Here is a 124,120-nt window from a genome sequence, read left to right on the forward strand (position 1 = left end):
GGGTCTCAGACCCCGGACACTTACCTTGCCCTCCGCATTGCCACTCTTACCCAAACCCCCTGCACGGCCATTCTTATGCAGTTCCCTGTCTACCCACTCCCTGCCCGCTGGACACTGACATGTGCAGTGGATTCTTTAGGTGCAAGTCTGGTGTACCCTATTGATGCAGCCCACACTGTGAACCCTAGAACTATTGCCACCTTCAGAAATGACATTAGCTCCATGGTTCCTTAACATCAATAAATGCACAAAGGCATGAGGAATGCAGTGGCGCTGAGTGCAACGATGCAAAAGTCAAATAAGCAAGTACATTAAATGAATGGGTTATTTTGTGCATTTGAATGCTCCCAATATAATGGCCCCACAACTGCACTTGTGATTGTAAAAAGCCCCTCATGTCCCATCCTGTCTTTTTGCCTCTTGTCTGTGCAATGGAGGGATAAGCTGCTTTATGGATCTGGTGGGAGCTGATAAAGGGGCTTAATGATCATCTGTTTGAAAGTGACTAGCCTCTGTCCTTGTTTCCCCTACTTAGAGTGCAAATAAATGAACAGTTCAGTGTGAAAATAAAAATTGTGTAAATAGATAGGCTGTGCAAAATAAAAAATGTTTCTTATATAGTTCGTTAGCCAAAAATGTAATGTATAAAGGTTGGAGTGACTGGATGTCTAGTATTGTAGCCAGAACACTACTTCCTGCTTTTCAGCTCTATAACTCTGAGTTAGTCAGCGACTTGAAGGGGGGCCACATGGGACATATCTGTTCAGTGAGTTTGTAATTGATCCTCAGCATTCAGCTCAGATTCAAAAGCAACAGATATGACCCATGTGTGACCCCTCAAGTCACTGATTGGTTACTGCCTGGTAACCAGTCAGTGTAAACCAAGAGAGCTGAAAAGCAGGAAGTAGTGTTCTGGCTATTATGTTAAACAACTAACTATATTAGAAACATTTCTTATTTTGACAGCTTATCTATTAACCCAGTTTTAATTTTTACACTGAACAATTCCTTTAAGGCCCATCACATCTGCCAACCCAGTAGGCAAATTAAATTCTGTGTCTATTTGCTTCTGTAATGACAAACTAGCACATCTGTAATAAAGCAGTGTACTACCGAACTGTAACCCAAGGCTGCTTTTGAATGTACAGCCTAAGATGAAAGATGTGACATGTATCTGGCTGGGAGTGAGGGCACTGGTGGCCATACATGGGCTGATAAAACCTGCCAGCAAACTGAGATGGCAGCTTATGGGCCCATGTATGAGGCAGTCCAATGGGTCAACCGGACCATTATTTGGCCAGCTCTCAAGCGGGTAGGTTTGAAAATTCAATCGGACAAGGACCGCATTGTCTCATCGATACAGTCTTCACCCCGATGGCCTATATCCTCGACATAATGATCCAATCGTTTGGGTCCCCCAGGGTGGGGATATCAGGGAAACATCCACTTATTTGGTGACCTCGTCAAACAAGCAAATCTTACACAGCCACCTTAACTCTTTGGGTAGGTAAGACTACAAGTTGAAATGCAATAAGGTACATCTTTCATGATTGTCTTTATCACTACAGTACACTTTAGCCAGCTTCAAATTCAAGCTCCTCAAACTAAATTACCACACGTTAAAATCTTTTGCATCCACCTTATAATTACTCATGATATATTAGCAATTCAGATCGCCATTGGCTCCTACCTTGTGAACAGTAGGTTCATTAGATGCCCTTGGTGCAAAAATCCCCGTTATAGAAACTGGAAGAAAACCATAGACCATCTTAGTCTTAGAATAACTCCTTGTGCTTTAAATTAGAATGAGTCTTTTTTTTTGGCTACTTTGATAATTGAAATTCCATCACTACACACTTTGTGTATTCCTAGACTTTGCTTTTAAAGTGCAGAGGCATAACATGTACATGGATGCAGCTCAAAAGCTTTATGTTTGAACCTGTGTGCAAAACAAATAAACTCTGATTGCTTTTATGTACACAGCCGTGCTGTAGGTATGCAGCAACTAATCACTGAGGTCTGCAAATACATCTTAGCTTCAGCACTCATTTGCACTTACTACATGTTCCCTAGGGAACAGCAGTCTCTAACAGCCAGCATAAGAGTTCCATAAGTTGGAATAATACAGATCATTCTGCTTGTAATGGAATAAAATAAATACCCATGAAGTTTTATTTTTAGTCATATTGTTTCATAATAAGCAAGGTTACCTTCCAATGAATGAAGTGCATGATTAATTATTAATTTCTAGTAAAATTGGATGTGATTTCTAAAAGAGTGACTGAATTCTGTTACACTTGCACTATTGCACCAAATTTGGGATATGTTGTGAGTGGAAACACATGTAATTGTTTACTAAGATATCACACTGGACTTCAATGAATGTTACTGCTGAGTGATCATGTGATCAGTCTGTATCATGAAAAATATTTTATCTGTATACGGTTTTGCATCTGTGATCATATGTGTATTGTTAGTCATTGTAAAATGAATTTGCATCCAATACTCCAGTGTTAACTGACCAGGTCATTTTAAAAATCTAAAAATGCAGTTGGCAGGACTGGCCTGATTTTCACTTAGAATGATTGCAGACTGTGCAATCCCTGTAGCCCAGCAAATTGCTTTTTGTATGGGTTCCTGGTTACTTTTTTGTTTCAGATTACCAGATTGCAGGAATTGTTTGCTAGGATAAATATATAATTCAGTACAGTACAAAGAAATGCCAGGCCAATAATCGGAATATCTTTTGCATTTGTAAATCTAGTGTCCTCAGGATTTTTTTTCTTGTTTGTACAAATTCCAGGGATTGAAAAGATGATGTTACTGCTGCAGGGAAATGAAGGCTGAAGCAGCAATACCAGAGCAGGGATTGAAAAGCTGATTAAGGAATACAAGTACACAGTGCAGCAGGCTACTGTGGGGATTTGGGTGCAGGGAATAAAACACTGCTGTGGCAATGCGAATGCAAGGATCAAATGATAACATGTGACATAACATTGTGCTTGCTATGGAAAGGGTGTCAGCACATAGCTTAAAATGTTAAAGGGGTTGTTAAATTGTAGTATGATGTAGAGAGTGATATTCTGAGACAATTTGCAATTGGTTTTCATTTTTTACTATTTGTGGTTTTTGAGTTATTTAGCTTTTTATTCAGCTTTTTATTCAGCAGCATTCCAGTTTGCTGTTTCGGGATTCTTGTTGCTAGGGTCCATATTACCCTAGCAACCATGCATTGATTTGAATAAGATACTGGAATATGAATAAGAGAGCGCCTCAATAGAAGGATTAAAATAGTAAAAAATTAAATAAAAAGTAGCAATAACAAAAAGTATGTAGTCTTACAGAGCATTTGTTTTTTGGAAGGGTCAGAAAGAATGGAAAGAGTCAGAAGAAGGGACAAATAATTAAAAAACTAAAAATAAATAATGAATAAAAAAAAAAAACCAATTGACAAGATGCTTAGAATTGACCATTCTATAACATACTAAAAGTTAACTTTAAGGTGAACCACCCCTTTGATGTACCGTATATGATACAATATGATATAAGGATGCCAAAATTGCTTCCATCCAGCTGTTAATTAGCTAAGGTGGATAGGCAGATTTAAGATGCTGATTTGATCATTTGGTTTGACATCTTATCTGCCCATGTATGGGGCCCTGTATTCTCATGCCCGGCTGTTATCTGGACAAAATCCTGTTGGGCGAGGACCACATTGGCTCATAGTTCCCCAGCAGGAAATTTTGGCAGATTTTTTTATTTTTCTGCCCAATACCCAGTGCAGAAGTGTCCTGGTGGCATGCTACACCTAAAATGTTTCCTATCAATCCAGGCCTGTAGGCAGTGGTTTCTAAATTTGGATAGCTCATTTGAGAGGAAAAATGACTGCTCTCCTAGATACTATTGAAAGCCCATCTTAGAGGTCAATTTAACATTTTAGGGTCTAGGGCCCCCTTAGCTCATAACAAGGTTGCAGACATAAGAAAACATTTATAAGAAGATATAAGAACATTTATCAGCCATTGTTTCAATAATACGTAGGACATTTAAAAAAATGTTCACCCTGGGACATTTAAAAAAATGTTTACCCTGGGTGAACATTTTTTTAAATGTCCTACGTATTATTGAAACAATGGCTGATAAATGTTCTTATATCTTCTTATAAATATTTTCTTATGTCTGCAACATGAGCTAAGGGGGCCCTAGACAAATTTTGGACCTCAACATTGGATTGGAACCAAACAAATCTGACAACTACTGCAGTAGGGAGCAGGCAAGAAACAGTTATTGTTGGCAGTGGGAACTGTTTGGGTTTTGGCTCATATGTGAAAATATATTGAACTTATTCACCCACAATTGTAAAGATGATTGTAACAACCATAGTTATTCACATGAGCCATAAGACTAGTCTTCCCAGTGCCAACAATTAGCAGAATTGGTTCCTCACTAATGGGCTGCCACAGTTTTTCATGAGGAAATTGCAGGGATCCAAAAGTCCTGTTTGTACCCTGGGGAGTAAATCCTTGTTTTAGGCTAGCAACTGGATCAGCAGTTTGACCTTATTTAAATTACTGCTTTGACACTCCAGGTATCCTGTGTTTCCAAAAATGGATCGTAGCATATTTTGGACATCTGCCAAAACAATCTCACATGACAAAGAATTCAATAATTTACAGCTATTACTGTAGAGAATACATTCCATCGGTGGAATTCTTCCTTTCTTCTTAAGTCAATGGATAACTATTCCTCATCTTTACAATTGTGGGTGAATAAGTTATAGAATGATACTGACACAAACATATTTACATAAATTTGGGTGTAAAACTTGTTTTTCTAACACCTTTACCATTTTGTGTGACAATCAACCCATTCTAACAGATTATATTGTTTCTGTAATTTGGATCTAATAAGCACCAGAATAGAGCCAGCCACCAAAGATGATCTGTAGTAGATTGTAGTAGTGACTCAGTGTGTGCACTCATAATAAAGCTTTGATTGCTACCACAAAATATTAATATGCATAACTGTGTTCTAATGTAAAAATAAACACTAATGGAGCAGAAAAACATTATGAGGGGATGCAAGTAAAATACCCTAATTTTTTTCTGTAGTGCTAATAAAAGTATAAGCATATTCTTTCCTCCATCCCATTAAGACACACTGATAACCAATGCATTCACTCACATCACATCAGTATGTGACTCTGGCCCCTAAGTAAGTAACACAAACATCCAGTATTTAAATTGTTAACAAGACATACAATGAATGGGAACCACTAGTGTCACACTGTTTTAAAAGTCCCCAGCCAAATTCTGTACCTCATTTTCCCAGTGTATGTAAATGATCTAAAATGTGTGGATGCCATTGTGCTAGAACACCCACAGGTTTCCTGTAAACAGGCATTTTGTCCATCACAGAGAATTCACATAAAGATTTATGCATTTGCATTGTCTGCTTTTGGCATAGTTTCTTTTCAGCTTCCTTGCATTTACCATAAGCTCAATCACATCCCACATTTTTTTTTATCACACTGTGTTTAGCTTGCTTTTCATTTTTTTATTTGCGTAAATCCAAATACTCGAGGGTCTGAGTGAAATGCATTATTAACTGGGGTAAGTAAAGGTATCTACTGGATCATATTTCACCTTCCTTTAGCATCTCCAAAGGAAAAGTGCTCCTACACAGGCGCATCAGTCTTCCTACTTGAAAGACTGCATTCAAAAGAGAGGGAAAAAATAAGGAACTCAGGTCATGCTGCTGAAGAATGCCCTTTGGTTATTAGGAATGCTTCACTCATGCGAGAAATGACTCACCGGGCAATGGCTACACATCCCACCAGCAAAGTTGGTCTGTTAGTACTTATATTGTCTTACCTGTATAGCAACAATCAGGTGTTACATTTGACATTATATAAACTGTAGTTTACCACAATACAATATATTGCCAATATATGACCCATTTTGCATTTTTTTAAAGTCTTTTGAAGGGGCTGCCAAGCAACAACCTGCTATGGCAACATATACCGTCAATCCACCCCCAAATTCAACCCACTTTTTAGTAAGCACTACCCCTTTGGGGGTCTGCTAGTTGAGACTGTTCTGTCTAGTTTGCGGAGTGTGTATAGCCCTGAGGGTCTGATGGGGATTAGTTGGCCAGGAATGCAATCCAGTTTGCAGTATTTTTAATTGGGGCCCCATTTGTTGCCAGGGCCTACTGCCTACGTCCCCTAGAATGGAATTGGACTGATAGGTAGGGCCCTATGGGGGGGGGGGTCCCTGTTGACTAAATGTTAATGAGCCTCATGATTTTTGATTGTAGTGTTGCACATGTGGATGTCCATATCACTTACCTAGCTATTAGACACAATAAATAAATCCCAAGCCATTTATGACTAATGCCAGTTCAGGTTGAGCAGTTGTTCAATTTTAAGAACATTGCATATTTACAGGTCAAATATTTCCTTGGGCGGAAAATATGCTAAGTTGTGTCATATATATATATATATATATATATATATATATATATATATATATATTGTGGTGAGGTCACTACTAGGATACCTGGGAAAGTCCAGGACGGAGCTTATTTATGCCCCAGGTTCCTAACAGAGTGGTTCCGGGACTGCTAGTCCAGCCCGGGTGTTTTGAGTTGTCCTGAGGTAACTCAGGTGGTTAATTAAACAGGCAGCTCAAGCCAGAGTGGAGAGTTCCTGGCTGGGAAAAAGACACAGGAAAGCTGCCTGTGTGAAAGGGACTGAAATCACCAAAAGGTTTGGGATTGTATATCTTCCTGTATGTTCTTTGTTTTGGGGAGACAGGCGGTAGGCCTTCTCCTGGTTAGTTAGGAAAACTGACCTGTATTAGTTAGAAGCCCATTAAGTGGCAAGGATTTTATTTTGAATTGTTTGTTTTGTTTATTATTTTTCTGCAAGAGACAATAAACTGCCAGCAAGAGACTATACTCTCATGAGTTGTGCTTGTGCCGTGGGCTGTGTTACCCCAGGAAAACTGATCCCAGCTACCCAAACTCTTACATATGGTGGAGGGTGCTCTGGCACAAAATAAAGCAACAAAAGGCAGTATAATATTGCAGAGACTGTGAATTAAAGGGGTAGTTATCCCATAAGAACTGTGCAGCATGGAGGAGATTGTGAAACAGTTAATGCTGTCTAATGCCACCCAGCAACAGGCACAGCAGCAAGCGGAAGCCCGCCATAAGGAGCTGGTCCTACAGTTGCAGCAACAGACAATGGTTCAACAACAGGCACAGCAACAGCAGATGATGGCCATGTTTAAAAAGCTGGCAGAAGATGCAGAGGAAGACCGGCAGGTACTGACAGGATTGGTCCAACAGTTGGCACAGAGACCCCAGGAGCCACCTGCAGTAGTACATAGCAATGTACCCAAAATCAATGTAAGCCGCTTCCTCCAAAAGATGACATCAGAGGATGATCCGGAGGCATATCTCACTACATTTGAGCGGACCGCCGAAAGAGAGGGTTGGTTTAAAGAGCAGTGGGCAGGTCTTTTGGCACCCCTGCTAACCGGTGAATTGCAAAAAGCATATTTTGATCTTGACTCTGTTACTGCCAAGGATTATGAGAAACTGAAAAAAGAGATTCTGGCCCGGCTTGGCGTTACCCTGGCGCTTCGTGCCCAACGTGTATACAGCTGGGCTTATCACCCGGAGAAGCCTCCACGCTCCCAGATGTTTGACCTGATCCACCTGGTGAAAAAATGGTTGCAGCCAGAGTCCTTGACTGGACCTGAGATTATTGAGAGGGTGGTACTGGATCGCTACCTGAGGTCCCTTCCTGTTGCCCTGCGCAAATGGGTGACCCATGGAGACCCTAAAACTGCAGATGACCTTGTGGAGTTAGTGGAAAGGTACTTTGCCGCTGAGAACTTTGGCACCCCTCCCGCATCGTTCCGGGCTCCACACCTGAAAGGGAGGTACACCCTGGCAATGGGTAAGACTGTTCATGGGGACACGGGTGGTGGTAAAAGTAAATCACCCTTAAAGGGAGAGAATTTTGGCAAAAACCCGGGAGGCTGGCAATCTAAAACTGGAAAGTCTGAGACTCTTAGGTTTAATTCCGAGACTGTTAAATGTTTCCGTTGCCATGATTTTGGTCATATTGCAGCAAATTGCCCTTTGCTTGATGATCCCATGCAATGTGATTTTTCTTCCAGGAATAGACGCCAGTCCCTGTTTGCTACAGTTGCCTGCACTGCGGTGCCGGTTCAGGAAAAGCAAATGTGTAAAGTGAGTGTGAATGGGAAACAATTGCTTGCATTGCTAGACTCCGGTAGTCTAGTCACTTTGGTAAAGTTAGACTCCGTAGGCCCTGTTAAGTTCCAGTCAAAAAGGGTTGGTGTGGTTTGTATTCATGGTGACACACGGGAGTATCCTGTGGCAACCCTAAAGTTTAAAACGGGCCTTGGTACAGTGACTTACTCTGCAGGGGTAGTACCACACCTTCTGCATGACGCAATAATTGGGAGGGATTTTCCCCAGTTTTGGGATCTCTGGAATCAATCAGTTTCTCCCTGCTCTGATGCAATGGTTGAAGGACCTGTGCCCATAGAAAATTCAGAACTAACAGGTTCAGAGGATTCTCCTCAGGAAACCCCAGCTTTCCCTTTCTCTGTATTAGCAGGAGACTTGGAGGACCCTGAAGATGGTCAAAACCCTAGTGGGGAAACCAGTGAGTCGGGTATTATTGACAGTGTTGTGGATTTCTCTGATTTGAATGTACACAAAGAGAATTTTGGTACAGAACAGTTAAAAGACCCTGACCTTATAAAAGCTAGAGAAAATGTGAAAATAATTGACGGGGAACCTATTGAGCCAGGGCTCAGGTTATCCTATCCTCACATGGCTTTAAAAGGGGATCTACTATACCAAGTATCAAAAAAATCAAATGAGGTGATTGAACAATTAGTGGTACCCAAACCATACAGAAAAATGGTGTTGGATCTTGCCCATGGTCATGTAATGGGGGGACATTTGGGTGTGAAAAAAACTACCGAAAGAGTTTTACAGAGATTCTTTTGGCCTGGTGTCTATCAGCAGGTAAAGGATTACTGTGAGTCCTGTCCTGTTTGCCAAATTTCCACTCCAAGGCCACATTTTCGTAGTCCTTTAATCCCATTACCAATTATTGAAATACCCTTTGAGCGAATAGCCATGGATCTGGTGGGCCCTTTGTTAAAATCTGCCCGGGGTCACCAATATATCTTAGTGATCATGGACTATGCCACTCGCTATCCGGAAGCTATTCCTTTGCGCAACACTTCTGCTAAAACCATTTCCAAAGAATTGCTTCATGTGTTCAGTAGGGTTGGGATCCCTAAAGAAATCCTCACCGATCAGGGTACCCCTTTCATGTCCAGAGTAACTAAGGAACTCTGTAAATTGTTTAAAATTTCACAATTGCGAACCTCTGTCTACCACCCTCAGACAGATGGTCTTGTGGAACGTTTTAACAAGACCCTAAAAAGTATGTTGAAAAAGGTAGTGGACAAAGATGGGAAAGATTGGGATTGCCTTTTACCCTATCTTATGTTTGCTATTAGGGAAGTTCCCCAATCCTCTACAGGTTATTCTCCATTTGAGTTACTCTATGGGAGACATCCTAGGGGGCTCTTAGACATAGCTAAGGAAACCTGGGAAGGGGAAGTGACACCCCACAGGAGTGTAATTGAACACATATCACAAATGCAAGACAGAATTGCTTCAATTATGCCCATTGTAAGAGAAAACTTGGCCCAAGCCCAGGCTGCCCAACAAAGGATATACAACCGTAATGCTAAAATACGTGTCTTTTCACCTGGAGACAGAGTACTAGTTTTGGTCCCCACGGTGGAGAGTAAGTTCCTTGCAAAATGGCAGGGACCCTTTGAAATAATTGAGAGAGTTGGGGAGGTAAATTACAAGGTACACCAACCTGGCAGGAGGAAGCCAGAACAAATTTATCATGTTAATTTACTTAAACCCTGGAAAGACAGGGCATCATTAATTGCAGTACCAGCCTATGCTGTTTCTAAGGACACTCACGAGACCCATCTGGTCCCTGAGGTTACCATTGCAGAAACTTTGTCCACCTCCCAAAAACAGGAGGTAAAAGAATTCTTAATGAGGAATAGGGATACTTTCTCTGACCTCCCAGGAAAGACTCCCGTTGTTGAGCATGAGATTGTAACCGAGCCAGGAGTGCGTGTTAAACTCAAACCCTATAGGATTCCCGAAGCTAGACGAAAAGCTGTGGCTGATGAAGTGGCAAAAATGCTTGACTTAGGGGTAATTGAAGAGTCCAATAGTGACTGGTCTAGCCCGATTGTTCTTGTTCCTAAGCCAGATGGTAGCTGGCGGTTCTGTAATGATTTTCGAAAGCTTAATTCAGTATCCAAGTTTGACACTTACCCAATGCCTAGGGTAGACGAGCTCATAGACAGACTGGGTACTGCTCGTTATCTGACAACATTAGATTTAACAAAAGGGTATTGGCAGATACCATTATCGGAACAGGCCAAGGAAAAAACTGCTTTTGTCACTCCAGGCGGTTCTTTCCAGTACAGAGTAATGCCCTTTGGCCTACAAAATGCCCCTGCCACGTTTCAAAGAGCCATGGATAGAATATTAAGACCTCACCAACAGTATGCGGCTGCATATTTAGATGATGTGGTGATACACAGTACAGATTGGGAGTCTCACCTGCACAGAGTTCAGGCTGTGTTGGATTCCCTCCGTAAAGCAGGCCTTACTGCCAACCCCAAGAAATGTGCCATTGGTTTGGAGGAGGCCAAGTATTTAGGTTACACCATTGGCAGAGGTGTGGTAAAACCCCAGGTAAATAAAACAGCAGCCATTCAACAGTGGCCACGCCCTCTTAATAAGAAGCAGGTTCGAGCTTTTCTGGGTATCACTGGCTACTACAGAAGGTTTATTCCTCATTTTGCCACCTTGGCTGCTCCCTTAACAGACTTAACAAAGGGAAAAAACTCTGTCATGGTCAAGTGGTCCCCTGAGGCAGAAAAATCTTTTCAGGCCCTCAAAGATGCATTATGTGCACAACCAGTCTTGTATTCCCCAGATTTTTCAAAGGACTTTGTGGTCCAGACAGATGCATCAGATGTGGGGTTAGGGGCAGTATTATCCCAGCTTTATAACGGGGAAGAGCATCCAGTGGTGTACTTAAGCAGGAAGCTCAATGACTGTGAGAGGAAGTATGCCACAATTGAAAAGGAGTGTTTGGCCATAAAATGGGCCCTAGATGCCTTAAGGTATTACCTCTTAGGCAGAAAATTTGACCTTATTACTGACCATGCACCTCTAAAATGGATGGCCCAAAAGAAGGAGACCAATAGACGAGTGAATCGTTGGTTCCTCACGCTGCAGGACTACTGTTTCACAGTGAAACATAGGCCCGGGTCAGAAATGGGCAATGTTGATGCCCTGTCCCGGGTTCATTCCTGTTGGGCCTCAGTTGTTCCAACCATTGGGTTGAAACAAGGAGGGGGGGTATGTGGTGAGGTCACTACTAGGATACCTGGGAAAGTCCAGGACGGAGCTTATTTATGCCCCAGGTTCCTAACAGAGTGGTTCCGGGACTGCTAGTCCAGCCCGGGTGTTTTGAGTTGTCCTGAGGTAACTCAGGTGGTTAATTAAACAGGCAGCTCAAGCCAGAGTGGAGAGTTCCTGGCTGGGAAAAAGACACAGGAAAGCTGCCTGTGTGAAAGGGACTGAAATCACCAAAAGGTTTGGGATTGTATATCTTCCTGTATGTTCTTTGTTTTGGGGAGACAGGCGGTAGGCCTTCTCCTGGTTAGTTAGGAAAACTGACCTGTATTAGTTAGAAGCCCATTAAGTGGCAAGGATTTTATTTTGAATTGTTTGTTTTGTTTATTATTTTTCTGCAAGAGACAATAAACTGCCAGCAAGAGACTATACTCTCATGAGTTGTGCTTGTGCCGTGGGCTGTGTTACCCCAGGAAAACTGATCCCAGCTACCCAAACTCTTACAATATATATATATATATATATATATATATATATATATATATATATATATATATATATATATATATATACCGTACATAATAGGAATATGCCAATACAAAAACTGAAAATAAGATCCAATTTTACCATGTATCCACAGGAAATATAGCAAGGGCTTATCCAGAGAGTGAAACTATTTTGACTAAAACCTACTTCAGGTATTGTGAGAAATTGTACCTAGAATTTGGCAGACACTTGTGTCAACACACCTACAGGTCACCAAGGGAAGCATCACTTACATAGACAAATTTCTGCACTAATAAAATGTGTGTAGTCCAGATTGATGATTTCACCAAGGCTTATGCCTCTCTTTAAAGGGCCAGTAAGGTGCCTAAAAAAGTTTGTTGAGAGTGTTGTAAATAAATGACTATAAATAACTTCACAGCTTTCTGTCTCATACATGTGTTGTATTTCTGCATGCCCCTAAGTACTATCTGTCTCCATCATTTGGTGAGTTTTTTTTTCCTGAGAGAAATGTCGCTGTCATTAGGGGTGCACATTCCACTTACTCAGGTTATTACTTGCACAGCTCACACGTGCTTGAAGTTAATGTATTTCCTGACATTCCTTTCAAATCAAACATGGCTCTCCCAGTAGGAAACTTCACAGGTGAAAAAAAACTTCCGCTTCCTTGTACCTACCCTCCTCTTTCCAGGGAACAAAATGGTCAGGGAGAAATACTAAAATACTAGTTAAAGATAAGGATTTATTTAACAGAAATTCTTTGTAGTCAATTAGTGGCCACAAACTCAGGGCAGTACTTAGTGGTGGTGGGGCATAAGTAGAAAAATAGTCCATATAGCACTTTATAATCCTACAGCTCTTCAGACACACGTGCACAGTCACTCTCAGTCTCTCTGTTTACTGTGAGAGTTGTATTTCTAACAGCAGGGAGTTTTATATTGGACAACCCTGATACAAAGTTGCTATATTATATATGGTGCCTCCTGTGTGCAGCCCCTTACCAAAAAAAAAATGGTGAAATTTATGGATTATGGGGATCAATGGCATCTATCAGGGGAGCAGAGTTGTGACTGCAACATGGTTAGTCACCCACCTAGTGTTATATACTCATCAGGCTACCTCTCCATTGGACACCCTAAAATAGCAGATCTACTGTTCTGAATTTAGCCCACTGGCCATTGTTATCAATAACTAAACTTGGAAGAAAATTTACAAAACTTGGAAGGCTGCTATTTTTTTTCTTTTGGTAAGATCCACAAATATCTAATTCTTTGCACCCAGCCTAATTTGCAACTTGTTCCATCACACCAGATATTAGCACATAACATTTTCACAGGAAAAAGTTTAACCAATAATACTTGAAGGGGTGATTCACCTTTCAGTTAACTTTTAATACGTTATAGAATGGCAAATTCTAAGCAACTTGTCAATTGGTCTTCATTATTTATTTTCTATAGGTTTCTATACTTTTTATTTCTCATTTTTCTAGTAAGGTCCTCTCCTCTTCATATTCCAGTCTTATTCAAATCAATGCATGGTTGCTAGGGTAATTTGGACCCTAGTTACCAGATTGCTTAACATGCATATTGAAAAGCTACTGAATAAAAAGATAACACAAAAAAATAAAAAATGACAATCAATTGCAAATTGTCTCATCATACTATAAGTTAGCTCAAAGGTGAACAACCACTTTAATACCAAAAACAGCAAATGTATTTCCCCCAGAAAGAAAAAGCAGTCACATGCCCAGTGCATATATGGGTGTACGGGGGAAGCAAGGTTTTTTTTTACTCTCTCAGTTTTTTCTCACCAGGGCCCGATAAAGAGCAGAGACCAGGGCTCAGAGGCAGCAATTCTTTCTTCCACCCTCCCTTAACCTAAACACTATCCAGACTTTCCTACATTTTACCAAAAGGTACATATGTCAAACAATGATTCAAGCAAGTAACTTTCCCAAGAAAGCAGCACAAGGGATGGAAAAGTTCAGTTAGAAAACACGTCATATAGTAGCGCTCTGTTCCTCTGTTCTGACTGCAGTCTAATCAATTCCCCCTGAACTAAAGACTTAAGTCAGCTGTTACCTCAGATATATCTTTAATATCAGAATAAATAGCCAGACTAAGAAATGAAGTATAGGAAGAGTATATAAGTTCATTTTTTCGGGGTACGCTACAGAAAATAGGCAGCTCCGCTATGTTTGCTGAAAACCAGTGAGGAAGACATTTTGTTTGCTTATTGCTTTGCACTCTTAAAACAAGGACCAACCGCATAACCCCCAAAGCAGATAGAATGTTGCTGTGATTGATATATGTTTATTTTGTGTCTATGGAATAAACTACTCCTTGTTCTTCGGTGGGCGGATGGGCAATCCCTATCCCCTCTCCCTGCTCGCCATTGGTTGGGCGCTGAGGCAGCTGTAGGCGGGACGGGACCCCATTCCAGATGGGACAGTGAGTCCTCTGTCTGCTCACAGCTGCCTGCATCCTACACTCTGTTCCTGTGCAGACGTGGTACAGGGAGGGGGGAGAGGAGGAGAGACCGAGGGGCTGCGCCCAAATCCAGAAGGGAACGAGGTAAGGTGGTCTTCTTTATGGGGGTTTATGTGCTTGTGGGGGGATTAAATATGACAAGGGGGGATTCCACTACTTATGACATCCCAGACTTGCCATAGATTGGACTCTCTGGAGTTTTAGAAATATACAGACATAAAAAACCAATACATTGTCAGATCGTTTCATTTGGTCACACTCATTTGTGTTCCATTAACTGTATGATGCCTGGGTAGCACTGAGTATTGCGGGGTGGGGATTTTAGAGTTGTTGTATGCAATGTATCTTTATATAATACACAAAAGCCATGAATATCTTGTAAATGATATCCTTATAAACGGTGAGTTCTGATGTCATCAGTTATAAATGGCGAGTTCTGATGTCATTCCTTTCACATGACTCACTGAAATTTGTGTATTATAATAAATAAAGTACCCTCAGTTGCAAAATATGAGGATATTCGGCCTCGTGTTTTTATATGGTCATGAAACTCCTCGGTAACTTATAATATCCTTATGTTTTACAAGAGGGGGTACTTTATTCACTATATTTTGTATGTGAGACAATGCTGAATCAGTTTGCATACATGAGCACATGATAAACATTCTTCTTCCTAATGTGTTGGGCTATAAGTGCTGTATTACATTCCTCTGTACCTGTCAGGTGTATATACCTGTCATAAGAAGCGAGTGAGACTGGCACCACTTAGCACATTATCTTTGTCTGCTCTATACATTCCTCTTATTAACATACTGCATTGCTTATTGCATTTGAATTAATTGAATGCTTTGTTTGTACTTGCACTTTGTGTAACTTTTTGGTGAAGTTGCCTACCTTGGATTGATTTTAGTGTAGTGACCATCTGCACAAACAAATCTGAAGCAGTGAAGTCAATATGATTTTTGTCACAAACAATGTTTTTACATTATCTTCGAAGTTTGTAGCATCTTCCTACTTTCTACAGTTAAACTTTATTCTCATCAGGTATCAACTGATCATAACACATACGTTGTTTTAATGATAACCATTTATCCGAAACGTCATGCCTGTGAAGAGTTTTCTGCTACATTTTAACATACAGGTATTTCCTGGAATCCCATTATCCAGAAAACTTCAAAAACAGAGAAAATATTTTCTCATACAGTCATTTTTTAAGAAAACAATGTATCAACAATTTTTGATGCATTATCTGTAATAATAATATGGTACCTTGTACTTGATCATAACAAAGCTGCATAAATCCATGCTGATGGCAAACCAATCCTGTGGGGTTGACTGGGGAGTTTACCTGTATTATTTTCCAAGAGAATTACATATTTTAAAATATACAGGTTTGGAATGAATTATCTGGAATGCTTGGTGCTTGAGATTTTCCATATAAGGTGTATTCTGTATTTGGAATCATTGTACCTTAAGTCTAACAAAAACATTTAAACATTAAAAAACCCAAATGGATTTTATTGCCAATATGGATTTATGCAACTTAGCTAGGAACAAATGTGGGGAAAGAAATAAAAAAACAAGGAGAAAAATAAAATCATTTAAAAATGTCGAATTGTATGCTTAAAATAGCGTCTATGCGATTCAAGCTTCTGGATATTAGGTTTGTGGATAAGAGATCCCATACCTGCAATTGTTATAAACTTGCTCCTCTGTTTAAGAGTTCCATGAAGTTTAGCTATTGGAATGTATTACGATGTGGGGGTAAAATTCTCTGTGTATATAAATTAGTGTAGGCTTGTGTCAAACATTTTTTTCTGAGCTTGTTCTGCAACTTTGCTATATACATATATTACAGAGTAGTAATGGATAGTGTTGGCACTGTCATAATGCCCTCTGTTTAACACAGTATCCATTATGTCCCTAGTTACAGCACAGAACAGAGTGCAAAAGCTGGTAACTCATTTATTTTCACGCATGATTACTTTGGTCACATTCCTCAGCAACTAAGCCAGTGTTAAAGGCACAGTACAAGCTGTGTCATGCACAACCTAACTTATGTATATAATTGCATTTATTTTATGTGTGGGCTGACCATAGTGTATAATTTACCAAGGTAAAATTTGATACATTGACTCAGATGTTAAAATGACTGTATAATGCTTTCATGTTTCACTTTTTTTGTTTGCCGATAATTAAAAAAACAAAAAAAAAACGTATTAATAGATTTTACATTATACCACTAGATGGAGCATGCAATGAATGCTAACAACAGAGAAACTGTTGAAAAATACAAACACCAAAACAAGCCCTCCCCACATTCATTTCACTTTCCTCTGGAGAAACTATAATACCTTTTTATAATAATATCTAATACTTTTTATGACACGGTGTTTTTTCTCCCAGAATGAAATCAAGGATGCATGAAAATGCATGGAAATGTTCTTGCATCAGAGGGTTATATCAGAGGGGAATACCCACCAATTTAAATTGTTTGCTATGGGAAGGCTTTTCCTAACTTCAGTTGTCCCCCCAGGGCAGTGTCACAAGAGGATTCAGAATGTTTTGTTAATAGTGTTTGGTGAGCTTCCAAAATGAGAGAATATTTTGTAATTTGGCACCAAGTCGCTGGGTCAATTGGGATGATCTTATCAGTTGGCCCCTGGATCAACAACTGTATCAGCAGAGGGCTTAGGTAGACTGGAGAAGGCTGCTGATGGGGTACTCACACCTGTGGTTCTGCAACTAATGTTCTGGTTATCTTTTTTGTTTAACTTTTAACTGAAATAATATTTGGAGGAAGCATATTCATCAACAACCATTTTTTGAAAAACAAAATTTTTTAAGCAACCCTGTAAAATAACTTGTTTTTAAGTAGGTTGTAAGATAGATCTCCATTTTCTATATATACATGCATTCTTTGGTTATATCTCTCTTTTCAATGCTGAACTTGTGAAGGCTGCAAAGTGGTATATAGTAATTGAACAATCTCTGTTTTTTATTGGACAAGCAAGATGGAGTGACCTACCTGTTGAGATGGTTGCGTGACATGAGCATTTATAGATGTCTGCTTATGAAATTTCAGCCTATGGAGTATACCTTCTGGGTTTCATTATTTTTACTGGGAACAATAAAAAAAAAATACTAATCTTCAGAGATCTGAGCAGCATATGTTGGAACTATTTGCATTAACTGATTGCTGCTATGGATAAGCATTGTTTTCAGAGATAATAAGCTAGAAACCTTTATGGCTGTACAGAGAAGGGATCTGATACCTACAATTCCTGATTTGCAGTCAATCTCAGCCACCCACTGAAGGATGTCCTCATTCACAGCTGCAAGGTATTCTTGGTGTCATTTTGGATTTAAAGTGAAGGCAGTTCTGTCCTGTATTTTTATGGACCAGCAATAAATAAATATCTGATATGTCCCTGGTTATTAGACTACTGAAAAATACTAATATGATGTTGTGAGGCATCTTCTAGATGTTCAGATAAGGCAGAAATTACAGAGCTCACTGTGTATGAAGCTGTGCCGCATGGCCAAGCATTTAGGCTAATGTCAGAAGAGGAGCAGCCTCAGCTTTTCTGTCTCTGCACTGACAGACATTGTGTTGGCCTGTGTGCAAACACACTTAGTGGATTTCAGCACGGAAACGCATAATTGTGTATTTTTTACAGACAGAGAGAAGAAGCCCAGACTGCCCCTCATGTGAGTGGAGCATAAGGGGCTAAGATTGCCAGAAACACCATGCAAGATTGTGGATTGTTAGCTAAAAGGCTATCTTAAGTCAGAGTAGATGTACAGTAATACTCAATATATTACTGAGTAATACTGAGCAACTATTTCAGTTATAAAGCTCATGTTGCATGCTCAGTTGGCCTAATGTTGAGACGTATCATAGTGCATGAAAAGTGACATTTATTTCTGCGAGAATTGTAAACTGTTTGAAAACAATGTAACTTGAAGAATTGTTTTGTATATAAATACTTGTAATGCTCATGTTGTTTACTCTAAGGGGTCAGATAAAGCTGGAAAATACTAAAAAATCTTTTATAATTCTAACTGTTTCACATCAGTCATACTACAGCCATCTCCTTGTAATTAAAGTGCACTTTCCTAGCAGAAACATAGTTCATCCAGTTTTATGGGTTTCATTAAAAGTGTGTATGCACTGTAAAAGTGTGTGTGTACACTATGAAATTTGTGGTTTGACAAGTTGCTAGATTAATCACTCATTTTATTTTGTCTCTGCTTTTCTCCACATTTACATTGACCTTTTTTTCTTCTTCCTATCATTTTCCTTATGTCTCTAACAGTATCCCCCTTCCATTTCTCTCTCATAGACTCTTTCATTGTGTGTCATCTATGTTGCTCCTCCTTCCATCCCACGCTGGCACCACAGCATAATCTGTACTGGGCAAAATTCCTGACATTTCTAAGATTTTCTGATTTAATCTCCAGCAGTCCTAAGAAAAGGGGGGTGGGATGGAGAGATAGAAACTGTCTGCAAGCTGGAAGATATAACTCACCTGTGGCACATACCTAAAAAACCACAGACTTTGTACTTAAGCCAAAATTCTAATCATCTGGAATTTTACTTATGTACTGAAAATTAAATGAAGAAACATTAATACAGAGCATCTGTACAGGGCCAACTACAGCTTGTCCTACAAAGCATACCAATAAAGCTCATCAGACTGTGAAAAATACGCCACTATGTGCACTGTCATTTCTGTAGTAAATATGGTTTCTGGAAAACAATGCTCACTTTCCTATTGTTTTACAATACTTCCTTATTGCTGACATTGGGATCAAGCATAATTTTTACTGGCAAAGCCAAAAAAATAATTCAGTTGGTAATGCCCAAGTGCTGTAGACAAATATATTCAAAACCCCTCCTTTCATTAGGCCCATGGAAATGGTTTGCTTTGTGCGTGTGCATGTTTAGTTAACTTCAGTGGGAATAAATGCAGTGAATGTTGGTGGAAGTTTTGTGTAGCTTCCAAAATTTCTGAAAGTGCTAGCGACCATGTTGTTTGGCAACTGAGCCATTTTGTACATCACATTTGGTGCTTGGCCACAATAGGTTGTCACTGTTATTTGAACTAATTTTTGTATTGAGAAAGCTTGTGATTTTTTCACTTTTTCATTGATCTTGATCAGCGTGTTTTAGAGGTTTTGCATTTAAGTCCTCCTTAGCTTTTAAAAAAGATAAACGTATAGCATAACATAATTCTGAACAAGCTATTTTACTGGGGGTGGGGAGGTGCAAATTGTTAGGAACATCCTCAGTGAATTAAATCTTTTTTTTAGATTAATTTTTTTTTTATAGTTTTGACTTCTTTTCTGGCTCTTTTCAGCTTTCAAATAGGGGTCACTGATCCCAGCAGCCAAAGACTATTGCTCTCCGAGGCTACGTATTTATTTTTATTTCTATTTTTTATTATTTATCTTTCTATGCAGGCCCTCACCAATTGATATTACCGTTTTTTGTTCACACCACTGCCTGTTTGCTAGGGTAAATTAGATACCTGCTGAAATACCAGACTGGATCGCTGTTTAACAAAAAGGTAAATAACTGAAAAATAATTAACAACTGAATTATTGTCGCATAATAACAATGTCTACATCATATTAATGTTTAATTTAAAGGTAAACTACACCTTTAACAGGAGTATTTATACTTTTCCATCTTGTCTTACAATGTGATGAGGAGCATGCTGTACATTGACAAAGGCACAGTACAACACCTTTCTTATTTTTATAATCTATATTCCAATGTAATAAAACTATACTTTTGGATAGGTCTTCTTAGCCCTAGAACTGTCATTCTTGAGTTTATTAGCCCTAGCACAATATCATTGTGCAGGTTATTAGCCCTAGGCATATATTCTGCCTGATTAGTTCTGTTTGTACAAGAGCTGAACAAATCCAATATGACAAACCTCTGTAAAGATTTTCCTATTCAAAATGCCAAATCAGTCAGTCCACTCTCAATTTTTTTTTTGTACAAAAGCATTTCAAATAGCTTGATTTCATTGCTCTTTGTGGCTTTTTATACTTGTAAAGATTTGAAGATTTGGTATGAAACAATCAAATTATTACGACAACAACAAGACCATGCTAAGTAGCATTAAATCTATGTATTTATTACATTTAGGGGCAGATTTATCAAGGGTCGAATTTCGTATTCATGGGAGTTTTTTAAAACTCCCATGAACTCGAAATTCGACCAATCTAAATTTATTAAAAATATATAATTTTCTAAACTCGGGTGAATAGACGTCTCCCATTGACTAAAACAGCAATTTGGCAGATTTTAATTGGCGAATAGTTGATTTGAGCTCTTTAAAGCACCAGCGTATGATAAATGTCGAAAATCTAATTTTAACAATTCCTTAGTCTAATTTGACAGTTTTGGCCATAAAAAAACTTGAAAATTCTAATTAGAAATTCTAATTTTCAATTCGACCTTTGATAAATATGCCCATTAGTATTTTAAATAACATCAATTTCTTCTTCTGTTAATAAACAATCCCTGTTGAATGTAGTGCTATTACTCACAAGTGTTTATTATTCATGAATTGCAGCACGCCTTACACATGAAACATGTGGCCAAGACTTGTAACCTTAACCTTCTATGGAAATGGACTTGACTTTGCAGTAAATTATTCTAATATATAGTGAATAAAGTATAGTATTTAGAATATAGTGAATAAAGCACTCCCTCTTATAATAAAATATAAGGATATTATAAGTTACCGAGTTCCATGACCGTATACAAACACAAAGCCGAAGGCTTCTAATATCCTCATATTTTGCAATAGTCGATACTTGATTTATTATAATACACTAGTTTCAGTGAGTCATGTGACAGAAATGACATCACCAAACTCCAGTGACATCACTAAGCACTCCAGTGACATCATTATAAGGATACAATTTACAGTATATTCATGGCTCTTGTGTATATTGTGTATATTCAGGTGTTCTCAAATGTTTCATGTAGTCTCCTGTGGCTAAGCTGGCTTTCAACATGAGTTCTACTTTGCTCAGTGAAACAAATGTAAATAATGAATTTCCTGCATGCTCAAACCGTGATTGAAATGTCCACCACAAATTAAAGTTGAGGGCTACAAGGTAGCTGAACTCAGCAAGGCTACCATCTGCAAGGAGTATTGGTTGAGCATAGCACTGTTTCCTACTTCCTTAAAGGAGAAGGAAAGGCTTAGTGCACTTGGGGTGCCAAATGTTAGGCACCGCCAAGTGATTGTATTGACTTTCCTTAAACCCCGGGCCGGTACTCCTATCAGCAGAAAACTGCACCAGCCCGGGGTTATACCAGTGAGCACCACGGAGCGATCTTCTTCCGGCGTCTTCTTTCTTCAAATTTCCCTGGGCAAATGCATGCATAGTTGAATTGAAATAGCTGACTTTTTAGTTAAAGTTCGGCTTTTTGTTCTGCGCATGCGCAGCCGAGCAAAGAGGGAGAGGAAGACGGAAGAGTGCTCGGGTTTGGCCTGGGGTTCAGGTAAGTCAATACAATCACTTGGGGGTGCCTAACATTTGGCACCACCAAGTGTATGAAGCCTTTCCTTCTCCTTTAACAAATAAGATGAAAAACAAGAAACACTTAATGTTGATGTATTTCACAAGTCGTGCATTATAAAGTATATATGCTATTAAATGAGACCAACACAAATAACATTTACTGTATGTTATGCTTTAGAACTATGTGACCCTGCTAGGGGCTAAGGCAGTTGTTGAGGGGGGGGGGGTTTGTTAAGGAGAAATCATAAGTGCTTTGTAATAATGAAAAAAATGGAAACATAGATTCTTTTACATTAAAAGAACAGGCATTATATATTTTAACACACAAGTCTTATTCATAATTATCATGTTGGGCAAAGGTATTTATAGGTAGATACTGCCACTTTAATGTCATGTTGCTGCATACACAGTAGCCCTCTATAAAATATTAACATACATTGGCCTTATAGGGTACTTCAACCGTCTGCCAAGAATATTAATAGCAATATCCATTAATATTCAGACTTATGAAACCCACAGGGATACATGCAATTTGCAGTAGTATTGAAAAAAGCAGCTTTCAAGAGTGTATAATAAAGAAAATATTTCACCTAGTCTCTTTAACTGCTTTCAGAGCCACAAGTTTTCTAATTGCTGTTTGTTTTCTATCATCCCCTTCTAGCAACCTGTAGAAGTATCTGTTTGTTACTCAGGATCAGACTCTACCAGAAGGGTCAATTTTCCAACCCCGCTGCATAGTTTGTGAAGCTTACTTTCATATTCATGAAGATTAACTTGATACCTGTTGGGCGAAAATATTTTCCCCAACCAAAGGTGCAGACAACAGTAGTTTTCTTTTTTAATGCCCCCTGCCAGTGCTAGGACACCTGTATTGGTAGGGAGCTCCCAGTATGAGAGACCATGTTGGGGCACACGTATGCACATAATGAGCAACAACTTGCTTATCATGCGTAAGCGCGTGACATCAGAAGCTCATTATGTGCACACGATCTACACAACATGGCCGCTGGCACTGCAAGCTCCCTCCCGATGCGAGTGTCCTAGCCCTGGCTGGGGGAATTTAAAAAGAACAAAAAAACAACTGCTACCCCAAACAGAGTGCCCATTAAGGGTGAGGTCACATGGGGCATTTTTAAAACCTTACTATGTACAAAATGAAGTCAAAGTAGATTTGGTTCAATACACTCACGTTTAGTTGAAATTGTAAGTTTTTCTTGGCGGTGCTATCTTCCAGTCACGTGACTCAATGTGAAAATCAACAGAAGTAAGGGAAAAAAAGAAGATGCACTCATCCGGTTCAAAACGGTGTACTCAAGGTACTTCCAATGCTTAATTGGTGCGTAAAAATCAAATGTTTCTGGGGCTTCTTTTTTCCCTTATTTATGTACAAAATGAAGACCTACTGAAAATAATGGAATACGCACTATAGCATTTGCCACGCGACTCCAGTATTTGCAGTTTTTGGCAGAAACACCAATACCCCAACAAAAAGCAATAATATTGAACTCTGTGTGATACGCAGGTTTAGAAATACACTTCACTGAAATATGCTGCGTGTTTTCAATACGACCAAAAGCTCGCAAGATGGATAGCACATTTACATATTTGTGGCGTTGTATGCTGGTGATGTAATATTAATATGTTAACGGACTTTTAAAATGGTAAAGCAGTGATCCCCAACTAGTGGCTCGGGAGCAACAAGTTGCTCACCAACCCCTTGGCTGTTGTTCCCAGTTGCCCCAAAGGAAGTGCTTATTTTCGAATTCCAGGCTTGGAGAAAAGTTTTGGTTGCAAAAAAACCATATGTACTGCCAAACAAAGCCTCCTGTATGCTGCCAGTCTACTTAACTTTTTCTTGTTTGTGTTGCTCCCAAACTCTTTTTACATTTAACTGTGGCTGATGCTTAAAAATGGTTGGGGACCACTGTGGTAAAGTGTACCCAACAACTACTTCTCTTCAAGAATTCTGACCATATTGCACCCGTTAATTTATTAGTGCAGGTTGTTTAGAATGTCAGCTCCAGATTACTGCTGTGGTCAAAGTTAGCAAAATATTCTGCAACTGGCTTGCTATTTTGCTTTATATCTAAATCAGAATCCAATTTATAAGGCCATATTTATTACTTTTTAAATATTTGGATTATTTGAATCAAATGGAGTCTATGAGAGATGACCTTGCTGTAATTCTAAGCTTTCTGGATATATGGGTTTCCGGATAACTGATACCATACCTGTATATGGTTAGGTATTGAATGGTGCAAAGTTTCTACGGGTCTAGTCACCTATAGAAACCAGTCAGAAGGCAGCATTTACTGGTCATCTCTTATAAAGCAAACATTTTATTGGTTTATTACATATGGCGGGTATTTGTCTTTCTCTGTACAGCTGTTTCACATTTTTGGATAACTATGCTTTTATTACCATATTTTTTTGTAAAGAAATACATGTAGCAAGCCCTTCTATTTTGAAAAACTCAGTGTTACACAATCTTTGTCGACTGTACTGTAGAGAGCCACCAACTGCAGTGATTTCTAGGCAGTTTACTAGTACTCTAAGGCAGTTCTCTAAAACCAGACATCTGTTTAGATGTTCAGATTGTGCATTACTAAGAGATACTAAGAGATATGTTCACAAGGCCACATTGCGATCGTTACTTGACTTGGAGATACAAAAGGCATTATGTCGACCTGTCCTTATATGGAGTAGTAGTAAGAGGGAATCAGAGCTGCAACGACTATGTCTGGAAAAGCTTATTGTCATGGTAACCTGGGGACACATTTTGGCCTGCTTTTTTTCTTGGGACCTAGACATGAGGTAATGTCATGTGCGAATACAAATCCTTACAAGGTCTCTACAAATATATGATCAAGGGAGATTTCTTCCAACACTCAGCTATTCCTAGGCTGGCGATCTTACAGATTCTATTTGTAGGTGCTGTTCCACATATATATACAAAATTTGTTATGCCAGGAGATGAGGGAGGGGGTGAGGAAAAGAGATATGCCAGGCAGCAATAGGGAGTAGTGGGTGGGGAAGAGTGGACTAGTGGATTCAGAGGAAAGAGGATTTGTAGAGAAGAAATTAAGAGATTTTTTATATAGATGGATATTGTGAGTGATGTATCTAGGTCAGATGGAAGGAAAGAATAAAATGAGTGAGTTTTATTAATAAGGGTTGTGCCATGTACACAAGGCATTTACAGAGTAGGACCTGTGGAAATACTGTACTTCAGATTATGTTTTTACTAGACATTCAGGATTGCTTGAAACCTCATAGATCTGCCCATTTTACTAAATTTGAACACATTTCTGTAGTTTTTATTACAGTTTTACTAACGAATGTCAATTTCCCTTGAAGCAATGAGTCTTACTTCTCCCAAGGGACAAAACTGTTACAAATGTATCTTTCGTATCTATTCTGGGCTCTCTGCCAAGAGCCAATGAAGTTAGAAACAATGTATCTTTTTTGGCTGTTCAGTGCAGAGAAATGGACATACCAGTACAAACGCAGGACTGCTGGTTGAGATGTCAAAAGAGGGACTGTCCCTCTCAAAACAGGACAATTGGTATGTCTTAGATGAAACCATGGGTTTGTCAAGAAAAAAGGGTAATGAATCACATATACATGATTTCATATTTAAATTTTTTTGTCAAATTACATTTTAATTGTGAATATTGTTAAGTCTATTTATGTACAGACTAATGTTGTCCTTATGCAGGCCGATGTAGGCAGCTTATTGGTCTGTGTATGGAGCCAATATGATGGTCTCCCTGAGAATTATCGGGACTTCGATATTAATTAAGATAGCTTCAAGATACTGTATTGGACTTAAGCTGGCCGAGTCAGCAGCTTATTGGATTGTGTGTGGGGCCCTCCGACGGGCTTCCCCCATCGATATCTGTCCGAAAGTCGGCCAGATGTCGATCGGGAAAGGTTAAAAATCCCATTGATCGTGGCCACATCTGTTTGTTGATGCGGTCCCGTGATCCGACCACCCGTATTGGCTGCATTATGATCCAATCGTTGGGCCCAAGGTCCCACGATCGGATCAGCCCGATATCGCCCACCTCAATGTGGGCATATCGGGGAAAGATCAACTCATTTGCGAATCTCTAAGTGTATGGCCACCTTAAGGCTACTGTTCTTTCCTGATGGATCACCTTCAAGTGATTTTGTAAACAATTTTTTAAGCCCCTACTTTGCCTTTATTGGTTTTACCCTTTTGTTAATTTGCCGCCCAGTCCTCTGGTAAATAGGGGTCTTTCATGTAGAGACATGAGGGCTGTTTGTTTATTTTTCCAAAATCAGTAGTATTGATCTCTGGCATAAAAGGTATGAAAATAAGGCGATTAAGAAATGTTTGAAAAGTTGTAGTTACTACTTTTTTTAGTCCTGAACAGAATTCTTTTTTATGGCACCCTTCTCATTTTTGTCTATAAATATTCTTTTGTTGTTACATTGAACCCCTTACTGTATATGCTCTATCTTTTACTGTAACAGTAATATAGCATGCCTTGTATAACTTTACATTTGCTTAAATTAATTTCTGTTACCCCATATACACTTGCTCATTTTTCTGTCTACCTCCACCCCCAGTTTCCTGGATGTGGAATGCTTCCTCTCCTCCCTCTCTTCCCTTTGCCATTTCCTGCCCAAATCACAGAAAAAGGCAGGCTAGTTAGTGGGAGACATTTATTTAGAACCGGTTGTAACTTTTTATCCCTAGTCAACAGGCATGGTGAGCGGCCCTTTGATTCCCCACATTCCAGGGGGGAGATATGGAAAGGTGCTGGGGTCCCCTATCTGAGTTTTACCACAGAATTGCCTGTACTTGCTGGCATCAGGGGAGGGGTGGACAGGTAAGTGATGGGTGAATTCCTTCTATGTGTGATTCGGCGCAAAATTTAAAAGTGAATTTAACGACTGACTTCCCTACAGAGAGAGTGAGTCACTTTTAATTACAATTATACAATTATGTATATTTGAACATTATTTCAACTATATATCATATTTTATAAAATTATTTTATTACAACGTTTCGGCTCCTACTCCTACAAAATAATTTTTTGTTTTGCACCTTACAATTCCTGAGAGTGCGGTTTTGTTGCAGATTGGTTTACATAATTTATAACCAGCACCCAGGCGGTTGTTTATTGTTGTATGAGTGCTCCAGTTCTACTAAATCTTATATATATATATATATATATATATATATATATATATATATATATATATATATATATATATATATATATATATATATATATATATAATATATATATATATGTCCCTGCTTAGTATGCTAGGAAGTTTCCAGCTGTCTTTATTCTGGAGGGTGAGTATGTGGTACTAATTACATCCTAGTCTCAGCTCACACTGTAATTAGCTGCTAATTACAGGATAGAACTTTAAAAAATAGAAGTGTTCTGATTTATGTGCCTTGTCTTACTTTGGTGCTTTCCTCCCTTAATTCTAAACTTTTTTTTTACATATGTTCTTTGCAATGTTCTCGTTATTCCTCATCTCTCTAATTAAAGGCCCCCCTGCCCATTATTCTTTTTCTGATGTAGCCTCTTATTAGCTGTTGTCATTTTGTATCATTACCCATTTCTGCATTCTCTCTCTCTCTGCTTCTCTCCCCCACACAATTTATCTTTCCCCTAGCCATGAATTTCAGCTATAATTGTTAGTCAATGGGAGGGTGAAAACAAATTGTGTAATAGAGTGTTGCCATCCTGAGAAGCTGCCAACCATCTGATCCTTTAAATGCTAAACTTGTTTAAATTTAATAGCAAATGATGCAGAGCTGTAAAAGGAATATAGAAACATTTAAAGGGATGTGTCGTTTTCTTATCCCGAAAAATGAAAAGGATTCACAACTTAAATGTATTTACATAACACTGACTAGGCTATGTGAAGCAGGTGGTTAGTCAGTAATTGCCAGTATTGGAATACAGCAAGTGTGACTACTTCCTAAAAACAAGACTGCAAGTAGCAAATATGAAATGGCCACCAATAATTAAATCTATTGCAGGTTAAAGTTTTTGCAGTTCTGTAAACTAGAAATAGAAAACTGACTGGATGGTTGCTTCCAAACAGCGCACTGTAAATGCAACCTGCTAATTGGTTGCTACAGTATGTGTAACTTTAACTTCAGCAGATTTTCACCTCTTATTACATTAACCACTATGGGCAAGAGAATGCCTCTGCAGTGAATATGAATGAGAATGCCTGTGCAGTGAACTGGCCCTCCTAGTGATTTTGTGTAAACAGTTTGAGGTAAAGGCTGTGCCAGAGAGGCATTTGCTGATAGCTTTGGAGTGTCTTTTTATAGAAACACTAAGGATATCCCCTCAAGACTGTGACATGTGGCAGGAAATCTGCCTGGGGGACCTGCTTCCTGAGCACATTCCTGTGTTTACAAGTCTGAGATGTCCTCTTAAAACACATGCTCTTCTCTTCCACAGTCCTCAGTAGAGTATGGCACACCTGACTCCACAATGGAATATGGCTCATTTGAATCCATGTACAAGTACAACTCTCTGCCTCTGTGCTCTCTGCTTTACTTATAAGCAAATAATACGTACACATTAGTCCCTACACCTTCATCTGTTTATCCACTGAAAAACAACACCAGGATCACTCAGCTGTGGTATAGCTTAAAAATGTGCACTTATTCTGTAAACACAATAATGACACTTCCTCACCACCCTAAAATTATTCATCCATTTGCTATGCTTCACAAACATGGTTCTGTCACTAGACTGTCCTAGAATAACCCTTCCACAAACAAAAATCTGGCTACTTTGTCCTCCTGAAGGCTGATTTCTTTATGACAGGAGCTCTTTGGGGCAGTGACCTTCTTCATTTTGATTGTCTTAATGCCTGACATTTAAATGTGATTTATTTCCATACCATGCGCAAACAGCTGCTTTTCTAGTACCTTCAATATTCGTTTGTATGCCTTGTTTTCCACATTTCCATCAATGACTGGCATTTTACCATCCTCCTGGCTTGGAGCTGTATATTTATTCCTATGCTTTCTGAAAAAATGCACCTCCTACTCTATTCTATTTTGTTTCTTGTTATCTGCTTCCAAAACACAAATCTGTAACTTGTTTTTTATTTGAATAGTTCAGCTTTATTCCATATTTTACTAAAAAAAAGAGAGCTGTTAAATTATTATCCTGGTGCTCATGCTACAAAGACAGTTCTGTCACTACAGCCAGCCTAAAACCACCGCTGTTATTCTTGTACACAGCCATAAAAACATCTCTGTTTCTGATCTCCCATCAAACCCTGGGGCCCTCTTTGGTAATTCTATGTTAATGTAGATCTCTGAATCCTCTTCTATAAAGTACTATCTATTATCTATTATTATAATAATCACTTGTCATGCCCAGCAGAAAATCTGTATATAGGTAAATGTTTCACAATAGAGAATAACTAGCAATGTTAATGTTGCTCTCCAAAATGATATAAAATAATTTATAAATCTTATAGTCAGGGTAAGATTGTCTGACAGGATTTTCAAACGAGCCCAATATATATATATATGGACATTTTTTTTCTTGATATTGGCCAGGCAGACCAATCAGTGGGGCCCATACACAGGTCAATAAACTGGTCTGGATGGGACAAAGTTGACAGCTTTTATCAACCCTTGTTTGATTTTGTATTGGAAAATTGTACACAGAAAGTTAAATGTAGTTGGAAGTGTCTTAAAAATAATTTAACTTATCTGTATAATAACAATGTAAGTAACCTGATCTGTAAACAACATTTAAAAATTAACAGGGCTGTTAGAAGGGAATACTGAGTTATGAGTTTTCATCTTATAAAGTCTGATGGACTTTTGTTTCTCTTTTACATACATTAACAAAAAAACTGATATGATCAGATACTACATCACGGCGCAGAGGGTCCAATTTTGTAGCATGTCAGACAATCTCATGCAGTTCCATGGCAAGATTATGCGGGACATACATGCCCCACCATGGAGATCACATACTTTGGGCAGTATCCACAACACAGTAAGCAACTGTGGGTGAAGATATTCACCTGAATGGGAAACCCCCTCTAGTAGGAAATTGCATTTTAATCACTGTGGGTCTATTTGAGGAAAGTGCTACAATCAAAATCTGTATATGCCACAATTGTGACTCATGCACTAACTTTGGATGAACACTGTGTAGTGTTGTGTATACTAAATGGTGGTAATGTAAAATAACTGTGTTTATTTAAATAGTATAGATAACAGGCACTATCTGTTATTAATTCCAGGATTATTTGGAACCAGAAAACCCTGCTCAGACAGAAATACAGGACACAATGAAGGCATTGAGTCGAGATGTGAGCAGCCCTTGCAGAACAACTCACACTGTTATTCAGGTAAAGATTATTCTCTACTTAAAAGGGATGTAACACACACACACATATATATATATATATATATATATATATATATATATATATATATATATATATATATATATATATATATACAGTATATAGTCAATTCTAAGCAGCTGCACTCGAATTCGGACTTCTTTAGATAAATTCAGGTGCAGGGTCAAAAGTAGTATATCTGTTCAAAGATCCACACTCCACTTCTGTGATGAATTAAATTGCTTTTTTTTGTACATATCAAACATCCATTTTTTTGTGGGGCCTTTTTTAAGGATCCTTAAAAGGACACTGAAAGGAAAAAACTGCTATGATTATAAGGTAATTCACCATTGCGGAATTGTTCAGACTGCATTCCTCCAATTTGGCTGTGCAAGTGTGTGGCCTACTCATATGTGGCCTTGTTGGTAAGATATTCCACCCTTGCCTGTCTGTGTCCAGCTTTAAAGAATTCAGAAAGTCAAAAAGTTCTTCCAAACCAAGAAGGGAAGAGGATATGGTGTAAAAAAAACACCATACTAGAAAGTGCCCTGTGTTGCATTACATTTAGCATAGCAAAGACAAAAATAAACTATGGGATTTGGAGTTTTTAATGCTGTAGAAGGGTGGAAATAAGGCAGTAGCATGGTGTCTTAATGGAATCTATACAGTTTCTTTCGCTCCGTAATATGTTTTTTTTACTCACCAACAGAGCACACCGTTGGATCTCATAGATACAGGAAAAAGTCTAAAGGTGCAGACAGAAAAACCTCATCTTGTCAGCCTGGGAAGTGGAAGGTTGAGCACTGCAATCACCCTGCTACCACTGGAGGAAGGTACTTAATGTGTGTGGGGGGAGGTCCATCTGTATGAAGTGCACTTGCCAACTCACAGACATTGATGTGTTTAAGAAGTAATAAGTTTAAGAAGCAGAGTGTGATACATATCTACTCTGAGAATATAGGTAGCATCATCAAGTGGTTGCTCTTTCTAATAAGATAGTTAACATTCCGTTCTGCAGCCCATCAACTATCCAAGGCTTCTGCAATAGGATTTTGCACATCCCTTATAGGGGTGGTTCACCTTCAAGTTAACTTTTGTATGTTATAGAATGGCCAATTCTAAACAACTTTTCAACTGGTCTTATTAATTGTTTTTTTATCGTTTTTGCATGAATTGCCTTTTTCATCTCCAGCTTTCAAATGACTACAAATATATTGTTACTGCTACTTTTTATTATCTTTATATTCAGGACCTCTCCAATTCAAATCCCTGTCTCTCATGCAAATCAATGCATGGTTGCAAGGATTATTTGGATCCTAGCAACCAGATAACTGAAATTGCAAACTGGAGAGCTGCTGAATGAAAAGCTAAATAACTCAAAAGCCACAAATAAAAATAAAAAATTAAAACCAATTGCAAATTGTCTCTCTATCACTCTCTATATCATACTAAAAGCCTCCATATTTTTAATTAAAGGGGTGGTTCGCCTTTAAGTTAACTTTTAGTATGTTATAGAATGGTTAATTCTAAGCGACTTTGAAATTGGCCTTGTTTTTGCTCTTTAACGCTACAATTTACAATAACAATTGTTATTGCTACTTTTTATTACTCTTATTTCTGTTCAGTCCCTCTCCTATTCATATTCCAGTCTCTTATTCAAATCCATGTGTGGTTGCTAGGATAATTTGGACCGTAGTAACAAAACAGAAGAGTCGCTAAATAAAAATAGAAATAACTCAAAAACCACAAATAATAAAACATGAACACTCATAGGTGAACAACCCCTTTAAGACCAATACAATTTTTATTCTACTTGCCATTCAATATATCCAAATATAATATTGGCGATAGTTTTTTTTGTTATAAAAAACAGTTGTGCTTTAAAATAACCACCCACATGTTTCAAACAACCCTGCCATTGTCTTGACTTCTTAAATATTATATTATGCTTATGGATGTGATATGAATTTGATGATGCTATGATGACACAACTCTTTCTCTAAAATGTAGTTGACTCTATATATCAGCTACACTACAGTATATGTTAACACTGAACATATATTTATGCTTCTGTCAGTTGCTCCATATATCTATTTTGTTTCGACATTACTTTTTCTAAGGGAGGACAACCCTGGGTCATGCCTCTAAGGACATCCCCCTACAGGGACCTGGTATTGCTGCAGAACATTGCTACATTGAAAACATCAGAGGAAACCTCACCCTGTACCCATGTGGAAACCCTTGTGCCATCGATGGACTGCCCATCACCCAACCCACACGCCTGACGCAAGGTAAGGTTAATTCTTCATAGCACTTGGAGAAATATCTAATCTACAAGAACTTTAAGAGAGAATCATATAAATGACTAAGGCCAAAAGAGACATGTTCTCACCGTGTTACGGTCTCCTATCCTGTAACAGTCCTGGACCTTTCATCACCCATTATAGGTCTAAGTTCCACACAAGTTCCAATGTGTGCAGTTTGTTCTAAATTATTTGTTGTGGTATGGGTAGAGCCATGCTAGTACTGGGTGGATAGCTAAAAGCTGCAGGTTGTACTAGTAGAGAATTTAGCTCTACTTCTTTTTCCCTTCCTTTGCCCAACCTTTGATGGCATCAGTTCCATGTTTTGATGAGATTGCTTCTATGATTCAAAGCAGAGTGTCAGTTTGTTGGTCCAGTTGCAGAAATATCTGTGACTGGTCAGGTTGTTTAGATCAGGGATCCCCAACCTTTTGAATCCATAAGCAACATTCAGACGTAAAAGGAGTTGGGGAGCAACACTAGCATGAAAAAATTTCTTTGGATGCCAAATAAGTGCTGTGATTGGCCATTTGGTAGTCCCTATGTGGATTGTCAACCTACATTGAGGCTCTGTGTGGCAGTGCACCTGGTTTTTAAATAACCAAAACTTGCATCCAAGCCCGGAATTCAAAAATAAGCTCTTGATTTGAGGCCACTGGGAGCAACATCCAAGGGGTTGGAGAGCAACATGTTGCTTACGAGCTACTGGTTGAGGAACACTGGTTTAGATGGTCTGAGCATGTACAAATGCATTGTGTGGGTCCATTATCAGGTTGTGGGTCCAGGTCTTGTGTGGCTTTCTCCAAATTGGAGCTGTACAGATCTCTTATTTGGCAGCTATAGCAAGAAGCCTAGTCCTTTCTGGATTTTGTTATTATTACAAATATTTCTTGAATCGATAATGCATATTTGTTCCCGCCTGTTTGCAACCATTCTAGTTGTGGAAATTCATTCAGTGTCAGCCAGTGAGCTGAATAATGTTGGGATCATGCACAAAGTTAGCAACACATATTGCCCCTATTTGCTCTTGAAGCATGAATTTGAAATAAATAAGAATGCACATAAATGCAAATGGAAATAAGCTGTTTACTGTATTTTTATGTTTATGGTCTTTGTGCATTAACCAGTATTGTCTTGTTAATCTCTTTAATCACCAAGAAAGAAGCTATTTTTGCAAACCTTAGTTGAAAAGAGTAATTATTAAATGAGATGACTCTATTCCAGAATAAGACTGACAGGAGAAACAAACTTCAAGACATATGTGGTACACAAAACAATAGTACAGGTACAGGATCTATTATTCAGAATGCTTAAAAGCAAAAATAAAACAAATAATTTTTACAAATACTATTATTATTGCTTAAAATTGACTCTGCTTAAACAATTTATCTGACATATAAATTAGGCTAAGAAATAGTTTACATTATAAGGAAATACATAGGGGCCTATACATAGGAGGAGTTTTTAAAGGGGAAAAAATATATTGTACCCCAAAACTGCTAAAAATCTGAATCCGAAACTACTGTCCTGTCAAGGTCATGTAGAAGTCAGTGGCAGATGTCCCTGAAGTTGTTTTTTGATATAGTGATCTATGCTGGATAATCTAAAAAAGTAAGGGTTTTTGGACAACAACTTGAAATAAATCAAGCGATTCGGTGTCAGTTCATTTGATTTGATACGATTTTGTCGTGACTTTTTCCTGCACCGACTTTTTCAAGCTGATTTCTTGATAAATGAGTTATCAAGAAATCAGTGGATGAGAGTTAGGTCAACTTTGTTTTAATAAAAAATTTAGATAAATTCCAGTTTTAGTAAATACCCCCATAAATCACTGGCAGTGCAGATTGTTATAGTTGCTAAGGTCATACAGGACAGTGCTCCTTCTGTAAAAAAGGTTCTGATTAGTGTAATATTGTAAGGATCACCATCAGCACTGCGTATCTTGGCAGCGCTATATAAATAAATGGTGATGATGATGATCTTTCTTTTGGCCCTCACTGACCAAGCATTGCACAAGCTCAAACGAGCAATATTGGCACTTAGAAAAGGAAAACCATGTTTTTTTTGCTATTACACATGCACACAACCCTGTGCAGCAGTGAGAATAGGGTGGCTCTGCACTGGCCAATAACAGCTGCCAATTCAGTCCTTCTAGTAACCAGATGTGGTTCTTGTCCTCACAGCCTCTATTCCCATCGTTGTAATTCATTTGTTTGGCCGGAGGGATGTTGCCCACTTCGGTGTGGGCATATAGTGAAAAAATGGATCTTTAGACATTTGACAAGTTTAAAAGATACTGTAAGCAAGAAGGCGATGCGGCACTCTTTTCTACATTCCCCAGCACTTAAGCTATTCCTTTTTTTTCTAAAATTAATGTGCCTATTGAAATTGTATATGAATTAGGGCCTCGTGGGGCCCCTATACCTCCTGGGCCCCCCTGCAGCCGCAGGGTCTGCTTCCTCTATAGTTACGCCCCTGGTGCCTAGCTGAAGCTGTAGTTAAGTTTAGGGGATTGGTTAACATTCCTTTGGGGGGGGGGGTTATAGCCACTTAAGACATGCCCCTTCTCTATGTCTGCTTCAGCACAACTTTAACTCTGTTAGTGGTGGAAGTAGAGATGCAGCAGCAGCATTTTACTGCAGCAGCCTTATTTTTTACTGGCTCTAAGGGTCAGGCCACACTGGGCGTTTTGGGGAGATTTGGTCATCTGACGATTAATCGCCTAGTTTTTGCGGCGACCAATCTCCCCAAACGCCTTCCCTCACTCTGTGCCGGCTAAAATGAAAAAACGCTGGTGCTAATCACACATGTCATTTCGTTTTCCAAAGTCGCCCGAAGTTTCCTGGGCGACTTCGGAAAACAAATCGATGCGTGTGATTAGCGCCGGCATTTTTTTTTTTTCATTTTAGCCGGCGCAGAGTGAGGGAAGGTGACCAAATCTCCCCAAAACGCCCAGTGTGGCCTGACCCTTAAACTTAGGTCACAAGTATTTCATTATCTGTGGTTTGATCTTTCTATCATGAATAAACAATGATCTAATAATATTTCAAGAAACAAAAGCATACTTTTTGGACTTGCTTGGTAACACGGTATATGTAGAGTTTTGTGTTGCATATTCACTTATTTTAACTTAAAACTTAAGCTCATTATGCAGAATCTTTGTCTGGGACTCTAAAGTGGTTGCATATGAAAGGAAAGCATTTGTATTACATTTTGACAAGTATTCAGTAGGTTTGTTTACTACTGGAAGAGAAAGCGTTAACATATTCAATGCCTGCAGGGTAGACAGAGTGGGGAGTTTCCTGGGGGGTTGGGAGTGGGTCGCAGACAAGCCTTGGTGGGGGGGCCAGGATGGGTCTAAACAGGATGTGGAAAGACTGACCACAGTATATCCACAGCAAAGCTAGAAGTTATTTTTAACCCTTTAAGTGATATGAGACCTACATTACTTTAGCAGACCTCATTACAGTAGTGAATTTTTATTGAAGACCCTCTTGATTTGTATTTAAGAATATCTGTCTTACCTTGCATATACAGAATCTAGTCCTTTGCTCTCAGCAAACAAGGGGTAATACTGTATGTAACACAGTGAGTTAATGAAATAAAAATTTCCAAAAGAAAGGATAAGGTGGTGTAATTTTTCTGCACAAATTAAAGGGGTTGCTCCAAACACTTTTTTTCAGTTTCCTTGTTTTTAGAGAAATAAAGGGGCAGATTCACTAAGCGGCGAATTTGTGCTAGCATCCGCTTCACTCACATCGCAACACTTCTCCAGGCGTAGATTCGCCAGGACAACACTAATTCACAAAAATCCGAAGTTGCGTCCAGGGCTCCTTCACTAGCGAAATTACGCCTGCGTCCGTTAGTAAATTGGTGAAGTAACGAAATGACATCACGCTGGCGAATTCTCGTTAACGTTAGTCACTTTGCCCTTTAGTAAATCTGCCCCAAAGACTTTTTTTTAACTGCTTTCATTTTTTTGACCATTTTTCCAATATCAAAATTACAGTGTTTTCTTTTCACATCCCTCATGTCCATTGTAAACTGTTCTAATTTGCTACATTAGTTGATACTTAGTATATTCTTATCTTTGGTACTGCTGTGCATAATCCCTGAGTTTCAGGCAGCTGTTATAATTTATACAATATTTGCTAACATTCCACAGACCCTACTGAGAAATGTAAACTAACGTAGCACATTGTAACAGTAGAGAGTCTGCACCTGGATTACTGAGATGCTGGAGATGCACGAGAGATAGCAACTTTAAAGGGCTGGACCGACGGTGGTGGTGGTGGGGGGGGGGGGGGGTTTTGAGCTTTATTTCACAACGGGCGGAAAAGCGCCTGAAAATACCTGGCAGCCCAAATCCAGTGGAATTGCCACATGTAAAACACTACATTCTGCCATTCCATGTAGTCTCACGAAAATGCCTTCATCGTATTTTTGGGCTGCAGCTTTTATTCCTGGAACTAGTTACTGCTTCCATCCAAATATTCATTTTTTAAGTCACAAGAATGTTTTTAGCCTGTGTGCATACAAACAGATTCTTTATGGAGTGCTCTCCTCCCTAGATCTGCATTTTTTTTTGTGCCCCCAGCAGACCAAGGCAGATGTGACTGTATAAAACATAAAAGCCTCCTAAATTTTCAATTGTGAATTTTATCCTGGGGAAAAATTCAGTGTCTGTGACTAGAAATGAGTACATTATGTACTCATCTTAACAAATACGCTGCCAGAGGGTACAGTGTTTTTTACTGTAATATTCTACATAAAATTAATTTAGTAACAATTTCTCTCAGGAGATTTTTTTAAAAAAAATATCACTGATTAGCATAGCTCTGGCCTTATAATTGTATGCTTTCATTATCATCCTGTATCACTGTGCATAGGTTTCTGTTGCACCACACCTATGTGTCTTGAAGAGCTTCTAGCATATTTCCGGTAGCTAGTAAAATAAATGAACTAGTATTATAGTGATACAGATATTTCCCTGATTTGGCCAACAATGCACTGGGCCAATTTGGGATGATCCAGTAATTTTGGCCCCTTGGTCACAGATCAAATTATAATGTTTGCCCAGGGAGACCAATCAGGAAAGAACCCAATAGATATTGGTCGGGCAGACCATTGGTTGTGCCCCAAATACACGTCAAAAAGATGTCAACTTCGTATGGAGGGACAGAGTCATTAGCACTTATTGGCCCATGTATGACCACCTTCATTTTTATATTGGGGAATTATCTAATTGCTAGGGTGTCTATGGGTGTTGCCAGAACCAGTTCTAAGCGAGACAAGACACCACATGGCTGTTCTTAGCTTGTACAGCAAGAACATAAAACGGTGTATCTTTGAATTACATTTATTAAACCTCAATTTTTTTTATGGTCGAGGTTTTTAGGGGGAACTCGAATTTTTCATGAAAAAAATAAAAACTCGAATTTGTAGAGATTTATCATACCCCAAGGCTCCTAAAAATCTGGATCCAAAAATGCTCCATCTCAAACCTGTCGAGGTCACATAGAAGTCAATGGCAGATGTCCCTGAAGTTGTTTCTTGACATTGTGATATGCGTTGGATAATCCAAAATCGGGTTTATCATCCACTAATCCAAAAAAGCCGACTCAATCGTACAATACGAATTGACGCTCGATTTTGTAGCGACGTTTTGTTGCACCGATTTTTACATTTTTCAATTCTTGGAAGGGAGTTTGGTCGACTTGGTTTTCATAATAAAAATTACGGATGCACCGAATCTGCGAAAGATGAGGCCGAATACCGAATTCGAATCCTTATTTGCATATGCAAATTAGGGGCGGGAAGGGGAAAACATTTCTTACTTCCTTGTTTTGTGACTCACGCAATTTCCCTCCCGCCCCTAATTTGCAAATGCAAATTCGGATTTGGTTCGGCCAGGCAGAAGGATTCGGCCGAATCCTTCTGAAAAAGGCCGAATCCTGAACCGAATCTTGGATTCGGTGCATCCTTAATAAAAATCGAGTTTGAGTATTAATAGAGTTTTAGTAAATAACCCCCCTTAAGTTCAGTTAAATTATTTCTCCTAAATGGCATACCTATTACATAGAATTTATGTGCTACACTGCTGGTACAGTGTCTTAGTGAAAAAAGAATCTGGCCAAATGTAGCCAAACTTGTAGAATTCGAAAATACTCCATCTCAAACCTGTCGAGGTCACGTAGAAGTCAGTGGCAGATGTCCCTGAAGTTGTTTCGTGACATTATGATCTGCGTTGGGTAATCCAAAATCTGTTTTTTTATCCGATAATCCAAAAAAGACGACACAATCGTACAATACGAACTGACGCTCAATTTTGTAGCGACGTTTTGTTGCTCCGATTTTTTACGAGAAAAGTTGTTGATAAATGAGTTCAATTCTTGGAAGGGAGTTTGTTAGACTTGGTTTTCATAATAAAAATCGAGTTCGAGTAATTTGAGTTTTAGTAAATAACCCCCTTAAAGTTCAGTTAAATTATTTCTCCTAAATGGCATACCTATATACATAGAACTTATGTGCTTCACGGCTAGAACAGTGTCTTAGTGAAAAAAAAAATCTGGCCGAATATGGCCAAACTTGTAGAATTCATGTGGCACTTTCTTCTCTCTTTATACAGTATCTCTTTATCCTTTGTGTCACCCAAATTTGACATGCCAGACAGGTATAGACTGTGATTTAAAATAGGCCCTGGCATTTCAAGTTCAAAGAGGCCTAAACAGCCCTCCATCAGCCCACTAAATAGCGACTGTCTAGGGCATCTTTCAATAGCCCTCTGGACTTTGCCAGAGCCCACAAATTCCAGATGGATATTGAATTATACCCACAACAGGCTTTGCTTTGAATGTCTGCTATATGAAGTTGCACACAGTCCTCCTACTCCAAGTCCACTAGACATAAAGCATTGTGCTGCCTCAAGGTATTCCCATTATGCATGCACTAACTACAGCCTGAGGCACTGCAGCACCCCAGAAGTAATGGGGATGTAGAGCTTACTGATTTTAAGACTGGGAAGCATTAAAGGAATTGTTCAGTGTAAAAATAAAAACTGGGTAAATAGATAGACTGTGCAAAATAAAAAATGTTTCTAATATAGTTAGCTAGCCAAAAATTGTAATGTATAAAGGCTGGAGTGATTTGATGTATAACATGTCAGTTAGAACACTGCTTTTCAGCTCTCTTGGTTTACACTGACTGGTTACCCTGGTTACCAGGCAGTAACCAATCAGAGACATGAGAGGGGCCACGTGGGTCATATCTGTTGCTTTTGAATCTGAGCTGAATGCTGAGGATCAATTGCAAACTCACTGAACAGAAATGTACCATGTGACCCCCCTTCAAGTCGCTGACTAGCTCAGAGTTATAGAGCTGAAAAGCAGGAAGTTGGATTCTTTCTGCCTGTTTTATTAGACATCTGTTCACTCCAGCCTTTATATATTACATTTTTGTCTAACTAACTATATTAAAAACATTTTTTATTTTGCACAGCCTATCTATTTACACAGTTTTTATTTTCACGCTGAACTGTTCCTTTAAGGCTCTAACCTTAGCTCATTATCCAGTGGACTTCTCAGTTCCCCATTCACCAAAATACCTTATTTAATGGTAAGACCTTTGTTCCCAGTACTAACACTCTTTCACTGTTGTTGGTGCTGCTTCTTTTATTAACAGATTCTGGCCATTCTGAGTTTTATTGTGAGACATTTTTACACTTCTACAGAGATCTAACTAGGACACTTCTGGTGTAGTAACTAGCACACACTTGGCTTCATTAGATTCCTTTTTAGTTTAAATAAAAAATATTTCAATTTTTCTGGTAGTATCAATAAAAAAATGATGTTATACAGCATTGTTACAAACCGGTCCTACATCTGCTTGATCACTCTGTAAGAAATGTTTTGTCCTATTTTGGTGACACATTTCAAGAGAAGTATTTTTCAGAGAGAGGAATGTTTCTATTTGTTGGACAAAATTCTGATACAGCTAAATTGAACACATTGCTGGCTGGCTCCCCAGGCTCTTTCTATTACCATGCCTCAGAATGCAGCAAGATCATGGTGCAGTTTGAAGCAAAAAGTCTGTCACCTATTATTTGTACCATATGTAAATGTTTTGTCCTTCAGTAGATATGTGCACAGTATACTGATACAGTATATTCTTGTGAGACACATATTCTCATTCATATTTTCACACTACATACTACTGGTATGGGACCTGTTATCCAGAATGCTTGGGACCTGGGGCTTTCCAGATAAGAGGTCTTTCCGTAATTTGGAAAATAAAGTCATGTGAGGATAGGTACACAAAGGAATTAGCTGCAAAACTACTGGTATACATCAACTGTTGTGGGTTAGTGGGAATCAAGAACAGCTGGAGGGTCGCAGACTGGGTGTTTGAATGCATATTAACATGTGTGACTTAAGTTGGCCACGTTTGAAAGGAAAATTTGCTTTGAAGGGTAATTTTAAAAGTTGCTCTACTGAGAGTGAAAAATTGGCTGTTTAAAAGAGGAAAAAAAATATGGAGAGTACCAGATGTGAATGGAAAGTTTTGTTTGAACATGCATGTACAGAATGAGTTGCTTTTCCCAATTCATATGAGATCCGTATGGTGAGAAGAAACACATGGGTGTGATATGTAATCAGACAGTAACTACTCCAGAATATGTCACTGCGTTACTTTATTTATTTATTTATAAAGAGATATTGTGCTGCACAGCAGTGACAAGAAGGCAGAAAAAAATGTAATTTGTCCTCAATTTAGATGATTATACCCCACATCTGAACTGAGCTGCAGTGTGCAGCTGTTACCCAAAGTCAATAGCGATACCACATAAGGTCAGGAAGGTGCAAAAAGTATAAGGTTTACTTTCCCATGGTGGACCACAAGCTGACTTAATGTAGTCTAGACCCACTGAATAAGGCTACTGATTTAAGATGTTATATTACAATAATGAGCTCAAGAGATTTTTTTCTTTTGGCATAACATATTGAATCCAGAAATAGAATAAACCAGTATGTATAAGGGATGCACTGAATCCAGGATTCATCCAGGATTCTGCCTTTTTTAGCAGGATTCGGCAGAATGCTCATGCCTGGGTGAACCAAATCCTAATTTGCATATGCTAAATAATGAAGTAAAACACATTTTTTCCACTTTTTCCCTTACCATCTTAGGCAAAGGTCACCAACCTTTTTTTACCGTGAGCCAGATTAAAATGTAAAAAAGTTGGAGGGCAACACACGCATGAGAAAAGTTCCTGGATGTGACACAAATGTGCTGGGAATGGCTGTTTGGTAGCTCCTATATGGACTGGCAGCATACAGGAGGCTCGACTTGGCAATACATCTGTTTTTTATGAAACAAAAACTTGCCTCCAAGACTAGAACTCAAAAATAAGCACCTGCTTTGGGGACACTGGGAGCAACATCCAAGGAGCTGGAGAGCAACATGTTGCTCACGAGCTACGGGTTGGGGATCACAGATCTTAGGTTTCAGTTCGGTGTTCAGCCAAATCTTTTATGAAGGATGCTGGGATTTGGCTGAATCCCAAATAGTGGATTTGGCACATCCCTAGGATGTATCAATATTGCCAATCTAATCATTAGGAAGTAAGCTATTGAGAATTCAATCATAACAAAAGTTGCTGTTATTTCTAATGCAGAGGTTCCCAAACTGTAAGGCTGGCCCTCTTAGAAAAATCTTAAATGACATATGGGTTGGAGGCAGTCGAAGGCACAATTAGATGAAATTTAAAGTACTGCATGAGGACAGGTACCTGCAATAAATACAAATATTAGAAAATGTAGGTGCAGAGCACAAAGTAGGTTTTGCTATGCCTTTCCTCCTTTTCCATGTCTTTACATCATATCAATTTTAGTTTTATGATGTCTGTGTTGTATTAGTTGTTGCTTCAGTAATGGCGGATGCAAGGCAGGTGTGATTTATTTCTTCTGTATATACCTTTGAGTTTGAGTTGAGTAGCAACTCGCAAAAATCTAAAAATCACATCAAGTTCTGGTAAGAGATATCAAATGAGCAAGCTGAATGATATCAAAAGCATACCATACACAATAGAAATGCCACTATAGTGGCACAGGTGAATTAATGCTTACAAACATTGGATTTTAGATATTTGAATCTGATTAGCACCATGTGGGTTAAATGTAACATGTGTTGTTACACTTTTGCGATATTAAAACAATCTCCAAGTGCAAAGTGTTAAAATTAACATAAAATTGTGCGCACTTAGATACTATTCATAAAGGTAACTTGTTCCTGAACAATCTACTTAGTACTTACATGTTGAGATGGTGGTTCTTCCGGAGTTCCTTTAGTGTTGTTGTACCTACACAACTACTGGCTTACACCTACCGATGCCTTTTGCCTGAAGTTACACAATTTGTATACTAAATCAATAGGAAAAACTTCTGCATGTGGTTTACCAAAGTGGCCATAATTTGCATCAGCATCTTGCTTATCCAGTTCCTGTAGTGATACTGGAATTCTGGGGAAACTGTATTAAATGTAAGAAAATGGTGATTTACATACATTTTAACACATTGTACTTGCACCCATAAATGAGATATGGGATGAAGACTTACTTTTTTTGGAGTATTACCTGTAGCTTTGGCGTTCAGTTGCTAAAGTATTTTTATGGCACTGGGACTTGTGGTGCTCAGTGCACAGAGGGATACTGTTGCAGCAGGGTTATGTGAACAAGAAAAATGCATCTGAAATATTCTGGATTTCACTGTCATGTTACTATGTATAACCATCACTTAGCAAAGCTATAATTACCAGAGGGAGACTGGGAGAAAGACAGACAGGACAGTATGAGAGAGGGGAAGGAATGAAGAGAAGTAATGTGGAAAAAGAAACAACAGATTGGAGGCTAAATAATAGTGTAAAATCTCTCAGCAAAGTTTATGGATGTAGTAAACAAGACTGAGGTGGATTAATAAAGGTAATTTATTGCAACTTAACTGGGTGGTACAGTGCAGGAGACATTCTTAAAATGTGAAAAGGGGATAATATAAAATAATCTTTTATTTTAACAGAAAAAGAAGGGCATTTACATAATAATTTCCCCAAAACATATGGCATTAGGAACATACAAAGCAATCCATAACCTTCAGTGTTCCACACCACACTTATATAAAAATATTAATATAAACATTATTATTACAAATAAATACCCATGCAACTGTGATATATAAGGAGGAAGTCACGGAAATATGCAGAGAATGCCCATGTTATTTATGTACTTTCTGTAGAAGAGGAACTTTTCAATGTTTAGGAAAATCTCTTTATAGCTGTGAGGTTTATAGCGAGAGGTTTTAGACACCTTGTAAAATGGTGAATACCTCTGGGAGCTGAAGTCCAACCACAACTAGAGAGCCACATGTATCTTATTGCTTACTTGATTACTATAACCTCTCCCTGCCATCCCTGTAGGTTTACAATGAGAGACAGGGAACAAACAGAAGAGTGGAGGCTGGGTGGAGGAGAGCAAGGTAAACAGAGTAACATAAAGAGTGACAGAGAAGTTGTTTTCAGATGGGACCCCTAAGGGAATGAGGAACAATAGGTTGGACATATGTGTAGGTGCACTTACATTGTGAGAGAGGATGAGGGAGCAGCTGGGTGCCAAGATCTGCCTCTAAATATGGACACTTTAAGAATTCCTTATAAGGGTTGCATATGTTTCAGCACAGTCTTAAACTCTACATTTTATTAGTGCCTTTATTTAAAGGAATGAGTCGCCAACCCAGGATAGGTGCAAAATGAGACAGGAAACAAGGAAAACACAATAAAAAGAGGATGAAAGAAACACAATAAAAAGGAAAGCAAAAACAACTTGCCAGTGGTACAACAAAGTGCAGTGGAAATAATGGCACATAGAAACAGAATAAAGAAAGAAAATTCTAACACACAAAAGCAGTCACTAGGTTGATCACAATAAGAGGGTTTCATAGGATATCACAGTCCCACAGAAGCAGGCAGATTTATGGGAGGAGTAGGGGGGGTTGAATGAGCATAGGAGAAAGGGGGGATTGGTGGCATATTCCCCCTCCCTTGCCTGACTGTTCCAGGGGTGGAAAGCAAAGACGTGTGTGATTGGCTGTGACTGCAGCCGGCTAAGAGAACGTCCCATCCCCCTGAATGGTAGCCAACTGCTGGAAGAGACACAGAGAAAGAAAGGAAGGAGTGAGAGAAAGAAAGGGAGGGGAGAGAATTGGAAAGGGAGGGCAGGGAGAGAAGGGAGGGAATACAGAAAGAAAGAGATAGAGACCATTTGACCTGGCACAGGATATCCACCCTTGAACAAAACGAGAGTTTGCCAGGCAAGCAGGCACAGGGCCAGCTCTCCCCCTTCATTCACCTCCAGCACTGTAACGACATCCTAATTCCAGAACCAGCCCAGAGTTGAGAGAAGGACAGGAGCCGGCACACATACAAGCAAGGATATATATACACCAGCTGAGATGTACATGTATGTATACCAGAATTGATGCTGATGACCAAATTAACAAAGATCCCTTATTAAGACAAGCATGATTTACACTAAAGACTGCAATTGGAATATACACTGAAGAACGGATTCATACAGCACAACTGGTATACTTAGAGAAAGCAGAACTTTACCTACAGTGTGCGGAGGACCTTGAAGAGGCTAGTTAGGATAGAAAAAAGTTGGTACAGTACCTGGTCAATTGGTGTATACACACTGTTATACATCTCACACATATACCATAACTGGATAACATAGACCGACACATGCAAGTATACAGCTCCTGGTACATTCGCACTTGAAGGTGGATATATTCCCGCAAAAACAAGACTGGAACAGCTTAGGTCATCTTGGGTGAGTCACAATTTACAGAGAAAGGGAAAACAAAAGAAAATAATAATTAATTTTTGTGTTATTAACTTTATATTCAAGGATTTCATAATTGCATATTTATAAATGATGTAACCCCTTGGCATTGTGTGCTTTTTCAGAAGTTGGTACCCAGTGATTACTTGGAGTGGAAAAATACAGTACACATGTATATTGTGTATATTGTACATGTGCTTTTTGCAGTAATCCTGCTACTGAAATGCTAAGATAGCATTCTGTTAAAGGGCCTCTGGGCCAGAGTTACAAAGCCAAGTACCCATCATAACTTTAGCTTTCCCTGTACTGGTAACTAACAGGATGCTACAGCTTTGCAGTTTGTTGGTGGTATGTGATTTCTGAAAGGATGATAATGGCAGCCACGAGGATGGCTGGAAAGTCAGAATGCCCCAGAAGTAAATATTATAATGCCATATTACCTTAGAGCAAGGTTGAAATTTGCAGCCATTAGCACAGTTCAGTCACTAGAAGTTAACTAACAAAGTTCTATGTTACTGGGTCCCACATCTGAAGAGGAATCCTTTGCATTAATGTACCTTCCTAAATCACATCAACTGATGATGATTGCTGCTGTGAATCTGGGCAATGTCTATGAGTTGTTTATTTTTGTTTGGCCTAGGCATTAGCTGTGTGTACTCATTCTAGTTACCCATTTAATAAAACTAAATTACGCAGCTATAAAAAGCACTGTGCTGGGGGCCTCATTATTATTAATTTCATGATTGAGGCTGAGGGCCGGTGTAAATTTGAAAAAGGGCCGCAATTGGCCCCCGGGCCGCACTTTGGACATGCCTGTACTAAAGCAAGTGCAATGTGTTGTAGCCCGCTCGCACACCCTGGCCTTCAATGATTCAGCGCCTGGTGCACGGTGTTGGAGGGATCGGCACCCTCCTCAGCAAACTATCCAAGAAAACACTGGCACTCGAAGGCTAGCAAAAGCAGGGTTATACCCTTGCGTTTTTTTTCTGCAAATGTGCAACGTTTCGGGGATGAGACCCCTTTATCAAGCATTGATACGTTTGCAGAATAAAAACGCAAGGGTATAACCCTGCTTTTGCTAGCCTTCGAGTGACCGTGTTTTCTTGTATGATGTACTAAAGCAAGGACATTGGTAGGGTCTTCTGTACTTAATAATAAATAAAATCCTAAGTGTTATAGGATTCCGTGGCAAGTTGAATGTCATTTCAGAAAGGCCTAAAATATGTTGTGAATATAGATGTGTGGACCTCTGTTATTAACTATCAGTTCCAGTAAGGATAGCAGAGGATGATGGGGGTTGTAGTTAACTGTATTTATACATGTCTGGACCCTTTCCTCCAATAAAAACAGGTAACTGAAAATGACATTACATTTTCCAGATGATATTAACACAGTGTGCTCTATGACTGACTCTGACACAGCTCAAGCACATGCCAAGAAACCATACATTTCTCTTAGTGAATTTTCATAGCCCCAGGACAGTGAGGAGTGTTTTGAAATAGTCTCATGGAATTGTTGTCTAAGGCGCTTACCTGTAAAATCACAAAGTATTTTTTACCTGCTTTTTACAAAACCACACCCTATAAAACCTTTTTTAGCGCTCTAATAGGAACTCTCTACACATTAAATCAATAAGTCAGCTGAAAATTAATGGAATATACCATAATATACCATATTAGCCTTTACTCTCTGCATTTCTTTAAAGAGCTGCTGTTCCATGACCTGCTGTTCCATAGCGATGTCATTTTTGTCCCTTCTGGCAGAATAAGTGTTTAAGTGATGTGAGGTGCTGCTTTTTCACAAGTTATTAGAACACACTTCCTATAATTAGCCTGAAGGTTTCAATGACTCTGACAGGCGGATTCTAAATATGAACAATGGGGCAGAGCAGCATTTAATAGCCCGAGCTGTGATTCTCAGGAAGCGCAACTGTGTTATTGGGCTGAGTCACTGACTACTGCTTTACATGAGCAAAGTTCGCATTATAAGATCAGGTTTTAAAAGGAGGGTTGTTACAAAAAATAACACACTGCAAGATTTTTATAATCCTGGTGGATAGAGTAGTTTCCCACTCTGTTATCTTGGTTTACTGCTAAATCTCACTACACGTCTGGTGTAGCACAAGGACCTGTGTACAGATTTTGCTTCAGTTTTTATGTGTATAAGAACAGCAATAAGTAAAAAAGTGCTAATTTATAACACTTAGGATTTTATTTATTATTATATATTTATTTAACACTATCAACCCCCCCCCCCCCTTTAACTCAGAATCACCCCATATTCACACAAAATGATTTATCTTAAAAACCAGGGATGTTTCCAAGTAGCAATCAATGGGTCTCTTTTATAAACACAGGGCAATTTTGCACCTGGGCAGTCAACCAATCATTGATTAGCTTTTTTCACCCAGCCACAGGTTGAACAGTGAAAGCAAATATCTGATTGGTTGCCATGGGGTTCTGCCCAGCAAATTTGCCCAGTTTTTATAATTGACCCCAAACTTGTGCTACCACATACTAATTGCATTTATTAGAAGTGTCCCTGATTTTTCTGAATATCTGTGTTGAAAAGTGTTACATTCCACAAAACGTTGCTTTAATTTTATAACTTGCCGTCAACTGCAAAAACTAACTGCAGATTGGTTGCCATTGGCAGTTACATACTTATTTCTCCCAGTGCATCTGTACAGTTTTAAGGTATACACCACCTAACCTAATCGATTCTGTGATGCTTGGCTTTCCATTTACTCAGAGCTCAGCAACTCACTGCAAAGGCCTAAACAGGCTTGCATTAAAAGCCTTTCTGCTTAGGGTCATTAATGATTTAGACATTAAACCTACTCTCTTGTCCATTATTACATGTAAACCTAAAACTTGTTTTGTTTGTAATACTGAATCATGAAGTTCGAGGGCCCTGCAGCAACCAAAACACAAAGACTAAATGATAAATTATAGAAAAGAAACGCAAAACTGCAATGTATAGATGTTTTTTTGCAGCTTTAACTTCAATATGCAAAAAAGTGGTTTATAAGTGCTACAAAGCTGCATTTCTAAGCGACTCTTTAGCTGCAATCTTTAGTATGGCCAGTGCTTAGTATATAACTGATATGCATGCACTTATTTTATTAGTCCTCCTTCTTTAGATGTATTTTGTCAATGGCGTTATCCACTTAAAGCGGTTGTTCACCTTTAAGTTAAATTTTAGTATGTTAAAGCATGGCCAATTCTAAGCAACTTTTCAATTGGCCTTTATTTTTTATAGTTTTTTGAATATTTCCCTTCTTTTTCTGACTCTTTCCAACTTTCAAATGGGAGGGTCACAGTTTTTATACATATATTTGTATTACTTGACTTTCCATTCTACCCTTTTTTTTTCAGTGCCCTCTGCTATTTGTATTCCAGTCTCTTATTCATATCAATGAACGGTTGTAAGGGTAATTTGGAGCCTAGCAACCAGACTGCTGAAATTGCAAACTGGAGAGTTGCTGAATAAAAAGTAAAATAACAAAAGCAAAATAAAAAATAAATTGCAGATTGTGAACACAGCGCTATGTGCAAAGTGTAATTTTTACAGGCGAATCAGCATGTTTTTTTACCTACAATGCATCTTACCTCCAGAACTCCATGGTCATTAGCATTTGTTTGGTGAACTGCATGCAAGTTGTAGCACATGCTATAACAATTTGTGTGTAAATGCCATTATTTCTGACGCTTGGCGTCAATAACAGCTGTGCTTTCCATTTCACTGGGTGCAAATCTTTGGCATGTGTAGGCACAACCCACACAGGGAACTCTGGAATTACCGGCAGGTTAAGGCTGGTGTTAATTTCTGGGTACCCATGCGCCCATGCCAGCAACTGCATACAATTTATCAGAGCAGGCTGAACAGGCACTCACACCAATATTCTAATATATGTATAGCCACCTTTGAAAATTGCATCAAAGCATGGTAAATTTTGCCTTCATTTCGGGCTTAATAAATCAACTTCATCTATGTAATACATGAGATAGGAGTTAACCACAAAATCACCTCCTAAATACTCCATATACCTGTATAACATAAAAAATTTTGTGAATATGGGAGATAATAGGAGTCACTAACAAATAAACCTATAGGTTCTCTAATATGGACACTATTATTACACTATTATTATTATTATTATTACTATTATTATTATTATTATTATTATTATTATTATTACTATTATTACACTAGAATTGTAACTATTACAAATTTTTGTTTTAACTTTTATTTTTCTTTAAACCATTTGAGTGACGTGGCACATTTGTTTTAGGATGGGCTCATGTCTTGGGCGTTAGAGGATCTCTTTTGTCTTTATTTTGCTTCCTTGAATATTTCTAATAATAAGTGGCCACTTCAAGCATTTGCACCAACATCTCTAATCAAGTATATGACCTATATGTACCCTCCCTATTCAAATTGACCTAAGAGTAAGTGTACCTACAAAGTTTCTCTAGGCAGAAACAAAATTCGCTATGAAATGCATGTGCTGATGAATTAACGCTAGCAAAACTTCAACAGCGTTCGGCTGTTTAGACGCAACTTTACATTTTAGTGAATTAGTGTAGTGGTAGCAAATTTGCGCCTCTGTCGAAGTGCCGCGAAGTGTGGCAAAGCCTTCACAGGCAAAAATTGTCCCTTTAGTGAATTTGCCCCAATGTGTCCATCCTGGTTCTACTGATGAAGGGTATGAAACTATGCCTACTAGTGCTGGAGCTAAAACATACTGTAATAGAGGCACCAAACTTGTGTCCAATGAATTTGGATGGAACGCCGTTTTGAAAACACGCTCTAAAAATGACATGACTGCAACGCTTTTCCACTGTAATGCAACTGAAAGTACAACCACAATAACCCTGGAATTATTGGGATTAACTCGGCATTAATGGTAAATTACATGACGATTTGCATCCAAAATTGCACTTTGCACAATTTATTTGCATTTGTAAATGCCCCTCACTTTGATAAAGTGTTTGGTTTATAGTTTTTTGAATATTTCGAAAATGTCCCTCCCAGAGAATGACATTTTTCCATCAAGTTGATACAATGTTTATGGTGATGATTATAGTATTGCTCCAAAATCTTTCATATGTATTCTGTTTCAAGTTTTTCTGATTGGGCGTGAGATGTGTTTTTTGTGGTTTACATTTAGAATAATTTGTGCCCTGCAGATAGGTCATTGTCATCCTGGAATATTTTACTGCTATCATGGCAGAAATGAGTTTTTAACAACTGAAAGTGACCACTCACAATCAGTTTATACATATGCTTTGCCATCTAAGTAAATATGGGCCTTAAGCTATGCCAAGTAAATGCACCCAACAACAAAATAGAGCCACCAGATCCTTTGTGTCCCTTTATCTATAGAAATTGCTTTTTAGAGGTAGCCTTATCATAGGATCCCTGAGTAATTCTTGGTATGCTCTCTTTGTTGACAAAATTTCCCTTGCTATGTATGATAGCATTTGTTGACAGAGCAAAAAGCAGATATTACAGTGTGAAAGACTAAAAGATTTGAAGATAACCATTTGGGCAATGCATGTGGGGCGTACTTAAGCATATTGCCCACCACCAAAATTCATGACATTTCATTTCATTGCCCTTTTTAAATTAGTCAAAGACTTACTTTGGAACAAGAACATATTTGAACAATCCCAGGCAGTTTAGTGTCAGTGTTACCAAAACTACATACAGTAGGGGATGATAACCAACACTACTGAAATGATGGAGTAATATACAATGGTAACCTTCATGCATTTGAGCCTCTGATATCTAACTGCAAGTGAACCACAACTGTGGATACAGGCGTGAAACTATTCAGCAAGTGACATTGTTGAAGAAGTCAGACTGTTAACACTGCGTATTCAGGCCTAGAGTCATAAAGGTGGTATTTGCTTACTGTGTGCACATTGGTTCTGGTTACAGAAAAAGACTTTATTTTTGAACATCCCCCAGCTATTCCTTCTCCCTATGAGAGCTGAGAACCACCAATAATTGTACATGACTGAAATCCCTCCCACAACAATGGAGAACACAAAAATAAAGACCTTTGGGAATAACTCTTAGATTTTTGGTGAGCTTTTTTATCCACTCCTTCTCCAAACAGGACTTTTTTTTTACAAATTATATTTACTTTGGTACACTTCTGGAATATCTAATTCAGGAGTGCCCATACTTTACTAATGCAGGGTCTACTTTTAATAATGTTGTCCCTTTATGATCTACATCCATAAAAGTATTGTTAGCATTCTGTTCCATGGAAAATATTACTTAAATATTATATTGATTTGAGAGAATTTATATTGCTATATTTAATAAACAACTATTTCTATGTAACCTTAACATAATAAATATTATTAGTCAAGCTGTTTGGTGACAGTGTCTTGAGATCTACTGATCACCAGCTAAAGTGTCTACTGGTAGATCCCGATCTACCTCTTGGGCACCCCTTGGATATTACACATTTGATGGCTCTAGCTCTACAGCAATGGCCAATTAACCTTCTGCCCAGGTGTCCAAAGCAGCCCTTCAGTAAATTCCTCAAATGTATATTTCTCTTCAAAATTTTTAAGTATCTTAAGCTACAGTTAGCGTTGCCATCTGGCCAGTATTTTACATGCCTGGCCGGTAAAAATTTGGCTTGATTCCAATGTTATATATAGGGAAAAAACATAAACATATAGGAAGGCGGTATTACAGAAAAGGTGGCAACCCTAGCTACAGTAAATACATTGACCCTGAGATGCCTAAATTATTTACTGCTGTAATGCAGCATAGGGTACAGCATAAAACTGTAATTTATTGTTCCTAAAATAGCTGTATAATTATATGGATTTTAAATCCTTTGAAAATGAACCTGTATTTTATCAAGACTGGAATAAATATGGGCATGGTTGTCAGCACATTCCCTAAGAATGACATGCTTGATCATTATAAATGTTCATGTTTTTACATGCATTGCTGCTACAGAAATATGCAGCTGAGAGTAATAAATCTGTTCAGTACAGTTTTCCCATATTTATCTCATACTTAGTTACCTCTACTTTATCTTGAGAGGGCGCTATCAACCAAAAATTGACAGAGGCAATTGAGCACACAAATTCTGTACAACGGGGATCTTGCAGCCTTTGGTTTTCCATCAATAGGTAAATGGCATTGCTCACTGACTTTCCAAGGACTTGGTGCTGTCCTTGTCACTACTGTAGCCATATTATTTGGCTTTACTTCCTGGGAAGTCTATAAGTATAATATGGGGGGATCAGGCTAAGGACAAAGATCAGGATGAAGTTTGGGCATTTATGTGTTGTCCTGGTTACTTATTAAGCTATAGCAGAGTGTTTGTAATGATGCTTTTTTCAAATACTGATGTAAATTATATATAAGCTTTGTAAAGCGTTGCAGATTACCAACACAATATGAAAAGCATAATAATGATAATAATATGTTAAGATATCACTAACCTTGTCTTGAGTTAAAGCATGCTATGGTGCCTGACCTAGTGTTGTACTACAAAGGGGGGTGGTTTCAACAACATCATCTTTTGTTTATATAGCGCCACCAACTTACGCAGCATACAATAATTCATAACAGACAGGGGGTCACCCAGTTTTACTAACAAGGTTACAGAATAAAAATATTATCGTTGTGGCTGTTGTAGAAAATTATTGGAAGAGTTGTACAGGTATAGGATCTATTATCCAGAATGCTCAGGACCAGGGTTATTCCGGATAAGGGATCTTTCTATTATTTGGATCTCCATATCTTACATCTACAAAAAAATTATTTAAACATTAAATAAACCTATTTGTATTGTTTTGCCACCAATAAGGATTCATGCAATGTAGTTTGGCTCAAGTACAAGGTACTCTTTCATTTTTTTTTTTTTTTAAAAAAAAGGATTTTAGAATTATTCAAATCAAAATTTAGAATTATTTGAAAATGGAGTCTGTGGGTTGTGCCCTTCCCATAATTCTGAGCTTCCCGGCTTTCCATATAACAGATCCTATACCTATAAAAGATTTTTTATAGATTAAAAGGGTAAGACCAATTGTGGGGTCAGTTTAGGGTTGCCTCACCCCTTTAGGGCTCTTACTCACTTGCGTTCTGACCTGCGCTCCCCTGCGTTCCGTTTTTGGCGTTCAGCCGCAGGGACGCATGTCATTATTTCAAATGGGGCTGTACTCACTCAGGCGTGTGTAATGCAGCATGTTGCGTCTCAACCTGCGTTCGGTGCCTACACGCGCCTGAGTGAGTACAGCCCCATTTGATATAATGACATGCGTCTATTCCTGCGCTCCCCTGCGGCTGAACGCCAAAAAACGGAGCGCAGGTCAGAACGCAAGTGAGTAAGAGCCCTTAAACCTGAACACATATGGAATCCACAGCCTGCCTGGCTAATTATCAATTAATTTAGATGCATGACTGCACATAAGGGCTCTTACACACGAGCGCTCCCCTGCGTTGCGCTTTCTTCCATTCAGCCGCAGGGGATTGCAGGAGTAGACGCAATCAATTATTGTGAAGGGGGCTGTACTCACACAGACGCATGTAAGTGCCAAACGCAAGTGGAATGCAGCATGCTGTGTCCCACCTGCGTTTGTCGCTTACATGCGTCTGTGTGAGTACAGCCCCTTCACAATAATTGAGGGCGTCTACTCCTGGGCACACACAAAAACATCTTCTTCCACGCGATCTTCTTCCTGCTTTGAACGGCGCATGGGCAGTAGGAGCATTTCGCCGGTACGATCTTCTGCACATGCGTCAAAAGTACTTCGTGACTTTTGGCGCATGCGCAGTAGATCCGTACCGGCGAAATGCTCCTACTGCGCATGCGCCAAAATGCCGTTCAAAGCAGGAAGAAGATCGCGTGGGAGAAGATGTCGTCTGTGAACTCCCTGGACTGGACCTGCGCAGAAGGGTAAGTAACAAGTTAGGGGCATTTGCCCAGCAGGACGGGTAGGCCAGGGGGGAGGAGGGAGGGTGGGCAACACATGGGAGGGGGGAGGGTTTTTGCGCCAACTAGGTTTCCTTCCCCTTTAATCAGTTCAGTCTGCAGCATGCATCTAAATAAATTGCTAATTAGCCATGCAGGCTGTGGATTCCATATGTGTTTGGTTTTAAAGGGCAACCCTAGCTCAGTTCCCCTTTTATTTTAGTGAGAATTGCATGTATAGTCAGCAAATGGACAGTGATTAATGCTGGTAAGTTTATATATAATTTCCAGCAATGATCTTGAAATTCAGATTAGCTAGGGGTGATTTCTACTTAAGTAACTCACAGCGGTTTCAGTCATAGCTTTTTCCCAGCAAAAGTAGTAGGATCAATATGCACTGAGAGCAATTGTGTGGCTTTCTCATCATGATCCGAAAGGGGAAGGATGAGATGCCAAGCCCTGTCCTAGTCATACCCTTTCTGCACTGATCTTTAAAGGCAAAACATCTCAGCAATGACACAAAGCATTTACATTTCTGGAATTCCAGTGTTAGCGAGAAAAGGGAGGGGCATTTATTTGACTGCTAGGTACAGATAGCAATCTGTTTATATAAGGCATACTGGGTGATCAAATTACTCTTAAGTTCTATAATGAGAAAATAACAGACCCTTTTCTTACCTATTTCTATAGGTATGATCAACTAATTTGTAATCCCTGTATTGCTTGGTAGTCAGGCATATATATTAACCTAACTAGGTTTCTCTGTTAAACTACCTCTGTAATGCTATAACTGTCTACCCTCCTCCAACTCTAACTCTGCCCCTAACTGAAGGCTTGGCTAAGGAACATAGGTGAAAGAGCAAAGCTTTAGGTGTTTGTTTTTATTTGGATTTAAAGGGCTAGCAAAGAAAAATACTGACTAGTTATAATTTTCAGTGAGGATGAAAAAATATCTATTTGTTCTTGGTGAGCTAAACTTGAGTAATACCATGTCCAAGCAGTACTTTTTTCTTTTTAATGAGGCCACCGGAGGGCACTATTTCATTGTTTTCTGTTAAATGCATTAACTGGTGGCTACCTAAGCAAAATTATAAATCTATAAGTAGGATAACCATCTTTTGAAAATAAATGTTACTGAACATTTCTAGAAACATAAAGCCAATGTTAACCATAGGTACTATTCTAATTCACACTTATGCCTGGTGAAAGAATGCACAGTGGAAACCTTGTGTCATTGTATATATTATATGTTCTAAAAGATGTCTTTTTTTTTATTATTATGATTTAATTACTTGCAGATTGCATGTGGTGGTACTTGTGATAACCAGAAAGTGTAAACAAATCAACAAACCAATGCAGTCCTCGATCCAACTGGATTTTTAACCCTGCCCCAATTGACATCTGGCCGACTTTTGGCCAGATATTGATCAGGGAAACCCTGTCAAGGGGCCCCATACAATGCCCAATAAGCTGCCAACTTAATAAGACTAAAGCATTCCCTACATTTTTATGTTAGCTATAGCATTTGCTGCATGGTTGTATACAGTAATTAGCTTTTAATCCATGTGCTTGTCCATATTTGTACACTGTTTTTTTCTTTATTTGATGCAGGGTGTATGATCTGCCTGGGTCAGTCCACTTTCCTGAGATTTAACCACCCAGCTGAAGCTCACTGGATGAAAGCCATGATTCCTTCCACTGGGAGAAGCCATGCGCCAGGCTTGTACCCATCAGGTGACAAACTTTGAATATTTAGTCTTGGATAGGAAAGTTAAGTTATTATACAGACAGACAGTGCTGAGATGCAGAGATTTCAGTGTAAATGTTTATTTTTGCTACATCTGCTACACACTTTTTTTCAATTTGCTTAACACTTTAAGATGGTCAAGCCAAATATTCAAATAGCTTATAAAAATGTTAACTCTCTGTTTATCTCTATTTTTCTTGTTAGAATCTTCTTCTTCCTTGTTAAATGGTTCTCGTGATGCTGCATATTCAAGAACTGTACCCTCCCATACCTCACTAGTGAGCTCCATTGAGAAAAATCTTCAGGATATCATGGACTCATTGGTTTTAGAAGGGCCTGCACCACTGAGCAGGAAGCTTTCCCAGACCTCCCTCAACCATATCACCCCTATGACCAATGGAGAGAGCAGACGGTACATGGTTTCACCTCCTACAAGTCCACCTTACTCAAACTCAGGATATGACAATACCTTTCCCTCTCCACTGTCTTCTCCTGGAAGTGGAAGTCTCACTAGCCCCTCTTCGGGGCAAGATGCAGGAACACCAACAGCTCCCCCTGTGGTGCCACTTCGGACTTCTAGCTTTAGCCATTCCTTGCCGCGACCTGTTCCCACATATGGAGGAAGCAACCTTGACTTACGTTCTAATCGCAGTGTAGGTGGTGGGTCTCTGCTTAATCCTTCAAGCCCAGCAACAGGAAGCAGAATGGGGGGACTTAGTGTGCCAAGCAGTCCACTCTTGAGTAGTAAGTTTCATCACCAGATCACAGACCGATCAACTAGCCCTTTTAGACAGGTGGTAGGACCAACACGAAGTCTACCACCAGAGAGTCCAAAACTTGGACGGAGGAACCTTGAAAGCATGAGGGACCTACCCCCACTTAGCCCTTCTCTGCCACGTAGGAGTTCATCTAGCTCTGTGAAGCCTGCTTCAGACAGCCCATCTCGAGTGCCAGACAGCCCCAGCACTTTAGGACGACGTCGGGTGGGTAGTACTAGCTCTCCTGGCACAGAAAATAACACAAGTACAAGACAGAGAAGGGAGCGCAGCCCATCTCCCTCCTCTTTTCAAGAGACCTCCCGTAGACTAACTCCAGCATATAGCCTTGGATCACTGGGGTCCCCTTCACAAAGCCCCCGGGTGCAAAGGAAAGGGCCTATGCTACGGGAGCGCAAAAACAGCATCAGTGAAATTTCTGGAAATCAAGAAGAGCTAATGGACTACCACAGAAGGCAGAGAGAAGAAAGACTTAGAGAGCAGGAAATGGAAAGGCTTGTAAGTATTTAGCAGACGCTTGTTACTCTAACCTGAAATTTAATTTTAAAAAATTGAACAAATGTATTCAAAGTGAAACGGTTGAAAGTAGCTAGTCACTTAAAAAAATACAAAATATTCTCTTCATTCTGATAAACATAAGAGAGAACCACAAACATGCATCACACATAATTTTGCAACTGCATAGTCTGGTTGCTAGTCCACTTTACCCTAGAAACCAGACAGGGTTTTGACTATGACACTGGAAATGCAAAGAAGAGGGTCTGAATAGAAAGCTAAGTGATAACAATAAAAATCTAGCCTCAGAAATCTTCTTTCTGGTTGCTGGGGTAACTGGAAGAAGAAAGAATTTAAGGGCATTTTGAACACCATTTTAAGTCATTGTAAAACAGCAGCAGTCACAACACCAATATTGTCTGTCAATGCGGAAGGCCAAAGCTTAAAGCACCAAAAATGTGTAATGAGATTACAGTGTCTTTATCTTTAAACAGATTTAACAATTTTGCTGTGAAATCTAGTAGTATAAAGCATTATAACAGTATAAAGCTGCTGGACGAAAAAATGAAAGGTCACAAATTGCCTGCTGAATGAAGAACTCATGGTGATTTTTACAGGATGCTATCAGCAATAGTTCTCTGTAGTTTGTAATGTGCATTTTGCTAGAAAAGGTTCACAGCTTCAAATGGTAGACATGTCTCCACCATATGTGATATTACCCTTCAGCAGCTTCTTTAAAGGCATATGACACAAAGAGATTAGAAAAAATTATACACACATCAGAAAACTAAGCACTGAGCCATTCTGTGATTGACAAAGAGAAAATTTTGCTTTAGTTGTACAACAGCTGAGGCGCTGACCTTGGATATCCCTGTTCTGGATAAAGCAGCACAGTTGGTACACCGAGCCTTAGTTGGCACTGAAAATACCTCTTTGTGTTGAGCCAGTTGGAAGATACAATTTGCTATCCTAAAAATTTTGAAAACAAAACTTGCCTCATTGATTTTTCTTTAAAGACAGAAGTAATCACTGCAGCCCTGGTTTACTGCTCAGATGTTTGCATTATACCTAAAATTCACTTGTCAGATCATTTACTGAAATGGCAGGGTTTTTTTCTGTCTACTTTAACCATACAAGTGTCCTGCTATGCAGGGCTGCATTTACTATATAGTCACCTGAGGGCCCCTGCCTAGGGTTGTAGTTTTAGGGAAGCAGCTCCTAGGTGCCTATATGGAAAAAAACACACTTTTTCACCAATGCACTGAATTTAGCTTTTCTAGACTGATCTGCAATTGACTCTTGCACAGGATAGTCTTATATTAGCCACCTCTGGTTTGTTGAAGCCTCCTTTTTTTTCTGATCTTTGATACAACTCACATCCAATACAAGTTGGAGTAATTATTGTTTTGAAGACATTTATGTTGCTTGAGGATAACAGACATGGTCAGAAAGTGACAAAAAATGTGATTTGAAGGGTTACTGTAGTCTAGAAATGGTGACAATTGCCACATGTGCTTGTGCTGTGCAAGGCCAGTTTGCCCTAATTGAATTATATAGTGTGTTTGCTGAAAAGGTTAAATTTATGGCCCTACCCTAAATCTTGTCAGTCAGCTGGCTTGGGGAGGGGTGTAGATAGAGATCTGTAAAGTTTTTTTTCGAGGCACACAGCTGCTCTGATTCAATTCCAAGGGGTCTGTATGTAGGATGGATCGGCAGCCATTCCTGTCTCCCCTCCTCTCCGACATGACACCCATGGATGATGTGTGGTTTTATCTGCTAAACCTAGCACGCAGGGGCTTGGAAAGCAAGAGGGTGTCTGGGATCAGCAAAGAGGTATATAATGGTCAAATGTTCTCATCAGAGTGACAGTAAATCATATTAAATGGGGACAAGTGCTCTCTTGAGATTTGTGTTTAAGTTTTAGATTTTTATGCTAGGAAATTCTGACTTTTATAATTGTATCTGTATGCCATCCACTGCCAGAGAAATGTAGAATGGTTGTGATCAGTATTATTTTTGTTTTGTTGTTGGTCTTTTCATTTAAATGAAAATGCCTTTATAAGTGGCATTTGGCAGTTCATTGGAATCTTACAAACAGAGCAGTCACTATCCCTCGTATTATCACCTCGTCATTCAGTTGTGCAATTTTCTTTTATTAGATCTATTTAAATATGTGTACAAAAGGGTGACTTTCCTGCAACTATCTAACACAAATGAATCAATGCCAGTAATCACTGTGTGATTTTATTATTTTTTTTTAATGGAGCCTAGTACATGGTTAACGTGGTTAGCTACAGCATAAGCTAGTTATTCTGCATGGAGACTTTTATGCAGTAGATGTCCGATTCTTTTTAGTTCAAGCCCCGCTTAGAGGTTGAACCTTTGGTGAGGGCCCTCCATAACTAATTTACATATCTGAGAATTTTTTATTTTTAAAAAAACATCAATTGTTGCATTTATTTTCCAGATGTTGTACTTAAAGGTGGCCATACACGGGCCGATAAAAGCTTCACCGATCGAGATCTGGCCGAAAGTCGGCCAGATCTCGATCGGATGGAACAGAAAATCCCGTCGGATCGCGGCCGCATCTATTCGTTGATGCGGTCCCGCGATCCGACCGCCCGTTTGGGCATCGTTAGGATCCGATCGTTGGGCCCTAGGGCCCACGATCGGATCAGCCCGATATTGCCCACCTCAAGTTGGGCATATCGGAGGGAGATCCGCTCGTTTAGCAACATCGCCAAACGAGCGGATCTCTCCATGTATGGCCACCTTAAGTCACATGACTTAAAGCATTGAGATTTGGTTCGGCTGAAAATAGGATTTGTAGAAAATCATGCAAAAAGTATTTAGATGTGGCTGAATCCAGGATTTAGTACATATATATTTTATTGCATAATAAAACCAAGTAAGTGTTTTTCTATTGTTATCATAATTTAGGTCACAATTCAACAATAATTTCCTAGAATTGCACACATGTGTATAATACACTTAGCACAGTTCTAATAAAATACACAAGCCTTATATTAGGGATACACCAAATCCAGGATAATTTTGTCTGGCATTCGGCTTAATCCCAGCACTTTTTGCAGTATTCATATTTAAGGCTCTTACACACAGGTGTTTTTTATGTCTTTTTTTAAACACATGCTGAGCTTAAAAAACATATATTGCATTTAAACAAATGTATATAAACGCAGTTCGTTTGTCAGTTCCAAATGTAACGCTCTATTTTACCATGCAGCATGGTACGTCAAACCCATGAAACATGCAGTGAAACACAACTCAGAATGCTCATGAGTACAGCCAGAGTATAATGGAATCAATCGGCAAATGCATTTCAGGTCTGTTACATTCACTATCTTGCATAGCTTGAATAAATCTTTCCATTGCTAAGCCTAAATTGGACTGGCTTTTTGTTAGAGGAATTCATTTCTAACAGGTGCACTCAAACCTGTATCTCAATTTATGTCAAACACATAAAAGCCACCCGGGTGTATGAATCCTAAATCAAATCCTTAGGCTGGAACTACATGAGTCTTCATGAGATCCGTTGCGCTGATTGGAAGCGAAATTGAGGAGACGGATGCGGCGAATATAAGGTCTGATCTCAAGAAGATCTCAAGAAGACGCATCGTGTAGTTCCAGCCTTATAGGTTCAGTGCAGCAGAACACTTACCCCTTTACAAATTGGAAGCCAATAAGTTTGCTTAAGTGCATTAACCCACAGCAACCAATAGGATGACTGCTTTTAAAAAGGTGGCCAGTAAATAATATATTCTAAAGGTTACTGCACCTGGGCAAACAGTGTCTTTAGTCAAGTTCTGGACAAGTGAAAGCAACATTATTATGTTCACAGATGATGCAGTTAAATATGAATTGAGATCTTTTTCTTAGTAAGATTTTTTTGGAGTATTAGGTATTTGCCTAAATCCAAAAAGGATGGCTTTGGTGCATCCCTGGTCCTTATATCCACTTTTTTTCCTTGAATTGTTCCTGGTACAAACCTTGGTCTTTCTGCTTCCTTTGTGCAATTCTAGCTCAGTCTCTCCAGCCTGAAAATGCATTTGTTGTTTTATATCTCAGCCCTCCACACTGCTGATGTGATTGCACAAGAAAGGTGGTTGTGATAAGAACAATAAATGAAAGCATTCAAAGGCGTAACTATAGTGGAAGCGCACCTTGCTGTTGCTAGGGGGACAGGATTGCCTAATGGGGCCCTAAATAATGATCAGTTTCATTGATTGGTAAATTAGACCAACATGCCAAATTTTTGGAGGGTTCTAAGGGCTCTTACTGACGAGCGGTTGAAGCTGCGCTCCCCTGTGTTCCGTTTTTCCTGCGTTCAGCCGCAGGGGAGCGCAGGAATTTACGCATTACATTTTTTCCAATTGGGCTGTACTCACACAGGCACGTGTAGGCGCCGAACGCAGGAAAATGCAGCATGTTGCGTCTCAACCTGCGTTCGGTGCCTACACGCACTTGTGTGAGTACAGCCCAATTGTAAAAAATGTAATGCATCTATTCCTGTGCTCCCCTGCGGCTGAACGCAGAAAAACGGAACGCAGTGGAGCGCAGCTTCAACCGCTCGTCAGTAAGAGCCCTAAGTGAAATTTGCAGTGGGACACAGTAACAAGTAGTTGGGTCAATGCAATCATTTGAATATATCCAGACATTAGGACAAGGCACATGTGTGTTTTTCTCGCCTGAATATGTCATTGATTGGAGAAGTGCCCAGTGCCCACCTCTCACTGACTTCATTATACCACTATTACACGCAGTTCTTGGCCTGAAAATTCATGTTTTCAGGCTGAGAGCTGCCTGTACCCACCATGTTAAGGTTTTCCATTGTCCTTGTTCACAAGTACGTGTGAGGCAGTAGGGAAGCTTTAGGGAAGCAGTCCCCAACCTTTTTTATTTGTGAGCCACATTCTGTTGTAAAAAAGAGTTGGGGAGCAACACAAGCATAAAAAAAGTACCAGGGGGAATGCCAGAAAAAGACAGACCCTATGTACACAGGCAGATTTAGGATGGCAATATTGCCCCTTTAGACTGAATCGGCAACTTATCTGTCATCCCTTTCTGATATCTGACCAAAAATTGGATGTACATCTATTGGGCAGGATTGAAAATCTAATTGTTTTAAGACCCTCTTGCAGTGGCAATCCATAGGCACGCGTTATGGTTCAATCTTTGGCCCAGGGGCTAAGCGATCAAACCAATTTGGTCCAGCATGTAGGCAGTCAAATCTGGCAAAGATCTGCTTGCTTGTTAATGCATATGCCCAGTTTTAGGATACGTGTGATTCTGACAAAATATGCTGGAATTTGAACATAATCCTGAACCAAATACATCCATATTTATAATCCTCCCCTACTACTTAAAGTAACAGTAACATAAAAAATGAGTGTTTTAAAGTAATACAAATATAATGCAGTGTTGCCCTGCACTGGTAAAACTGATTTAGAAACATTATTATTGTTTATATAAATAAGCTTTTGTGTAGCAATGGGGGCAGCCATTCAAAGGAGAAAAGTCTCTGTTTACACAGCAGATAAATTCTGTAGAACATAATGGTGTTTTCTGTTATCCAATATTTAACCTGTGCCATATAGCCTTTTTTTAGTTTCTGCCATTGCCTCACAGCAGCTTGTTTATATGAGCTATAGTAGTGTTTCTGAATCAAGCACAGCAGCTTTACCAGTGCAGGGCAACAGTACATGATATATTCATTACTTTAAAACACTTAAATTTTTTGTTGTTACTGTTTCCCTCTGTGCTAATCAGTATATTTAATAACCGGTATCAAGCTATAACATGTAACCTATCAAACGATCAGTTTGTTGTGATCTCCTCATTTCTTGCAGTTTGGTTTAAAACAGAACAAGCCAGATACAAATTCCTGCATTTTACACGTTAATAATATAAAATGTGGGGTCTGACTCATGCTCTCATACACTGAAGAATCAGATTACAATCTGACTTTCATACACTGCTACATTGAAGAATCAGATTACAGCGAAAGCCAAGCACAGCAAGCCAATCAAAGAGAAAGTACTTATCTCGTTGCTTAGATCCATTGCTGGTTCATAGCTCTCACTGGGGCCAAAGCACCTGTTTGGTAACCCATTCCTTTTCTAACAACAATGTATTGTATGCAGCTATGATTTCAGTTTATTCCTCTGGAACTCCAAGGCTGTAATATGAATTTTGAATTCTCAGAATAACTGGATATATCATCTAGTACCGTCACCCATAGTTGCACTCTATATAACTTTGTTACCATTGCCTCTCTTAGTTGCTTTAATGTTAGGTGGGTGAGAAACTAGCTCTTTCATAAGTAAGCCAGATAAATTATGTTGCGTAAAAAAAAACACGGCCTTATCAGTGTTGCTCTGTACAAGCTGTTCATAGCAATGTGTTTTTTATCCCTTACTGACTCAGCTAGCCATTTTCAGGAATAGTGTGTGAATTTACAGAGGGAATATCAGTGTAATATCACATTCAAGTATTTGCTGAAAAAGAACTGTCACTACACTATTTGTAGGAAAATGCTCACTGACAAATAATTTGAGCTATAATACAAGTTCTATTCAATGGAAAGGTATTTCTAGGCATTTTGTCACCTGCCCAAGAGTTTGATTATTAAAATTTTTTACAATTAATTACTAATGATGGGCGGATAAATTCACGTGGCACAAATTTGAGGTGAATTTTAGAGTTTCGCCGGCGGCGAATACATTTGCGAATCTACCGTGAAAATTCGCCGGCGTCAATTTCCGATTTTTACAATTTTTTTCATGATTTTCACGTTTTTTTAGTGAAAACCTTCAAATTTCAAAATTTTTGAGTGGAAACTTCCAAATTCCATGATTTTATCGTGAAAAAAATCGTGAACTTTCTGATTTCACACAAATTTATCGCCGTTTCGCAAACTTTGCAGGAAATTCAAGAATTTTTCAGCGAAACTGGAGAAATTCGCCCATCACTATTAATTACAATTGTTACAGAGGAAATGGAAATCATTTTTCAAAAATTGGATTAAATGGAATCTATGGGAGACAGCCTTTCTGTAATTCTGAGCTTTCTGGATAACAGATTTCCAAATAACAGATTCCATACCTGTACTACTAATTGGTATATACCGTACTGTCACTACATTATTTCTAGGAAAATGTTTACTGAATAATTTGAGCTATAATAAAAGTTCTATTCAACGGAAAGGTATTTCTAGGCATTTTATCACCTGCCCAAGAGTTTGATTATTAACATTTTGTACAATTAGTTACAATTATTAGAGGAAATGGAAATCATTTTTTAAACATTTGGATAAAAAATTTTTTGGATGAAATGGAATCTATGGGAGACGGCCTTTCCATAATTCTGAGCTTTCTGGAAAACAGATTTCCAAATGACAGATTCCATACCTGTACTACTAATTGGTATATACAGTAGTACTAACTATACTGTACACAACTTAATCTAGAGCCAGTCTTGGTCCCATTGAGAATCCCATCTTTATTTTGTGATGTCCTATCAGACTGATATTTTTCTTAATGCGTTCCTATTTTCTATATATATATCAACATATGCCACAATCCGGTTCATTTAGGTAGTGATGGGTTACAAACTAATGTATATAGTTATGTGTACTGACAGATTTGCAGGTTCTGTTTTTAAACAGACTGGCTGCAGACATGCTCCTCTGTACTTGACAAGGACAGCACATGCTCTAGCATACAGGTTTAATTCTGTCCTGATTTGATTTGTCCTGGTTTAAAAAACATGCTTCACACACAGAAACTATGGTTTAGTGTCCAATATTTTAAATGCTACTTACATGCTGCATGTATGATTATAATGGCACCCCTGTGTGGGAGGGGGAGTGAACAGGTGGTAATGCTGAACACGCAGGCAGGTGTGAAGGTGAGCTGATAATGCAGCAATGTACGTGAGAGGCGTGAATGGGAGGAGCAGAGAATAAACAGCACCAGAGCATTGTGAGTTTGTAATACAGGTAGGATTTTATGTTTATCTGGGGCCTTGATATTTACACTGGACATGTCCGGTTCATTCGTATTTGTGTGTGTTTCGCATAAAGCATGTCTGTGTTATATATTTCTGTGCCTTTCTGTAGGGTCACTAAAATGTCCACAGTCCAGTGTGTGTATGTGTGAGAGAGTGAAACTGAAACGCCATTGGGCTGAATAAAGGGAAAAAAAGAGGGGGAATGAAGTAAAGCATTACATTTATACATCCTTTTGTAATTCGTTCAGATTTTTAATGTTTAAAAACCTTTACTGTAAAATTGTGCAACTGAATTGTATGCTGCAAAAAATAACGTGCGCAGTTTCACCTTCTCAGTTCTTTCTAGTATCGGTAATCTTCACAGTGTAGAATGCATTGACTCTTTGTTGTTTAGAGCCTTGCCATGTTCTACAGGCTATCCTGCTAAAATATCGGCTTGAGACATTAGTGATATACAGTAGATTCTGGATGTACTTTAGAATGGGACACTGATGTAACTGTGTCTGTAGAGAGACAGACTCAAGATCCTTCAGTTTGCTAGCATTTATGTACCGAATAAGAAATACTTATCATTTTTCTCCAGTCACTTGTATAGGATCTGTTATCTGGAAACCTATTCTCCAGAAAGCTCTGAATTACGAAAAAGGCCTTCTCCCATTCACTCCATTTTATCCAAATAATCCGAATTTTTAAAAATTATCTACTTTCTCTCTGTAATAATAAAACAGTAGCTTGTACTTGATCCAAACTAACATAAAATTAAAGGGGTTGTTCACCTTCCAAACACTTTTTTCAATTCAGTTGTTTTTAGATTGTTCCCTAGAAATAAAGACTTTTTTCAATTACTTTCCATTATTTAGTTTTTACTTTTTTTCCAAAATCTAAGTTTAAAGTTGAATGTTCGTGTCTCTGGTGTTTCAGTCTGGCAGCTCAGTAATTCAGGTGCAGACTATAAACAATTTTGCAACATTTAGTTGATACATTTCTCAGCAGCATCTCTGGAGTATTAGCAACTATTGTATCAATTTTAACAGCTGCCTGTAATGAAACCCAGAGATTCTGCTCAGCAGGGACAAAGATGAGAAATATATCAACTAAATGTATCCATTTAGAACAGTTTACAGGATCGGCGACCCCCCCCCCCTCCCAGAGCTGCTTCAGAAGGAGAGAAATTACACTTTACACTTCAATATTAGAAAAACCGTCACACATATAAAATAGAAAGTCATTGGTTATAGTCGTTATTTCTGGTGATCTATCTGAAACCAACTAGTTGTTTGAAGGTGAACAACCCCTTTAATCCTTATTGGAAGCAAAACCTGCCTATTGGGTTTATTGAATGTTTACATGATATTCTAGTAGACTTAAGGTATGAAGATCCAATTTACGGAAAGATCCCTTATCCAGAAAACCATAGGTCCCAAGAATTCTGGATTACAGGTCCCATACCTATATTTGCTAAACTAAGGAATTTAAGTCTCTGAAAGACAAGTGCATTTTAGGGCAGACTGACACATTTGGAGACTATATAACAAAGGAATCCTGCTGAGTCAGTTTTTTCCCCTTAAGAAGCACATAGAGCTATAGTTATGTTAAAACAAAGATAATCAGATGATATGGGATCTGCTCCATTGAAGAAGATTTGGTCCCCTGTCTTTGTAAGGCACTTTTCAAGATGCATTAGAGATTTTTTAATACTTTGTATTATAATGTAGAAAATTGGTTATTCTGGTGAAAATACTGAGTGGTTCTTATGGTTTCGAGTGATTCAATTAGAGGCACAGCTTCTCAACCAAGGAAAAGCTATTTGAGGCTGTCCATCTGTTGTGGACTACAATTCCTATTAATCCTTATAATGTTTTAAATAATATCTTGTTGATTGCTGCAATTCATCTGCACTTATAGGAGGGCTTTCTGTACAAAGAATGTTTCAGGTGCAGCGGGGGACCCTGGTTAGTGCGGCTGAGGCACAGAGTGTTAGTGGCAATTTCAAGCCTGCAAGGCTGGTATACAAGTCTTACCCAGATTGCTTCATAGGCAGCTGTTACAGCCAAGAGATTAAGTACATTAATTCCATCTTCCTGATTATTCTTAAAGGGATACTGTCATGGGAAAAATTTTTTTTTCAAAATGAATCAGTTAATAGTGCTGATCCAGTAGAATTCTGCACTGAAATCCAATTCCTAAGGGTAGGGACACACTGGACGATTTGTCGCCAACGTTTTTAAAAAGCAAATCGCGGCGACATATCGCTCGTTTTGTCTCTGAACAAAAACAAATGAAAGACGCCAGCTCCTGCGCCCACAGCACGTTTGTGAATCGCCTGTAGCTCCAAAACGCACTGAGACCCTTTTCCGAGCGATTTATCAGAAATAGCATGTACTTAGAAAAGCACTGAAATCTCCTAGACACGCACACACATACAGATAAGTAGCAGCAATTGTATTCAAATTACAATGCGAACGCAATGACGCAAGAACGTAAAGACGCCAGGTTACAGCGGAAGGCACAAACCGTTTCCGGTTTGGGTGGAGCACGTACCGCACATGTAATGGGATACAAATCGCTCTGTACCAATAGTCGCTGTGAATCGTCTGTTCAAAAAAGACGATCGTCTTGTCGCCGCAATTTACTTTTTTAAAACGTTGGCGACAAATCGTCCAGTGTGTCCTTACCCTAAAAAGAGCAAACAGATTTTTTTTATATTCAATTTTGAAATCTGACATGGGGCTAGACATATTGTCAATTTGCCAGCTGCCCCAAGTCATGTGACTTGTGCTCTGATAAACTTCAATCACTCTTTACTGCTGTACTGCAAGTTGTAGTGATATCACTTCCCTTCCTTTTCCCCCACAGCAGCCAAACAAAAGAACAATGGGAAGGTAACCAGATAACAGCTCCCTAACACAAGATAACAACAGCTGCCTGGTAGATCTAAGAACAACACTCCATAGTAAAAACCCATGTCCCACTGAGACACATTCAGTTACATTGAGAAAGAAAAACAGCAGCCTGCCAGAAAGCATTTCTCTCCTAAAGTTCAGGCACAAGTCACATGACCAGGGGCAGCTGGGAAATTGACAAAATGTCTAGCCCCATGTCAGATTTCAAAATTGAATATAAAAAAATCTGTTTGCTCTTTTGAGAAATGGATTTCAGTGCAGAATTCTGCTGGAGTAGCACTATTAACTGATGTGTTTTGAAAAAAACATGTTTTCCTATGACAGGATCCCTTTAAAGTATAACAGCGGTACTAAATTAAACATGGATATGTGAATTCTATACAATATAGTTTCAGGGATAACTTAATGCCAGGTTTGTTTGCATGCTTTTTTGGAGTGCGGCCTGCTGTCCATTTTTTTGGGATATTTATTGGAAGCTCTGGAGAATGCTTGAGTAATTTGCACCCTCCCTAAATATAAATGGTGAGCTTATTTTTGCATTGCCTACTCTTTGAAATATTATAAGGGTCTCTTACTTTTAGTATAGAAGAAATTGTTAATATAGAAGAATTTGGAGCACTTACAACTGATGAAACAATAAACATGCTCAGCTGTGTAATGTCTCATTTTCAGGAACGGCAGAGGCTGGAAACCATTTTAAACTTGTGTGCAGAATACAGTAAAACAGATGATACAGCACCTCAGGTTCGCCTGGATGACATAAGGAGTTTCCCCTCCTTGGGGGGCACAGAGGAAAACGCTGCGTCCCTCTGCACTCGTAGACCATCTTGGGAGAACACCAGGAGTACTACCCTGGAGAACACAGGCAAAAGGGCGAGAGCACGGGGAGAACAGAATGAGGAAGAGAATCAAAGAGAAGAGAACAGCAGTACAGAGAGTACCCAACACGAGGTGAGAGGTGGGGCAGGATGTTAAATATTTATATGTGATTGGCTGCCTAAACTATGTGGGGATTAATCAACACCACACTTAGGAATTAATGTAATATAAAGTGGTGTGCAATACTTTATTCTAGGTAACTGTCTAACAAAATGATCTGCTACTATGCCTAATCCCTCTGTCATCTATGATGCCATAATGACTTTGTCAGAAATATAAATAAAATTATAAATCACGCTGCTATTGATTTTGCACATCAACCATTATTGTGTAATGTCAAGTGGCAAGTTGAATTGATACTTTATTGGCCATAATATTCACTTCAGCTGTGATTTTTAGCATTGCGGTCGCACAATAAATTTTTATATAGTGGTATGGGGATTGTCGTGAAACACAAATGACTGTACAGAATACTACACCACTTAAATGTCTTGCTAAAAATCCAGGATCCACTAATTGGAGCAATACAATGAAGCTGAATGTATCCATAAAATAAAATGAAAATCTGAAATATCTCATCTGCCATTTTCCCAAGCAGGAAGATGCGGTAAGCCCAACTGGGGCTGAAGAATTGTTAGCTCTGGAGGAGCAACGCAGGCAGACCCTAGGACGTGTGGATCAGCTAAAAAACAGAGTGACTGAATTAGAGGGTCAGTTGCAGGAAAGTGCAAGAGAGGTGAGTATTCTAGTCTGATGAGTAGGAGTAGAGTTGTCATCCTTTTAAGCTGGTTATGTGGGTAAAGCTGTATGTTTGAACTGGGCAAAAACTGGATTGGAATTTCTGTGCAAAGCCAAGAATAAGAGTAGTGAGCCTCTCTGTAGTAAATGTAACACTGCATGTACAAAGATTAATCATATCTTTCCCTTTTCCTTGCCAATAGGCAGAGATGGAACGTGCCCTTTTGCAAGGGGAACGGGAGGCTGAGCTGTCCCAATTGCAGCATGAGCAGAGGATGGCCCAACAGCTGCAGGACAGCCTGACCTCCTTAGAAAGCAACGTCCAGAAGGAAAAAGACAAGGTACCAAATATCCCACATGATAGTCACTCTGGCTGGAAAAGATTACACTTTTCATTGCAAAGTACTTTCTTATCTATCCACTCAATATTTCCAACTCCTTTTTTTTCTTAGATTTTTGGGATAAATTCATATTTTCTCTTTTAAATGTCCTTTCTTCAAAATTCATACTCTGAACAGTAATTGAAAAGTGCTTATTTTAACACCTTGCATTGCCAGAGAGGCCTGCAAACATAACCACACCACTTAAAGGGACAGTATACCCCCTCTTCTTGACATGAACACTAGTTGGGCTTATGTAGAAAAGATGCCTAAACTCCTAGAAATAAATATATATGTGGAATATATTTGTTTTAAACAAAAATACATTTATATCTAAATCTGAAAGTTCAGATATGGTTTATACACCTTTTCTACGTAAACTGAACAAGCAAATGTCAAAAAGGGGGGGTATTTCTCTAAGGTTAATTGGGGAGGGAAGGTAGAAATCCACAGACTCATTCTGTCACGGTTGTAATATTTTTGCATGTTTACAAGACCTTTACAGTTGGACAAAAGTTTCTTTTCTACTGTCATGTTCTATTTGTTAACAGGGTGTTTATAGGAGGATTGGGGAATGTGCCTCCTCACAGTCAAGGAAAATAGGAAGTTTACAATTAACTTTCATTGACATTGGGTTGGTTATATGCAGGTTATATACAAGAAAAGGATTTATAAAAGCTAATTGGTCTATTCTGTCAAAATGATTTTTTTTCTTTTTGGTTTTTCTTTTTAATTGCTTCATATATGTGTAGCATAGCTTCAAATGTGTGAGGAATAGAACTACGGGTGGCATTATATGGCGTAATTGGGGGTGGAATATATGCCAATACAAAGGTTAATCTAGTGCTCCCATTATAAAGCCTACCTTATTGGCTGCCAAGTAAATGCTCATTTGAGATTGTTATGCCAATATAACATGTCCACATCTTAGCAGCACAGTTACAAGTAGTTAAACTTGTAAATGGTATTTTAGATTCATAACCATTGTCCCAGTATGTTTTTAATGTGCAAAATAATTACTGTACACTTTTTCCATGTAGTTAAGGTCTCTATGGCTGGCCAACTAAAATCAACAGTGGTAAAGGAGGAGAACGTGTAAATAAATGAATACCAGCCTTATTGTAGGATTAAATCCAGGCACAGAATTAGCCCAGGTGTCAGATACAGAATGTTACCATTCTTACTTCACTGAAATGTTTGGGGTGTTTTGCAGCAACTTTCTGTCAAGTAGACACGCACATGTTGATTAAAATGGGACTACTTTGCTGTTATTAACACAACTCTAACGTCACTAACACCCCTATTTCCAGTGTGCATGTTTAAGCCTGCAAAAAGGAACATGTAAACTCTATCATTGTTAGTCTATGCAGTTATAGTATGTAATTAATTATACACAATAATATGCTGCCCTCTGGAATGTTGCTGAATACCTAAATGCTCATAATGTACATTTTTTTCTAGAGTCTAGACTCTAGACAATCCTGACTGTACATTGAACATAATAAACATGATGCCCTCTAGAATGATACTGGAAGTGTAAACAGATAACGAACACGTCACTGTAGAATAATACCAAATACACTGAATCAAAACTCACTGCACTCTAAAATAATACTGCACAACTCCATGTATGAATAGCATGCACTTTACAGCAATGTAGAATATGGCAATATAATACCAGGTGGCTCAAGTTTTCTGTGTGACAAAGGTAACCAATGTAAGCAATGTTATAGTTGGCTAGAAATGTGAAATAAATGTTCATGGGACCTGTATGAGCATCTATAATTGTGGGTCCCAAGTCTTTGAAAATCACTGCTCTGTACCTTGCTTAGTAATTAGTGCCAACAGTAAAAAGATATACTACATAAACTATGCAGTGTGGGGACACAGACTATCTGCCATTGTATGAAGTGCCATTTACTTATTTAACATTTGGCAGATTGTCCTCCACTGCAGTATTCAGTACAGTGCAACCATCAGGAACGAAACATCCGCAATGAATTATATACTATATCCAATACAGGACCAGGTGCAGATCTATGATAATGAATATCCACAATAACGCAGAACTGTAATATTATACTGAACATGCTTACCCTGATCTCAGTACATTGATAAATACACATAAAAATATTGCAGTCCCCTCTGGCAGTGAAGTGGTTAAGATTAATATTCTGGGAGTTTAGTGACTTTGTCACTAATATTTTCTTTTATTTGAGTCTCTCTCCTCTGTACCCACTATTTGTTTCCTCTTATCTTTCTATCTTAACCCTTTCTTCTCCCTATTCCCTCATCATTCCTTCCCTTCTTTTACTCAGCCTCTCTCATAAGCATGGCTGAGGTTACAGAGCTGTATCCTATTCCCCATTTTGTCTTTTGGGTGCCCCTTCTGGATTTAGGCACATGAAAAACTGGAACAGGAGAGGATGGAGCTGCAGAGTATTCAGCTTTCTCACCACGACCTGCAGAGGCAGCTCCATAACTGCCCTGAGGCTCTGCGGGAGCAGGTGCAGTGCCAGCTGACACGGGTCAGTGTGCCATTTTCAGTCTTTCCATGGCACAGCTGTCTGTCACAAAAATCTTTCTACTTTGTTACATGCACAATTCACATACATACATCATTACTCAATTTCTTTTATTTAAACTTATCCCAATACACACTCATCTACACAACATAATTCTCCAAGAATTTAGATCCACAAAATTGTACTACTCTTTGCTTTTCCCTGAAACATACACTTGCTATCTTTTCTCTGATTCACCAAAAAGCCACAGCAACGTTACTTTTATCCCCCACATCTGAACTTCTAAATATATATATATATATATATATAAATTAATAGTTTTTATTTTTTTATAGACCTAGATTGAAAGGAAACCATGATAGTTGGCCTGTGCTGCAGGGATTCTCCTCTTTTAGGAGTTCCCTGAATAATCCAAGCCCTCACTCCCCTTGTTCCATAGTGAACTCATGTATTTTGGGACATGAAGTGCCTCTGCTTTTCAGAGAATCTGTGCACCACCCACTATGGAAAATATTTTAAGTTCCAGAACCCACCCGTTTACAATGGTGAGGGATGAGGTTCAACCAGTATGGGTGGGATGGGAAGAAGGTATGCACTGAATCCACTATTTTGGATTCGGCCGAACCCCCGAATCCTTCGCAAAAGATTCGGCCGAATACTGAACTGAATGGGAAGGGGAGAACATTTTTTAATTCCTTGCCACCCGATTTCCCTCCCTGGATTTGGTTTCAGCCGGGCAGAAGGATTCGACCGAATACTGCTGAAAAAGCCTGATTCCTGGCCAGATCCTGGATTCGGTGCATTCCTAATGGGAAGTGAGAATATATGTTCCCTTTAAAGCTTCTGCCTTTATCCTAAATTCGTCATGCCATTGCCTTTCTTCTAAGGGTCAGCCCCAGATTTGTGGAAAGGCCACCAAGGCCCGAGCCTAGGGTGGCAGGATTCTAGGGGGCGGCATGCTGCCCAACCATACCCACTTTGGTTCAGAAACACTGGGAATGCGCAGGAGATAAAATCGTTTTTTTCCTGTGTGCCAATGCCACTTGCTCTGGTCCTGATGAAATTTTGTGCCAATAAAAGGCAGGGGCAACAACGTTAGTGGGCCTAGGGATGCCTGATATGTAAATCTGGCCCTGCTAAGGGTGGTGGCAACCAAGGAGATTAGTCAGCCAGTGACAAATCTTCTCTACTGCGGGTGACTAATCTCCCCGAAATGCCTGCTCATGGCAAGAATACATATTGCAGTCGCTGGGCGACTAATTTCTCCCTGTGCCACTACCCTAAAACCTTCAGAGCTACTGCCATCACCGATAGTCAACATTTTTTTTATTCTGAAATATACATTCTGCTGCCATTTCAATGATTGCTACAAGCTGCTGCTTTCTTTTCCCTGAAGACCAGAGAGCTGCTTATTTTTGCCATTTGCCAAAATGCTTATTTCTCCCTCTGATCAAATGTAATGTTAACTTAAAACATTATTAAATGGCATTCTTCAGGCAGGCGCTCATACCAACATTTGCCATTGCAGTGGTTAGTGACTTTTTTTTTTTTTTTTAGACCTGTAAGACAACTCTAAGGCACAACCCTTGCATTTCTTCACTGAAATCACTGTGTGTGCCTGCAATCAGGACTGGACTGGGATTCAAAATAGGCCCTGCCATTCCTAGTACACAGAAACCCCAACAGCCCACTTAAGTCTATGGCATCTTACAGCAGCCCCTCTGGCCAGAACCCACAGATTGCCAGTCCGGGCCTGCCTGCAATGATTCAAAGTGCAGGCAGGACAAGAGGCTAATGCTCATGTAGGGGCTGATTATCTATCTGTGTATATCAGCTGTCCAGTTTCAGCACCATATGGCATTAGCCTAATGGTCATATATTCAGAAGTCTGGTACATTTATATTATGACTGCATTTCGTAGTTTTGGAAATTCCCAATCCATTTAGGGTTGCTAGAATTTTACTATAATTATTAATGACATAAGTATATAATAGAAATATGAGGACTAGTATTTTTTTAATAGAAAAATGCCAAGTCTAAGGTCACCTAACTAGCAAGTATTGCTTAAAAGAATGCACCACATGTCAGATGCAGAAAAAACACCAATCAGTACAAGCCCTAACACACTCCGCATTTTTTCTTAATACATTGCGTTCAGCCACATTGTGATGGGGTCTTTTTACATTATCCCCTTCAAAAACTGTTAATTTTTGTCCTAACTTTTTACAAATAAATGTTTATACTTTTTTTACTCAGTGTGCTGATATGACAAACTGCTCCCAAGTTTCGTACTGAGCTCCTGCTACATTTTCTTTATTATAAATATAATGAAAAAATAGGCCAGATACAGTGGCATATTTACTAAACAGTGAAACTTCTCCACAGTTCACCTCAATTGGTCAGGTGTATTTTCACAACACATCTCATATTTGCTAAAAATAATATGTACACTTAAAGAAACACAGATATGTGTCCTTTTCTCCAGGCTTGTAGTGGAGAAAATTAGCATGAAATGCAAAAGTGGTTGCTTTGCGTTTCATTCTTGTACTCTTAGTAAATTTGTGAATTTTCGATAGATAAAATTTCACGTTTACATGAATTTTAATTTTAGTTGTAAATATCTTAAATAACTATGCCCCATATCCTAGTCCAAAGTACTACTGAATTCAGCAATAATAATTATTGCTGTATTTTAAGTTTGTTTGGTACCCTCTCTTGCAAGTAGTTGTCTTGCATTCTGAATCAAGCACTGTTGCACCTAAATAATCAAGTGTAGACCTTGCTCACACACTTCATGTCAGACTGTCCTATTTGTACCTAAATGCATACACAGTCTGGAAAATTTTGCTAAATTGCACCAGATGCAGTGCAGCTGTGTCAATCACATCACCCCCCCCTCTTGCAATCTCAACAATGCTAGAATTCTGGGGAAAAACTCTGCATTGTGGGAGATCAATCTCGAAAATGCGATTGTGGACACTTGTGCCCTATTGGGTTGATTTCTATCCAGTATTCTCATAAGCTGATGATAAAAAGCAATTACAATTTACTACAGATGTGGGATCTCTTCTTGCAATATGCAGTCTCCCACAGAGCTCCATCTTAAGCAAATCGTTTTGTGTTTTTAATCTCTATAGTTCTAAAATAGTACCTTGTGTTTGTGTTAACTAAGCTGCATGAATCCATGTTGGTGGCAACACATAAAGGAAGTGTTCAGTGTAAAATTGAAACTGGGTAACTAGATTAGCTATATTGAAGTTTTTTTTATTTTGCACAGCTAGTTAGTAATGTAATTTAAAAAGGCTGGGTTGAGTGGATGTCTAACATAATAGCCAGAACACGGCTTACACCTTTGCGGCTCTCAAACCGGTTACCAGTCCCAGACTTGAAGGGAGCCATATGGCACATAGCATGCAGATCACATTGAAAAGCAACCTAACTGAACAGCTAAGGATCAAAAGCAACCTAACCCAACAGTTATGTCCCCCCTTCAAGTTGCTGATTTACTAAGAGGTTAGAAAGCTGCAAAGGAGGAAGCTGGGTTTTGGATATTTTTTGCTATTTTAGACATCAATTCACTCCAGCCCGTATAGATTTTTGGCTAGCTCACTATATTAGAAATGTTTTTTGTTTTGCACAGCTTATCTATTTAACCAGTATTTTTTTACACTAAACTGTTCTTTTATTATATGGTGATCAAAATTAAGGAAAACCTCCTGATCAGAAAAGCACTAGGTCTCAAGCATTCCAGATAATAGATCCCATGCCTACACAAAAATAATCTAATATGTTTTATACACTTTGTGTTGATTTTAAAAAGAAAACATAATATATTGTTTATATTAAACACTGCGATATTTTAACATTTTAGTATAGTGTATTTTAACATTCTGAACAGATACACTACCCTTATGGTGCTCTCTGCTCCTATTTACTGTATAAGGATATCCACAAACCTACACACTGGTATTGCACTTTTTCCCACCTTTGCAAGCATACCTCTTCCATAAACAAACCCCCAATTTTTTTTTTTTTTTTACCAAACATACACATACGCACACTGTTTTCTTCTGGGTATGGGACTGTATAGATGTTGCAAGTGTATGTTGTGCTTTTGACTGCTAACTGCCCCTTAACAATTACTAACCTCTCTGTCAGAGCTGGTTGGGCAAAAAGGCATGTGTATGTTTGGTAATGCATTATGCGTGAGTTTGTGGGTTCTATCCTGTGGAAATGATATATCTCAGTATAAAAGAAATGTATGTTCTGGATTTAATGTTTAGATAAAAGCTTACCCTGTTTTATATTTTTGTCAGCTTGGTTGTGTTTTGTCACCTATGTGTGAGTTGCCTCTCATCCACTCTTTTTTCCTGTAGATTTATTTTTTGTTCTGTTTGGTGTTTGAGTTTCCGATACCTTAGCTCATGGTGTAGACGTGACAGTCGCCTCTCTGTACAAGAAATCTTATACTGAGCTGTTACTTGTCTGAATGTTGGTCTTGCTTCTTATGTATGAGAAAGTGTCTCTGCCCATGGCAGTTAATTTGTGCTTTGTGATTGTGTAAGGATTTGTATGATCTGTGTGTGTTGCTAATTTGACATCTTTTTGTGTGCCTCTTGAACTGTGACTGGTAAGTTACTGCTTTGGTCTTGGGCCATCTAACGGTACTTTTGGCTGTGTTCAGGAGTCTGAACTCCTGGAGACAAAGATGAAGCTGTTTGAGGATCTGGAATTCCAGCAGCTAGAGAAGGAAAGCCGCCTGGAAGAGGAGAGAGAGACCACAAGTCAGCAACTTTTACAGAGCAAGGGGGAATGCCAGCGAAGCATCACACGACGGAAGGTGGGGTTGGGGTGCCAGGGGTAGAGCATACAAAGTTCTAGAGAGAAAGCATGCAGTAGGGGGCAAGTATGGGATATAAGCAAAGATATATGGTAAGAAGGTGAATAAGGGAGATTCAGAGTGTAATGTTCCATGTATGATTAAATGGGAAAATAATAATTTACATAAAGTATTGTGAATGGGGCTTGTAGTAAAGACATTTAAAAACTTAGCTACTCCTGGAAAATGGAACCCCTGCAGCAAAATCATAGTAAAGTAGTAATATCCCAGGAAGTGGGCTCAAAGACTTGGCTCTCTGGGGTAATTCTGAAAATTTGTCTTGCCCGTGACAGGAACGACTAACTGCTTTGGAGATGCAAGTCAATCAGATCTGCCTCCAGGCAGCACAGGATGCAGAACATCTTGGCCAGGAAAGAAGCACTGTTCTTTTTCAGCTACACAAGGTAACTGATCAAGTTTAACTTTATAGAAACAATGGGGCCAGATTATGAGGAAGAGCTGCTTGTATGTTGCTGATTTTTCCCATCCCTTTGTCAACAGAAGATCTTAATGTTTGAAACTTTAAGAAAAATATTAGATTAATGCCATACGTGGCTGTTCTCCTCCTGCGTATAAACGCATGCAGAGAAACAGCCAACCTCTCATCCAGTCAGGCCTACAAAGAAATGAAGCAAATACTGCTCAGACTCACCGTGTGTAATCAAAAAGCATAGGGCCACTATTAATTAATAGGGGTGGGTATGGGGGGGACAATTTATCAAGTTTGATATTCCCTTGGCGTTACAAGCCATAACACATGGAGAGAATAATTGTATATTATTTACATCAGTCCTTGCCCCAATGAAGCTTACAATTTGTGGTTGCTATCCCACTCACACACAATATGGACAGTTTTATTAGGAGCCAATTGCCTGTAAATTTTTGGAGTCTGGCTGGAAATCAGACTACCTAGAAGCACAGGGTGAACATATAGACTCCTTGCAGATACCACTGTGGCTGAAATCAAGACTAGGCCCACAAAGCTGCAATTCAGCATAGTGAGCTTTGTATAAACAAACCCAAAACTGTTAGGCTGTGTGGTAATGAGAAGCTCATTATGTAGATTATCTGTGGACTGGTCATTTTTATCAGTTTCGCTTCTGCAAACTCGGCAGAGAAAGAAAACTGAGGTAGTTTTATTTTCTTGTATAGTGCAAGAAATCAAGAAAACCATAGAGACTTCTTAATGTAAAAGACAAAAAGAGTGTTCAGAACAAGCCTTTACCTTTTATTTAAAAAGAGTATATAATGCATATTTAATGAACTGTCACAATACAATAATGTTTAAAGAAACGGTAACACCAAAAAACTTTAATTATTTTCAAGGAACGACAATATAATGTACTGTTGCCCTGCACTTGTAAAACTGGTGTATTTGCTATAGAAACACAACTATAGTTTATATAAACAAGCTGCTGTGTAGCCATGGGGGCATCCATTCAAGCACAGGATACACAGTAGATAACAGATAAATTCTGAAGAATCCCATTGTATACCACAGAGCTTATGTTATCTGCCGTGTATCCTGTGTCTTTTCTCCTTTTTCAGGTTCGAATGGCTGCCCCCATGGCTACACAGCAGCTTTTTTATATAGAATATATTAGAGTTTCTGAAGCAAATACACCATGTATGAGTGCAGCACAACAGTACATTATATTTTCATTAATTCAAATCACTTCCATTCTTTGGTCTTACTGTACCTTTAAAAATTTATGTTCGCAATGGAGACCTGTCCTTGTCGGGAACATCGCAGGCAGCCAACACCCATGAATCTGTTTTGTAGCCTTTGAGAAATGTCCACCCTATCAAGGGAAGTGGAGCAATTCTGTTGTGGGCTATAGTGATAAGATTTTTCACAACTGCTCCACATCCACTTTATAGAATAGTTACCCTGTAAAAACGTTCATTTATATTTGTTGCATTTTATTTGTATGTACATTTGCACTTTTCCTCTTTTTATATTTTCCTCTATTTTTTATTCTCCTTTGTGCTATAGACCTAATTTGGTGTCACTTTGGTGCAGTAACAGAACATAATGTAATACACATAACTTGTGTTTCTATTTTGTGCACAATTCTGATGTCTGTGGCCCATACAGGAGAAAGAGAAGCTGGTTCAGTTGGAGAGAAGATACCAGGCACTAACAGGACGACGGGGATTCTCAGCTGGATCAGCTGCTCTTAGAGAGGTGAGTTCAGAATAACATTATGTATAACTTTAATTATCTAACATTGCCTATAACCGTTGAGCGTGTTAATGTATATACTTTATATAGTATAACTTGTATACTTAAGTATAACAATATATCACAATACAGTAAAAGTACAAACAGGGAAAACTAACTTTGCAATAAATATAAAAAGTTACAGACTGTTCAGTGTTTTAGGAAACACGAGGAAGGCGCTCCCTACTTACAGTTCAAGTATGTGCACAATATATTATGCAAGTGTTTAGCATGTGCACTTGGCATCTGTTAAAAGAAGAAATATCGGATTCTATTTCAATTACAATATACATTTAAAGTGGACCTGTCACCCAGACACACAAATCTGTATAATAAAAGTCCTTTTCAAATTAAACATGAAATCCAATTTCTATTTTTTATTAAAGCATTCATAGCTGTTGTAAGCTCATTTAAAAATCTCAGCTGTCAATCAAATATTGTCTGCCCCTCCTCTATGCCCGTGGCATGGAGGCGGGGCAGACCATTACTTTCACTTTCCATTCAACACTTCTTAGATGTCACTGCTCTCCCAACATTCCCCCTTCTCTTTACCATTTAATTGTGTATCCAGGGCATAGGGATGGACATCGGGTCCCCCATTCTGGTGCACAAACAAGATTCTGAGATGATGCAAGGCTTGTCTTAATAACAGTGTATACAAAATGGCTGCTGCCTGCTTGCTATCATTTTGAAATCCCAGACTGAAGGAAACAAGATTCAAATAATTTATATACTGTAATTAAAGTTAATTTTGCTTGACTAATGTGATAAAATAGGATTTTGAATAATTTTTTTGGGTGACGGGTCCTTAAAGGGCCCACCATTTCTAGTTTAGGGTGCTGCGAGGACCCACCACTTCTGGTGTTGAGTGCTGTGGGGTCAGGGCAGAGTCTGCCGTCTGGGAGTTAGTACATGCCAATTTACAAAATACCTTTAATTACCCTTTGCACAGGCTGCTCTCCACATCTCTGAGACTAGTGACTGCTTACTCGCTCAAGCTGATGTTTCTTGCATACCCGCTATCCCTTCCATCTGCTCTTACTCCCCTTCCCGGCAGCAAGAGGTAAACTCCTTCTTTCCGAAACGCCAGCTGACCACTAATAACCTGCTATGATACTTACTGTCCTTGGCAGAGTGTTAAATATGCACCATTGTTCTTGTGTACAATGTAAGTGTGCTACTGGCTGCAGCTTGATATGAAACAAGTCTGACTTATCTATCTATCTCTCTATCTATCTGTCTATCTATCTTTCTTTCTTTCTTTGCCTTCTTCCTCCCTCTATCTGTCTATCTATCTTTGCCTTCTTCCTCCCTTCCTCCATCACTGCATTCAGGAATACGTTTGCCTTTCTGATGTGCTCCGCTTGTACAGCAGCTCACCTCTTGTTCCTGCTTTCCCCCTTCTCTCTGCTGCAGAGCCCACCACCGCCCTTGAGGTACATTTCTCACCAGTCTCTCATTTCTCCTACATACTGGGCTAGAAAAGGTTTACCACACTTACAGTGTGACATTATGGCATTCAAAAACAAACATTATCTTAAATAACATGATTTCACCAGTATATAGTATGCTATTTTTTATGAAACTTGAGGGAAAGTGTTTGTTCTTTTATGTCTCATTTAAAGCCATGAAGCTGCAAAACAAGGGGTCTATAGAATATATTTTGTCTAGGCTGCTGAAACAACATTTCTTGTATCCATATACTGTATGACTTTGAGGATGGGTTAGAGATTTTTAGGTTTGCCTGATGCACAGCTCAGAGGTTGCTGGTAAAACATTTCCATTACTCTCATGAGAAATGAATCACTATGATTTTAAATATATGGTCATCATTAAGGTCCACAATTTGTACAGGCTTCACCTTGGTTCATAACAATGTTACTGATATTAAAACATTACTCTATTATCTATTTAGTCATATCTCCAAAAATACCTGGGATGGCAAATAATTGTAAGGATTGGGGCTCTTCGTCACTGTTCTGCCTTACAGTATGAGAACTGAAAAGTTAAGAGATCCTTAAAGGAGACATATTATGTACAAAAACAACTGTACCAGTGCATCAAACTCTTTAAATATAGACGGAATGCGCTTTAAAAAGTTTTGTCTCTGGTTACTAGTCCTGCCCATCGGTTCTACTTCCTGCTGTCTTCTTTCCCAGACTGTGCAGGGCAGCACTCTGCACACTGCCCTGTAGGATGAGAACCAGCAGCTCGACTGACCTAATAGGGAACTGAAGCCTGTCTTTACTTGTGTGACTGCAGGGCTGTGATTGGCTATCCCCTTCCTACTGTGCTTCTGGCAGGGACCATTAGGACACGCCCACTCTTCATTTGAAGCAGGGACCAGTGAACATCTATGGGGAGCTCCAATAAAGGGGCTAATTTTGAAGACAATCTTTTTCAAAATATATAACCAGCACCATATATTATACATTATTGCCTATGAAATGAACGTTTTTTTTATTTATCCTATATGTCTCCTTTAAGTATATTTGTAACTTTACCAGCATATTTAAAGCTGATTTGAACCCAAGAATACAATTTTGTCTAATGAAAGAAAATATAATACTAAATTTCCAGTATACATTCATTTGAAATGTTTATCGCCTTTAAAGTTCTTGAAAATAATTGCTATTGAAAGCAGTTTTTGTTTCTCTCTGCACTGCTTGCTCTGACTTCTAATAATGTATCTGAATTCAGCTCCCCTCCAGCCAATACTCCATTTGCCATAAATGCTGGGCATGATTGTTCACAAGTCTGTTAAGCAGCTAGCTTATGGTCCATTTTTTTCAAACAGTCAAAACAAGCAGTGTGGAGAATAGCATGGAACAGATAGATACTGCTTTAAAAAGTAATTCTATCAACTAATAACTTTAAAACAATTTAAAGTAGTAATGCATGTGTATTGCTTAAAATTCTATTTTCTTTATACAAAATTAGATTTTTGTGTTTACATCCCATATAAAGGTTTATTAGAAAGCTTTAGAATGCATTTACTTCACTTTGTAAACATACTTATTTCTTGGCATTTATTAAAATTGAATATTAGTGGTATTCAAGCTTTTTGAAGCCATGATTAAACTCTCTCTAAAACCACGAGTGCCATGAAAGTTATTAAAAGATCTGAATATAAAAAGTATGAACAGAAAAAAAAATGAACATCTTTAAAAGCTCTAAAAATTCAGTTGGCTAAAAAAAGTCAAGTAGGATCAGCACAGGTCCCATTGACTTCTATGGGACATGGACTGCTGTTACTTTGAGAAGTTTTATAGTAGAGTTTTTCGTGGTTTAACACTTATAAATCTTACATTTTTAGAGTTCGAGAATAATTATGATTCGTGAAGGAAATCCGAATGTTCGTAAATAGGCCCCTAAATGTTATGTATAAATGTACGTGTATATAAATATGTATATTTAGTGCTATTTCAGTGACTTGTATTTGCTCCATATTCAATGAAAAGTTTGGTATTTGATATTATAACTAGAATTTCTTTCTGTGTGTATCTAAAATAATGTAGGATGTTTATCAGGGCTTGTGGTGACAATTCCTCTACCCATAGTGATATCATATCTTTCACTAGTACATCACTTTAGATCAGCTACAGGATATTCTGGAAAGCATGCCCACAGGTTCTGCCCAAACGGCTGTACCAATGGCTGGTCCTGATGTGAACTCCGCCTCTTGTGCTCCTACACCTGAGGAACTTCCTCCTGTACATCTTTCTTCTTCATCTTCCTCCTCTCCCTCCATTTCTCTGGAGGTTCGTTCACATCTTTCATATTTTTTTTTTTTTTTTGACCTGTCTGTCCATCCATGCATATATCTCATCTGTCATTAACTATATTTGTGACTTAAATGGATTTCACTACACCATATTATGCTATGTTTTTTTTCTTTGTCTCTATATTGGTCAATTCCATGCTTACCCCCACTGCATCTTTTCCCCATCTCTTTGCCAACATACTCCAGATGAATTCCCCAACAACAGAAGGTCACTCCGCACCCCCAGCTTCTGATTTGGATACCTGGTACCAAGATTTAGTAACTGCTCCTTCTGCCTCTTCTTCTCCATCTTCTTCCCCTCCTCCACTCCCTGCTAAATCTCATTCATCTCGTAAGGCTTTGCAGGTAATCTGCCTTCACCTCTTGTGTGCTGTCTCTATCATAAGCAAAATCATAGCTAAATTCTGTTGTTTTCTCTGCTGGTGACCGCAAGTCATTCTGGTACAGCATTATACAGGTCATACAGAATACTGTTAGTAAGTGAACAAATTTAGGCTAAGGTCATGCCAGTACATAGGAGTGTAAGTGCATTCAGTTATGTTATTGGATAAAAAAAAATGAGCAATGTGAATAAAAATGTCTTTTTTTTCCAGATAACACCTTTTAACATATGTCTTCCATTTAATTCAGTGAAAGAGGCTTAAACTATAAAATATTGTGTTCTGTAACACAGCTCGTGTGTGTCTTGTAACTTTCATCATTCACCTGTCCATCTTCCCACCAGATTTCTCGCTCTCGGACTGAAATTGAAGGTGGAGGCACCCTTCCACGGATGAAAACAGTCTCCCCCTCTTCTTCTCACTTTTCAGTGGCCACTCTGGGCCGTAGTGTTTCTCCAAAGGTATGTAGATGGATCCCATTAATTGCAGCAGCCAGTGTAATACGTAGGTGAATGATGCTGCCATTTTCCAGTTATCCAATATGACATTTTTAATGTTCCTGGAAATGGTATCAATTTTTGCAGAATGCCCCTCTGACTCTGAATGGCACAAGCAGCCTCTCCAGGGGATTGGCAGTAACAATGCAAGACATCCAAAGCAAGAGACAGCTGGCACTGCAGCAAAAAGGTGAGTTTTAGAAAAATAATGCAGCCTTCCTCTGGATCAACTAGCAGTTAGGCAGGTTAAAAAAAAAAAAAAAAAGTTGAACTTGATGGACGTGTGTCTTTTTTCAACCTAATTTACAATGTTACCAGTACAGTGCCTAGCAGACCTATGCAAAGCAATAATCCCTTCATGCGCCATTAAGTTTGTGCATTATATGTTCCAATTTCATTCCTGGTCAGCTATTGCCCTGACTAAATATTGTGCCATGAACTGTACAATATTTTCCATTTCTTTGTGAGTGACCTGTGTGTGCTTTGTATGCAACAGAACATTTTGTTTTGACTATAAAATAACTATACTATAAGTAAGTATAAAATAGAACTATATTATATAACTTTAATATAACCAAGTTAAAATATATAATGTACAGTATTTAAACTACAATAATAATTTCACTTTTTATCTCTCACATATTGTGTGTCTCTTGGCTTGCTCACGCTGTGCTTCTCACTCCACACTTTCACACTGTCTCTTGTGTGTGTCTCTTGAGCAGACAGTCTGAGTACAGAGGATTCTCTTCCATCTGAAGTCGCAGGTAGTTTGGCATTTAATAATCCCCTGCATGCAAAAATACTTATAGCAGTGATGATTTTCAGAGTGCCTTCACCATTCCTTCATCTTTTCATGGGCTGTGTGGCTGATATCTTTATACTAATTTTCTATGTTATTTTAAGTAGCTCTGGCAACACTATATGAACAAATAAGGTACCTACCTGTCAAACATCTAATTCATAAACAAGGTTATTGTATATGTTGGTTCTCCTTTTGCTGCTAAAGCAACCTTTACCCACCCCACTTTCCTGAGTACGATTTCCACTAGGTGGGATGTTCTTTCATTCATATATGAGAGTTTCACCATTGATGTTGGGGTGGAAACAGGTCTTGCTTAGTGTTCCAATTCATCCCACCGTTATTGTTTTTGGGTTATGGTCAGGGCCAGGCCAGTCAGATTCTTCTACTCCCATCTCTACAAACTAATTCTGTATGGTCAAGCATTATTATCCTACTGAAATGGCAAAGGGCTTTCCCCAAACTTTTGCCACAAAATAGAAAGCACAGAACTGTCTAGTTGCACATATCTAGGGCAATGATGGATGTATCTTAAACAGCCAATTCATTGGGACATATTTTTAGCCATAGAGTATATGTCCTGCCCTATAAGTTTTTCAGTGTTAGCCATTTTGCCTTATTCACTGGTAGATTATTTGATTTGGCCCCAATAAAAGTAAGAAAGTAATATAAATGTGGTGTAAATGGCAATACTGATGGCAGAGCAGACCTATGAAAACTGTACTGAACAAGTTATATTGGGTTGGGGGAGGATTGCTAGTTAAGAAAGCGAGGTAGCACTAGAAGAGCCAAAATTCCTTTTTAAAAATTTGAATTTCGACTCAAGTTTTGCTGCCCCTGGTAACTTTCGGGCTGCTGCCCCTGAGGCGAGTTTCTTAACTTGCTTCATGGAAGCAGCACCCCTGGGAAAATGAACATTTAAATATTTTTGAGCAGCTGGTCAATTTTTACCGAGGGCAAATATTCTCTAGACTAGACCGTCAAATAGGTACTGATTCCTATGTGTTAAAATTGAGTAGGAGTAATATGGTTTGGAGGTGTTGTCTAGCAACAGTATAATGGGGTGATATGATTTCAGGGTAATAGTCTGATATCGCTGAAGCAAGAACACCCTCTTAAGTTTTCTTCACTGTACAGGCTTTTCCTATATTATTCTGTAATAAATGTAATTAAGCAAAGAATTGAAGGCACATATTACCTTTTACAGCAGAACAGAGTGTTCACTTTTATCTGTTGTCCATTGTTACTGCTGGTCAATTAACTAAAAAGTCCAATTCAAATATATTTTCCACCATTTGAGGGTATATGCCACAGGACTCAAATCATTGTTCAACAGCAGAATATATTTTCACTTGTACAAACAATAAGCAAATATCACTGTTTATCAAAAGTTATTAATATTTTGCTGATTTATTTTTTTATGTACTTTTGCAGTGTTTGTATACCATGTGAATATTTTGGAACTGTATTTCATGAGAAAAAACTTGATAATTAGGGAGATTTTTTTCGGTTAGGGCTACCTTGGATATACGCTATTCAACTATAAAAGAGTGGCTGATGGAAGTGTTTTTATCTTTATTGTTAACCACATTATTAGCTAAGGAGGGCCTGAGCAAACTGTAACCTAGGGGGGGCTGAAAAAAAAGCATGATAAGATACTGATGGTTGTTCTAAAGCCTTTTTTCTGTATAATTTGAATTTTTGCATAGATTTAAAACAAGATTTTGATGTATAGAGATATGAAAATGTTTCCCAGGTCAGCAAGTGATAGAGGAGCAGCGCAGACGTCTTGCAGAGTTAAAACAGAGAGCTGCAGTTGAGGCACAATCTCAGTGGGAATCTCTCCACGGAGCCTCTAATCAAGGGTACACTCCCATCATGCACCACTCCATTCTTCACCATCAGCAGGTCCATTCTCGTGAAGATGACCCTACACATGGATTTGACACTCTTAGTCTGGAGAGTTCTGATAGTTTGGACACTAGTGTTTCTACAGGAAACTCTGCATGTTCCCCTGATAACATGTCAAGGTAAGGTTTCTCTTTTTGTCACTACTTTGTTATTGTCTAATTTCTTATTTCCTCTTGTAGATAATCTTAACACCCTGCTTTTTCAAGTTTTCCCAATCAGATTTTTTTTCCCTGTCACTTGCTTATTGTCACTCGCATTAATTCTCCACCCACTCATTCTCTTTTTCTAAAAGTGCTAGTGGTTTAGACATGCTGAAGATAGAGGAGATGGAGAGAATGCTTCTAGAAGCTCATGCAGAGCGAGCCAGGCTTGTAGAATCCAGGGTAAGTTTTTAAGCATTAAATGGTACACTGCAGTAGAAAATAAGTTTTAAAGCTCTAGAGATGGAAGTGTGAAAAGGAATTTGCAGATTTGTGCTTGTCTTCTACATCTTATTTAGGAGCGTGAGGTGGAGGTACGCAGAAAAGCACTAGAAGATGAGAGGCGAAGGAGAGAAGAGCTGGAAAGACGCCTTCAAGATGAGACAGCTCACAGGCAAAGACTAGTAGATAAGGAGGTCAAGATGAGGGAAAAGCATTTTTCACAGGTTAGAGTGCTGATTTGCACCTGTAGCAAACATTAACATGGCATGATGTTGCTTGGAGATGTGAAGTATACTCTGGTTTTTAATATATTCCTTCTGCTTTAATTTCCTCACTCCAGGCTCGTCCTCTTACACGCTATCTTCCTATCCGGAAGGAAGATTTTGACCTCCGAACTCATATTGAGTCCTCAGGCCATTCAGTAGATGCCTGTCCTCACATCATTTTAAGTGAGAAGATGTGCCGTGGCTTCCTGACTAAGATGGGTGGAAAGATAAAATCATGGAAAAAGCGCTGGTTTGTTTTTGATCGCCTCAAACGTACCCTATCGTATTATGTAGGTAAGGGTCCAGGACAAGATGTGCTTCATCTTAAAGCTGCATGTTGTTACAAAACTTATCTGGAAAGTATGGTTCAAGTAGGCCCTTCACAAAACTTGCAAAGTCATGTATTCTGTGAGTTGAGAAATGATTTTATAATTATTTTAATTCTGCAAACATTTCCAGAAACTAGAAATTACATTTTTAGAATGTACACTTCAACACTAAAGCGCAGAGTTAGATTTCTTTATCTAGATTGCTAAAGTATTTTACATTTGCCCAGATGCCGAGTATATGTCGGCCACAGGACAGTATTGTTTTATAAATTCTATAATTATTTTGGGGATGGGACATGTGCACATTTTATAGTATAAGTGTAGGGTTGTGCTGCATATTAAAGGAGAAGGACAGGCTAAAATTAAGTAAGCTTTATCAGAAAGGTCTATATAAATACACCAGTAAACCCTCAAAGTAATGCTGCTCTGAGTCCTCTGTCAAAAGAGAAACAGCATTTCTTTCCTTCTATTGTGTACACATGGACTTCTGTATCAGACTTCCTGTTTTCAGCTTAAACCTCCAGGGCAGGGCTTGAGCATGCTCAGTTTGCTCCCCTCCCTCCTCCCATCCCTGCTGTAATATGAGCTCAGAGCTGTAAGTGAGCAGGGAGAGACTCAGGCAGGAAGTGATGTTACAACAAGTTTATATGGCAGCTTCTATCATAAACAAACAGAGACAGTATCTAGAGCTGTTTACTCAGGTATGGTAAAGCATTCTGCAGAATAAATATAGCATTCTAGCTTGCACTATTGTGGTTAATCTGTTGAAAATAAACTGTCTTGGAGCTTTCCTTCTCCTTTAATATTGCGTTGTGCCATTAATTTGACCTCCTCTCTTGCAGATAAACATGAGGCAAAACTGAAAGGAGTTATATATTTCCAGGCCATAGAAGAGGTTTATTATGACCACCTCCGGAGTGCAGCCAAGGTGAGATTGTTGCTGCAGCCACATTCACATTCAGTCTTACTTTTCAAGTTTATAAACATTTTCATTTAGTATTTTGTTCTTTCTGTAATTTCACATTCCCAATTTTAGCCCATCTTTCTTTTTCTGTACCTTTTTTTTTATTTGAATTAGTGACCTTTCTTTCCTCTACAGAAAGGACTTTTTAACCTCAGCCTGGCCACTGTACGTATATATCCGCCCATACTTCTGGTCTTAGTCCTTTACTGTAACCACACTACTACTTCAGGGCTGGATAAAATACACTGATGTGTGTTATTAACTGCATGTTCAGCTTCACTATTAACATTGGGCTTTCAAAGCAGATGTGAAGCATCTTGTCTGAAACAGCCTTTTAAAAACCAGCTGGGCTAACACAAAATATTTCAACCTAATGTGTTGGTTTAAACAGCTGTCTTCAGAAGTAAGTTATAACCTTGATGCCAATAGATGATTTATGGAAGACTGTCACCTACTAAGGAAAAAAAATCCTTCCGCAGTGATACAAACAGATGTCCAATCTTTAACTCACAAGAATGTCAAGATATTTTTGTGTCTATCTTTTAAGACACTGGAAAAGATTTAACTATGCTAAAAAAAACTGACTTTGTGCTTTTAATCTGATGTGTATATACAACTTGAACTCATTGCTATTTAATTGCTTGTGTAGCTAATTCATTGCACCAGTTACACACAAAATAAGGTGTATTTATATTATTTAAAACATGGTAACTTCTGAATGTTCCCATTCAGGCAACATTACAGCCATAGGTTATCCCAATTTTTTTATGCGCATATTGTTGACTATATAGTCATCATTTACATTCCATTAAACTAATTGACTACAGTACCGCAACACCTTAACTGGTGATTCCTGTCTGGATTATTCATACCATTTCATCCATTTTATTAGTTGCTTGCCAAACTACAGTATATTATCACCGGTATTTGGGAGTTCCTACCAAGAAGTTTGGAACTGTGATCTCTTCATATGGGCCAACTGATAACCAATTATGCGTTAGTTTTTTGCATGGATAACAGTGATCTTATCTGCTACATTAGCTATAACAAGACAAATATTAGTATACATTTTCACATGTATTCTCACATATGCAAAAATTGTTACTGACTAAAGGGAGAAAAAGAGGTTGGAATTAAAGTAATGATGATAAAGAAATAATTATTAGTGCAGGAAATAAATATTTATAGTGGCTCTATTCTCAACACAGAACAGAAGCAGCTTATAAATTACAATATTCATATATATTTTATATTTATTAGGACTGGGGCCCCACAGCAAATTCCTTTTTAGGGTGAAAGCATTTGTCACCCACTGAAAATCTGCACTACCCTTAATCAACAAACATGAAAATATTATACTCATGGTTAGTGCAGATTCTCAGATGATCAATCTGCCCTTGTGCTTTGACCCTTAGGGCCACTTAAAATTGATGAATAAGACCTTTTACAAAACATATATTAAAACTGATAAACAGTCTGCCCTTCAGTCAGCTCCTTATACCTCCCAGGTCACCCAGTATTCAAAAGGTCTGCTGCCTCTAGTTACACATCTGATTGCCTTCATTGTTAATGTGCAGGAACAGATACATTTGGGGGGGGGCATGTCCTAATCACTTTGCCAGGCTGGGTTAGAAGAAGGGAGATTAGGACATTCTAGCAATATAAAAAGGGGAGGTCAGAAGGGTGATCACGCTAGGAGATACTTGAAAATAAAGTGGTGCTTTCTGAAACTCTTTCAAATCAGCCGTGCTTGGGTTCATTGATTATGTAGATGGCATGCCTAATATACACCACTAGGGTTGCCACCTTTTCTGGAAAAAAATACCGGCCTTCCTATATATTTATCTATTTTCCCTATTAATAACATTGGGATCAACCCTCATTTTTATCGGCCTGGCCAGTAAAATACCAACCAGGTGGCAACCCTATACACCACTCTGGGAGCCAAGCTTTCTGAGCTCTACACTAGCTGAGCAACCCGACTTGAATCTGAAGTGCTGACCCACCTCTAGAAAAAGTGCTGTGTAGGGTAGGAAGGAAAAGTGTAAAGCTGTTAGCCCTGCCCAATCCTATGTAATGAAAAAGTTGCAAACTAATAGGGTGTTTGGTATGTGTGTGTTCTCTGTGTGTCACATGCTAACTTTTACCTGGCAGGAGACCTTACATATTATTTTTATTATTAAATTGTGTGCGGTTGTGAGTGTTACTGCACATGGCTGCAAAGTCTGCATGTCACTGCACGACGGTTATTGCATGTCTGTGCTATGACAAATATGCATGTGTCTTGTTATAGTTGTAGCAAGGTGTGCAGTTTTTGCTTTATTTTTTTTAATATATATCCCATATATTATAATTAATGTGTGTGTGTGTGTGTGTGTGTGAATGGTTGGCTGTTTTCTAACCAGCGTGTGCTGTATATATGCAGTTATGTGAGCCTGTGTGGTACTTATTTTGCCTCACTGTGTGTATGTCTGTAAATTCATTGTGATCCCCGATTGTCAATCGCCACTGAAGTCCTCTCTTATCCCCTATAGCAGATATCCGATTTTCTTTCTGTGCCCCTGTGGAAGGAGGTGGGTGAGAGTGGATGTGTAGAGAATCTGCCTGCGTGTGGAGTGCGTGTGCTAGTGTGTGTTTATAACGGGCGAGACCCCCCATTTTGAATTTGCAGAGGCTGAATATAGTGTGCAACCTGGGAAGAAAAGTTATAACTTTACAGGTTTTCATTTGTCTCCTCTCGACAAACAGAGCTGTAAAAGCCCCAACATCCACAATGGATTTGTTGTCTTGTATGCACAATGGTTTTTAACCAAGTAGGATACATATAAAATATGCCATATTTTGAACTACTCCAGCTATTCATATTAAAATAAAACAAGAACAATAACCCATAATGCTCTATAAGTTAATAAACCACGCATATTGCATGGTATTTTATTTTTTTTAACAAACTTTAGCAAGTATAACCCTGAGAGGGAAAATAGTCTCTTTATACATTTCTATTTACAGTTCACTTTCCAAAGCAGGTATGTTCTGGGTGCCGGATATTTAGAAATTTTTCTCATAAAGTTCATACAAAAATTTCTAATTCCTTTAAGCCCACCAGAAGGAGGGAGCAAATTCCCATTGGGAAACGAGGGCGTAGGTCATACTCTGTAGTGGCTTTAGTAAGCCCCAGTCTATTTGCTTTAACTGTTACAGAACTACACTTCCCACCATCAATTACATTTTATCTGAATATTCTTATTCATATGTTGCACGATGTGCATGTTTTATATTCTCTGCCTGCCCAGTTCACAATTCCTTATGGAAGTTTATTTTTATTGTGAATGGGAGAAAGGAAGCACTGGAAGGAGGCTGCAATTGGAGTGAAAAAAGTGCATGGGGGGGGTCTGCAAAATAAGTCCTATGAGTAGGAAGGCACCCCAATAAAAGGGGCTGAACCAATCTCTTAAACGGGATTTTATTTGGGTCTCTTAAACAGGATTTTATTTGGGCAGAACTTGTATATGGTTTAGGATACACTGACAGCAGGAGGGAAGTGGATAGAAACCTGCTAAATATGTGGCCCACTTATATTTCATCCTTGTCAGGAGGTTGCCAAGGCAGAATAGATGTTTGCAATAGAATTGCCTGATAAATATTATTTTATTGAATTTATAAGGAGCACTGTATAAAATATAAAACAATAAAGTATAACAAACCAATAAACCAAGAGAGACCAGAAGGCACTGCTGTTAACTTGCAGATGTAATAAACGTTGTCCATCAGGCCTGTGACAATGATAGTGATGATTGGAAGCTGCTCACGGCCATATGTATTCACACATTTTTCTAACCAATATGGATGTTTTGCTGCAAAACCTTAAATAATTCAGTCTTTTCATTCTGCGCAGAGTCCGAACCCAGCGCTAACGTTCTGTGTCAAGACACACGACCGGCTGTATTACATGGTAGCGCCCTCCCCAGAGGCTATGCGGATATGGATGGATGTCATTGTAACTGGGGCTGAGGGTTACACTCAGTTCATGAACTAATACAGGTGGCTTCCCTATAATGACACACTCCTCAGGAACCACAGGCAAAAGGGAGATCTTGAAAACAATTGTCTCTTTATTCAGTGTTACAATCATACACTACCCACTGCATCCTGCTGTCAGGCAAATGGCCAAATCTTTGGGGCAAAGCTTACAGCAGTGCAAAGCTCTTAAATACATCTGGAGACACTGATGGTGCAACTGTGCTTTTGCTACATGCAAGCACAGGTTAAACAGTACTGTTATCACATTTAATGGTTAGAAAAGTATTAATGTTTTTATACCTTTTTTTGTTTTTTTTTTTTACTTGGATGTTTTTCTGGTGCCGTGACACTTTGATCTAGATTTTTAAAGACGAGCTGGTAGTGCAATAATGCTACACCAGTTACAGAAACTACTCTCTATATATCTGTATATGTTTTTGTTACTTTTTAATGCTTTTATTAATGCCTTATTGTGGTCTCTCACATGTGGTGGAGATATTGTTGCCTTGCCCATATCCCTTCTGCTGTGGGCAACCTCATTGTGTTAACCCAAATACCACCTGTGCCTTGGTTATGTGAGGCAAAAATCAAATGATATTTTATTCTCTTTAAACTGTCCAAAGCCCTTGGTTTGGTTCTCCGCAGAGGGGGCTGTCATATTTTACTTACAACATGAACAGAAGATGAGTTTACCAAACTATAAAAAGTTTACGTCCATACTGACATTTCAAGAATTACGGGGAGACGGGTTTATTTGGAATAGATTTTATCCTTGGGCTTATGTTTCCTGTACATTGTTCTGCCTTGTGTGTATCAACACATTCATATTCTATATAGGACTAGTTTTTTGGAATGTTTTTGTAATGATCACCTGTTTTGGTCTAATCTGATCTGAGTTTTGTATGTTAAATCTAAGAGGAGTTCTGTCACCTTATAATTATCCGTATCAAGGTAACTCTTATTTGGCAAAAAAAAATCACAGTATTCTCATTAAACATATATATATATACATGTAAATACATATATTATCTGGCAGGGGAATAATATATTATGAATGGTAGTACCGGATGAAATGATTAAAGGCGCTATAATGACATTTAATCAGGGATGGTAATGGTTAAACAAGCTGGACTTAAATAAAAGACCATACATTTAAAAATGTGTTTATTTCCTTTCTTGTACCATTTTTGTCTTTGGGGCCCTGTCTTGGCCCCATTTACCTGCCAGCATTGTAGAATTGACACTGAGGTTACAGAATGAAAGGTATTATCAATACTACAAGGTTTGTTGTTCTGAAGGAATTGCTAGGTAATGTGCAACCCTGATCAGTTACACTCGTTGGCAGTTAAAGGGTTAACGTGGGGAAACTGGTACCTCCAGAAAAGGCTCAAGAAGCTTCCTTTGAAAATGTACCTAATGATGGGAGAAATTCACAAGCGAGGATATAACTTTGCACCAGCACAATATCCTGTGGCAGTTGGGCAGCAATTTGCGTTGCTCACTTTAATTATACACTTGGAATAATTAAAAGCCATTTTCTGATTGATGTGGGTTTACTGCACTGGTGCTATCTTTACGATTTAGTTGCAAATCACAATAGCTTGGGGCAGTATATTGCTGCCTTTTAAATATATATAGTGAATAAAGTACTCCCTCTTGTAAATTATAAGGATATTGTAAGTTACTGAGGAGTTTCATGACCATATAAAAGCAAGAGGCCGAGTGTTTTTATACAGGTCAAGGTAACTTCTAATATCCTCATATTTTGCAACTGGGGGTACTTTATTTATTATAATACACAAGTTTCAGTGAGTCATGTGACAGGAATGACATCAGAACTCACCGTTTATAACTGATGACATCAGAACTCGCCATTTATAAGGATATAATTTACAAGATATTCATGGCTTTTGTGTATTATATAATGGATTTGTGCTGAACATATATTTTGCCTTTTGTTTTATTAAAACTTTGTTTTTTGTTTAGTGAAACTAAAATTCCTTTTGCGTATGAAGATTCTCATTCATTCGGGTGTATCTAGTCGAATAAATTCGAAGTCAACTGGACATTGTTTTTTTTTCTTGAAAACTTTTCACCTCTCATCCGAATGGCTTCTCAAAAATATGAATACGAGCATACCGAGGGGCCCATTTACTAAGGGTCTAAGTGAATGTTCTAATTCAAAAACTTCGAAGGAATTTTTGGGTACTTCGACCATTGAATAGGCCAAAATTTGATTCAAATTGAAAAAACTTCACATATTTGACCATTCGAACATCGAAGTACTGTCTCTTCGACACTTCGCCACCTTAAACCTGCCGAATTGCTGTTTAGCCTATGGAGGACCTCCTAGAACCTCTGAGTCTTTGGATACGTTTTTAGAAGTCTAAGGTTTTTTTTGTATGATCGAATGATTTTTACTTCGCTCGAAAAAATACTTAGACTATCGAAGTATCAAATTCGCTGGTCGAATTTCAAAGTTTTTTAACTTCGAAATTTCGACCCTTAGTAAATGTGCCCCCCTAGTATGAGCAGAGGGGGTAATCTTTCATCTCAGAAAGAAAGCTCTGTTGGGAATTGTCCTTGGCTGGGTCTAGGATCTTCTGGTACTCTGCCAGTGCAGCCTTGGCTCCAGGTGTTAGTGCTGATTTGACTCCTTAATATCTACCTGACTTGCTGGGTGCTACGTGTCATGTATGCTACATAAAAGCTACCATGATGAATTCCCGGCTACTGAAAGCCATATATTTTCATATTGCTGATAAGTGGACATGATTCATGAATGGACACACTGGTTGGCCATACCTCTGAGTCTGTTTGTAGTCCTCCAGCTTTAGCTTAGAGATAATGAGCTCTGTCCCTCCACACACCCACCCTTTGTTGTGACTGGTTTGGCTTGCCTGAGGTCTGCTTAGAAGGGGATTTATGTAAGCTTTAGAAATGTCTACCTGCACCAGCAATTGGGAAAATGAAAACATGTCATTCTAGTATACATCCTCACCGTTTGTTAGCAGGATTCCATTATGCAGAGGGCTTAATTGTACCAGTCATCTCCCTTTACAAGGACTCATAATGGAGTAGCTTCAGTTTCCCTGTTTAGCTCAAGACTGGGGAAGGGGTTAAAAATCAGGTAACTCCTGTAAAATTGAGAGGGGTAGCGGTTTACATGAAGCTGGTGGGAAGGGAACTTTGAGCATTTTGTCACCCGTGCTGGAGGTGATTAAATGCAGGTAACAAACCATTCCATGTGCCTCTGTCCTAAAAGCAATTAAAGCAGTAAAATGAAAAGCCCAAATTCATTTTTGTATTACTGTAATTCTTTATGAAGAGCAAACATTTTTGCAAAACAATGATTGTGCATAAAAATGATTTTTCTAATTTACAAAGTTTTTTTAAAGCAAAAGAAGTTGCAGTGCTTCTGGTGAGAAGACACCCATAGCATGAACAGCAATGACAATTATACTGCATGGCGAGTCTAAAGGAAAAACATAGAAAAGAATACAAAAGGATCAACTTGAATGAGAGGGATCTAAGGTGGTAACTACAACTGCACAGCTTGCAGGAGTGCTTGGAGGTGAAGAACACAACAGTTGCAAGCAGTTCATCAGATGTCCCACCCTGCGCCTCAGCTTCACGCCCAGAAAGTGATAACGATTGTCAGAATGATGGCCATCCATGACAGTGAGCGACATAGGGTAGTGCCAGCAGTTAGCTGGGTTTTGTACCGTTCCAGTAATTGTAATGCGACTCCATTACTCCAGCCGAAGCCCACCTGAGACACGAGGAGAAAATAGAAACGGTAAACAAAGTATAATATTGTTGACATAAAATGAAATTGCTTCAGGACACTAAAGGACAGATTCACTAACCTTCAATATGATTTCCCTGAGAAGATTTGAGTAAAAACTGCAAATAATCTTCCTATATATGGTCAATTTCAGAACAAACATTTTTTTTTTTTTCAGTAAAGCATTTTTACTGAACCATTTTTCAGTTTTCACACATGGTTGTGCGGTCTTACTCGGAGGTGCCAGAACCCATTATAATCTATATAAACCTGGCAGTAAGTATTCCAACAGCATAAGAAAATCTGTTTGTTTTTTTTATAACCGGCATCCAAAAAAAAAATGTCACTCTAAAATGCATTATAAAGGAACAAACCTCACCAGTTAGTTTGATTAGTAAATCTGCCCCGGGACTGTAGAACTGACCTCAAAAAGAAGAGTAAAATATAATTTTGGCTTGGGTCTGGAGTGTCTCCCCTTAATTCACTGGACTGTGGCCGAGAGAAATTGGTTTATTGTGACATAAGCGGAACCTACACTTCTAAATTTAAACACAGTGAAACCCTGTTCCCTCAAGTTTATAATCTAAGGGGCGGCTGTGTAGTAACATGTGCATGATCCTGTAATCAACAGCAAATAGAAAGAAGGACGTTTTGGGGTTTTATAAATGCACCCCTCTCTTTCATAGTCCATAGTCATAGATATATGTCTGCTCCATAGATTTCTTTTTATAATAATAATTTTAAGAAGATTTGGACCTTAATGGCAGGACTGTCCCTCTATATAGGTGCCATGACACCTTCCCCACTAGGTCAGTAATGCTTGTAGGTCAAATGGAAGGACTTACTTGAACCTCATATTCACCTCCTCCTCCAGGTTTCCCATCACCTTCTACATCGTACTGCACATATAAGAAACAAAAGTAGGTCAAGCTACAGAAATTAATGAGCAGAACAATAGGAGACAAATTGATGCTGATCAAAACTACTTTCTGATGGGGTGCTCTTGGGTAATGTACTATTATAACTTTGCACCTGTGTTAGTAAATGAAGGCATACTGTATATGCTCAGTTACACAATTACTTTCCTCAAACCTCATGAAAAGAGGATCAGCAAATGCTTTATTTGTGCCAGACTAGATCTAAATATGTACACAACTGAAACGATCTGTGAGGACATGGGGAGAGCCTCATTATGTGCTGCAACTAATTAAAGGGTATATAAGATCATATACATATAGCTTCAACCACATGTTCTCATGGATGTGGGAGAAGGGCTCATTTATCCGCACCTTGTGGACTTGTTGGGTAGCAGTGACATTTTGGGCTAGGGTTTTTATTTATTTGATACCCCCTTTTTGTTATCAGTACTGTAATGTGGTAACAAGCACAGATTTTGGTAAGCATGTTTGTTACACAAATTTTAAAGGAGAAAAATGAGAATCTACCTTCTCAAACATTCCTTTATATTTGGTGTAAGCTTTATAGTTGGTTCTGATCCAGTTTTGGGCCAAAGAGAATGCAGTATCTTTTGCTCTGGAGGATTTGGCTTGTGCCAGACCTGTGAGAGATAATCAGGATTTAGCAAGTATTCATAGAGAAGCCCAGTGCACCTTAAACAGTACATTCTCACATGCTGGTTTAATGACAACGGTTGGATGACGTTATAGTCTGTAAGGACTGATTATGGCAGGCGGGAGATACAGGAACGTTATTTCTCACCTTCAATAACCATGTGTTGGAGAGGAGGCCAGGCATTGGGGAAGTCCCACTGTTGACCAGATCGTGTCAGTGAGGTGGGAATGCCATTCTTATAAGACAATGCTCCACTCTTCTGTTAAAAAAACACAGAATCATTACTTATATATAAATCTATAGATATCTATTGGGCAGATTTGAAAATCCTGTTAGGTGAGTCGGTGTTCTGATTCAGTCCTCTCCCAATGGGCCTGCATAGGTGCCTATTGTGATTCAATCATTGGCCCGGTATGGCCACTTTAAAGGAAAACTATACCCCCCCCCCCGAACAATGTAGGTCTCTATAAAAAGATATTGCATAAAACAGCTCATATGTAAAACCCTGCTTGTAATTGTAAATAAACCATTTTCATAATAATATACTTTTATAGTAATATGTGCCATTAGGTAATTATAAATAGAAAACTGCCATTTTAAAATATAAGGGCCGCTCCCCGGGATCATATGATTCACGGTGCACACAAACAAACCAAACAAACCATATATGTTAGGTCACATGAGCCAATTATCAGACAGAGTCTTTATCAGACAGTGTGTCTTTTGCTTCCACACTTCTTCCTGTTACAGTTAGAGTTGTAGTATTTCTGGTCAGCTGATCTCTGAGACAGTACAGAGACCATCACGAAATGGTGGTTCAAGGCGAGAGATGTAAAAGGGCAATATTTATTAAATATATATTCCAGTTTGGTAAGATTCTTTAATATGTCATTTACTTTGTGTAAATATTCATTTTGGGGGTATAGTTTTCCTTTAAATCCCATAATCTATCACTTCTTTATGGAACAAGGTGAGGGAGGGGTTGCATGAAACTGTGAGCCTAGAGGCACTGTAAATTGGTCTGCATTGGGAAAAGATATCCATGAAGATCCTAAATGAAATATAAGAGAGAAATAAAACAATAACAGGTATTGTGATCCTTGTATTACTGAACGTAATTGAATATTGATGCTCGTTACAAAAGGGGCACCAGGTGTAAAAAAAACCCTACTTTTTGCATTTTCCATTTGGCCACCTACACAATATTAGTTCCTAGGGTCCTGAGGTGCAACTCTGTGTGCTCCAAAAATGAAGTATAGCGGGACACACATTCTGTACATGTAGCACTGCTTATGTACAATACCACTGCATATAAGATTAGCAGGACATGGGTGTCCCCTGGCACATCCAGTGTCGGACTGGGGGTCCTGGGCCCACTGGGACTGCTACCTCAGGGGCCCCCACACAGTGTCAGACTGAGACACCAAGGGCCCACCCAAAAACTTTAGACCAGGGGCCACTCTCAGTACTATTATTCTTCCTCTCCTCACTCAACCTCTATTCTCCTAGTCTCTTTTCTTGACATACTATAATCTATGAATCCATCTATTTAGCTTCTTTGTTCTCATAGAAATTGATAATGACCTTTAAATAGGCCAAATGTTTAGAAACAGGAGGGCCCACTGACACATGGGCCCACCGGGAGTTTTCCTGGTATCCTAGTGGGCCAGTATGACACTGGGCACTTCATCCCTAGCTTGTGAGCCATTTGTAATGCACAAACCAGGAATACTGGGAGACAAAAGGCACCACAACCCCCTGTGTTTACAAACACTTATAGCCTTGTCCCTGTAAGCACTTTGGAACAGCATAAACCATGAGCAGGACTGCAAGTGAACAGTGTGGGACTGGGGTATCTGAGCCCAATGGAAACCTCACCCCAACCCAAGGCCCACCCGACCCTGCAGCCTACTTCTGTCTGCCAGTACTGCTGGGTGCTACAAACACCTGCCTGCAGACAAGCCATTATCCTGCAGATCCTGGGCAGGCCAGGTGCTGTGGGGCCAGCATAGTCTTACCCTGCAAGTGTATGTGAGTAAATATGTGCTCTAAGTACTCCAGCACTTGCATTCCTGCTCAAGTCATTACTGTCAAGACTAGAAGAGAGAGAGAAAGAGATCACATTTAATTAAAAAAGAATCATCAGTGAACCTCGAGATAGGACACTACTCGGTCTGCAACTTCTGGATTCGAGTAACACGTAGCCCATAGAGGAACCAGGTTGCTGGGATAAAAATGTGTATTTCTCCGCTGAGCATCCATGTTATAGTCCAGCCATATCCCCAGGCCCTCGTCCCACAATACAGACTGTACTGCCTCAAGTCTCTGTGTCAGAGCTGTTTGGAACCGAGATTCTTTCTCAGGCATATCTAACAGAGAAAAAAAAAGAAAACAAAGAGCATTTTTATACAAGGCAATGTGGAAATCACTATCAGGTACTATGAAATATAATGAAATTAAGAATATGACATATTTCCATACATCAGGCATTGACAGGTGTTACAGCAAGCAGTATATTAATTATAATAGACTGCAATAATTCTGTATAATGTCTTAGCCATCAAACATGAAAAAAAAATAATGAAGACCAAATGAAATGTTGCTTAGAACAGGAAAGTTAAAGCAAATATCTGATTATTTGCAAATAGGTACAGATCATGGCCCAGTGTTGCTGGCATTTGTACATAATACTGAAGGGTTTGATTTTAGCTCTTTATTAATTAAGGAAGGAAGGGCATTGTGTGGGACTAAACCATCTTACTAGATCAATAAAAGCTGCACTGTTTTTGCAAAGTGATTGCAGAATATTGAAGTGTTATTTTAATCAATAATACATAAAACATCCAACAAAACGTAAACAGGGTTTGGCAGGTTAGAGAAGCAGACAATTTATATTCAGAGTATACTGTACTAAGGGGCATATTTATCAAGGGTCGAATTTCGAATTGATGGGAGTTTCTAAAAACTCCCATCAACTCCCATAAACTCGAAATTTGGGGGAAAAAATGACCAATCGAAATCGAAATTAAAAAAGAATCTAATTTTCAATATTCGGGTGAATAGGATCGACCTTAGACTTTCACCAAATGACTCAAAATTGGTTGTAGAAGGTCCCCCATAGGCTAAAACAACAAATTGGCAGGTTTTAGATGGCGAATAGTTGAATTTGAATTCTTAAAGGGACAGTACATGATACATTTCAGAATTAGATTTTTTTAAACTCCAATCGAATTTTGACTATTCCCTAGTCGAATTACACTAAAATAAACTCTAAATTCCAATTTAAAAATTAGAATTTTCAATTTGCATTTAAAAAATTAGAATTTTCAATTCGACCTTGATAAATTTGCCCCTAAAAGTCTGTGATTGCAAGAAATCTACAGTATAGGCAATAGACCGTGGATCTGTAGGGAGAGGTGCAAAGTTCATGCCACCGACCAACCAGGAAAGGTTCCAGGATGAATTCTTTTTATTTATACAGAGAACTGTGGGGCAGAATTAGAGCACACTGAATAAACATACAATTGTACACTCTCATAAGGACATTGTTACTCACTCAGCTCCTTGTAAAACTTGGCTAATGTTTTCTCCACACGGCACAGGATTCCATTCAGGTCCGCAGGCACCACAGAACTGGTTCTGGTCATATTAAGTTTATTATCTGTCTCGCTGTTGCCAACCGACCCGGAGAACCAACGAGAAGAAAAATCCCAGCCTGATTCAGCAGCAGCTTTCAGCTCCGCCAGAAGAGACTGTTGGGAATCTAGACATATGATTCTAGAATGTGTAGAACAATCACAACAAGCCACACAATAATGTATTGAAACAGTTGCAGACTAAAGAAAGGGAAAAGGAAACATACCTGGGGCAACGGTTTCAGCAAGTTCATAATCATCAGAATAGGACTCTGGCCTGAATAAGAAACAAGCTCAATGCTTAATGCACACCCTCACCTGACAAAATGTGAGTATCACAAAAAAGTCTCCAATAAATAGCCTTTTATTAGAAAGATCCCTTGGGTACATAGGTTCCAATAGAGTGAAACAAAAGAAATTAAAACGATCATGTTGAATAGCCGGTTCATCAAAATCAAGGGTCTGCCATTTCTGAGGGATAGTTATATAGTTAGTTACTGTACATAGTTAAATCCATCAAGTCCAGCCCCTCCAAATGAAAACTCAGCATCCATACACACACCCCTCCATACTTTCATATAAAATATATACCCATACCTATACTAACTATAGAGTTTAGTATCACAATAGCCTTTGATATTATGTCTGTCCAAAAAATCATCCAAGCCATTCTTAAAGGCATTAACTGAATCAGCCATCACAACATCACCCGGCAGTGCATTCCACAACCTCACTGTCCTGACTGTGAAGAACCCCCTACGTTGCTTCAAATGAAAGTTCTTTTCTTCTAGTCTGAAGGGGTGGCCTCTGGTACGGTGATCCACTTTATGGGTAAATCGGTCCCCTGCTATTTGTCTATAATGTCCTCTAATGTACTTGTAAAGTGTAATCATGTCCCCTCGCAAGCGCCTTTTTTCCAGAGAAAACAACCCCAACCTTGACAGTCTACCCTCATAATTTAAATTTTCCTTCGTAAAAGTTATAGCACATGAAACGTTTGATGGTTGGCTCCGGTCAAACATCCCTTTTGCCCAATTATTAAAATGGCCCTGACATTAATGGGCAGATTTATTAAGGATCGGGTTGTGTTTTCCATGAAAATTTGAGTTCTGAGTTTATTTTTTTTGTTTTTTCGATATTCATTATATCCTGACCCTGGAAATAGCTCGAATTTGAAAAAACACCAACTAAAACCTGTCGAGGTCACGTAGGAGTCAATGGAAGAAGTCCCTTGAACCATTTGAAGATGTTAATAGGCTTCATGATGTTTTTTTGGAGGGTTTTTCCGAAAACGAGATCAATTCGAGTGATTCGAGTTTTGTTTTTGACGAAAACAGTTTTAGTGGTGAGTTCATTCAAGGTATAAAAATCTTTAAAATTTTTAACGTTGATCAATAACCCCCTCATTCTAGAATCATCGATCAACAGATAGACATGGTTTTCACCCAAAAGAATTGTCTATAACCAGCCTGATATAAAGTTGAGCTCTGACCAGATATCAGTTAGCTATGTAGTTGTTTAGGCCTAATATTGGCCATGGGCACAATGTATGTACTTTTTACCAAGGATGCCAAACCAACCGAGAGCCTCTAGATCAATATTCTTTTTATTGGATTTTACAATAAGGCAAGTAGACAGTATGTGGCTATATACTGTGTATGCAGCTCCATATATATTTATGGATAACTATGGAGTTCATTCTTAATGAACAATAAACAATTAATGATAAACCATTTGACCTGTTTCCTTTCTGTTGTTTCACTACTCGACAAACTGACTATGAAATAAAAATATTCAGCTCGGATTACTTTGTAAATACACCAACAAATATTTTGTGAATTGCTTAACAATTATTACATTATGCTTCAGAGTTTTCACTCATCCCTGCCCATACATTTATTGATGATTTTGTCATCCAAAATGGTAAATTGACCATCTTTTTTTAATTTTAGTTCTTGAAGATAGGATTTCAACTCAAAATCCAATAGCTTCTTGACTACATAAATTGTGCAAATATAAAAGAACATCTTCCAAAGTGGGAGCCTTCTCCTTAATCCAATATAAAAAAAATGGATTTCCCAGCGGCCGCTACTAAAATCAAACAAAAATCTAGAATTTTTAAAAGATCAATGATATTCTACAACGCTGTAAAATAGAAGGGTGAGTTTATCAAACATGATTACATTAAATAATTATCAGTGAAAGAGGTAAAGAGGCTACTGCTCAACAGAGGTTACAAGCTACAACTTTTCTCCTTTGTGTATGTAGCATTTGGTAACTTGTTTGCAAAAATAGAGGGTTCACATTTGTATCATCCTTTCAGCTTTAACTATTAACTTGCTAGCAAAAGTCAGTTACTCACAAGTGCTGGTACTACAGGTGATAAATACCACAACGTTATCTCACCTCGGCCCCCCAACGGGCACATGGTAGTGGTTTAGTAAATAACTCTTTCCTCCCAGTGTCACAGTCACAGTCCGGTTATTCATCCAGAAGTCATACTCTTTCTCTAGCAGGTGGATGTTTTCTCTGTGTGTTAAAAGAGGGAGATAGCTTCATTCATTTACTTCCCGTGCAACTGCATTTATTAACAAACCAGCAATTCAGAACATCCGGAAAAAAAGTTATATACTGTAATTGCTCCTATTAATACATCACCTGAGGAATGTCATATCCTTTTGATATGTCATATAGCTGTCCATCATCAAGGTAAGGAATGGCGGTTGACTTCTACGAAGGTAATAGACCCGCCCTCCATTGGGGATCAGTCCAAACCTGAGAGAAAGGATAAACAAGTAAGAAGGTTGTTTCAGAATTAGAACTTGTAAAACTGTCACACTATGACACTCTGGGACTTATTTACACCTGAATCAACAGTTAGTAGAGAGTAGAGTATCAGTGCCTCACTCTTTCTGCATTTTCTGCTATTGCTGGGCACCAAACGTACAAAGATCTGTGTTGCTTGTAACCCAAAGAAGAAACCCCCACTCCTATTATGAGGGTTGTTAGTTGCTCAGGCCTGCCACTGCTGAAATGATAGTAATAAAAATCCATATATTGAGTTGCCAATATGTGGAACTGGTTAGTACTTTGTAGTTAAAGCTGAGCGTAGATGTGCAGATTATAGCCTATGTCAGATGAAAGATGGTCCGTGGCAATCTTCCGACCTGCGACTAACTATTCAAATGAATATAAAGAGAACAAATCACACGATGCTTGGGCCATTAATTTACAGAAAGTTATGTCTGGCAAATAGAATTAAGAGTCACCCATTGATATTATTATATAGGCAATACATGCAGAGATATCAGTAGCCAATTGAAATCTTTTATCCTGTCCTATCGACTGAGTGACCGATCGCCATGGTACATAAAATGTCACGACACTCCACACACGGTGCGAACCTTGGTTTCGTACAATGGTATCTTTGCGTCTAAAACCAGCTTAAGAGGCAAGAGAGGCTCAGCAGTGCGCTAGCATTTTATACTGCAATCCCTTCATTTTATCATTCCCTGCCTTACTTTATGCCAAATATATTATAGCTCCCAAACCTACATTTCTTTTATTTATCTGATATGTTTTTCCATCACTAACTATATCAATCTGGCTGTCATGCATCATTAAACCCTGGCATGAATCTTACTATAAGCAAATATCTGGTTGAAATCATTATGTAAAACATTCATTTAGCAAACAATTATCTCCTGTAATTAATAACTATCCGTTTGATGGAGAGCAGTGATAGCAATGGGCCGAAAGAGCATTCCTTCCCCCTATCTCATTACTTTCACCATCCCTGTTTCTGAACATTTAAGGTACATGCATTTCCAACAATGATCAAATACACTGTTATTGTGTTTGTTATACGACAGGAATGTTGTATAATAAGGGAACTTCCTAGTCTGCAAATTTTAGAATATGGTGAGAGAAAGTTAAAGTGACAGTCTTAGTGAAAGCACGATAAGAAGTGGCATAATATTCTTCTATTTTGGGAAACTATTTTTTCTTACTGCTTTTGTCAGTGAATGGCATAACTTTTGTCCCACGGCATCAATTAAAATTTGATTCACTTGCTGCAAGTCTAGTAATCTTGTATAGTTGTCAGGTCCTGGTTGCCATTATTTCCAGGGTTCCCTTATGTCTATGCATACAGCTGCCACATTTGATCAGAGCAGGCTGGATATATGCATTGGTGTGCCCCCAGGTTGCTACATGTACAGTATAAATTGCCCTTATGAATAAAATCAATGTGCAATCATTTCTGCATATATTTTAGCACTTTCAGTTGTGCTTGCTTTTATACACTATCTCTAGTACACTCCCCTGCCTGACACCTATTTATTATCTGACTTCCTCACCGGTCAACCATGTACAAAAAGTTTTCTATCATCCCTCTTGCTGTGTTGTTCATCTCTGAGAGGAGAAGTCCATTAATGACCCAGTAAGAATCCCTGTGGAAAAAAATAAAAAGGTAAAGGCATGTAACTCTGATATAAAGGGGCCGATTTATAAAAAAAATTGTTTTATGCTGTGAAAAAACACGAGTATGAATATACTACAAAAAAAACCGCACAAGTTTTGTCTGCATTTTTTTCCTCACCTGTGCTGTTTTTTTTCACAAACTCAGATTTTGATAAATCTGCCCCTAAATGTATGTTTTTGTTTTTCTACTAGGGATGCTTATAAAATATATAGAACCCTCAGGAAACCCAAATAAGCATTCAGTTATTTGCATAATACTTTGCCACTGGAAGATTTGACTAGAGTTTATGGAAGCAGTTTAGGAAGCAAAAACAAAGCACCAACTAAAATTAATAAATTATTAAGACTCTTTCTGCAGAATAATATATGCCCATGTTGTTTTTTTAAACAGTTATAGCAAAACAAAGAAGACTTTATCTTCTATATAAATGGGTTATGTCTTCCCCAATGCGTAATGTCAAGGTTAGTCAGTATTAGATTGTGGTTAGTCTACTGTCTGGCTTCTGTTTATGTCTGGTGTTGTCAGAGGGCAAGGCCTATAAAGTAATTACTATCTACAAATGGACCAAACGTTATCTCATTATGTCCCTTTAATGTCATGTCGTTTCATAAATACCTGTTAATAAATACATGTTGATGTCAAGGCAACTGTGGAAGATGTATGATGTAAAAAAGTGGATTACACCTGCGATTAACCTTATACAACTATAGAACTAATAATCAACGGAGTTAGTTCCAGGCTTGATGTTAATACAGCTCACTAACTCACTGGAAATACATTACTAGACGGAGAGAAAGAAAAACGATCAGTTCTGTAAGATAAACATTAGCAGTATGATAAAACAGTTGGATTTTTACATCATTCACTGCAATTCCTTAATTGCAAAGTATTAGGCAATGATAGGACAGTGCTGGGATTGTATCGTAGAATTTTAACCTGTGACTGTCTGTGATGTAAAATAGGCATGGGAAGGAAAAAGACTAATTAAAAAATATTTTTTTACCCACCAGTAGTAAAACTCAAGGAAGCGACCACCAGGAACAATAACAGCGTTGGGTACGTAGATTTGTGAGTATTGTTCTGGTTGATCTTTAACTACTTTCTTAACCTGGAAACAAGAAAGAGCAGGGTCCTAAACTAAGGAATACTTCCACTACATAGCGTACCATGAGGATAGCTTACTAAATTCAACACATGAACAAATAAGTCCGATTGAAGGGGACACTATAGTGTTGTTGTAGTGAAAGTTAAAGGATACTGTCATGGGAAAAAAAAATTGTGCTCTGATAAACTTCAATCACTCTTTACTGCTGTACTGCAAATTGGAGTGATATCACCTCCCTTCCTTTCCTTCCCCCTCCAGCAGCCAAACAAAAGAACAATGGGAAGGTAACCAGATAGCGGCTCCCTAACACAAGATAACAGCTGCCTGGTAAATCTAAGAACAACACTCAATAGTAAAAACCCATGTCTCACCGAGACACATTCAGTTACATTGAGAAGGAAAAACAGCAGCCTGCCAGAAAGCATTTCTCTCCTAAAGTGCAGGCACAAGTCACATGACCAGGGGCAGCTGGGAAATTGACAAAATGTCTAGCCCCATGTCAGATTTCAAAATTGAATATAAAAAAATCTGTTTGCTCTTTTGAGAAATGGATTTCAGTGCAGAATTCTGCTGGAGTAGCACTATTAACTGATTTAATGAAAAAAACATGTTTTCTGATGACAGGATCCCTTTAACCTTCTTATTATTTTCCCTCAATAATGTACTTATTATAGCTTCTTAGGCATATTTCTTATTATTTCTGGGAGAGGAACAAGCAGTAGCTATATAAGGATATATTTCCCTATTTAAATAGCCACAAACATCTAAGCATTTTTTCACTATATTCACTAAATTGCAGTGTTATAATTTGAATAGGCAAAATGAATAATCATGTCCATATTTAGCTTTAAAAGTAACTCCAGTTCTTGTTCTGTGTGCTTCCAAATCTGTAGAACATTCAGTTTTTGTTCTGTCATTATTCTGTGTTAAGGGAATTATAAACCCCCTTCCTTTTTAACATGAGCTTATTCAGTTAGGCTTATGTATAAAAGTTGCATAAATTACATTAAATGAAAAGCCTGCCATTTCTGGGCTATGCTTCTTTTAAAAGATTTTCACCCCAACCATAAAAAACAGTAAAACCCCTTTTTACATCCCCTGATTTTAAGTTTTCCCTCATTTTACATTGCTGTTTTGTGGTTCCACCTATATATTATGCATAATACATTTCCCTGATTTTACATTTTCTTGGATTTTACATTGTTTGTTTTTTTTGGTCCCCGAAAAATGTAAAATGGGGGTTCTACTGTATTAAAATAGTATTAAAAAAAAGTACTGCAAGTGACAAACTATCAAAATGTACTTCTAATTACAATAACATCTAAACTAAGTATCCCGATATTTATTTTAAAGGGGAACTATCACAAAAATGGAAATTTAATTTCAGTTTGATTATTTCAGAAACGATACAGAATATTAAATTGATTGTATTTAGAAAGTTTTTTATTTCAGTATGACTAAGCTTATATTGAATGTTTATTTTCATGATAAATCCCCATAAGCAATACAAAATACATGCATTCGAAGTATAGGTATGGGATCCATTATCCGTAAACCCATTAGCCAGAAAGCTCTGAATTATGGAAAGGCTGTCTCCCATGGACTCCATTATAATCCAAATTTTTATAAATTATTTTCTTTTTCACTGTGATAAAACAGTAGCTTGTACTTGATCCCAACTAATATATAATTAATCCTTATTGGAAGCAAAACTAGCCTATTGGGTTTATTTAATGTTTACATGATTTTCTAGTAGACTTAAGGTAGGAAGATCCAAATTATGGAAAGTTATTAGTTGTCTGGAAAACCCCAGGTCCCGAGCATTCTGGATAACAGGTCCATAGCTGCACTTTAATGGAACCCTAAACCAACTTAATGTAAAAATGATGAGAGTGCTTCAGAGTTCCCATCTGTTTGCATTAACTATACTTTCTTTTAGTTTTCATTATATGAGCAGTTTTACAATTAATTTGTAACAGGATCGCCGCTTATTTCTTGTCCGAGCTGTAGGCCGAAGAGAACACCAAAAACTTAATTACTGATTCAGGAAGAACTGAGCAAAAAAGCATCAATAAGCATTTCCTGCATCAGTAACTGAATCTCAAATTGTTCTGTCTGACCAACTCCTTATACTGTACAGAACAGCAGGGGGTGATTATGTTACACATTAATAACATTAGTAGTGTAAAACTGTGAAATGAAAAATAAATAAATAAAAGAATGTAAATTGTAGAAATGTCCACATTAAGTGGCCACATTAATAAGGGCAGGGCAGCCATCAAGGGGGGACGGGGGGGAGAGTTGTAGGGGGCCCGAGGGTAAGGGGGGCCCAGCCACGTCGCACTTTCTTTATTATCCGGGCCCCCCTGCTTTCTGAGAGCTGCTGACTTTGGGAAGGCAGGGCGGGAGCACAAGGGGAGGTATCTTATGTCCATTACTTCCCCTTATTGGTCACTGAGTTTAAGTCCTGGTTGAGCTGCTCAGGGATTGGATAGCTGAGGTTTGAACATCTCCTCCAGCTCATCCAATCACCACGCAGCTTTACCAGGACTTGAAATTCTGTGACCAATAAGGGAAGAAAATGCTGTCACTGGAATAAGATGCAGCCACCTGTGCTCCCCTCCTCCCTTCTGTAGTTGGCATCTCACTGACAGCAGGTGGGCCACACTAATGAAGTAAGTGTAACATGACAGGGCCCCCTAAAGGTAACCCTTTGTGGTCCCTGTTGTGTGGTGGGGCCCTGGGCACCAATTTTTTTTTAAACTTCTAGGGGGGGGCAAGTTTTTTTTACATGGATGTTTAAGGGGGGCCCTGGCCACCAATTGTTTTTCCCCATGTGGGGTCCTAGCCAACAATATTTTTTAATGGAGGGCCCTGACCACAAATATTTTTTTATTAACATGTGGGAACAAAAGCCACAATGTTTTTTTTTTTTAGTGTGTGGTGGTGGGGGGGTGGACCTGTGGGGTGGGGAGGTGGAACTGTAGGTGGGGCTTGGGGTGCAGCCAAGGGCGGCCCAGGAAATTTTTTCGTATGGGGCCCTGCGATTTCTGATGGCGGCCCTGAATAAGGGTAGTGGCAGACGGGAGATTAGTCGGCCATAGACCTAAATCAGAGGCAGTATGATTTTCTTTTAAGTGTTTCCTTCATTGTTTTGTACCTTTCTTCCCAAATCCTTCCAGAGAGCATGAATTTCTGCAGCCCAGCTGCGCAGGTTGGAATCTGCAATTTGGGACAACAGCTGGGGGCTATAGTGGGGAAAAGAGAGAAAGAGTAAGTTAGACTAATCATTTTCAGATCTTGGTTGGTATGTCATGCAGTGTTTCTCAGTTGGTCTATTTCAACCAGCGGAATAAACATCCAGTACCCTCCATTGTCTCAGGTCATTGATATGAATAGACACCACATGCCTGACACATACTGTGGACCCCTAGCAACCACATTGCGGTTAAAATCCAAACTGGTGAGTTTCAGAACAAAGAAATTACACTGAAATCCACAAAGAATAACAAATAAAGTCCAATAAAGGCAAAGGTTTTTATCATATGAGCAATACCTTTAAAAGGGTTAGTTCTAAATTAACTTTTAATATGATGTATTTTGGTGGTTTTTGAAGTATTTATCTTTTTCTTTTGTCCATTTAGTAATTTCAGCAGCTATCTAGTTGCCAGGGTCCAATTTACTCTAGCAACTGGAGAGTGGTTTGAATGAGAGAGTGTAAGACAAATAGGAGATGGCCTGAATAGAAAGATAATTAATAAAAAGTAACCGTTTCAATAACAATACAGCAATAGGGATGTTGCCAAGAATAGCACATTCTATAAAATATTAAAAGGGCGATCTACTTCCTTAAGTCCTGTGTATGTAAATATCTATGAAAATAACATACTTTGTTTTCCAGTCTGAAGGACTCCATGGTTCAAATTCCTGTCCTGGAGGACTAAAAGATGAATTGACAAATGCAATTAATTTTTCCCTAGTCACACCTTCAGACACCAGAGTCTGGAATTTCTGCAGGGTGTTCCCTGAAAGAGAAAAATTCATATACAACGTCATTTCTGTTTTTTTAGCCAGTGTATCACTAATCTTAAAGAAAAATACCCCCCTCTTTATGACATGAGCTTATTGAGCTAGGTTCATGTAGACATGGTGCAGCACCACTTTATAAACTTGCAAAAAGAAATACTCCACTTGGTTATGGTGTATTTTGGATTCCCCCCTGCATGCTGGGCTGCTGGTTAGGAGTCAATCTCTGTGTATCACTGTTCAGCGCTGGCCCATCCTCCACATCAAGATTCGCTACACATATTCTTTGAAAAATCGGCTTTATTCAGGTTCCATAAGTGATAGCAGGCAGTGGGTAAGTGGTACAAACTAACTCGTTTCGTGCCCTTTCTATTGGCACTTCATCAGAGTTCGCTGGTTAGGAGTACCTGGGAGGAGTACCTCACATTTAACTTATATTCTCAAGGATATTGAACATTTGGAGAAATATAACTCACACATAAATCCTTTATACTCTTAAGGATATTGAACATTTGGAGTACTATAACTCACACATCAAAAGTTGCCTTGCATAGACTCCAGTCGGAGATTTGGGGGGGGGAACTACCCAGCTGCTATTTACACCAAGGGGAAATATTTGATAAATGATTTATCATTTAAATAATTGACCACCAATTTTTTCAATTTATATAAATTTTATGAATTTTTATTGATGAATTTTTGGCTCCTGAGCGGCCAGGTTTAAATGAATTGACCTAGTAACAAGGTTAAAAATAGTCTGTGCAGTATTAATAAAATGACTATATTTTTTCACATAGACTGGTTTTTATTTGCACCTTTGCAATTATTTAAATTATTACTGTTATCCTCAAAAGGACCTTAGGGTTTTAAAGGTATAATAAGGACTAGTTGAGAAAATATTTTCCCTTTAATGTCACATCACCCTCTAATCTAATGTAGTAGTACATCGTATTTGTAACCCTGTCAAGACTTAAGGTGGACAAAAAATAGCCGAGAAATGGTGCATCAACTCAGAATATACGAAAACCACTGGTATAAAGAGAAGGTATCTTGGGAAAGGTCACTGATTCACTTTCAGGATTTATAAAAATCGGATCTTACTGACTCTAAATTCAACAGCAAACATCAACATGAAATGATTTCAGTGAACTCCGTACGACACAGTTCATAAAAAAAGGGAGGTAGGGGCTTCATTTATAACAGACCATCCAATCAGATGGCACAGTCAAACCCAAAAATCATATCTGCCAGTTCTGGAATCTATTGTCTATCACTGACAATTCTGTGTACAGTCGTCTGTATAATTAGAATTGCTATATGAGATTAAAGATTTATTAAAACCCCTAATTTTGTTAAACAGAAAAGATGACGTTCAGAATTAAAAAACAGAAAAACAAGAAACCAATAAAGCTTCTTGAAGCCCCAACTGACCAGGTGTGTCCTTCAGAACCATATCAACAAAGTGCTTGTCATCTTCAAAGATCTTGGCCAACTGCACATGATGCAACAGGTCTCCCGTGCAGTAAATCTGACTACAGGAAAGGAGAAGAATGTTTAGCTGGAATTTGTGTTCATCATTTTTGTCTTTCTTCCCTTATAATAACATTGGCATCAAGCAAACAAGACCCGATGTTAAGCCTATCAGCAATTACTTTTTAACTTACTACTGCAATTTTTAAAAAAATAAGAGTCGATTGGTTGCTCTGGGTAACTGCACTGGTACAGGTTGGCACTTATGTTCATAAATCATCCCCAAAACACTTGCACGAGTGTTTCTGACCAGAGGTTCGGCTGTCAGCACTGAGTACTGCAGTCCCTACAGTTCTTTAATAAAAGTGGGGATAGGCTAACATAGGGCTGCCATCTTTTTGGTTTTCTATAACCTGGATGGTACTGAAAAAGGGGCAGGCAACGATGTCATGGGGTGGAGTAATGACATCACGGGTGGAGGGATAATATTGCCCTGGCAACATATGAAAATTGCTTCCAGACACCAAAGTAGATAAACATATCTGGAGCCAAGCACCTCAGCTAAAAAAGAACAATTTTGCATGTACAAGAGGACAGAACTAATTGGTATATCAGTTCAAATCAATGTTTGGTGTTATTGGTTATAATGTAAAATTATAGGGAATGAAAATGAGGAATAAAAGGTGTAAGGGAGCCCTTTATTTAATGCCTGCTATATGCAGGTATTAGGTACAGTGCTCAGTTCTTCCAAACCCAGAGCTCCCCACTTGTGCATTCTGAAAGCAGCTCTTTATTCTAGTAGAGTTGCACCATAGGGTGTCTTAAATGCTTAGCACAAGAAGCCTCGTATTAGTTTCCTAAGAGAAATACAGCTTATTGTATAGCAGCAGGTCAGGCAAAGCAAACACATAGACAGCAATGCATTTGAAACGACAGTTCACATGCCTAGATTACCTGTCACAGGGAGGGGGTAAATCTGCAGCAAGGCATCCCAGTGCGGCCACCGTACATAATATCAGGGAGACTGCTGGCCACAGCGCTGCCCCATGCATTGTTTGACACCTTTAGTGTTGCCCACTCTTCCAGAAAGCAAAACAATCACTTTTCAATTCACAGTAGTAGTACAAATGTGTAATTCAGAAAGCTCTTTGAATCTGGATGTTATCTTTAAGTGATATACTGGGTGGCAATTGTTTGGACTCTCACCTAAGTGCAAAGTAAAGGTGCTGCCTCATCATAATGAAAAACAACTCGGCTCAGTAAGAGGCTACTCTGAGGCTTGTACACACTGGTGACTTTCTTTTAAAGCAGCAGGTTCAGGCAGCCATGCTACATTTCTGTGTTCTCTATTGATTAGCCAAGCTAGCCCAACCTAATTTGGTCCTGTGCATCTAGACATACACTTGGACCATGTCACCAAATAAGCAGATTTCATCATGAAAGTGTGTCATGCCATTTGGTCTCAAAGTACAGAGAGACCCTTGATTAGAGATTTTAGCAAGGGGCTGTGATACAAATGGTTTGGAGTCCAATAATTTGCTCATGGAAGCCTCTTTGAACTGACGGTCAAAGGAAAGAGTTGGTGGACCAAAATATGAGGATTAGTTATGAGATATATGTCGATTACAAATATGGGTTCATATACCCTCTGACTTGTACGAATCAGGAAAAACAACCTACAACTGACCCTAAGCCACAATACCTTAACCCGCACCTGACACGCAAAATGTTGACTTTGTCCGCTCCACAATAGACAATTTTTGGAAGGAGTGGAGACGTATACTTCACCAGTCTGACCTGCACCTAAAACTGTAACCTACAAATACATTTTAACCTGAACTTGCCCAACTAGTGTTCAACACACGACTCACTGCAGGTTTCAGGTTAACCCGCACATCACTAGTTCACATCCACCCGCTAGGAGAGAAGTTTTTTGAGGGACTGGATTATCAGACATCAGAATCATTTGAATTGCCCCTTATAAACACAGTATGCCAATATTCTGCAGATAATATTTGGTACTGGGAAGTACTAATGCCTTATTGCTGAATCTAACCTAGAGTCTCCACTTATTTACAGTGGGTCCTAAATAATATGCTTCTGTGCAAGATCACTGTGCAATATCTATTTAAATGCCATTTGACTGCTGGCAGAAAGTGTTTTAATTAAACAAAAAAAAGCCGCTCCAGGTGCACCTTCCACCGAACTGCTCCGTCTCACAGCTCCTCCATGTATAGTGTGCACCGATTATCCTCCCAGGTGCTCAGCCACCAGCGTCCCAACCATATCTATACTCTTTGTACACACACCAAGTGGCACTCTGGTTAAAAAGAAACATTAATCTATTGCAGTGCTGTCCAACTGGTGGCCCGTGGGCCGTCCCCTCCCCTTGTGTGGCCCCCACATGAAAGTCTGCCTGCTGTGACTGCTTACCTTGTGTAAGCTTTAAAAGGTATCACTACTAACTGTCCCCTGCATTGTTTACACCTCAAATTCAGAACGTAAACTCCTGCATTGTTCACACATGTAATTCCCCCTGTATTGTTCACACCTTAAAGGGATACTGTCATGAGAAAACTTTTTTTGTTTTCAAAATGAATCAGTTAATAGTGCTGCGACAGCAGACCTCTGCACTGAAATCCATTTATCGAAAAACAGATTTTTTAATATTTTATTTTGAAATCTGACACGGGGATAGACATATTTTCAGTTTCCCAGCTGCCCACAGTCATGTGACTTGTGCTCTAATAAACTTCAGTCACTCTTTACTGCAAGTTGGAGTGATATGAGCCCTCCCTTTCCCCCAGCAGCCTAACAACAGAACAATGGGAAGGTAATAAAATAACAGCTCCCTGATACAAGATAACAACTGCCTGGTAGATCTAAGAACAGCACTCAATGGTAAAATCCAGGTCCCACTGTGACACATTCAGTTATGTAAAATAGGAGAAACAGCAGCCTGCCCAACATGCTCCCTGTGTGTGTCTTCCTCTGCCTGCCCAATGCTCCCGTGTGTGCCATACTCTGCCTTCCCTATGCTCATTGGGTGTGCCTGTTGAACATACACCTGGTAGGGGCTTGCTCTGGGGGTTTGTTAGCATTTGAAAATTGTTGTTAGTGGGCCCTAAGGTGTTTAATCATGTGCTGGGGGTGCTGTGTTATCCACAGGGGAGGATGAGGCATATGGATTTAATATGACAACTTTATTCACATATGAGTGGTAAGTGTTATCCCTGCAGTGCACACCAGCCATTTGGTTTTTTGGAGTGCTACCACAATTAATGTGGAAATGGCCTTGGGGTAGCATGGGTGTGGTTCAAAAAACAGGGACTAGTTAACACTGGTTCCAATATCGGCCCTCCACCTTGTAGGCCAGAAATATTCCGGCCCTTAGTACCACAGAAGTTGTACAGCACTGCTCTATTGCAACAGGCTGCTGGACACCAGGGCCAATAAATCCTTTTCTACTTTTAAAGGTAGATTATGGCAGTGGGTTTGGGGGTATGATTACACTAGTCAAGCATGGCGGCCAAGTGAGCACATATAAACTAAATTCAGTCCTTATCTTATACAAGAATGCACTGTGCTTTCTGAAGGAAACCTTTTAATAAAACTTTCTTATAGTACATAGGAGTATCAGGGATTCATTTGTACCTGATCCATATAAATTAGCTCTAGAATCTCAGCAGTTGAGACCATATGCTATCACCATCACAAACAATCCAAAAACACACAAACATAAGGGGGAAATGTTAGTGTTCTGTATATAATTATGTCACCTATAATCATACAAACCATCAGCAAGTCTTATTGCAGCAAATAATTACTTGGCCCGTACCATGTCCAGATTGACATTTAAAACAGGCCCTGGCATTTCAAGTACAGTGAGGCCCAAACAGTAACCATAGGATTAATAAGCAAGTCTAAAGAAGCCCCTCTGGCCTACGAAAAAATATACAGATTGCCAGTCCAGGCTGGGGCCCTTTATTGTCTGACCTGCTCTTGTTTCACAGTTCTGACTTCTAGTCTCAGGTAAAGCTGTTGTACTGTGCCCTGTGACTTCTAGTCTGTAACGCTGCATTACTGAAGGCACCACACATTGCTCAGAGGGAAGTGTGGGGGTGGAAGTGAAAACTGCTGGAAGCGGAGAGGCACAACAATATGATTTATGGGAAATGGGGAGGGACAGCCTACAGAGGAGTAAGGGACTGAGGGTAAAGTCACAGATGATTATGCACATGTACAAATATTCAGTGTGTTCTGCTGGTGATGAGTAAATTAGACATGAAGGCATGACCCTCTATAGCGAAAAGAATGTAATAAAGGGAGCACAATGTATGAAAATCATGCAAACACAATATGAATTCATCAGAGAATTAAGTTACTTACAAACAAGGCATTGACATTGGCATTTTTTACAGAGATCCCTTATTCTGCCATTTTTTTTTACAGAGATCCCTTGTTCTATTGTGTTCTGGGACACACTGTTATATAGTATACTAATTTGACTGTGGGCTCCATATTTTTGGGTCAGCCTTTTTTCTCTTTTATCTAAGCTAATCCAATTTTTTTAAATACAAATCTTTCAGTGATTGTTATAATAATGTATAACTAAGGAGAGGGGATTACATTTCAAGTATATTAATAGTAAAAAGATGCGGATTGAGAGTGTTGCCCCTTTAAATAATGGAACTAGTATGGTATGGTAACAGATACAGAAAGGCAAATCAGTTTTTTCCTTCAGTGTATACAATAGAGGAGTGAGAGTTCCCAGGTTAACTTTATAGCTGCACTTATGGCTCAGTTCAATCTAGTCAGTGGCTGACTCAGGAAATAGTTCATAAATCTTTACTAAAAATTAATGTAAACAAGGCACCAGGGACAGATGAAATACACCAATGGGTTTTAAGAAAGCTTAGTTTTGTTTTAGACTGCTCCTATTTCTGATTTTCTAATTTAGTATGGTACCTTTGAATTGGAGGAAAGCGGATGTCATTCCTATATTTAAAAAGGGATTACGATCTCGATCTTGTAACTTTGTTAAACATCTTTGCAAGACCAAGACTGTGCACATGCTCAGTGTGGTCAGAATAGCCAGACTGCACTGGGTCCTGTGTTGTCATGTAATCTAATGTGGATTTTATAGTTCTTGAATGAATACAATCTTTCTCCAACTCTGCAGAACCAGTGGCTGCAGCAAAATAATCCTCCAAATAGAATTCCAGTTTATCTGTTTAAATCTGGCTCCATGATCTTTGTCCCTGCAGCTGGAATTGGAAACAGTAAAGGGGATGTAAAGCCAAAATAAAATCCAACACAAATCTCTACACAGTCGCCGACTGCACTACAGGGAAACATGCAAAACTGCTTGAATTCTGCATGGCTGGGAAGATGGGGGCTCCCCTGCTGTTCATAAGTATGATTATTTCCCTGCAGAGCAGTTGGGGACCGTCTGACAATTCCTATCCACAGCAGTAAATGAAGGGAGATCATGACTGCATACAGTCAGGTTTCTTATAAAAATTATACCGATTTTTTAATTATAGTATATTGGAGATAGGTTTCTTTTTCATTAAAGTAAACATTTGATTTTTTTTTTTTGCCTTTACATGCCCTTTAGGGTAAGGACACATTGGACGATTTGTCGCCAACGTTTTTAAAAAGCAAATCGCGGCGACATATTGCTCGTTTTGTCTCTGAACAAAACCAAATGAAAGACGCCAGCTCCTGTGCCCACAGCGCGTTTGTGAATCTCCTGTAGCTCCAAAACGCACTGAGACCCTTTTCCGAGCGATTTATCAGAAATAGCATGTACTTAGAAAAGCACTGAAATCTCCTAGACACGCACACACAGATAAGTAGCAGCAATTTTATTCAAATTACAATGCGAACGCAATGACGCAAGAACGTAAAGACACCAGGTTACAGCGGAAGGCACAAACCGTTTCCGGTTTGGGTGGAGCACGTACCGCACATGTAATGGGATGGGGTAATGGGATACAAATCACTCTGTGCCAATAGTCGCTGTGAATCGTCTGTTCAAAAAAGACGATCGTCTTGTTGCCGCGATTTACTTTTTTAAAACGTTGGCGACAAATCGTCCAGTGTGTCCTTACCCTTAATAGGGAAAAAAGATAAATATATAGGAAGGCCGGTATTTTTTTTTTTTCCAGAAAAGGTGGCAACCCTAATTTGAATGAATTGAAGAGTTCCTGAAGATACTACACATGATTTAATCTAATTTCCCAGCTTTGTATCTCAGGGGCCACCCTCTAATCAGACTATACTCAAGCTTTAGTGCTCACTTATTCCAGCAATGTTTTCTTATTTCTCACCCTATGATGGGTGTTGTAGGATTAATGCTGTAGCACACTTGGCTGGAATTAAGGCATAGGTAAAGGTAGTGCTAATCCATAACTTTGTTTTACATGTATTTGTACAGTAGCACAGCTTCCTTAAAAGCCTAGGTATGTGTGCAAGCAGAAGTGTATGAGTTTATAGCATAACAGAATACATTTGCAGTTCATCTGCCTGATAGAAATGTAAATGATAGCGATGTATAATGTCATCTAAGTTTACACTAGGGTCCATAGTTACTCAGCTGTTACCATATAACAATATAACTATAGTGGATGTCTGCCACAATTTTGAATCAAGACAGCTGACCAATAGGGTAACGTGCAAGGAGATTATAAAGTAACAAACAGATTCATTTGCAGGGGGAGTCCATCAGTCTTTTTTGCACTGTGTAAGAAGCCACACAAGCATTCAGTTACCCAGTTGTAAATATAAACCCATTTCCAAAACAGTTGCAATGTCGTGTAAAATAGAACTAAAAAGAAAATGTACAATTTGCCATAAAACACAGGGTTTAAAGTGACTTGCAGATCATCCCGTTCTCTTTATTTGCAATTTACTCTGCCCCAACTATTTTGGAAAAGGGGTTGTACTACAAATTACTAACTGTAGAGGAAGCACACATTTAACATAATGGCACACTTCTAAATTCAGTGGGTGTCTAATAATAACAACTCAGGCTCATGGCACAAACTTTCTTGGCATAGGTCAGCCAGAAGATAAAGATTTCACTTAAAGGAACAGTAACAGCAAAAAAAATGTGTTTTAAAGTAATGAAAATATGATGTAGTGTTGCCCTACACTGGTAAAACAGATCTGTTTGCTACTACTATAGTCCATATAAACAAACTGCTGTGTAGCAATGGTGGAAATTGGAAAAAAAGCTATATGACACAGGTAAAATAGTGGATAACACCATTATGTTCTACAGAGTTTATCTGCTGTGTAACCTGATCCTTTTGTCCTTTGAACGGCTGCCCCCATTGTTACACAGCAGCTTATTTATATAAACAATAGTAGTGTTTCTGAACCAAACGGCAGTTTTACCAGTGCAGGGCAACGTGTCACATTTTTATTACTTTTTTGCTTACTGTTGCTTTAAATGAGAAATAAGATGGACAATCACTGGTGCCTTAAAGCCCAGAACCACTAAAGGATCTTTGTTGCATAACCTGTGCCAAGAATCAGGTGAAAATATCCACTTAACTGCCAAAAAAATATATACCGTAATAAATATTCCAGCTATTGGCACAGTGAGGATGTTATTTTGTAGCATATGTGCCCCATATACATATTCACAGGACTGCTTTGCATTTAGTGCAACAGATGCACAGATAATGGAAAGCATGGCAGGCAGTGTTTTATACACAACAAACTCCTGTACTGCAGAAAGTACAAAGACCACATATCAAATCTGGCCCAAAGAAACTGCAGAAACTCAATCTCTGTCCTAAAAATCAGCTGGTCTATTCAGCAATGAAGGTCACGAGGTTATAACGATTTGACAACAAAGTGAACAGCTTTTTTTTTAATTTATTTAAATTGGCCTGTTTCTGGAAACCATAATTCTCAAAAACTTGCTGTTCGTGTCCATCTTGTTCCACTTTTGACTAAAATGAGACGAAACAGCAACAGCAATTAAAGGATTTGATCTATTATATCTGTTTTTGAAGCTTGATCAGACAAAATGAAAACCAGAGGGGTCACTGTGTGAAGCAATGAATCCCTCCATATCACAGATGTGAATGGCCAAACGGAGGAAATTCAACTTTTCCCACAATGGCAGAATAACGGACAATTGAGGGAGGGTGTTTGCTTTGAAACTCACCAAAGGCATTGGAAAAAATGTGCCTCTGCACCCAAATCAAACTTTGGGGAATCACTGCCTGCAGACACATCACAACAGGATTTAGTGCCATCACTAGAAAAGAAGAGTAAAAAGGTGCAGCAATTATAAAATGTCCATTTTCCTGAATGCTCTCAGGTAGATGCTAAGCCAGTTGGTAGGTGCTAGGCACCCTGCTGTAGAACAAATGATTAGAGAAGGGATGAGCAAGCAACTGAAGAGAAAACATGAGCGGCAGTATTAAAACTCAGAGAAGGACAAACACGGTTTCTATAAGCAAAATCGCATTCCATGAAAGTTGTCAGAAGAGCAAACCAGTTTCATAGAAAGGAGCAGACCGTGGGAGCAATTGAAGTCACAATCCATAAATTTAGATTACAGAAAATAGAAAAAATCGATGGTGTTTTTAGTGATCCTCTTGTGGTCAAATTGAATTTTTGCCAAATCGATCTATAGGAATTATTTGGGCTGGGTTTTTCAACGGAAGTGGGGGCAAGAGAGCTCGGAGTCTAATCCTTCTTTATTCTATACAACCTCTTACAATCTTCCTTCCTTTCTAAGGGACCGACGGTTTGTGGCTTTTTAGGGATACCTAGCCTCTTAATAACACTTAGGGCAAGTTAAATACCAAGGCCACAGCCCCGGTTACCCTGTCCTGCCTTATCTTTGTGGTGTCCCAGGCTTTAGAATAAATCAGGCAGTTAGTTTATGGGACAACTCCACCATCTATTTTTTCTATTTTCTGTAATCTAAATTTATGGATTGTGACTTCAATTGCTAACCCACTACCTAAAGTTGGTCATTTTTCTATATATATTTTTAATGGGTTTTTTTCTTTGGGGTCCAATATTCTAATTTATTGCACAGCACTTTACTTAAATCCATGAATTTTTCTAATTATGGATGAACTTATAGCAGCACTAGCACTTTATTAATTCTATTACAATTCTCTATGAATTGTTGTCAGTAAACAAGTGTAATAAATCACGTTGCAGTATTTCTGGCCAATTTTAGAATGATAACAATTGGTGGGGTTTCTTTTTCTTTTCTAAAATAATTTTTGTTTTTTCTGACATCCGTCAGACCTCAACTAATAGTTGTGAATATAATTTCTTGGTATTTGAATAAAGGTTTCGTCTTTTAGGTTTACTATTCAAGGAAGTTGTCCGGAGAAAGAAAGAGAACTGCTCTGTTTCTAGTTAACCTTGACAGAGTGGAATAAAATTGAAAATTGATATCCTTTAAGTTATACACGCAACTAAAAACAATTCAAAATCAATGAATAAATGCATAAATAAATACAGTGACTTAAAATTCACACACACTTCTGACCATGGTTCCCTCACGGTTCATATTATTTAGTATAGAGCTAAATTGGTTAAAACTACAAAAATATTGAAAAAAAAAAATTCTTTTCAGTTCCAAACATCCAATATTAGGTGGAAACGTCACGTCTGTAGCCCAAGAAACCATCTTAAAGGAGAATACTGAAAACATACTTCCAAACACACTTTTTGCAAGTTGATCGTTCAAAAGTTTTTGGCCCACAAGGGTTAAATTTCAACAACCTCTCCAATGACCATAATTAGTACACTTGCGGCATATTAAAGGGATACAGTCATGGGAAAAGGTTTTTTTTTTCTCCATCAGTTAATTAGTGCTGCTCCACAGAACTGAAAATCAGTTTCTCAAGAGCAGATTTTTTATATTTAAATTTTGAAATCTGACATGGGGCTAGACATATTGTCAGTTTCCCAGCTGCCCCCAGTCATGTGACTTGTGCCCTAATAAACTTCAGGTCACTCTTTAGGCTGGTGGCACGTGGAGATTGTGGGGAGATTAGTCACCCAGCGACAAATCTCCCTCGGACGACTTATCTCCCCGCAATTCCTTACCACATTCTACAAAGTGCATCACCGGCACGATGGCATACATAGTGCTTCTCTTTCCGAAGTCAAATGAAGTTGCCTCATGAGGAAACCTCGGAAAATGAAGCGATACGTATGCCATCTCGCCCAGCAATTCCATTACAAGCTGGCAGGACGGCTTGGAAGGATTTGTTGCCGGAAGACTAATCTCCCGACACGTGTCACCAGCCTTACTGCTGCACTGCAAGTTGGAGTGATGTCACCCCCCCCAGCAGCCTAACAACAGAACAATGAGAAGGTAACCAAATCGCAGCTCCCTAACACAAGATAACAGCTCCCTGGTAGATCGAAGAACAGCACTCAATGCTAAAATACAGGTACAACTGCGACACATTAAGTTATATTTAGTAGGAAAAGCAACAGCC

General features: G+C 38.8%; 2 protein-coding genes across 25 annotated transcripts; one reads left to right on the forward strand and one right to left on the reverse strand.

Annotated features, from left to right (window-relative positions):
* The first annotated feature begins 14,444 nt into the window (after positions 1 to 14,444).
* On the forward strand, positions 14,445 to 94,705 carry LOC108696447 (pleckstrin homology-like domain family B member 1). Of its 22 annotated transcripts, XM_018225819.2 has the most exons (28): positions 14,506 to 14,597; positions 19,980 to 20,086; positions 30,351 to 30,458; positions 31,165 to 31,288; positions 32,576 to 32,746; positions 56,212 to 56,334; positions 56,552 to 57,621; positions 69,222 to 69,500; positions 70,024 to 70,164; positions 70,370 to 70,507; positions 72,946 to 73,074; positions 77,756 to 77,911; positions 78,244 to 78,354; positions 80,049 to 80,138; positions 81,127 to 81,237; positions 81,509 to 81,610; positions 83,756 to 83,935; positions 84,145 to 84,303; positions 84,683 to 84,799; positions 84,923 to 85,025; positions 85,558 to 85,599; positions 87,391 to 87,664; positions 87,838 to 87,928; positions 88,045 to 88,191; positions 88,308 to 88,527; positions 89,405 to 89,490; positions 89,662 to 89,691; positions 93,422 to 94,705. In XM_018225819.2, the coding sequence occupies exons 3-28, from the start codon at positions 30,399 to 30,401 to the stop codon at positions 93,560 to 93,562; spliced, it is 4,395 nt and encodes a 1,464-aa protein (XP_018081308.1). In that variant the 5' UTR covers positions 14,506 to 14,597; positions 19,980 to 20,086; positions 30,351 to 30,398; the 3' UTR covers positions 93,563 to 94,705. The 22 variants fall into 22 exon arrangements, with proteins under 22 accessions (XP_018081315.1, XP_018081308.1, XP_018081302.1 ...); XM_018225826.2 differs by lacking the exon at positions 19,980 to 20,086 and having other exon boundaries at positions 14,445 to 14,597; XM_018225813.2 differs by lacking the exons at positions 14,506 to 14,597; positions 19,980 to 20,086 and adding an exon at positions 26,775 to 26,926.
* A 2,154-nt stretch (positions 94,706 to 96,859) lies between these two features.
* treh.L (trehalase L homeolog) lies at positions 96,860 to 117,946 on the reverse strand. 3 transcript variants are annotated; one of them, XM_041569257.1, is made up of 16 exons: positions 117,621 to 117,946; positions 114,579 to 114,703; positions 113,586 to 113,686; positions 112,018 to 112,153; positions 111,289 to 111,376; positions 108,031 to 108,131; positions 106,899 to 106,991; positions 105,199 to 105,315; positions 104,947 to 105,069; positions 102,768 to 102,817; positions 102,462 to 102,668; positions 101,057 to 101,274; positions 99,053 to 99,164; positions 98,779 to 98,891; positions 98,179 to 98,232; positions 96,860 to 97,318 (listed from the first exon to the last, which is right to left on the reverse strand). In XM_041569257.1, exons 2-16 carry the CDS (start codon positions 114,674 to 114,676, stop codon positions 97,178 to 97,180), a joined length of 1,752 nt encoding a protein of 583 aa, XP_041425191.1. In that variant the 5' UTR covers positions 114,677 to 114,703; positions 117,621 to 117,946; the 3' UTR covers positions 96,860 to 97,177. The 3 variants fall into 3 exon arrangements, with proteins under 3 accessions (XP_041425191.1, XP_018081322.1, XP_018081323.1); XM_018225833.2 differs by lacking the exon at positions 114,579 to 114,703 and having other exon boundaries at positions 117,621 to 117,939; XM_018225834.2 differs by lacking the exon at positions 117,621 to 117,946 and having other exon boundaries at positions 114,579 to 115,998.
* Between the last annotated feature and the right edge of the window lie 6,174 nt (positions 117,947 to 124,120).

The sequence above is a fragment of the Xenopus laevis genome, chromosome 7L, assembly GCF_017654675.1.
Source record: "Xenopus laevis strain J_2021 chromosome 7L, Xenopus_laevis_v10.1, whole genome shotgun sequence".
In the NCBI taxonomy this organism is placed as follows: Eukaryota; Metazoa; Chordata; class Amphibia; order Anura; family Pipidae; genus Xenopus; species Xenopus laevis.

Excerpts from the sequence above, each read along its gene's own strand:
- LOC108696447 (XM_018225813.2), top strand. The coding sequence starts at position 26,846 with ATGGAAAGGTGCTGGGGTCCCCTATCTGAGTTTTACCACAGAATTGCC. Across the intron at positions 26,927-30,350 it reads ATCAGGGGAGGGGTGGACAG|GATTATTTGGAACCAGAAAA; the intron begins GTAAGTGATGGG and ends TATTAATTCCAG. Across the intron at positions 89,692-93,421 it reads TTAACCTCAGCCTGGCCACT|AGTCCGAACCCAGCGCTAAC; the intron begins GTACGTATATAT and ends CATTCTGCGCAG.
- treh.L (XM_041569257.1), bottom strand. The coding sequence starts at position 114,676 with ATGCATGGGGCAGCGCTGTGGCCAGCAGTCTCCCTGATATTATGTACG. Across the intron at positions 99,165-101,056 it reads GAGTAGTGTCCTATCTCGAG|AAGAGTGGAGCATTGTCTTA; the intron begins GTTCACTGATGA and ends TTTTTTTAACAG. Across the intron at positions 97,319-98,178 it reads GAGGTGAATATGAGGTTCAA|GTGGGCTTCGGCTGGAGTAA; the intron begins GTAAGTCCTTCC and ends CTCGTGTCTCAG.